This window comes from Odocoileus virginianus, unplaced genomic scaffold, assembly GCF_023699985.2.
Source record: "Odocoileus virginianus isolate 20LAN1187 ecotype Illinois unplaced genomic scaffold, Ovbor_1.2 Unplaced_Contig_26, whole genome shotgun sequence".
In the NCBI taxonomy this organism is placed as follows: Eukaryota; Metazoa; Chordata; class Mammalia; order Artiodactyla; family Cervidae; genus Odocoileus; species Odocoileus virginianus.
Genome location: NW_027224343.1, coordinates 2316 through 145484, shown reverse-complemented (window position 1 = coordinate 145484; position 143169 = coordinate 2316). Strand labels below are relative to the sequence as shown.

Sequence of the window (143169 nt, the reverse complement as noted above, 5' to 3'; positions counted from 1 at the left end):
AGAGGCCCTGGTGTGAGTGCTCCGGCGGACCTGGTGTGGGAGGCGCTGGATCAGGAGCCCAGCCTGCAGGGGGGCCCAGCTGCTCCGGCCCTCTCTCCATATGTTTGTTTGTTTGTTTGTTTTGCTATACTTGGTTGCAAATTTAGCTGAAATATATTTATCCCTTGGGTCACTATGAAGTTTCAATTCCATTTGCAAAACATTTTGAGGTTCTCAGAAGAGATGAGAGAGTATTTGTTCGGTCTGGGTAATGAATTAGACTTGGGCTTTCTCTTCTGCTTAGCTAGGAGGCAAGTTATTCTCTTCTCGTAGTGCAGCGAAGTCCCCAAATGCTGACAACGACAGGGTGACCACCTCACCTGCATCCTCGGCTTTCAGTTTATTTCTTAGGACGTTCCCCCCCCCCTTATTTATTTTTGACTTTTTATTTTATATTGGAGTATAGCCAATTAACAATGCTGTGATAGTTCCACAGCACAGCAGAGCGACTCCGCTGTACATACACAGGTATCCATCCTCCCCTCACCTCCCCTCCCAGCCAGGCTGCCACATAACATTGAGCAGGGTGTTTCTTACGATCTTTGATGAGGAAATTTTGAAACAAAAATCAGACAAGAGAACCTCAAAACTTTGTTATTTAAGTTATCTGATGTTCCTTTTGCCAAAGATTTAAAAGATACAAAGATGTCAGAAAACCATGGGAAATGAAGCTTCTGATGCCAGCTTCAGAAGTGTTCAAAAGAACACTCTTTCTGAGTGGTTTTCAATCATCTGCTGTAATAAATGATTAATTCCCCCATTAACTTACATTAAAGGGATTAAAAATGTTATGACCCTCCTTTTATATCCAGTTGTTATGAGTCACTTGTATAATGGTGTGTCATGAGGAAAAAAAATGGACCAGGCAGTTAACATAAACTATGCCTCCAGGAGAAGGTGTGGCTTCCCTAATATCTCAGTTGGTAAAGAATTCACCTGCAATGTGGAAGACCTGGGTTCCATCCCTGGGTTGGGAAGATTACCTGGAGAAGGGAATGGCTGCCCACTCCAGTACTCTGGCCTGGAGAATTCCACGGACTGTATAGTCCATGGGGTTGCAAAGCGCCGGACACGACTTTCACTTTCCTGACAATCTTGATTCCGGCTTGTATATCTATCTCCAAATGTCCTCTGTTTAGAAGGACACTAATCATACTAGACTAGGTCCCATTCTAATGCAGGATCCTATCTTAACTCATTACATCCTCAATGGCCCGATTTCCAAACCAGGTCATGTTTTGAGGTTAGAACCTAGAGGGGGTGAGGACTTCAGCATGGGAATTTCAGGGAGACAAGTCCAACTCATAACGTTCATCCTGGTGGGCCTTTCCCTGATGCCTGTCTTGCAGCTCAGGCTGTCCTTCCTGGAAGTTGCCGGTAAGTTGCCATGTCTGTCCGTTTTTTCCATTCAAATCATGAGGCTGAAACTCCTCCCTGGTCCTCACACCCCTTGAAGAGAAAAGCACCTTGTGGGGAAGCCTGGGACTAAGGGAACGACCCCAGGGCTGGTTTGCGTTTGCTTCGTCCTTGTTCTCTTTCCTCCTTCCTTAGGTTACAAGGGCCTTGACTTGCTCTCCATCCAAATCAGGATCACGGAATCTTAGTGTTGGATCCCGTAGTCCACCCAGTTTAAAAATCCTCACAAATGACCCTGATGCTTCAGGAAGCAAAGCCTGAAGTCCGACGAATGAATGTCCGTTGTGGAACTCGGGGTCCTGGTGATCAAGAAGGACGGTTTGTTGTTCGTTTTATTTTTTGGGGGTGGGGGGAGGCTGGTTATGAGGATTCTGAAGTCACACCTGTGAGGTCAGCTCATCTTGCGGGGGTCATTTTAATGCCTTGCATTTCCATGCCTGCGATTCAAACGGCATCAGCCTTGGAGGCAGAGCTCCTGGAGGAAGGTGGTAGGTAGGCGCCAGCCTCAGAACCAGCGCGAAGGCCCAGGTGGAATGGTCCCCTCCCCCACACCCCCAACACACTGATTCTGATACTCTCTGCCCTTGAGGGGAGTGAGCCTGAGCTATGCTGGAAGGAGCCCTGCGGTGAAGTCCTGCCGGGGGAGCTGAGCGCGCCGGGTCATTTAGCCCCTCCTCCTCGGTCAGGAAGGGGTGTTCAAAGCTTCAAGCGATTACGGCCATAGCTGATTAACATCTACCGTATTCGTCACTGTTTTCTCTCTGTAGCCCTTGTGCTTTATTCCTGTTTTTATCATCCACTGTTGTTTCTTTTCAGCTTTTAACTGATCATTTTATATGATTTCATTTTCTCTCTTTCTTAGCATATCAGCTATACTTTCTTCTGTTCCTTCTTTCTTCCCCCTCTGACATTCCCATTATGCTATATCTTTCGTAGTTGTCCTTGAATTTTTTTTTTTAAGTCTTTGTTCTCTGGTTTTAGAGGCTTCTGTTGGTATATCCTCTAGCTCAGAGATTCTTTCCATAGCCATGTCCAGTCTACTAATAAGATCACAGAAGGCACTCTTTTCTGTTAGGAAATTTCTCTAGCATTTCTTTTTGGTTCTTTCCTGGGATTTCCATCTCCCATGGACACTGCCCACATGCTCTTGTGTGCCGTTTACTTTATCCATTAGAACCGTTACCCTCAGCACGTTCATCATAGTTTGAAACTTCCAGTCTGATTATCCCAACATACCTATCATATCTGATTCTGATATTTGTTCTCTCTCTTCAAGTTTGTGGGTTTTTTTTTTTTTTACATACTTCTTTCTTGATAGCCAGAAATGATGTACTAGATCAAAGGAACTGGTGTTAACAGATTTTTTAATTGTTTTGCCACACCACACAGCTTGGGAGATCTTAGTTTCTCCCAATCAGGGATCGAACCTGGGGCTCCCTCAGTGAGAGCACTAAGTCCCAACCACTGGACCACCTCAGAGTCCCCTGAAGAGGCTTTAGTGATGTGGAGGTGAGGTGTGGGCAGAGGGGAAGCTATGGTCTCCGGTCCTGCAATTAGATCTCCATCTTCAGTGAGCTGGTGCCTCTGGACTGAACCTCACATGTTTCTCACTTTTTTCCTCCATCCCTTAAGTGGGTTAGGGTGACCAGAGTGGGCCAGGGTATTTCCCTGCCCCAGGTCAGCTGGTCAGGCTCTGGTTAGCTAGTTCCCCATGAAGGCAGTCCTGTTAAGAACAGAAAATTCTGGTGTGTTTCAGAATGGTTCCTTTTTCCCTTCCCCCAGCTGGAAGTAGGAGGAGGCCATTCAACCTCCTGGAGGTAAGACTCATCGTATTGTGGGGACCCCTCCTCTAACCTACATGACTGGGTCTCTCTGGAATTTTTACATTCAAAGTTTCCACACTGAGCCTCCAGCAATTCATCAATTACAGTCAGGCTTCCCTACCAGAGCAAGGATGGGGTATGCAGGTCTGTGCTTACATCCTGGAACAAAGATGCCCAGAGGAGAACTGTGGAAGAATGCTCTCTAACCCACCTCATTCACCTGCTTCTCAACCCAATGTGCTTTCCTGTTAATAACTTGTCCCCTAATTTTTAAAGTGATACATAGTCATTGCACAAAACTTCAGAAAGACCAGAAAAGAATATTTTAAATTGCTATGATCCCTCCCTTTACCCAGAATCTCTACTGGTAACCTTTCTATATATTTTATTCTGATTTTCACCTGTGTGTCTGTGTAGATAGACAGATGGTAGATAAATGTATAGAGTTGATATTGCAGATTACAGTTTCATATCCTGCTTTTTCCAAGTGCTATTTATCTACCCATGTCACTCTTTTTTAAAAAAATTATTTATTTATTTATTTGGCTGCACAGATCTTAATTGTGACACAAGAACTCTTACTTAGCACGTGAGGTCTAGTTCCCTGACCAGGGGTCGAACCTGGGCCCTCTGCGTTGGGAGCGTGGATGCTTAGCCACTGGACCACCGGGGAGCAGCTCCCTCGTCACCCTTGTGCACCCATATGCAATGGCTGCTTCAATGCACATTGCTGGGATTTTCCATAATTTTATTACCTGGGCCTTGTTTGGAAACTTTAGGTCTGATTTGTAATATGGGGGCATAAATATTTGACAACGTTTGATTATTTCCTTTGCTTAGTGTTCTAAAAGTGGAATTGCTGGGTTGAAGGGCATGGGCACTTGAAGAGATCTGAAGACTACTAGTTCATTTCAGAGAGTTTGGGCCTTCTGTCCTTTCCACATTCCGGAGTGGTCTTACCCTTTATTACAGCTGCCCAACATCTGCCGCTCACTCGTGGGGGAAGAGGCCACCGTCCTGCTGCGGAGAAGCTGGGGAACTTCCCCATCGCCTTTGCTGCAGTGTGCTGATGCCCACCAGCCTACCTGCTCTTTTGTTCAGATGCTGTGTTTTTCCCACTGATGCTGGAGAAGGCTGGTGAGCACATGACCAAGGACACAGAGAAGAGGGCGCCGCCAGAAATCAGTTACCTAGTGTTTTTTTTTTTTCCTGCAAAACAAATCCAATCCATAACAGGAAGGAGTTGGGAAAGAGGAGATGAAATGAACCAAAGTGATTGTTAGCTGCTCACATGTCCTCTCTCTCTACAAATCATGAAATATAAGCTGCAGGAGGCAGATGTAGTATCAGCAGAACCATTAGTTCATGAACCAGGAAACTGAGTGATGTTGGTAGAAACGTTGGCCAGATCAACACCCAGATTAATCCTGAGGCAGCTTCTAGAAAAATCACTGTTTGCAGAGCCCATAGCTGCCCCCGAATGACCTGGGAAACCCTCTGTGGCTCACCCCTTCTTCCTAACCCTTGTTTCATTAAGGTGCTTTTTCTTTTTACATCTTTTGGCTGTGCTACAAGGCACACGGCAACTTCAATCCCTGCTGACTTCAGGGACTGAAGTGCGCTTCCTGCATCAGCAGCATGAAGTCTTAACCACGGGCCACCAAGGAACTCCATCTCATTAAAGTGTTTACTTAATGAGACATTTTAGAAATGTGAAAAGGTGTACCCACAATCCAGCTTGTTAGACAGAACAGAGCCTTTTGCTCAATATTACACCCTCCTCTTCATATCTTCATATTCCTGAGCCCAGAAATAACAATTATTCAAAATTTAGTGTCCATGATCCCCATGTACTTGTATTTTACTGTGTATATTTGTATCCCTAAACAAAATATAGCATTTCTTCTGATGTTTTCTTATTTAAAACTTTTATAAGAATTCTGAATGCTTCTTTCTGCAACTTGTTTTTCTCCACATCCTGCCCATGAAACTTGTTCATGTTGAACATGTAGCTCAAGATCACTCACTTTCACTGCTGTTAATACCCTTTTGTATATATACACCATTTATCCACTCTCTAAGGATGAATATTTAGGAGGTTTCCAGTTTTTCATTATTAAAAACAATGATGCTACATGTATTCTTATACATAATCTTGTGTACATTTCTTCAGGTTTCTGTTTAGCTGTGGTCAAAAGTACTGCACAGGATTCAGTTCAGTTCAGTCGCTCAGTCGTGTCCGACTCTTTGCGACCCCATGAATCGCAGCATGCCAGGCCTCCTTGTCCATCACCAACTCCCGGAGTTTACTCAAACTCATGTTCATTGAGTCAGTGATGCCATCCAACCATCTCATCCTCTGTCATCCCCTTCTCCTCCTGCCTTCAATCCTTCCCAGCATCAGGGTCTTTTCCAGTGAGTCAGCTCTTCACATCAGGTGGCCAAAGTATTGGAGTTTCAGCTTCAGCATCAGTCCTTCCAATGAACACCCAGGACTGATCTCCTTTAGGATGGACTGGTTGGATCTCCCTGCAGTCCAAGGGACTCTCAAGAGTCTTCTCCAACACCACAGTTCAAAAGCACCAGTTCCTCGGCACTCAGTTTCTTTATGGTCCAACTCTCGGCACGGCATTAGCTTTTCTAAATTTCCCGTTTGCTCTTAAAGAGAGCTGTGTCTTCTAGTTCCCCTGCCCCACGGCCTCATCAGCTCCACAGTTAATGTGATAGGCTTACTGTGCCTGCCCCTGACCACTACGGTTACTATCTTTGCACGTGGTTATGGGCCACTGGTGCTGCCTCTGTGAGCTGCTTTCTGTTCTCACTTTGATTTGTAGGCTTCTTGCCCCATTTTGAATGTCCCAAACGGGACGACATGCGCATGCTCAACCCTGCAGTGGAGGAAGGGGGCAGCTTTGGGAAGAGAGGCTGGCTCCTCTGGATGGTGGTAATAAGACCGTTCCTCAGCCCTCAGCAGATGGAACCACCACGCAGCTCCCCCCCGGGGTGGTCTGGAGCCCAGGGACATCTCCCGAGCCGTGTGTCCCGGGAGAGACCCCGCAGGGCCAAGGCAGTTCAGCTCCCCGCCCGGAATCGGTTCAGGGCTCAGAGAGCAGTTCTCGCTAACTTAATCCAAAACGGAGTGTATTAACAGGGTGCCGACATCATTCAGAAGGCTAGAGAGCCAGGCTTGGACATGGCTTTTTATATTAATACACATATACGTACATACACACATGTATATATGTGCTTAGTCGTTCAGTTGTGTCCAACTCTTTGCAGCACTATGGACCACAGCCCGCCAGGCCCCTCTGTTGGCAAGAGAACTAGAGCGGGCTGCCGTGCCCTCCATAGACACAGGTGGACACAGAAGGAGTCAGAAAAGAACTCCTATTTTCTAGGTGAAGAATTAGGATCAATTGCCAATAATTAAGAAAAGAGGCAGAATGTTGAAGGCTTGAGAACAGGAGAGGAAGAGATAACGTTAATCAAATTTCAAAGGCTTTGGCTTTTTATTTCTGATTTTTTATATTCTATGATAAAAAATATCCAATTAAAAAATCCCTTAAAATGGTTCACCAATGAACAAAAATCAGGTATCATGTGTCATCTTTGAAAAGGACTGCTGGTCTCTGTCAGAGGGCTCCATCAGGTTCTGCAGAACCTCACACAAATCATAATCTATTTACCTTTCTCCAGGAAGGAAAATGATGGCATGGTTAGTACCTGCTTGTTCTAAGCTTAAAGTCTAAATTGTAATACTTATTCTGGCTAACTTTCTAGGAACGAGAAAAGAATTTTTTAGAGCAGCAGTTCCAACCATTTTTGGCACCGAGGGCTGGAAGACAAGTTTCCCACAGACTGGGGAAGGGAGGTGTGATTTTGGACAGATTCAAGCACACCGTGTTTGTTGTGCACTTTATCTCTATTACTGTTACATTGTGGCACACAGTGAACCACTTACACACCTCACCACAACGCGGAATCAGTGGGACCCCTGAGCTGACTTCCTGCAGCTGGACGGTCCCATCTGGGGGAGCTGGCGGGCAGTGAAGCGTGTTGACTACGTCCAGTCTCCTCTCTAACCTTGTTTTGGTTGCTGTCACTGCAGAAAATGCTGCTTCATAAAGATAGGATGTTAGAAATGGAAGCAGGCTTTTCTGTGCTTTTGTGGCAACTCAGGATATTCTTGAGAGTCCCTTGGACTGTGAGGAGATCAAACCAGTCCATCCTAAAGGAAATCAGTCCTGAATATTCATTGGAAGGACTGATGCTGAAGCTGAAACTCCAATACTTTGGCCACCTGATGCGAAGAACCAACTCATTGGAAAAGACCCTGATGCTGGGAAAGATTGAAGGCGGGAGGAGAAGGGGATGACAGAGGATGAGATGGCTGGATGGCATCACCGACTCAATGGACATGAGTCTGAGTAAGCTCCAGGAGTTGGTGATGGACAGGGAGGCCTGGCGTGCTGCAGTCCGTGGGGTCGCAGAGTCGGACACGACTGAGCAACTGAACAACAGGATATTCCACTCTGACTTTAATCCAGCAAGTATGGAGATTTGAAGTTGTTTCAAACTAACCTAACCTCCAGCTGTGTGGCCCAGTTCCTAACAGGCGTACCGGTCCATGGTGCAGGATTTGGGAACCCCTGTTCTAGAGCAAAGGGACGGTGCTGACCAGTGGTGATACGCAGTGACATTGGAGGGAAAGAAGGAGCCAGTTTTGCTCTTCTGGAACTGGAATGGTCTCCTCCTGGATGTGTGAAGACCAGGGGCGGTCCTCCCTGCACAGAGCCTGGGATGCTCAGCACATCCGCACATGCCACCTCCCGACACCGCTGAATTCCGGCCCTGGGCTCCTGGAGCAACGTGGCCATTCCCCTGGCAGGAACTCCTTCCCAGAGGCCAGGGGACAATCTCCTCGGAGCATCCTCCCTGCCCAGTGATTTGATAGCGCGTGGCAGACTTGCAGTGTAATTTGACTTGAACTTTTACTTTCAGCCCGGAGTTTAGCGGGGCCACACATTCTGCCTCTGGGCCCTTTCCCCAGCCTCACACCTCTGATGCCCACTTGCACCGGGTTCTGATGCGACAGAAGCAAGGATCTGACTGTCAATGGTCTGCTCCATTTCATTTAGGATGGTTATGGGCCCTCCCCTCCCTGTGGTCTAAGAGCGGATCCAATGTCCTGAGTGAATCTGCTAACTGAGTTAGACGCCACTGGAGCATCAGAGGACCTCCCCGGGCTCTGTCTTGAGTCCAGCGGTGAAAGGCGGACTGCAGGGAGGCTGCGCTGGTCGGGAACAGTGAGAGCGGGTGACAGCTGGGCACGCTGACGGTCCTTATCCTCGGGGCGGGGGGTCTCAGACCTGCAGAGCTCAAAGAGCAGGCTCGGGTTGGGGGGTACTGGGGGCTTCTGGGCAGCCCTCTTTCTGGAAGCTCTGACACAGGGCAGGTAGGGCTGGGCTGAGAGGTGTGACTGCAGGTGGCGGGGGTCGGGGAGCATCTCCTTCCGAGGTCTCCCGGGAGGTTCCCCTGTCTGCCTCGTGGGCCAGAGTGGAGACGTGTGGGCTGTGTCCACGGCAGATGGAGACGCAGTTGCCGCCTCCGGGACAGGGAGGGTCCCGGCCAGGACACCTGCGGACAGGCCTAGGGCTGCGGGGCCTGCTGAGGACTGGAGCCATCCCCAGGGCCCCGACCCAGTCCAGATGGCCCTGCATCTGCGGGCAGAGAGCCAAGCCCTAACGAATTCCTGCACAGACAGACCCCGGATGCCCACCCGACCACCCAGACCGCCCCCACAACAGGCCCGCACCACCCCTTACTCCCTGCAAGCGGGCAGGAAGCTCTGGAATAATTCAGGCCCAAATAACTAGGGAAGGCTGGGTCACTCGCGGGGGTAGGGGGTGGGTGGGGGTGCTTCCTTGGGGGCTCAGATGGTAAATAACCTGCCTGCCGATCCCTGGGTGGGGAAGACCCCTGGAGAAGGGATTGGCAACCCACTCCAGTATTCTTGCTTGGGAAACCCCATGGACAGAGGAGCCTGGCGCACTACAGTTCATGCGGTCACAAAGAGTCAGACACAGCTTAGCGACTAAACAGCAATACATCATATATAGTATAAATACTAATTATATATGTGTAGTTTTATTATTATGAAATAACATTCATATTTCATGTCAACACACAAAAAAACCTTGAATATAAAACTTTTCTCTGTCCTTTGGTCTGCTCTCTACCCCCACTATGAGTCCCGTCCCTGCATTGTAATTTGACCAAACCTCCGATCAGCAGGAACTCCTGCTCAACCAGAAAGAGCGACAGAACACCCTCCTAGCATTGACAGGTCCTCAAAAGACAATATTCCTTCGTAATCTTGTAAAGGGCCACGGCGACGCTTAGATTTGGGTGTGTAAACTCGCAATGGGCTTCCCAGTGGCTGAGCAGTAAAGAACCTGCCCGCAATGCAGGAGATACCAGTCCAATTCCAGGGCAGGAAGAATCCCTGGAGGAGGAATCAGCAACTCACTCCAGTACTCTTACCTGGAAATCCCGTGGACAGAAGAGGCTGGCGGGCTGCAGTCCACGGGGCCGCAGAGGGCTGGACACGACTGAGCGACTGGACAAGGCCAGGTGGAGCCAAAGGATGGGTGTGAAGGGGCGCAAGGGCAGCGTGCTCGTTCAGCAGACTTGATGCTTAAATACGAACAGTAAAGCAGGAGTTCCACGTCAGACACCTGCCGTTCACCCAGCACTGTGCTGAGAGGTAACCAGGGGGCATGAGACGGTGCCATCGCCGCCCCATAGCGCGAGGCCACAGTGGAATGGAAGTGCGGGAGGACACACAGGGGGCGGTCCAGAGCCTCTCCAAGAGCTGACTCCTGCAGACAGCAGACTGGCTTCAGTCTTTAGGTCAAGACTGGCGGGATTTTACTTCCCTGACCAGGGACCGAAACTCTGACCCCTACCTTGGAAGTACAGAGTCTTCACCACTGGACCACCAAGGAAGTCTCCAGACTTTGCTGCACTGTTGGGCTCCTGCTAAGTTGGGGGCGGGGAGCTAGGTGATCCCAGAGCGGGAACACTGGGAGGCAAACCTGTAACGAAGGGCAAAGCTGTCCTCACGTGGCTGCCAGGGTCAGCTCTGTCGTGATCAGTCTAAGCCGAGGCCAGGGAAAGGGGCAGGGGAGGGGAAATAGAAATTCTCCAGTTGGTCTGGGCCAGTGCCTCTGGCCCTCAGTAGAAGCAAACTTGAGTCCTCTCTGGATAAAAGCATCCACGTCTTAGGCCCTCAGGAGGCCCCAAGAGATCAATCAACAAGCTCAGAATCAAACACCGTGAAAAATACAAGCAAAACAGCCACCATGAGTGAGAATCAGCACAGAATTAAACTCCCTTCCTTCAGCTCATGAAATTAATCAGACACAGAAATATAAAATGGTGATGTAGCACATGTTAAAGGCTGGACAAAGGAATCACAAAATAAGCAAGCAATATAAGACTATAAAACAACCAGGAAAGTTATGGGGGAAAAGTCAACTTGAAAAATTATAAAAGTTAACAAAACACAAGTCAATGTGAAAAAGAGAAAATCAGCATAGCTGAAGGGATCATTTTTTATCTAACCCTTAAATATGTACTGAATATTTACCACAAGTCATTACTGTTTCAGGTCAGGGGAATATAGCAGTGAAGAAAACAGACAAAGGTCCTCGCCTAGACAGAGGCTGCAAAGTAGATAACAAGTAAAATATTCTAAAAGCCCTAAGTCTGGGAAAAGAACAGAGAATGCCGCATGTGGGGAGAGCTGTGTTTTGAACAGGAAGGACAGGAAAGTCCTGGAGGGGAGACTGATGTTTGGGTAAAGACTGGAACGAGACGAAGGGTCCACCCGTCAGAATAGAGCTGGTGGCTCTCGGTCACTCAGCTGTGTCTGACTCTGCGGGCCGTGGACTGTGAACACAGCCCCTCAGGCTTCTCTGTCCATGGGATTCTCCAGGCCACAGTGCTGGCGTGGGCTGCCATCCCCTTCTCCAGGGGATCTTCCCGACCAGGGATCAAACCCGCGTCTCCTGCATCGGTAGGAGGATTCTTTACCACTGGGCCACGTGGGCAGCCCCACCCATAAAAACACTGGGGAGACGCGCATGCCAGGGAAAGGAAACACTGGGAGCGGTGGCTCACAGGCCACAGGGCGGGGATGCACTCGATAAACTGACATCCTGGAAAAGAGGTCTGGGCGGGTGAGCGTCCAAGGGCAGGTCCTGGGGCCTCGTGGGAGAGTCAGGGACGAGGCCCGGTGGCACTCAGACCTGAAAACATATCTGCAGCTGGTGCTTATGAGTTTAAATTTGAACTTAGCTGTAACACGCAGCTGGCAAGCGCTCCTCAAGCTCCTTCCCTCCCAGCTTGTCTGGCATGCCTTCTCGTGTGTCTGGAATCCTGTCCTCCCCTTGTCATTTTCCCTGACCATTTCTGTCTGATTCATTTGCACCCTGACCCCTGCTCCCATCTCAGCCTGTATTTACAGACGCGCCTTTGTGTCCTGTTGCAAGTTTCATGCCTTCACCCAGGCGCTCCATAAGCGTGAGGAGGAGGCACAACCATCAAACGCAACGTTCAATATATTGAAATGTCCTCTACAAAAATCCCAGATTATGGCAGGAAAAGGGCTGAATGGTGACTGCAATAAAATCCTTTTGGCTCCGTTACCGGATTTGGCTTGTCTTTAATTTAGGCGCACTGCTGAATGTGCAATCAATATTTTAGTAATTATGTACAAACAGTTCTTGTTATAAATCAAAGTTGTGCTCACTGCCGTAAGCTCTGGCTTCGGTAACAAGCCTTTCCTTGAATACCATGCTCTTCTGGTGTGAGTCGCTTCACTCGGCTCCCAGGACCTTTCTCCCACAAAGCTGCACATTGGGGCCCGCTGGTCGTGCAGATACTAACTTCCCTGCCCAGCTGGAGTGAACCGTGATCAGCTCGCTTACCCATGGGAGAATCAGGCTTCCTCTCCTGACCATGGGATTCTAGCCAGAAGGCTGCGCTATTTGGTCCAGGCCAGCACAACCTCCTGCACAAAGCTTTCCAGAGAAGTGCTGGGACTTGAGCTGGTTCCGCGTGAAGGACACTCTGGAACACGCGGCAGGGCAGAGCTGGCCCTTCCTGGTGTGACGGGCCTGGCATGCCCCATTGCCGCGCCGGCGGTTCGTCAGGCTGCTGCTGGCGGGGGCAGCGCAGTTCGGGGAGGAGGTCACCCCGCGGCAGGGCTGCGCTTAGGTGCCCTCAGCAGTTGGGGGACAGGCGTGTGGACCCACACAGACAGCATCTGGGTGGGGACCCACAGTTGCCAGCTGCACTTTCAGAAGATTCAAAGCGGAACAAGACGGCTTTGCCAACAAAGGGGAAGAAAGCACAAAAATCAGTATTTTTTTTTCTTCTTCTTTTCCCGTGAAGAACTAGGCTTAGTTGCAAACCAAGACAAAGGGAGTCTTTTTATTTTTCAAAGGGGGTCTTTAAGGAGTGGTGTCCTATGACAAGGCAGTTTACACGGAGCCCAAGGTTTCCATGAAGGTTCTTCCCTGTCACCGTCGAATGGCTTCGTTTTTTTCTAAGCTTGTCCAAAGCACGAGACAAGATCTACTTTTCCACCTTCAGCACGGATCCCCGTCTCTGCATTTGCCGGCCTCTCCCCGCCAGCATCTGCACAGCCCTCGGGTTGGGACAGGAGTCCACAGTGCAGCCCCAGGTCCCCGTAAACACCCCCATTTCCAGCCATGGTGATTTACATTCCACACGCCAATCCTGGGCGGGCAAGAAGAGCAGACGTGGTCGTGACCGAGGGCAACTCCAGAGCAGAAAAGCTCCCCGGCGGCCCGCCCCGGGAGTCAGGGAGTCATCCCTGCGTCCATCTCCTGACCAGAGAGCCGCCGCCGCGCGCAGCTTCCGTCTGACTCGCAGTCAAGGGCGAGAACCGCTGCTCTCCTCCCCACGTGCTCCGCACCCTGCGCCTGCTCTGATCGGCCACAAAGCCTTCGTGTGCGGCCCAGCACACACGCTCTGGGGGCTTATATCTGCTTTTTCTTTGATGCTTCTTTAATGGCAGTAAAAGTCACATAATACAAGACATGCTCTTTTAACCACATTTGAGTGTACAATTCAGGGGCCCTAAGCACACTCACACTGTTGTGCAAATCTCGCCATCGTCCTTCTCCCGAACGTCTCACCTTCCGAGACTGAACTCTGTCCCCACGAAGCACTGACTCTCCACTCCCGCCCCAGCCCGCATCCCTGGCGTCTACCAGTGTACTTTCTGAGTCTGTGACTTTGACTGCTTGGGGTACCTCGTACCAGTGGAATCACACAGTGTTTGCCTGCACCAGACGTGTACTGGAATGGATTTTTAGGGTTACCATACGTCCTACAAACAGACTGTGCGTGTGCTCACTTGGTCACGTCTGACTCTTTGTGACCCCAGGGACTGCAGCCTGCCAGGCTCCTCTGTCCATGGGATTCTCCAGGCGAGAACACTGGAGTGGTTGCCATTTCCTCCTCCAGGGGCTCTTCCAGACCCAGGGATCCAGCTGTGTCTCCATGTCTCCTGTGTTGGCTGGAGGATTCTTTACCACTGTGCCAACTGGGAAGCCCACAGATTAAATAGTCTAAAAAAACAAATCAGCGCGCCTGCAGCTCTGCGGTCGGCCTCCCTTCTCGCTCCAGGCACGTTCGTGTTCCTTCCTGCTTCCCCCTGACCTGCACCAGGGAAGCCCTGGGCCTGTCCCCTTCTCACACACCCCGTCCTCACCCCACTCACACTGGGAACCTCGACGCTCCTCTCCACTCTTGCCTTTGGCTCAACATAAATGAAAAACCCCAAACAAAAATTCTAATAAGAGATGAAAACGAAAGCCGAACCTATTAAGAGAATGAGTCGTTCAGCCCCTGGAAGTGAGAATAGTTCCTGCCTTCTCTGTATCAGGGCGCTGAATTCAAAACAAGAACAAAAGCGCATGTGTTAAATACACACTCAAGCCTTACCTCCGGCAGATGACTGATGGGCACTGTGTGCTGTATTGTGTTTTTTTCATTCAACCCACAAGATAATTATTTACTCAGTAAAATTTAAACAGTTATCATGGCATAATTGGAAGCCGAGGGGAGCATTTTTCCCTTCCCACCTCCTCTCAGCTGCAGTTGACTGAGCCGGGCCTTAGACAACATGGTTATTTTTAATAGTTTGCTTCTATAGCTTGGTGCTTCCCAGGTGGCGCTAGTGGTAAAGAACCTGCCTGCCAATGCAGGAGATGCAGGAGATGTGGGTTTGATCCCTGGATCAGGAAGATCCCCTGGAGGAGGGCACGGCAACCCACTCCAGTGTTCTTGCCTGGAGAATCCCATGGACAGAGGAGCCTGGTGGGCTACAGTCCGTGGGGCCACAAAGAGTTGGACACGACTGAGCGACTTAGCATGACCAATCAGCTCTAAAGTTCTCTTCTTTTTCATTTATGAGCTTATCAAGACTAGGAAGGTTTTGAATCATCCAAGAGAACCACGGGGCCTCAAAGACCTAAAGGTAACCTGGGTGCTTAAAGGGCTCCAAGGTCAGGAATTATCAGGATGAGCTGGCACCTGGCTCATCAGGACAGCTTGCCCATCCAGCAGGCAAGCTAACTAGAGCTCACAGGAGGGATGTTTCCGCAGCTGACAGCTTGTGCGTAGTTAACAGCTTGTTAGTAGAAGACCCAGGTCGTGACCCAGACCAGGTCATGGTCATTCCCCGACAGGGCTCCTGACCCCTCTCCCCGGCTGCACGACAGAGGTCTCCTGGGTGGCTCTGTGAGTTTCTCCTGACTTTCGGAAGGTACCATCTTTCTGGAGTGACTGAATTTCCACGTAGCATCCTAGGCAATGTGAAACCCAGGGTGGGGTGAATTAACCCCTATTTGAAACGCATTCAGTAAATCACTCCAGTTCATCAAAATATGATTCAGGAATCATGAAAATAGAGCATATGCTTCGTGCATGTCTTGAGAGTACACAATGGCCCTTCCTGAGCCCACGTTAGGAGGTGGCGATAGTTCAGCCGCGTTCTGCGCTTCTGGGTGGCCACTTCTGCTGGAGGATGGACAGTGGGTCCCACTGAGAAGGAGGTGCAGCCGCCCCAAGGCTTCGGTCTGTCTTTCGTTTGGCGCGACCTCACTGCTGCCCTTCCCGGAAAAGGCCAGAGGCCCCGTGGGCTTCTCTCCGCATCCACCCAGGCTTTCCTCTGCCCGCGGTTCATTGCCGGGGGCCCTGCTGGCTGTCAGGCCAGCCCGTGGGGATGCCTCCTCTGGGCAGCGCCTCCGAGTCAATCCCAGAGAAACACGAGGAGCAAAGAGGCCGCGGGGCTTCGTCTCAGGGAAGAAGGCAGATGCACAAGCAGCAACCCAAGGGCACAGAGACTCTGCTGGAAGGAGCCCCGTCCTCCCCGACCTCCTCCTCCTTTTTCTAACTTTTTGGCCACACAGCATGGCATGATGGATCTCAGTTCCCCGACCAGGGATTGAGTCCACGCCCCCGGCGGTGGACGGCCAGGGAAGTCCCCTGTCATCTTTTTCGTTTGCTCCTTTTGGTCCCTCCATTCCTGAGGACTTCCGATGCCAGCCCCTGCCAGCCGGGAGCTCAAGACACTGGGTGATGGTCCTGTCTAGGATCTGTGCTCTGAGAATGTCCTCTCTTTCACCCACTAGAGGGGAATAAACAGTGCCATGGAGATTTAAATCATCATTAATGGAGACTGCTTTTTTAGAAAAGGTATTTTTCTTTTTCAAAGGGGATAAAAGATTATTACGCAACTGGTTACTTAGGTTTATGGAAGCATACAGCATAGGGCGCCAATTATAGGGGTAACTATAAATTAAGGAAAAGGCATGACAACTTGAGGACGTTTTCCCCCCCAAAGATAAAATATGGGTTGCACCCAGGAGCTCTCAAAAAATAGTGAGAAATGTTACCTTGAAAACTAGATCAATATGGTACATACATACAATGGGATATTACTTAGCCATAAAAAAAAGAACAAAACTGGGTCATTTGTAGAGATGTGGATGAACCTAGAGTCTGTCATACAAAGTGAAGTAAGTCGGAAAACCAAATATGGTATTTTAACCCATATATACGGAATCTAGAAAAACGGTACAGGTGAACCTACTTGCAGGGCAAGAGTGGAGGAAACGGGGAGGGGAAGGGTAGGGGGGAGGTTGGGAGGGCAACACTGCCGTGTGCACACGCGCGTGTGACTCAGCGGGCCAGCGGGGACCGCCACAGCACGGGGACTCGGCTCCGAGCTCTGCGCTCACCCCGGTGGGGGGGGACGCTTTAGACGGAGGGGGCGGACGCACCATAGCACTGACCCACAGTGTTTACAGCAGAAACTAACACAACCCCGGAAAGCAACCGTACTCAAACAACGAAACTTTTAAAAAAAGAAAGAAAACTATATCAAACAAGAAAAAGAAAAGCACCTTTTTCAGGCAAAATGCCCTGATTAACTGTATCCTCACAGCCAATGACCATTTGCGTGCAATACTGCACCTGGTGATTAATCCTGTTAAAGATCTGTTCAGCCAAAGAATAAGAGGGTACCCCTCACCCTGCCTTCTCACTGGGCAACCATTGCTTGCAAAAAGGATCCCATAGTTTTACACGTTTATGGCCCTACTTATAGCACCCAGTGGCCCAGACTTGCCTTCGCCCTTCTCAAGTCGTCTGCTGAGCCCCTAACGCAGCCAGGGGCCTTCACTTGCCTCCAGCCAAGCTGAGGCTCTGGAGCCGGCGCCTGGGGCTGGGCCGCAGCTACCTTGTGAGCGAAACCACGCCCAGCCTGCAGTCTCAGGGTGTTTATACCCACTGCCTTGGTTTGAACGCAGTCTCTCCCAAGAGCAGGGCCCACGTAAAGAACTGGGAACAGACACATCACTTGGAAAGGGCCATCCCTTCCTAAGCCTGCTATAACAGCTTACTACATGCCAGGTGACTGAAAATAACAGAGATCTACCTTCTCATGGTTTCAGAGGCCAGAGGTCCGAACTCGAGCTGTTGGCCGGCCACGCTTGCAGGGAAGGCTCTTGGGGAAGGTCCTTTCTCCGCTCTCCTGGCTCCTGGCAGCGACTCATGAGCCATGGCCCTCCCCGGCTTGGGCCTGCATCATGTGACCCTGCTCCTGCGTTTCTCTCCTAAGGACACACTTGCTGGATTGAGGGGCCCCCTGCGCAGTCTTCTCCATCCTCAGCTTGACTACGCTCTGAGGTTCTGGGGGACTTGGGATTTCAACTCTGCATGGGGCTCAAGGGTTATTAATCCTGGAATCACCCAATGTTGACAGGGAGACTAAGCTGGAAGTGGAGGGAGAGGGGATGTGGTAGATGGGACGCACAGCTGGCGCCTCCCTAGTTCCACTTCCCTGGGGGCTCAGCAGTGGGGACGCCACCTGCCAACGGGGAGATGTGAGTTCAGTCCCTGGTCAGGAAGATCCCCTGGAGAAGGGAATGGCAACCCACTCCAGTGTTCTTGCCTGGAGAATCCCATGGACAGAGGAGCCTGGTGGGCTGAAGTCCACGGGGTCACAAAGAGCTGCACACAACTTTCCAACTAAAAACAACAGTCTCTCTCATCGCTTACGCCTACAGCTGAGATTTTCCCGAACAATTCCTAACCAACTTGACAGTCTACACGCCTCTGTCCTCTCAGACAGGGCAAATACCTCTGAGAAATAGCTTCTCAAGCTGCAGTTCTCAGGGGAGTGGGGCCCCTTACAATGGCCTGGCCTGGAGTCTTACAAGAATGCTTGCCCCAGGAATCCTGCCCAGGGTGTGGCAGGGAGGGAGGCGTGCCTTGCAAACAAATCATCTCCACAGTGAAGCTGGACCCCCTGCAAATGTTTTCTATACCTCAGGAGTGTAGCCTCTGTTTCCAACGGTGATGAAGCACTTCCTGGCAAGGCATCAACCCTGGCACTTTTCTGGAGCCTGGGGAGGAGGGGTGGGTGGGGAAGAGGGAAGGTCAGGGAGACCGGGGAGCAGCTGCCTGAGAGGGCAAATCACCCACATTTCACTCATTTCACCTTTCCTAGAATAATATGTGCAAAATTTGTAGCGGGGATGGCAAACCCAGTTGAAACCTTGTGTAGAAACATGAGGACTGAGGAGGGTGCTGTGTTAGGAAGATTCAGCAGCTACATCTCTGTGCAAAGTGGGATGGGAGCCATGATAAAGTCATCATCTAAGTTCATGGCAGTGCTATTTACAATAGCCAGGACATGGAAGCAACCTAGATACATCAGCGGATGAGTGGATAAGGAAGCTGTGGTATATATACACAATGGACTATCACGCAGCTATAAAAAGGAACACATCTGAGCCAGTTTTAATGAGGTAGATGAACCTAGAGCCTATTATACAGAGTGAAGTCAGAAAGAGAAAGACAAATATCATATATTAACATATACATATGGAATCTAGAAAGATGGTACTGATGGTCCTACATGCAGGGCAGCAAAGGAGACAGACATAAAGAACAGACTTTTGGACTCAGTGGGAGAAGGAGAGGGTGGGATGATTTGAGAGAATATCACTGAAACATATGCATTATCATATGCAAAAGAGATCGCCAGTGGGAGTTTGAGGTATGCTGCAGGGAACAAGCCAGTGCTCTCTGACGACCTGGAGGATGGGGTGGGGAGCAAGGTGGGAGGGGGTTCAGGGGAGGGGACACGTGTGCCTGCGGCTGATTTGTGTTGCTGCATGGCAGTGCACGTGTGTGTGCATGCTAAGTCGCTTCAGTCATGTCCACCTCTTTGCAACCCCATGGACTGTAGCCTGCCAGACTCCTCTGTCCATGGGGTTCTCCAGGCAAGAACACTGGGGTGGGGTGCCGAGCTCTCCTCCAGGGGATCTTCCCGACCCCGGGATCGAATCTGCATCTCCTACGTCTCTTCATTGGCAGGCGGGTTCTCTACACGACTACCACCTAGGAAGCCCAACGCATGGCAGAACCCCTCACAATATTGTAATTATCCTCGAATTAATATGAACTAAAAAAGTTTTTAAGTTACCATCTGCCACAAACACCCCGGGGGACTCTTGGGTCAGGTGCCTCAAACCTGTCATCCTTCATGTATAGCTCTGTTTGGATCATGTCCTAAGTGCGCTGCTTATAGACACAGGTAACAGACGTCTACGGCCTGATATAAAAACACACACAGTCGTAGAAACAAGCTGTTTCTATGCTATCCCCTTTTCCGTGCTTCTAGAGACACACTCATACTCAGTGGATGAGTTGATTTTTGCATCGTCAGTTCTGAGAGGCGAGGCACTGGGTCTGTTGACACTCCCCAGCTGAGTGCCTGCGTGGTATCAGTCGTGTAACCAGGGTTACTGCGCTTAGTTAGGCCAGGCCTGGGCTGAGCTTACTGGAGTGGGGGGCGGATGAGAGAGTAAGAAACGGGGGTGGGACACTCTGCATTTAAACGGATGGGGTTTCCCGGGTAGTCGAGTGGTTAAGAACCCGCCTCGACGCGGAGGACACTTTGTTTCCACCTCTGGTCCAGGAAGACACCACCTGCTCAGGGTAACTTGAGCCGCGCGCACAGCCACCCACCCTGCGCGCCGAAGTCCGCGAACCAGCCGCTGAGCCCGCGGGTCGCAGCGACGGGGACCCGCGCGGCCCGAGCCCGAGCCCGCAGCAAGAGACGCCCCCGCGGTGAGCCGTCCTCGCACCCAGCCAGAGGGCCGCCCGCGCGCGGCAGTGGAGCCCCCGTGCGGCCAGAGTAGATACTACATAAAGGCGTTAGTTAACTAAAGGGGATACACAGCAGGGACCTGGGGCCTCTCAATGCTGCGTGGCAGCCTGGCTGGGAGGGGAGTTTGGGGGAGGATGGGCACACCTATGTGTATGACCGAGTTGCCTGCAGTCCACCTGCAACTATCACAACATTGTTAACCAGCTATATTCCGATGTAAAATAAAAAATTCAATTAAAAAAAGACACTGTGGGTGGGAGTGTTTTTTGGTCCCAGTTCTGCCCCTACGGGCAGCTGCATGCGCCCCCGTGGGCAATTTTCAACCCTCGGCATCTGTTTCCCCACCTCTAAAACTGGAATGCAGAGGCCACCCTGTCTTCCGGCGCAGCTTGGTGTGAGGCGGATACGCAGTGGACGTGTGGACCAGGAACAGGGTGGGCGTTATCTGCGAGAAATCATTCCCGCACAGGCTGCGGGCAGGGCCGTGACAGATAGGGCTGCGTGCGTGAGGAGGGCTGCCCAGGAAACCCGGCGCTGGCTGTTACGGAGGGCCCAGCCTAGCAAGGCAACGCGCTCCTCTGGAGGGTGAGCAGGGCCCGGACGGGGGCGAGGAACGCCCAAGGGGCGGTGCCCGGGCCGACCTTGCCCACAGGGGCCCTTCTGAATGCACCCAGGAGGGGCGGCCCAGGCCCCCGCCCTCACGGCCAGCCCCAGCGCTCGCTAGCAATGAAGCGAGCTGGAGAGTAAGAAGTCACGGCGGTTGTGGGGTTCCTGACGTCTGCACCCCAGGGGTGAGGGCAGTCTCTTCTGGTGGAAGGCTGTGAGTTAAAAGGCAGGCAAGGGGGGGCAGTCTGCCTGGTGCAGGAGGGCACACTGGCTACACGGAATGTTAGAACGCTAGTAAGCCGTCTAAAAGTTGGTCAACCACTCATGATCACCCGGCTCGGCAATTCTAAACGCTAATGATACAATAACTGCGTATGTGCTAAATCGCTTCAGTCCAATCTGACTCTTTGTGACCACATGGACTGTAGCCCATCAGACTCCTCTGTCCATGGGATTCTCCAGGCAAGAACACTGGAGTGGGTTGCCAGGCCCTCCTCCAGGGGGTCTTCCCGACCCGGGGATCAAGCCTGCCTCTCTTACATCTCCCACACCGGCAGGCAGTTTCCTTACTGGCGCCACCTGGGGAGCTCCATGATAATTTATTCCTCCCCAAAACCTTTGCTGGTCCAAGTTCTAAACAACTGTGGTTACTGTGGGTTTAATATTAGATACTTAAGCCTCGATGCAACAGTTAGAGCTGGACATGGAACAACAGACTGGTTCCAAACAGGAAAAGGAGTACGTCAGGGCTGTATATTGTCACTCTGCTTGTTTAACTTATATGCAGAGTACATCATGAGAAACGCTGGGCCTGGAGGAAGCACAAGCTGGAATCAAGATTGCTGGGAGAAATATCAATAACCTCAGATATGCAGATGACACCACCCTATGGCAGAAAGTGAAGAAGAACTAAAGAGCCTCTTGATGAAAGTGAAAGAGGAGAGTGAAAAAGTTGGCTTAAAACTCAACATTCAGAAAACTAAGATCATGGCATCCGGTCCCATCACTTCATGGCAGATAGATGGGGAAACAGTGGAAACAGTGGCTGACTTTATTTTTCTGGGCTCCAAAATCACTGCAGATGGTGATTGCAGCAATGAAATTAAAAGACACTTACTCCTTGGAAGGAAAGTTATGACCAACCTAGATAGCATATTAAAAAGCAGAGACATTACTTTGCCAACAAAGGTCCATCTAGTCAAGGCTATGGTTTTTCCAGTAGTCATGTATGGATGTGAGAGCTGGACTATAAAGAAAGCTGAGCACCGAAGAATTGATGCTTTTGAACTGTGATGTTGGAGAAGACTCTTGAAGAGTCTCTTGGACTGCAAGGAAATCCAACCAGTCCATCCTAAAGGAGATCAGTCCTGGGTGTTCATTGGAAGCACTGATGTGGAAGCTGAAACTCTAAAACTCTGGCCACCTGATGCAAAGAGCTGACTCATTGGAAAAGATCCTGGGAAAGATGCTGGGAAAGACTGAGGGCAGGAAGAGAAGGGGATGATAGAGGATGAGATGGTTGGATGGCATCACTGACTTGATGGACATGAATTTGAGTAAACTCTGGGAGTTGGTGATGGACAGGGAGGCCTGGCATGCTGCGATTCATGGGGTCGCAAAGAGTTGGACACGACTGAGCAACTGAACTGAACTGATACACACACACACACACACACACACACGTGTACACAGACACACAATAGAATTTATTCAGCCATAAAAAGAATCATGAAATTTTGCCATTTGAAACAACATGAATGGGCCTGAAGGGTTTAGGTGAAGTGAGTCAGAGAAGGGCAAATACCATAGGGAGGATGCAGTTACAGGCGCCTGTCCCCAAACAGGGCACAAGACCTTGAAACAGGGGCAACTGCAGACAGAGGTGGGGACTGGAGTGACTTCAATTCTGCTGTTCTATGTAAGCATACAAAAGTACTTTCAAACTGTCAGGATCCACCTTGAACAAGGTACATGATGCTTTAAGACTGTTCTTGAAAGATACTTCTGCCAAAAAAAAAAAGTGAGGAAAGGGACAGTTATATAAAAAAGAAAATCAAATTCTCAGAAGTGTTAGGAGAAATGACTGAAGATGTCAATGCTACATTTGCCAGAAGAAATGAAACTTGCAGTGTTCGATGCCTGAGTCAGTTGCCAGGAACTGGACAAGTGCCTAGTGACTCCAAGAAGTCCTGTTTGCCATCCTACTGGCACTTTCCTCTGATTTTTGCAGAAGCAAAACTTGAGGATCAAATACACCAGAAACTGGTGATGTTCTCTGGTGATGGGTTCTAGTGAAAACTTTTCAACACTGGCGGCGTTAGAAAGCTGCTAGAATCGCTCCTGAAGAAACCCAGGCTGCATCGCCCGTTCTGAAATTTGCTGGGACGTGAGACTGAGCTGGCTCTTTGTCAAATTCATCTTTACGGTGCAGACTCTGTGTCTCTACTTGTATGTCTGTATGTAGACATATTAGTGTGCCACGTCGCTTCAGTCATGTCCAACTCTGTGACCCCAGGGACTGTGGCCCGCCAGGCTCCTCTGTCCATGGGATTCTCCAGGCAAGAGCACTGAAGAGGGCTGCCAGGCCCGCCTCCAGGGGATCTTCCTGACCCAGGGATCGAACCTGCATCTCTTACATCTCCTGCACTGGCAGGCAGATTCTTTACCACTGGTGCCACCTGGGAAGCCCTAGACATGCATGGAACGACCATTTATATGACATAACTATTTATATGTCTCCTGTTACAGGTGAGAGAAAACTTCAGAAATTAAAATGAGGGCAAAATACTCCTCACTCCACTATGAGCGAGATCGGCAAATGTGACCGCGCTCTCTTCAGCTGCCTCCTCAGCCCCTCGCCTGCTGAAGGCCGTGTCACAGGCACAGGGGAGGAGGCCGGGGCCTTGGGGGAGCTGACTTGCTTTGACAATCCTGGCTCTGTCCTTAGCAGCTGCATTTTCTCGGGTGATTCATTCTGCGAGCCTCAGGTTTTGTTGTCTGTAAAACAGACAACAGCAGACTCTGAAAATCATTAAATGAGTAAATACACTCCGAGGATTTAGAACAGGCCTGTCCTGTAGGCGCCAAAGCTCTGGACCCCAGGGAGGGGTGTTCTGACCGCAGTTCAGGCGTCAGACAGCAGGGAGCTGGGAGCCGTTTTAAGGGTGACCGGTAGTTTCTGCAGGGAGACCGGCTCTGCTGTGTCTCAGAGAATGGACCAGTAGGAAGGCGCCCTGTCCTCCCACAGGGACCCTCCCGAAACTCTGACTAGAAGGCGGAGGTGTATCAGCAATTGCTGCTACGGCAGAGAGCGCGGACCCAGGAGCTCCATCCCGGCCGCTTCTGGCCTTGCTGCTCAGCTGTCCAAGCCAAGCATCCTGAAGCTACCGTCTCCTTACGAGCTCGACATGGCAGTGGAATGAACTGGAGGCTTCAGTAAGAACAGTACACATACGGCTTGCTTGAATTCAGGTCATGTTTTCCTAGCGCGGGGCTCTTCACCAGAGCAGAGGGGTCAGGCCAAATCTTAAGGACCTGCTTGGCAACTCTAAGGACTGGCAAGGAAGGAAGAGACTGGTAAACAATGTTTTAAAAATATGTTAAATGCCAAGCAGTCTGTCTCATTTCTAATGTTCATTTACGGGTATTTGCTATTTTTCAGGAATTCTGGTAGCGAGTAACTGACTATCGCAAGCCTCCACCCGTCACTGGGAGCAGCTTCTGAAACACAGTCACACGCTTCCAACAGCCCACGTAGGCTGATGGGCGGACGTGTCCTCAGGGGTGAACTCAGGGACAGCAGAAGAACCCTGCTTCCAAAACTGTCCTGCCACCTTCTTGGTGAATAAATGAGGAAAATCTCACCCAGGGAAGAGCAGTGAACAAATGTCGATTGACTCAAAGTTCAGTTCAGTTCAGTCACTCAGTCGTGTCTGACTCTTTGTGACCCCACGGACTGCAGCACGCCAGGCCTCCCTGTCCATCACCAACTCCCAGAGTTTACCCAAACTCATGTCCATTGAGTCGGTGATGCCATCCAACCATCTCATCCTCTGTCATCCCCTTCTCCTCCTGCCTTCAATCTTTCTCAGCATCAGGGTCTTTTCCAATAAGTCAGTTCTTCACATCAGGTGGCCAAAGTATTGGAGTTTCAGCTTCAGCATCAGTCCTTCCAATGAACACCCAGGACTGATCTGACTCAGTTATTGATAATCAATTATTTTCCTCAGATCAAGTTTTAACAGAGGAAAAGAGGGAAGAAAGACGGGTCCTGCAGTTTTGTTGAGAGAGCAAAGAAAGGGATGCAGAGGAAGACATGAAAGGCATCCGATAGCAGACTTGTCCACTTCACCCTGGATGGAGCAGAATGAACAATAGCAGGAGGCTCCAAGGCTTCCCAGGGGGGACCCGGCAGTAAAGAGTCCTCCTGCTGATACAGGAGGTGCCGGCTCGATCACTGAGTCAGGGAGATGCGCTGGAGAAGGAAATGGCAACCCACTCCAGTATTCTTGCCTGGGAAATCCACAGACAGAGGAGCCTGGAGGGCTACAGTCTGCTGCCGCAGAGTCAGACTCGATTTAGTGAATAAAGTGTTAGCCTGACCCTGTCTGACTCCCCTTTTGAAACACTTACAGGGATCTCGATGCGATCCGGTCCCTCTGAGCGAGCCAGCGGTGTTAAAGGCACAAAGGGGTCTCCCCTCCGTGCAGCCCCAGGCGGCACCCACCGACGTGGGCCGACAGTGCCTTCTCCGCCACCCACGCGCCCAGCTGGGCGCAGGCCGGCGGCCCGAGAGCCCCCTCTCGCGCGGCTCCATCTGACTGTGTGGTCCGGCTGTGTGTTGACCCGGGGTGCTTCAAGGGATGGAGCTGATAGGAGCTTGATCACAGAGGAGGCTGTAGATGAGGGAGCCGCCGGAGGCTCTATCTAATCTGAGAATTGAGGGTAAGTGACGTGGTCTTCTGGGCTCCCCTGGTGACTCAGATGGTAAAGGATACCTGCAGTGCAGGAGACCCAGGTTCCATCTCTAGGCTGGGAAGAGACCCTGGAGAAGGGAATGGCTGCCCCATCCTGTGTCCTTGCCTGGAGAATCCCACGGACAGAGGAGCCTGGCGGGCCACAGTCCAGGGGGTCTCAAGGAGTTGGACACAGTAAGCACGAAGGCACAACAGCGCGGCTTGGCATCGTCAGAGCCTCTGAGATCCACCGCGCTGACACCCTCCTCTGTCTGGGCGGCTCCGCTAACAGGTGCTGGAGGGGCCACAGGGGCCCGTCCGGCTGAAGGGGTCCCTTCTGCGCCAGGCGCCTGCCGCTTCTTAAGGTCCGGTGTTGACAGGATGAGGGGCATTTCCTAAACCCCAATCAGCCGTGTTAACATACTGCAGATTTCAACAGGACGGCCGTTGATTGCGGAGAAGGCAATGGCATCGTACTCCAGTACTCTTGCCTGGGAAATCCCATGGACAGAGGGCTGCAATCCATGGAGTTGCGAAGAGTTGGACACGACTGAGCGACTTCACTTTCACTTTTCACTTTCCTGCATTGGAGAAGGAAATGGCAGAACACTCCAGTGTTCTTGCCTGGAGAACCCCAGGGACGGGGGAGCCTGGTGGGCTGCAGTCTATGGGGTCGTGCAGAGTCGGACAGGACTGAAGCGACTTAGCAGCAGCAGCAGTCGTTAATTGAGCCAGGCGGTTTCACAGCCTAATAAGAATCCCATGTAAGACCCTTGACTAGGGAAGCAGAGTGCACCTGTTTGCACCAGGATATAAGTATTAATGGCAGGGAAGGAGAGGAGAGAACCTGGCAATGTCCTGTGTGGGACCATGCGTGGGAGATTCCATGAACACCACCCTCAGGAAAAGAGGCAGACAGGCGGCCTCGCAGCCCAGGCTTCAGAAGCTGGCCTCAGCCACCAGGAGAGGAAAACGCCGCGCCTTCCCCACCCAGGTGGGCTGGCGTCGTGCAAAGATCCGACGTATTTAGACCCTTTCCACATCACCTGCTGCTGCATGGGGTCTGAGCACAAATTATTTCAGTCCCCTCGTGTCTCTTGTTTAGAGGCAGCTCACTATAATTTTATCAGGTTAGAATTTCAGGGGATGAAGAACTGATCCGATAACCCCCCAGCACCCAGCCCCTCTCTGGAACTCCTCTCCGCCAGAAGCCGTGTATTGTTTCCCGGGGCTGCCTTCATCCAGTGCCTCTGACGAGCGGCTTCAAACAGCAGACGTGTCTCCTTTCCGATGCCGGAGGCTCCGCGGGCACGAAGGTGTCAGCCGGGCCGCTCTCCCTGCGGGAGCCGGGGCAGCGCGCGCCCTCCCGGCGGCTGTGCGGTCCGTGGTCTGCAGGGCAGACTCGCCTCCCGAGCCGCACTCGGAGCTCCCCGCGTCCCCGCGTCACCCCCGCGCGGGCCCTCACGCCGCGCTCCCTGTTTCTCCTGCTCTTCTAACAAGGACCCCAGTCCTGCTGGGCTTGGGGCCACCCTCCCCCAGGGTGACCTCACCGTCACGCGATTATGTCTGCACAGAGCCCATTTGCAGATCCGGCCCCGTTCACAGGGACTGACCTTCAACCCGCAGGAGGAGGAAGGGACACGAGCAGGCAGGAGCCCTGCAGGCCAGCGCCAGCGACGAGTGTGAGAGCAGGCAGCGGCCCGCTCCTCGTCCCCAGGCCGGCGCAGCGGGCGGCTCCGCAGGCCACAGCGGGAAGCACTGTGCGCTCAGACACGACTATTTCAACAGGCGGGGACACGTGTCTTAAAGATGCGCCATTTCCTGAGAAAGGCAATACGGGCCCATCATTTCTCTGAAACACCCTTCCGGTGTGTATCTGTCACTAACTTACCACCCCTTATTTTTAGCAGGTGCAGAGGAAATAAATATGACCCATTTACCACCATCTGTGCATTTCCGCTGAAATGGACAGTCGACCTGAACTATACAGAGACTTTCCTTCAGTCTCATCTGGGATTCCTTCTTATTTAGTTCATTATCCATGCTATAGGTCATTCAGTTAAATCCTATTGCGCTGAAACACACGGCACCCTTGTTCCCTGCACTTTTTCCACATTGCCTTGTTATCGATAATCCACGCATGTGTGTATTACACTTAAGTGCTGTCCTTGCAGGAAATATTTTCCCCTTTCAAACAGATGTGATAATGACAGCTATCATTTACTGAGAGTCTTCTATGTTCCAGACAGTGTGCTAACTGGTGTATACACATTACTTTATTGAGTTCTCAGGACAAACATGCGGTCAGGACTGTCATTCCCGTTTTACACTTGAAGAAGCTGAGTCTTGAATAAGATTTTATCTTATCACATGTAATCACGTAGCTCTTTGATGGTGAAGCTGGAAATTAGATTCAAATTTACGATTCCAAAGCTCATGCTGGCCTACCTTTATATTTTTCCCAGTAATCCTGGTGGATTTCTCTTGCCTTAGTCTAGTTTTTCCCCTCCCCAGCCTTTGGCTCCCAAGAGCAGCCCAGGCTGAGGGCAGAGGCTGACACCTCGGTCCAAACCCATCTCAACAGGCCCGCGTTCTGCTTGCGGCCACCAGGGGGCGATATACCGACAAAGAGCCTGAACCCAACCCAGGCCCTCTGAGCGCGTCTCCCCTTCGCAGGGGGCTTGGAAGCCGCGAATCCACACGGCTGTAGAACCGGAACCAGACTACTCACGAGTCCAAACACACAGCACTGGGCTTACGGACTGCATTGTCCACTGCAGCGTTGCCCCGGGCTGCATCGAAAGCCAAAAGAAAATCCCGCGCTGATGCCCTGTGATGGTCGAATCAAAATCCATTTACATGCAACAGCCTCTATAAGCTTGGAAATCAGATGAACGTGCTTTTGATCTGTAAAGAGCTATGTCGATGTAAAAACTGTAATAATAAAAATTGTATGTCTCATGAATCCGAAGATGTGATGCCTGCCGACCTGCTAAGTCGCTCAGTCGTGTCCGACTCTTGAGGCCCCATGGACTGTGTCCCGCCAGGCGCTCTGTCCATGAGATTCTCCAGGCAAGAAGACTGGAGTGGGGTGCCGTTTCCTCCTCCAGGGGCTCTCCTCGACCCAGGGATCAAACCTGTCTCCTGTGTCTCCTGCATTGGCAGGTGGGTTCTTTACCACTGAACCACCTGGGAAAGATTCCTGCGGTTATCAGCACTAAATTGCCTTGGATGGCTTAAAAAATATTTTGAAGTTTATCTAGAGTCTCAGGGGAACCAGAAGGATGGGTAGCTAAGCTTGTTGCAGTGCCTGAGAGGGAGAAGGAAGCCTGGGAGAAGCGGGTGGTGGTACCCAAGGAGGCTGGCCCTGGGGCGCCCTGAGCAGAGGGGACATCCCCACCACACGGAAAGCCTTCAAAGACATCGCCCATGGGGAAGCAGTCCTCGGGGACTTCCCTGGGGCCAACCACCCAAGAGGAAGCTGGACCTTAAGAACCGTGTCAGGAAGCTCTGAAGATTCCAGGGATCAGGCTGGGTGAAACCCACTGTGGCCAGTCCCGAGGGTTCTGGTGAGCCAGCAGAGCCAAGGAACAAGGAAGGCTGCGCCCTGGCCCGAGGGGAGGAAGGCTGCCCCCCCCCGGCCCAGGGAAGCAAGGCTGCGCCCGGCCGAGGGGAGGAAGGCTGCTCCCGGCCCGAGGGGAGGAAGGCTGCCCCCCGGCCCGAGGGGAGGAAGGCTGCCCCCCGGCCCGAGGGGAGGAAGGCTGCCCCCCCCCGGCCCAGGGGAGGAAGGCTGCGCCCGGCCGAGGGGAGGAAGGCTGCTCCCGGCCCGAGGGGAGGAAGGCTGCCCCCCGGCCCGAGGGGAGGAAGGCTGCCCCCCCCCGGCCCAGGGAAGCAAGGCTGCGCCCGGCCCAGGGGAGGAAGGCTGCGCCCAGCCCGAGGGACGGTGTAAATACTGCTGAGCGCTGACGGACGCCTCGGCACTCCCACTCAGCTGCTCAATGGTGCTGTTGTTTCCGTGTCATGGCAGACGATCTTTCTGCTGGGAAGTGAAAAATAAAAGCTTCGAGAGGTGAAGCCCCGAGGAGGGGCCCTCCAGCTTTAACTTCTTGAGTTCCTGAGACAGTGAGAGCAGACAGGACTTGAGGCCCCGATGAACCATGTTCGGGGAGCGGGGGCGCTGGGAGCGAACTCAGAGGTGGTGGCTGAAGAGGCAGGTCAGTCAGAGCAATGACAACCCCAACGACCGGCAGGATGTCACCATTTCAGGGAAAGGGGAATCTGGGACAGACTGACAAGGACATGTTCACTCCTGGTGAAACGCTAGACTCGGTCATTAGGCAGATTTTAGCTTGAGGCAGCCGCCATGCCCAGGTGGTGCCAAACCCACCACAGTTTTCCGTTTCTCAGGATCACGGGTGACCAGCGAACGGGGCAGTCACGGGGCTCGGGAGTGTGGGCTTGGCACAGGCTCTCAGGCAACCGTGGAAACACGGTGGAGAGGTGTGCCCTGGATGGCCGCGGCTGGAGGAGCAGCTGACCCCGGGCAGAAGGCTTCTGACGGCACAGACCCCTCCCAGCCCCCAAACACGGACAACCCACAGGACGCCAGCTTTGAGCCAGGAGTTGAGAACTTCCCGCACTTCTACTACTGTGTGAATACTCAATACTGTGACTGTGAAGACGCTCTCCTTCCCTAAGTGAGCTTGTTCCTCAAAAGAGTAAACTCAGTAACTCCACTCGGGGTGTGTGTTAGTCGCTCAGGCGTGTCCAACTCTGCGACCCCGGGGACTGTTCCTGCCAGGCTCCTCTGTCCATGGGATTCTCCAGGCAAGAACACCGGAGTGGGTTGCCATTCCTCTTCTCCAGGGGATCTTCCCAACCCAGGGATCGAACCTGGGTCTTCTGCACTGCAGGCAGATTCTTTGCCATCTAAGCCACCAGGGAAGCCAAACTCCACCAGGTGTCCACTCAGACACCTGCACATGAACACTCTCACCAGCATCACTTGTTGTTTAGTCGCTAAGTTGTGTCCAACTCTTCTGTGACCCCATGGACTGTAGCCCACCAGGCTCCTCTGTCCCTGGGATTTCCCAGGCAAGAACACTGGGGTGGGTTGCCATTTCCTTCTCCAGGGGATCTTCCTGACCCAGGGGTGAAACCCGGGTCCCTTGCATTGGCATGTGGGTTCTTTATTGCCTGGCTAGCAGGGAAGCCCTAACAGCATTATACATAGCCTCAAAGCGGAAACAGCCTAAATATCCATCGGCTGATAAGCAAATAAACAAATGTGGTATAGCCACACAAGATTTGTACATTTCACTGCATATAAATCTCACCCTAATAAAACAGTGGTAAACAACAACAAAAAGTGTGGTATATCCACCAGTGGAATATTATTTGGCCAAAAGCAGACTGAAGTACTAATACATACTAAGACATTGATGAACTTTGAAAACATGCTGTTGATAAGTGAAAGAAGCAGTCACAAAAGACTGCATATCGTATGATCTCATTTTCATTGACTTCTCTGAAATATCCATAAAGGCACATTTTTAGAGACGGAAAGATTAGTGGTTGCCTAGGGCTGGGGAGTTGGTTGGAGGGAAATGAGGGGTGACTGCTCCAGGATGCTGGGCTTTTTTGTGGTGATGAAAATGTCCTAAAATCGACTGTGGGAATGACTGCCCCATTCTGTGTAGGCACACAAACGCACATAACACCGAACTGCACACTCCTAATGGGTGAATTCTATGGTGTGTGAATTTTAATGCCAGAAAGCTGTATCTAAGAAAAAGAGTAAACTCTATTAGTGGAAATCTATGTAAAAAAATGACTACACATTCTGAACAGCCCCATGTCAGAGGTTCTATTAATTTATAATAGGATTTACCTGTCAGTCCCCCCTATCACACAGTCAATTCCTCTAGGGAAGGAACCATGCGTTAGTCATCTTTGTCTGCCTAGCTTCTAGCATGGCTTCATGCCACAGAAGCCCAGTAAACTGGTAGCACGCTAACTGGCAACCTGGTGAAGTTACGTGCTCAGTGAGCTCTTCTTTGTAAACATGTGATATCGTCCCTTTCTATAAAGTCAGTTCCCCACTTACAAGACCCACTCTATAGCACTGAGTGCCCAAACTGATCAAAAATAAACAAAAAGAAAGGAAAAGACAAATCTATATTTTTGCTAGCATTTATTCAGTCTTGAAATCCAAACAGGTAATATATGTAATATACTGTGAATATTCCTCCTGGAGTTCTTTTGTATACACAAGATGAGATGGAGATTTTAAGAGTAAGAAATTCATCAAGTTTTGGCTGAAGGCACCATGTTCTTTACCCAGTTAATCCTTCAGTATCAACCACTGTTTTCTTTACTGTGCCAAGAACTTCTAACTCCAGAGCAAGCCCAGTCTTCTCAGTAAGTGTCCATGGATCTCCAGAGCAAGCTCAGTCTTCTCAGTAAGTGTCCATGGATCTCCAGAGCAAGCCCAGTCTTCTCAGTAAGTGTCCATGGATTATCTGCTGGGTATAAATGTCTCCAAAGATACTCAATGGCACCTGCTGATCAAAAGAGCTCTTTGGGGCTTCGTGAACTGTGATTTTTGGCTATTCCACTTACATACACGCCCTGTGGCTGAGCTGCTCTGAATGAGAGCCTGGCAGTCCAAGCCCATCTGTAGGAAAAACTTCTTTATTCAACAGCATATAATGTAGACAGGGGGCATTTTTCTGCTTTGACAACCCCAAAGGCGCTACTGTCCAAAAGAGGTTCTGTTGCTTTGGAATTAAATTCTTAGTATATAGATTATAGAAAAAGAAATAAAAATTTAGCCACACCGATACACTATTTGTCCACTCCCTTTGGCAAAAACCCAAAGAAGAGGGGAGAACAAACTCATTGCTAGTGGAAATGCTAAGCGGTACAGTCTCCATAGATGAACATTTAGCAATAGCTGGCAAAACCATATGCATTTACCTTTTGATTCAGCTTATAGAATCTGTTTCAAAGATCTGCTCTCAAAAATAAGAAATGAATATGCACAAGACTTTTCACTATAATGCCAATTATAAAAGCAAAAGACTGGAAATAGCCCAGATGTTCATCAACAGGGACAGAGACGAGAAAGCTGAAGCATGTCCACATGTTAGAACGCTGGGCAGCTAGAGAATGAAGCGTCTCTACTACAAGGAGAGGGGGCTATGTTTAGATGCAGCTGAGGTGCAGAAATGTATGTAATAGATTACCTTTTTTCTAAGAGGGAAAATAATGAAAACTATATTCATATATACTCAGGTACATGTTTTCTTTTTTTTTTTTCATTTATTTTTATTAGTTGAAGGCTAATTACTTTACAATATTGTAGTAGGTTTTGCCATACATGTTTTCTTATATTAAAAAACTGAAGGGCAAATCAAAGCCCCCCCAAAATATATTATGATAGGAAAAGGGATACAAGAGAGGGAACAGGAGTGACAGCTGGACTTCCCTCAAGATACCTTGTTTTAAGACTTGTGGGCCCAGCGGGGGAAGGAGAGGGGGGTGGATTGAGAGAGTGGCACTGGATCATGCACATGGCCGCGTGTGAACAGACAGCTGGGGGAGCTGCTTTATGACGGGGAGCCCGGCTCGGCGCCCTGTGACAGGCAGAGCAGTGGGACAGGGCAGTGGGCGGGAGGCGGTTCACGGGGGAGGGCACGCGCATTCCCGCGGCCGATGCACATCGCAGTACATGGCAGAAGCCACGCAACATAAACCAGTTACCCTCCAATCAAAACGTAAAACTTAAATTAAAAAAGATCCCCTGTTTAATAGTTATGACTTTTACCTAGGTATATATCTAACAATACAAAAGCAAAATTAAACCAAAATGGGGGAAAAAACAAACTCAAAAGCAAAAGGAAACAACTGAAATCTGACGGTATGTTTAATCACATGGAGAGTCGTCTTTGCAACTGACTTTAAGACACTGATTATTATATTATGATATGTATACATATATACTGGAGAAGGAAATGGCAGCCCACTCCTGTATTCTTGCCTAGAGAATCCTGTGGACAGAGGGGCCTGGTGGGCTGCTGTCCATAGGGTCGCATAGAGTCGGACACGACTGAAGTGCTTTGGCAGCAGCAGCAGCGTGCATACATACACACATAAGTACACACATATACACACACATGTGCGTACTCATTCACTTCACTTGTGTCCGACTCTTTGCAACCCCCCATGGACTGAGCCCGCCAGGCCCCTCTGTCCATGGCATTTCCCAGGTAAGAATACTGGAGCGGGGTGCCAATTCTTCCTTGAGGGGGTCTTCTCTACCAGGGATCAAACCCGCGTCTCCTGCATTGCAGGCGGATTATTCACCATCTGAGCCACCAAGGAAGCTCCATACATATATCTACGATCTCCTAAATATCAACAGACAGAAACCAGAAACACACCTCCAAAGAAATCTTGAAAGTATTTTCAGTAACCATATTGTTGGTAATGACAAGGTATTGTTACTATGAACCAATATTTTGAACATATTTGTAGAATAAAACAAATAAGGAATTATACTAATGTCATTAGGAACCAAGATTTTCAGTATAAGAGAAAAGAACATGAAAAATCAAAGAAACAAAAACTCTATAAGCCTAATTCTGAATTGCAAATATCAGTATGAACTCAGAATGTACAATATCTTGTAAAAACTTGCTTCCTAGACATTCCATTTAAAAAGTTTAAAAACAGTGATGCTCCTCATGAGGACAGGAGCAGAGGGAGGCAGGCTGTCGGGGAGGGAAAATGCCACTCTCCCACAAACAGAGAATCAACCGAATAAATAAATAATTAAACGAATGCAGGAATACACGATCAATCCAATGTATGTAACCTCCACCTCATACCTCATAGAAGGCTGGAAACTGGGACCAGAAGAGTTTGCTTCTACAGCACAGGTGGACCAGCACCCACACCTGCTTCTCCTCTCTGTCTGGGATGCACCATGTTTTTGCCTTAACTTTGCTTCTCAACATACTGAACATACTAAGAGATAAGTTTGATGACTAGAGCAATCTGTCTTCCCTTTTGGAAGGCTGGAAAATAGGAAATTCCAAAAATGTCAAGTTGGAAGGTTATTTCATAATTGATGTTTCAGCCATCTCAGTAGATTTTCTCAACTGTAATCGTCAAGGGCTCCACATTGCTTCTGCCAAAATCTTTGCATTATCACACCAGCCATATTTCTGAATTCCAATTTAAATTTATATAGCGTGCTAGCACTTGTCTGCATAAGATGACAGGTGGTAACTATTAGTTACCCTGGCTACCACGCACTGTAATGTCAAACCCCTGTCAGGAATACGCTCCTGTGATTTTTCAGGGAAATTCCAGGTGTCTGAGCATAACTTTTAAAGAGCTACCTCTTCAAGGAATTGACTCCCAGAAATATCCTTAATGGGGATTCTTGGGGAACTGCCCATGCAATAACGACTTTGCTACTTGACTAACAAGAATACATTTCAAGGAGGATTTAATTGAATAGCTGAAAGTAGTCTTTTAGAACAGAGTCTGCCTCCCTGAAAATCACCTGGAAAAGGCAACTTCTATAATCTGAGACGCTTTGATGAGTCTTCTAGCATAGGCAGGAAAAAGGAAAAAATACCCAGTGTGACCACCTTCTACCAGGACTAGAGATTTTTCACTCTAGATTGAAATCTTCAAAGCCTATGGCTTCATCAACTACCAATTTATTTGAGTATCAAGCTGTGAAGACATTGAAATCAATTATGTTGGCTGCAGCGATTAACGTGTGTCTAGCCAATGCTGGCATATAATGACTGTTTGTAACGCTTGCTGTCACAACCTCTTTATCATAAACAATACCCTCGTTAATAACCAAACTCATCCCCATGGCTGTCTAATGGCCAGCAGGTCACCCAGTCAGCACCCACACCTTGAGCTAATGCATCTCGCTAACAGCTTTCTTTTAGTTTTTGTACATTTTTCTTCCAATTTTGACAAATTTTCATTTATCACTGTGACTGAGAAAGGAAATACAATGCATAAAATATAAACTTGGCAAAAATGCCAGAAGAGCCAGTGCTCAAAAAATGAAGCATGATGTTTTGGTGGCAAATGTTAACACAGGCTCACAGACTTCAGACAAGAGCAGATGCAGAGATGGTTGTACGATCGCAACAGGATTTTATCTCTAAAGGATCAAGGAGGTCAACCCAGCTAGGAGACCTGTGGGAAATCAGATATGCTATCAAAGACACGAAATTAAAAGACACGTGCTCCTTGGCAGAAAAGCATATTGAAAGGCAGAGACGTTACTTTGCTGACAAAGGTCCGTCTAGTTAAAGCTATGGTCTTTCCAGCAGTCATGTATGGATGTGAGAGTTGAACAATAAAGAAGGCTGAATGCCAAAGAATTGATGCTTTTGAACTGTGGTGCTGGAGAAGACTCTTGAGAGTCCCTTGGACTGCAAGGAGATCCAACCAGTCCATCCTAAAGGAAATCAACCCTGAATATTCATTGGAAGGACTGATGCTGAAGTTGAAACTCCAATACTTTGGCCACCTGATGCGAAGAGCCAACTCATTGGAAAAGACCCTGATGCTGGGAAAGACTGAGGGCAGGAAGAGAAGAGGGTGACAGAGGATAAGATGGTTAGGCAGCATCACGAACTCAGTGGACATGAATCTGAGCAAGCTCCAGGAGACAGCAGAAGACCAGGGAGCCTGGCGGGCTGCAGTCCATGTGGTCACAGAGTCAGACATGACTTTGCAACTTAACAACATCAAAGACAGAGGTACAGCCTTCGAGATCAACGCTGTCCCACAGAAGGTGGAGACGATGGATTGTGCCCGTGAGTATACGGCACCACCACCCACACGTGACTGCTGAGCACCTGAAATGCAGCCAGTGCCATGCAGGTGATGAATCCTAAACTTAATTTCACATCATTCAGATTTAAATGGGCAGACCAGCTCTAGAGCATTAGGTCCTCATGGGGGAAAGGTGTGCACGTTTGGTCTGAGAGAATGAGGGTCACGTGAGACCTTGTGGAAACCTAACCCTTTATATATGGCTACGGCAGGCGTGCACGGAGCCTAACCTGGGTATGTCTGGAGACTGGCCTACCTGTGCCAGGGGCCCTGACCCGTCTCAGAGTTACACAGGCTGCGGTACGGTTCGCTCAGCATCCTCAGATCCAGGCTAGCACAGCCTGGTCCAGGGATGTTTCTGAACTTGGTGCTGAGGAAGGAAACAAGGGTCAGGCCCAGATATCTCGAGGAGTCACCCTGGAGAGTAAGCGGGGTTGTCCTCCACCCGGGTATGGGAGTCAGGAGTGGACGCACATGGAGGACTCCCAGGTCGAGAGTAGAATGTGGGCATCTTGTGTGCATGTTGTCACTTCAGTTGTGTCCAACGCTTTATGCCCCCATGGACTGTGGCCCGCCAGGCTCCTCTGTCGGTGGCATCCTCCAGGCAGGAATGCTGGAGTGGGTTGCCGGGCCCTCCTCCATGGGATCTTCCTAGCCCGGGGATCAAACCTGCGTCTCTTACATCTACCCGATGGGCAGGTGGGTTCTTTACCACGAGCGCCACCTGGGAAGCCCTGGGGACCGTTACTCCGTCGGTCCAGGGACTGAGGGCGCTGAGGAAATGAGCAGTGGCCGTGACCCCCGGAGTTAGATTTCCCAAGCCCGAATGGGGTGCACTCCTCTCCCAGCCCCTCCCCACGCAGCACCCAGGGGGATGTTCCAGTAGGACACCCAGAAGGCCCTGGGCCCTGAGGCTGAAGACCTCTGCATGCAGCTCTGCTCAGGAAGGATGCGGTGCCCCCCCGAGGACCCCTGCGGCTGGGACAGCAGGCAGAGAGCGTCCAGGGCACCATCATGGCGGACTGAAAAGCAAAGGCCTCTCCCCACCTTTTCCGGACAGACTCCCAGCCCCTCGGGGGGCAGAGAGGCGGCCCACACCTAGGCTGGCAGTGAATTTCTCACCGCCCTTGTCAAGTGGAGGCTCAGGGTCACGTTTAATTTGATTTAGAAAAAGTGATGCAGTAACAGGACACGTTTTGCTCCTGAACATGGAGCAAACCCACACCTGCTCGGAGACACGGCCTGGTTGGCTTCCCAAGCAAGTATTCTGACCTGTCGATTTTCCCATCACGCCATCATTATCTGCTCCCAGAGGCCTGCTGTTTACAAAATGAATTCTCTTATCTCCCAGGCTTGAGGTCCTTTTCTGGTTTACAGTAGGGAAAAAAGGTCCAAAAAACCATGTGGTTTGGCCTGTTAATCACGGTGGGCCGGGTGGGAGCGCCCAGGCTTCTGGGAGAGGAGCCCCAGCCCCTCTGGAGAGAGAGGGGCACTGTGCCTTCGGGTCAGGTGTGAGCGCCACCCAGAGTCGGTTTTCAGGCCTGAGTGCCTCCTCTCCCAAGGCCCTGAGGGATGGGAGCTGGAAACGCAGAAGCAGGAGGGAATCGACACCGCCCCTGGGGGGCTGGGTAGCTAAAAAGACAGTGGGTCCCGTCAAGTAGGACCTGGACGGGCTCGTTTATAAGCAAGAGCGCACTTTATTTAGAACCCCGGGGGACGGTGGCCTCTCTCTGAAGGCAGTGGCATCACTCATTTCCATGGGAAAAGACACCCTCCCCCGCTCGGTCCTAGACATGAGTTTGCACAAACTCCAGGAGATAGTGAAGGACAGGGGTGCCTGGAGTCCCACAGTCCCTGGGGTCGCAAACAGTCAGACACGACCTAGCAGCTAAACAACAAGTTGAACAAAACACAAAATCCAGAAGTCCATCAAGGAAATACTGCAATGCATGGAGCCCAAGTTGCACGTTAGGTTCCATGGGCCTTTCCCAAGATGTCTGGGAATCCCCAATCTCAGGAGGTCTCCCGGCCCCCTGCTCCCAGGCTGGTCCTACAGATCTGGCTGCTTCCCAGAGCTCTTATCTCTCCACTGCACAGCCCCGCCCAAAAGAACCCAAAAGTTACCAGAATGTTTTTCAGCTCTTATCAGCTGTTTTAAAAGAATCTCTGAGGCATCCTATTGCATTTTTGTGTCTTGTTTCTTGTGTTCAACCCTGTTCTGCAGTTCACCCATATTATTGTATGAAATGTATGTTCAATTTCACAGTCACAGTGTCCCACAGAAGGACTATGCCAGTCCTTTATTGTTAATGAACATTTGGGTTGTTTGCACTTTGGGACTGTTTTGAGGAATGGTGCTTGGAGCCTCTTTGCATGTGTGCCCTGGTGCAGGTCTGCAAAGGTGTCTCTAGGTGGACAGCTGATGGTGAACTCTGGGTCCCAGGGAACCATCCCTTCAGCTTTGTCCTGACACCAAACTGCTCCCCTCGGTGGGGTCCCTGACTCCCGTCCCCAGCACAATGTAGAAAGTACCCACACCTCTGTCATCGACAACTGAGACTCTTAGAACTGTTCAAATTCTGCCCATCTGTTGGGGATGTAACGATCTCCCTCTTTAGCTTCGTGTTTTCTTCATAAAAAACGGCATTAGGTCACTTTTCATGTATTTATGAACTCTTTGGATTTTCTCCTTTTAAAGTACCTGTTTTGTTTACTAGATTTTTTTTTCTTATTGCCAGAAATCCTTCACATAATTTTGAATGCTAGTTCTTCATTAGCTACATGTATTTCAAATATTTTTTTCCCATCTGGTTTTCATTTGAACTGTCTTTATGATGTCTTTTGATGAAGAGGCGTTCTTTCAGTGCAGTTGAATTCACCATTTTTTTTTTTAATGATTAATGCCTTTTGTATCTTCCTTTTGAACCCTTCCCTCAGTCACGGCAGTGTAGTCCTCCCTCAGAACCTTTGGGGGGTCAGTTTGAGGGCCCCTGAGATAACCAAGATCCCTAGACTTTGTAGTGCCTGAGCTTTTCTGGGATTCCCAAACACCAGCAGGCCTGCCTCTCGGTTTCCCTCACCACCAACAAAGGTCTCAGCTTTTTCTGATCTGCTGCCAGTCACCCACCATCTGCAGCCAGCCATACGCTTTTCAGCTTCTGAATGTTGATGCTTTCATCTGCGTCACCTGTTATGTGTGTGCATGGGTGTGTGTGTGTGTGTGTGTGTGGTGTGTGTGTGCATGTGGGTGTGTGTGTGTGCACGTGTGTGTGTGCATGTGTGTCGGGGTGTGTGTGGGCGGGTGTGGGTGTGTGTGCACATGTGTGTGTGTGTGTGTGTGTGTGTGTGCATGTGCGTGTGCATGCGTGGGTGTGTGTGTGTGAGTGTGCATGGGTGTGGGGGTGTGTGTGGGGTGTGTGTGTGTGTGTGCACATGTGGGTGTGTGTGTGGGTGGGTGTGGTGTGGGGTGTGTGTGTGCATGTGGCTGGGTGTGCATGTGGCTGGGTGTGCATGGGTGGGTGCGTGCGTGGGTGTGTGTGGGTGTGTGCACATGGGTGTGTGTGTGTGTGCGCACGTGTGGGTGCGTGTGCGTGTGTGCATGTGGGTGGGTGTGCATGGGTGGGTGCATGCGTGGGTGTGTGTGTGTGCACGTGTGGGTGTGTGTGTGTGTGTGTGCATGTGGGTGTGTGTGGATGTGTGTGCGTGTGCGTGGGTGTGGGGTGTGTGTGCGTGTGTGCATGTGGCTGGGTGTGCATGGGTGGGTGCACGTGTGTGTGTGTGTGTGTGTGTGTGGGTGGGTGTATGTGCGCCCGCATGGGGGTGTGTGTGGGGTGTGTGTGTGCATGTGTGCATGTGTGTGGATGTGCATGGGTGGGTGCGTGCGTGGGTGTGTGTGGGTGTGTGTGCGTGTGCATGGGTGTGTGTGGGGGTGTGTGTGTGTAAGCACACAGGCACACATACTTTGACTGTCACCATAGTAGGTTTCAGGGGGAGAGGCAATAAATGCAAGTTCAAATCTCCGTATTTAAGTAGAAGTCACAGCGGCATGGCGTATGACAGCAAGATGAACTGGAAACCTGGACATCCACCCACAGAAACGGAGCGATTAGATCCGTGCAGTGGGTACCGCACACAGCTGTACGCCCTGTGGTCCATAGAGGCGGGTACGGTGGCGAAGATCTCAGATATTGACACTCAGCCGCTGTGGAACTTCAGGCGCATTACTTACCTCCCCCTCCAGTTTCCCTATCTGTGAAATGGGATAACACTTTAATCCATGTAGACCCGTCAGGAGGATTAAAAAAGTTATTATTTGTGAAGAAAGATGAGCAACTGCAGGAACACAGGTGGACACAAGAGTGACTACTCTTATTAATAAAATAATGAAGTGGATTTATAAATGAAGATATGACTCTCCAAGGTATATTACTAGCTTTAAAGGTGAAAAACAGTGTGTAGGAAACATATAAAAACAGTATGATCACACTTTCAAAAGGACAAACATACATAATATGTACACAGAACATTTCTGAAAGGATACTCAAAAAAAAATTGTGAAAGTGGTTATCTTGGGGTAAAAGGTAGAAGGGATTTTTAATTTAATGTGTTTTGGTATTCTCTGATTTTTTATGTGTGCTTAATATTGTTGTAATTAAAAATAAACAAATTAAAATGTAGATAACTGTTGAAACTAGGAGTTTGTTATATTAGTTCTACATTTGGGTATCTCAAAAAAAAAACTTTTTAAAATAAATTAAAGCAAGTAAACCATCTTTGTTAGATACTCTCCAAAATTCAGAGTTGAATAATTGGATGTATGTGTGCTCCGCTCAGTTACTAAGTCTTGTCTGACTCTTTGTGACACCGTGGACTGCAGCCCACCAGGCTCCTCTGTCCGTGGGATTTTCCAGGCAAGAATACTGGAGTGGGTTGCCATTTTCTTCTCCAGGGGATCTTCCTAACCCAGGGATCAAACCTGCATCTCCTGCATTGGCAAGCAGATTCTTTACCACTGAGACACCTGGGAGACCCGATTGCCTTAATTGCCTTGGTTTTTCTCAAGTGTTGCTACAAAAAATGGTCACACGAAATTTACTTCTGCAGTTGCCATAAAATATTCTCCACTACACCATTCATGAAAACTACACCATTCATGTAAAGCCGTCTGAAAAGTTTGTTTTCATTTATAAATGCACATAATTTAAGCATTTCCCTCAATTTCTCAAGCTATTAGGAAGCTCAGAAGTGGATCCATAACCCAGACATGGCAACTCAGTTCACCAGAATAGTTGGTCTACTTGCATTCTCTTTATTCCTTAACCTTTATTTCCTATTTCATTACATTTTGTATACATCTATGATTGTCTCTTTGAATCCTTTTTTTTTTTTTTTTTACTTAGTTGGTTCTCTTAAAAGTTTAATAGATTATACCTGAAGAGGTACATACTTCTTGGGGCGATTGAAGTCAGGATGTTTTTCTTCTGCAGGATCATCAAGAACAGTTTCATGAAGACGTGGCATTTGAACCAAGCCTTTGGGGACAGGTCGGGTTTGAAAAACACTGGGGAGAATGTTATTGGTAGAAAGAGGTATAAATAAAAGAGCTATGGAAAGAATGCACAGGCCATTTTGGGAGGATAATAGAATTTGTTTGGGCCAAGCCATGGGTGTAAGGAGATGAAGGGTGGCCATGTTGGAGACATGTGTATGCTCAGGTCAGAAGGAATCCACACACCAGGCTGAGGAATTCAGTGCTATGGCATAAGAGAATTTTTTTCCCAGAATAAGGAAAACTACTGCATATTTTTAGGCAGAGGACAGAAACTATCAAGACAGAGTTTAAAAACAAAGCTCAAATAGTGCAACTGCTCTAGCAAGATTCAAGGTGATACAGCAGGAAATGAGGATCAAAGCATTAACCTCAGACTTAATGTCACTGACTCAAAGGATAGGAGTTTGAGTAGGATCCGGGAGTTGGTGAATGGACAGGGAAGCCTGGCGCGCTGCAGTCCCTGGGTTCGCAAAGAGTCGGACACAACTGAGCGACTGAAGTAACCTCAGAAAGACCGCGGTAGAAGAACCACAGGTGGTCACAGAGACCAGGTTCTCCACCAGCTCTGACGTTCTGGATGCTTAAATCATGCTTTTCTTTAGGGGAACCTTGGTAAACATTAAACAAGCAATAGCACACACCTCTGGAGTAGGAAATGGCAACCTACTCGCATATGGCTGCCTGGGAAATCCCATGGACAAGGAAGCCTGGTGGGCTACAGTCCATGGGGTCGTAAAGAGTTGGACATGACTGAACATCACACACCTAACCACAGCACTAAAATGGATTCCTGCCCAAGAGGTAGTGAGGGGAGGTTTTGGTTTTTGTTTTAACAAAAGACGTCCAGTCAACAGCTTCAGAGGGAATGTGTATGTGTGCTCAGTCACTCAGTCCTGTCCGGCTCTTTGCGACCCCATGGACTGCAGCCTGCCAGGCTCCTCTGTCCATGGGATTCTCCAGGCAAGGATACTCAGTCACTCAGTCGTGTCTGACTCTTTGCGACCCCATGGACTGCAGCCTGCCAGGCTCCTCTGTCCATGGGATTCTCCAGGCAAGAATACTGGAGTGGGTTGCCATTCCCTTTTCCAGGGGATCTTCCTGACCCAGGGATCGAACCTGTGTCTCTTGTATTGCAGGGGGATTCTTTCTGCCTGAGTCACCAGGGATATAACTTAAAAACCGCCATTTCGCCACTTTGGAATAATGGAACTGAGCAGCCCTCACTGGTGGATGCTGCAGCCATCAGGAGAACCTTTGGGGGCAGGAAGAGATGACACTCTTAGGAAAGAACTTCATGAAGATAAAAACTTTCTAAAAACAAAAAGCCTAATTTGAAAAGGTCCATGTACCCTAATGTTCATAGTAGCCTTATTTACAACTGCCAAAACAGGGAAGCAATTTAAGTGTCTGTTAACAAATGAATGGATAAAGAAGATGTGGTGTATACACATACAGTGGGATGCTATTTAGCCATAAAAAAGAATGGACTCTTTCCATTTGCAACAACATGGGTAAAAATGAAATAAGTCAGAAAAATACAGATACCGTTATATCACTTATATATAGAATCTAAAAAAATGCAACAAACTAGTGAATATAACAAAAAAGAGACTCACAGATACAGAGAACGACAATGGGGGGGAGGGGCAATCTCGGGGGGAGGGGAGTGAGAGGTACAAACAGGAGGGATAAAATGAGCCACAAGGATATAGTGCACAGCATGAGGAACACAGCCAATATTTTACAAAAACTATAAATGGAGTATCATCTTTAAAAATTATGAGTCACTATACTGTATACCTATAACATGCAATATTGTACATCAACTGTACTTCAATTAAAAAACAGTAAAAAGATCATAGAGTACTTAAGAGTTGTGAAAAGCAAAATGCAGATTACTTTTTCTTTGAGGTATTTACCTCCTTTGAAATATTGGTTGCTGACTAGAATGAAAAGACAATAAAACATCCCCATAAAACAGAAATAAAACTAGAACTTTCTAATGAAGTGATCATCAGACCAATTGAATCCGCTGCTCCATCTAGGACACAGGCATTGGAAATGTGAGACTATCAGACAAATGGACTTCATGACAAGATGAAAAAGTAGGACATGGCACCACCCAGGAAGCTTTTTGCCTAAAATAATTAAACCTGAATCTAATTGTGAGTCTTGATATAAACATTATTTTACAGAAGAAACAGTAGGAAGAACTAGTTAAATGACAGCCTGTGCAAGGAATCAGTTAAAGCCAGCATGTGCAGCATTCTACGGGGTAAATGACCCATTTTTCCAACAAATCAACGGCATTATTTTTTTTAAGTCTATAATAAAGAGAATAAAAAGAACGTGAGACATAATACTCAAATTGAAACAGTGACGGAATTTATTTTCTTGGGCTCCAAAATCACTGGGGACGGAGACTGCAGCAGTGAAATTAAAAGATGTTTGATCCTTGAAGAAAAGCTATGACAAACCTAGACAGCATATTAAAAAGCAGAGACATCACTTTGTTGACAAAGGTCTGGACAGTAAAAGCCATGGATGTGAAAGTTAGACCATAAAGAAAGCTGAGCGCGGAAGAATTGATGCTTTTGAACTGTGGTGTTGGAGAAGACTCTTGAGAGTCCCTTGGACAGCAAGGAGATCCAACCAGTCCATCCTAAAGGAGATCAGTCCTGAATGTTCATTGGAAGGACTGATGCTGAAGCTCCAATACTTTGGCCATCTGATTCGAAGAACTGACTCATTGGAAAAGACCCTGATGCTGTGAAAGACTGAAGGCAGGAGGAGAAGGGGATGACAGAAGAGATGGTTGGATGGCATCACCAACTCGATGGACATGAGTCTGAGCAAATTCTGGGAGATGGTGAAGGACAGGGAAGCCTGGCATGTTACAGTCCATGGGGTCACAAAGAGTTGGACATGAATGAGCAATTGAAAAACAACAACTGAAATGCAATATACAGAAAGAGCTAACAGCTTCTGGAAAACGACCTCCTCTGAGCTGAGGCCAGTGCAGGATCTGGGGGCCGTGGGCCCAGCCATCTAGCTGGGTGCAGGGACCCCTGTGCGATGGGCAGGAGGCTGTGCTGAGGGGCCAGGCCTGGAGCTGGGACCAGGGGCATCTCAGCCACACCGCCGGTCCTGAGTTCATCGATGAGGGTGCCGGCTGCTCCCCACCTCACACACCCGTGTTTGGTGCCCGGTCCACCCCGACTTCTCAGCACTCAGCACTGAATCCTCAGGACTCAGGACCTCTCTCTGTTCTTTATTTATTTATTTTTAGCCACCTGCATGGTTTGTGGGACCTTACTTCTCTGACCTACGGGAATCCGGAATCTAAGGAAATCTCGGAGTCTGAACCACTGGGCCGCCAGGGCATTCTCTCTCTCCACTCGTTTGAAACCACTGATCATGTTGTGCTCTGAGTAATTAGTAAAATTAGTTTGCAGTAACTATAGCACTTCCCTTCTCATCTTTAACATGGTATAAACATTTATGCAAATTGAGAATATCTTTAATAATCAAATGTTTATATAACATCTGCTGAGACAACAACCAACTAAGACTTTCTGAGGTAAAGCTATTTCAGATCCTGAGAGGTCCAGAACTCTGAGGTCGCATTTGGGGAGTGATTTATTTGGGAGGCACTGGCGGGGCTGGAGTGGGTGCAGGCTGTCCGTGGCTGATGACAAGCCTGTGGAGTGGAGGTGAGTTCACATGCAGGGGTTACATACCAAGGATACGTAAAGATGGCCTTTCCTGGTGGCACAGTGGATAAGAATCCACCTGCCAATGCAGGAGACATGGGTTCGATCCCTGGTCTGGGAAGATTCCACACGTGGTGGAACAACTCAGCCCGTGTGCCCTAACTGCTGAGCCTGTGTTCCAGAGCCCGTGCTCCCAACAAGAGGGCCACTCAGTGAGCGAGACACAGGCGCTGCAGCCAGAGAAAGTCCACGTGCGGCAACACAGACCCAGTGCAGCTAAAAAATAAATAAATCAACAGTTTTTAAAAAAGAGCCTTAAAAAGGAGGTGGGGATAAGTTAAGACCAGGACAGAGCTACCCAGGGGTTGATTATGCAGAGGGATCTGTGTAGTCCTGTGTGGGCTTCTAAATTCTTGGGAGTAACGCCATCCACAGCAGTTAAGGCAGGAGGCAGGAACCTCGCACTCCTCAAATAAGATCACATTTACAGGTTTCAGGGGTTAGAACTTCATTTTTTTGGGGGGGGTGGGGAGACACAATTCAACCTACAACACCCCGCCGGCCCAGCTATATGGGAAACACCTTTCGTCCAGAGTGATCCCTGAGTCAAAGACTCAGGTCTCCATCTAAAACGGGTTCTCTTGTCCCTGATACACTAGGGGGGGAAGTGACCCCCAAACTCCAAAGCTTCAGTGGTTCTCCGTTGTGCTGACTTCCAGCTGGGGGCCAGAAGTCATCTTTGGGGGCAGATGATTTTTTTGCTTTGGGAAAAATACATTGATTGCCCCTTTGTGCAAAGTAAAACAAACACCCGTACTGAAAAAGGGTGTGTGTGTGCTAAGTCACTTCAGCGGTGCCCGACTCTGCGACCCTATGCCCGCCAGGCTCCTCTGTCCAGGGGAATCTCCAGACAAGAATACTGGAGTGGGCTGCCATGCTCTCCTGCAGGGTATCCTCCTGACCCAGGGGCTGAATCCACGTCTCTTGTCTCCTGCATTGGCAGGCGGGTTCTTTACCACTAGTGCCATCTGGGGAGCCCCCTGAAAAGAGTGGCTCAAGAGAAAAGGACTTCTGTGATAGTGTAAAAATCTGTCTTCACCAACCTGCAAATTGTTTCTGGGGGAAGTGGAGGAGCCTGGATTCTAGGTAGAGCAAAGATGGTTCCGAGTGCCTTCCTCTGCTTGGGGTGGAGGTGGGAGAAGCGGGTGTGAGGGAGTGGGTGGGAGCTACAGGCCATGCAGTGTGGAGCCAGACTGGGGGCCAAGGGAGAGGTCACCCTGATGATGCAGGGCGCCGGAGCTGGCAGTGTGGACTTGCAGTAGATGAGGGCAAACTCAGGATGTATTCTAAGCTGGTTGTGCAGAATTCTGGAAGCAGACAATCCATATGCATCCTATAGAGAGCTAACTTTAAAAATCAACCATTTCCTAGAAGAGAAATGAGAGCAGGCCACGGTTACCATTGTTCTAATTTTGGTTTCGGTTTTCCCCAGAGCCCAGGAATCTTCACATTCTTTTCAAAACAACATTAAGGAAGTCGAAAGTTTCCTTTTAATGAAAATATAACCTCATTTGTATGTTTAAAAATACCCCTTGAGCACAGGATCAATTGCTAACCTACTTACTGCTTCAGTATTGAAGATGTTGGCTGTAAAGTTTTAATTACATAATAAGAGGGAAAAAGCCATAATTTAAGAGTGCAATTACCCAGAAGAATTTATCTCATTATTAACTTCTTTGGATAGATCTAAAGCCCACAGAAGCCTTGCTTTAGGAAACAAAACAAACTGCTCAGCTGCGTTTGGAGCCAGTTTGTGGACAATATCAAGTGTTGGTGAAGAAGATGGAGGCAACTGGCTCTCGTACTTTGCTGTACTGCAAACACACACTTATCAGACAGTCCAGCAACCCCACTCCTAGGTATTTACTCAAGAGAAATGAAAACTGTGTCCCCACAAAAACGTGTATGTGAAGATTTACAGCAGTTTTATTCATAATTACCCCAAACTGTAAATACCCCAAGTGTCACTCAACTGGTAAATGGATGAACAAACTACATTCATGCAAAAGAATATTCAGTTCAGTTCAGTCGCTCAGTCGTGTCCGACTCTTTGCAACCCCATGAATCGCAGCACACCAGGCCTCCCTGTCCATCACCAACTCCTGGAGTTTACTCAAACTCATGTCCATTGAGTTGGTGATGCCATCCAGCCATCTCATCTTCTCTGTCGTCCCCTTCTCCTCCTGCCCCCAATCCCTCCCAGCATCAGTCTTTTCCAGTGAGTCAACTCAAAATATTCAAAAGAATATTACTCAGCAATAAAAAGGAACAAACCATTGACACAAGCAGAAACGAGCACCTTGCTAAGTGAAAGAGGCCAGATTCCAATAGCCACACATTGGATTCCATTCACTGTGGAAAAGGCAACGCTCTAGGATCTGCGGGTGCCAGGGGCTGTTGAAAGGGGAGTGGCGTGATTCACTATGAAGGACCAACAGGGAATTCTGCAAAGATGGAAATGCTCGGTCTTCATTATGGTGGAGCTACACAACTACATGTGTTGTATGCTAAATCGCTTCAGTCATGTCTGACCCTTTGAAACCCCATGGACCATAGCCTGCCAGGGTCCTCTGTCCATGGGATTTCCCAGGCAATCCCTGGAGTGGCTTGCCACGGCCTCTTCCAGGGGATCTTCCCCATGTAGGGGTCAAACACACATCTCAACGCATTGGCAGTCAGGTTCTTCAGTATACTACAAGTGCCGCCTGTGGAGAAGGCAATGGCGCCCCACTCCAGTGCTCTTGCCTGGAAAACCCCATGGACGGAGGAGCCTGGTGGGCTGCAGTCCATGGGGTCGAGAAGAGTCAGACACAACTGAGCGACTTCACTTTCACTTTTCACTTTAATTTTTTTTTTTGCCATTTCTCTCAAAAATTTTTTTTGCGGGCAAACTATTCTTCATAGACATGCTTTTTATGTTAACATGTAATCAATTTAATTATTTTAAATAAATAACTTTTGGAAAATTGTTTTGACATCTAAAATGGCATAATGATAGATACAAGCCATACAGACAAAAACTCTCGATAGTCTCCAAAAGTTTTAAAAGTCTCGAGAGATTCTAAGACCAAAAAATTGGAACACTTTTCACTACAATTATTATCAACAGTATTTTAAAGATAAGATTAAAACACAGTTAAGCGGTTTACCAAATTTCTATTCTTAAACTCCAAATTCTATGCACTTTCCATTACAATAGAAGATCAGAAGAAAACACCTATTTTATACTTATAGTGTTTTTAGTTTTGGGGGAATACACATTTTTAACATGTTCCCAGGTGATACTGATGCCCCTAAATTTAGAGGACCACCATTAAAGCAAATAAACTATCTGAAGGGTTTTAGGAAGGGACAGTTAGGGTTCTTAAAAGGCCAGGTGCCTTCACCTCTCTGGGACTTAATTTTTCACACCTGTACATCTGTACAATGAGGGGGTCTCTAACGTTGTTCTGGCTTTGGGTTCTGGTTCGGGTTTCCCACATTCTCATTGCCCAAGAGCAACTGAAGAGGCACATCTTTCTGACGAGGGGTCAGGGTAATCTGAAGTCATAAAGCACAGCATGGTACTCTTTAGCACAGAGGCCTTCACATGCCTTTCCACTGCTTTTCAAATAAAAGTCAAAATCTTCGTCTTGGCTCACAGACCCTGCAAACTCTGGCCAGCATAAGTTCCTGGTCTCGTCTTCCCCTTTCCGCTCCACTCACAGTGGCCCTTTGCCTTCTCCTTAAGCCAGCTTATGTTCCCATAGGGCCTTTGCAGTTGCTATTCCTTCTGCTCCTAACACTCTTCAGCAGCTCTTCATAAGACTTGCCCCTCGCTTTGTTCCATCACTTTGTTCTGCTTGATTTTCTTTAAAGCACTCACTACCATCTTAGATAACCGTGTTTGCTTGTAAACTTGTTTATGGTCGGTTTCCTCCACTAAGCTGTCAACTACTTGAGCACAAAGCCACACTCTCTCATAAACCAGTGTCCCGAAGTGTCTGGCAGGTAGGTGGAGCTCAGTAAATACAGGATGGCCGAATGCCTGCAGCAGCCCAGGCCAGGCTCGCAAAACGTCCACGGATACGTCCTGGCGCGGGCGGACGGGACGCGCGGCGGTCCGGCGGCATGTCGGTCAGCAGGAAGATCTGGGCTGCTCTGTCCAGCCTGGCCCTTGGACCTTGGAGGACGAGGAGGAACAGAAGCGAGAACGCCGGCGGTGACACCGGAACCTGAGCTTCGCCACAGACGACGAGGACCCGCCGGCCCGAGAGACTGCTGAGCGTGGAGGAAGCAGAGGGGCCCCGGCCACCGGCCCCAGACCCCAGAGATGAGGAGGATGTCTGGGCCGTCCTGAGGATGCGGCAGGAGAGGAGGCAGAGGCGCTGGGAGGCCCCCGTCCCGGCGCCGCCGGAGGCCAGGGAGCCGCCCCCGGCGCCCGAGGTGCAGGTGCCGTCGCCATCCGGCCGGAGACTGAGCCCAGAGCGCGGCTCCGCGGAGGAAGCGGGCCTGGCGGGCAGGGCGCCTGCCGGCTCCAAGAAGCCGTCTGCTGCGAAGACGGTTGAGCCGGAAGCGAGCCTGGACCCTGAGACCCCCAGCCCCAGTAAATGCTCCGTGTCCCAGAAGATCGCTGTGCTGGAGGAGAGAGCCGTCTCAGGAAAGAGGGCGGTTCCAGACAAAGCCAGCGTCTCGGAGAAGAGAATGGTGTCTGAGAAAGCCACCGTCTTCAAGAAGACCCCGGCCTCGAGATGCAGCCGGCCCCAGGCCCGGGAGCACCCAGCCTCAGTGGGGCGCCCGTCCAGCCCCCGGGGGCAGCGGGGCGCTGGGCCTGAGAAGGAGCCCGAGTCCTCGGTGGGGCCTCTGCCCCGGGCTGGCGGCCTCCCGCCCGTCACTCTGCAGGTGAGGACCCCCAGCACGGATGCTGAGGCCGAGGTCCCCTCACCGACACGGGCCTCGCCCACCTTCAGCAGCGCCCTGCAGCGCTCCAGCCCCCGCACCACCTCCTTCCGGATGAGCCCCCGGAGAGACAGCTCAGAGGCGGCCTTAACCCGCAGCGCCAGCGTGAGGCTCCCGGCCAGCTCGGTCAAATTAGGCCCGAAGCTGGAGCGATACCACTCGGCCATACAGAGATCAGAGTCCGTCAAGTGTGCAAGCCCGTCCCGCACTGAGTTCCTCGGGGCTCCCGTGGATGTCGCCAGCAAGCGCCACCTCTTCGAGAAAGAGCTGGTGGGCCAGAGCCGAGAGGGCCCAGCCTCCGGCCGCAAGAAGAACTTGCACCTCTCAAGGGTGGTGATGTCGCAGCTCAACCTGTGGATTGGCAGGACCCAGGAGTCAGCACAGCAGGGCCGGCAGAACCAGGAGCCCCCGCTGGGTGCCGAGGTGTGAGGAGCCAGTCTCAGGCCAGCAGCCGCGCCGGTTGCCTTTCCCGCCTGCTTTCCGCCCTGGACCCGGAGGACGCTGGCCGGCATCCTCCCTGCCCCTCTGGGGCAGGCGTGCCCCGCGCCTTGTCCGGCTGCGGGCACTGCGCATCTGCACGCAGCCTCGCCACCCTGTCCACGCGGACTCCTGCTCTTCCTCCTCCTCCGGGGCTGGCGGGTCACACCGGTGTCTCCCTGCACCTCTCTCAGGCTGGCCGCCACCGTCCCTGTGCTGCCTACCAGGCTGGAGGAGCCGCACTGGCCCCTCCCAGGCCCTGCCTCGCTCCCCTTCACGCCCCACCTGCTGCCCTGGCCAAGCCGTCCTGTGCCCGCTCCCCTGGGCCAGGCTTGCAAAACTCCACGGATACTTCTTTAACTTCATACCCTAACCCATCGGCTCAAACCCATGTCTCGGCAGCCCCAGTAACTCCCCCACCCCCTACAACGACCCCGAACTAGTCCTCACTTACCAGATGCCTGCCCCACTTTTCACTATCATGCACTGGACAGGGAAATGGCAGCCCACTCCAGCATTCTTGCCTGGAGAATCCCAGGGACAGAGGAGCCTGGTGGGCTGCCGTCTATGGGGTCGCAGAGTTGGACATGACTGAAGCGACTTAGCAGCAGCAGCAAAAATGCCACCTGGAAAGCCATAACCACATACACTTGTCAGAATGCATAGAACTGCAATCCTAGAAAGGGTGAATTTTATGGCTTGTACTAAATTATACTGACTCAATAAAACTGACTTAAAAATCAATCATTTCGTGATTTCCTAAGTATAATGCTGATGTTGAATAAGCTTTCATTAACACTCGATGCAAACCAGTGTAGGGAAGGTGGGCAGGTCCTCTTTCAAATCACTAGTCCGGATGTTCTGTTGTAGCTGCTTTGTTCTGTCCCAGAGGACAGACTTTTTAGGTGGGTAGGGCCGGCGACTGACCGAACTGCTCCTGGAGAATAGTGGCCACTGCCGTCCCTCCTGGAAGGTGCCCTCCATGCCACGGACACCTGCTCACCATCCACACCATCCACGGATGCCCAGATATGAAGTGTCAGGTAACTGCTGAGATTGTATTTGCTCAGCTTTGAAGATCTCTCAACCACACTGTGGAGGCTGTTTCGTTATTTACCATAAACGCTCTAATGAATGCACAGTCATGGACAGAAGCCTAGAGCCCTGCAGCCTTCACCCAGCAGAGGCAGGTGCAGACCAGTGTCCAGGAGGCGAGTGGGCGTGCTCATCCTTCTGTCATTGTATGTGAATCTGCTCTTGCTCTAGGTGCCAAGAAAGGATAACCAGCATCATCTTAATTCAGAGAACGGAATCTCTTTGGGGACAGAGGGCCAACAGATTGTATGCTTAGGATATAAAGTGTCTAATGCGAAGTTTTAGGGCTCACTACTGAATCTGGGAGATTCTAAGTTTGATTTTAAGAGGGTCTGGGGCTTAAAAAAAAATTTCCATCATTGATTTATTCTATCCACATCAGTTCAACTCTAGTGTACACTACTTTTCTATAGCCCCAAACAGAATACTTCATGATACTTTAGTGGAAGCAAAACATAGTAGATACAATCATGACCACCATCCAAAAAGTCACTGTAACAGTGGGGAGGCATGCAAACCTTGGGACTTAGGTGCAAAACCCACATAATAGCTTTGTGAGCTTGTGAAGTTCATTAACCCCACTGACCCTATTCTCTCTTCTATAAAGGTAACAAATGTCTCTTGACGTATTTGCTGTGATGATTAAATGGGATAACACATATGTGAAGAGTTTTGCAGGCTGCTTCAACAAACGGTTCCCAGGTGGCTCAGAGGGTAAAGAATCTGCCTGCAATACAGGAGGTCCAGGTTCAATCCCTGGGTGGGGAAGAAGCCCCGTGGACAGAGCAGCCTGGCAGGCCCCAGTCCACGGAGTCGCCAAGAGCTGGACATGACTGAGCAACTGACACTTTCACTTCCCACAAGTAGTAGGTACTTGCCCAAGTGGCATTTACAGCCCATGGGAGGTGAGGCTCTCTCTTCCCCTTGAGGCCAACCCACACTCCTGTCTTCCTGTAGAAGGACTGGCAGCGGTCACTGCTGTTGCTCCCCCCGGAGGCAGGCACAGCGGATTTATTTACAGCAGACACTTGCATGCTGCTGCAGGGAGGGGAGCCTCCAGGAACAATGCTGCGCTTACCTGGCTCCCACTCGGTCACTGTCCCCAGAGGTGAGGTGGAAGCGGCCGGCCGTGGGAGCGTCCGCCTGTCAGCGGCAGCTCTTCAGCACCAGCCCGACTGGGGACCCTCGGCACCTTTCCCCCACTGGGCCTCTCATGGATGCCCCCAATCCTTCCGAAGCTCCTGAGGGCAGAGAGTCTCAGGAGGCTGGTGCGCCTCCATGCAGCCCAGCCTGCCCTGTCCCCCCCCCCACCGGCTCTGCAGACCAAGGACAACCGCAGAGTGATTCTGTCAGGGCATGAGGATCCCATTATAACGAATCTCCAGCCAACAGACACCAGTTGGCTTTACCTTCGTGTGACTGAACAACCACTACCGTGATAACAAAATCTCCCTCAAGGCTACCAGCTCCCCGTTTCCAGACACTGGCGAGCGTGGCATTGCAGTCTGTTTTCATGGTTTCCCTCTCCCAGCACCTCTTTATTATTATATTATTTTTGTTGTTGTTTAGTCACTAAGTCATGTATGACTCTTTTGCGAACCCACAGATTGGAGCCCACCAGGCTTCTTTGTCCATGGGATTTTCCAGGCAAGAATACTGGGGTGAGTTGCCATTTCCTTCTCCAGGGGGATTGAACCCGCGTCTTGGGTGTCTCCTGCACTGCAGGTGGATTCTCTACCACTGGGCCACCTGAGAAGCCTAATAGTATTATTAATACATAAAGTAATGAAAACAGAAAACATCGATAGAAAACATTTCATGTTTCTAACCACATAAAGACATGTATGGCAACAAGTAAAACACAAGACTCACAGTTTTCATGGGTGAACGTATTCTCTAGAAGCCAGACAGCAGCATTCCACAACGTCCCAGAGGCCAGAGCAGCCCGCAGAGCTAGCAGCAGCTCGGGGCCCTTCCACCTGGAGTCCCGCTGTGCAAAGAGGTCCTATTGGAGACATATTTACTCTGAATAAATGCTACTGGTTTACATTCCCTGACACTTGATTTTATAATAAAATGAAAATTTCTGATCTTTTTTTTCCACTAATAGTAAATAAAGAATGCTCTAAAAGCTTTAAATATGTGTTTTTCCATGGTTTCTTTGTCACTGAAATAAAAGGCGTAAAAACCTATATATTCTCATATCCAGAATATATAAAGAATTTGCAAAACACAATGAAAAAATAAACAAACCGATTAAAAAATAGGCAAAAAATATGAACGCACACTTCACCAAATAAGAGGTTAAGACGGCCAAATAAGCATATGAAATGATGCTCAGTCAGGGGCTGCAAATGTCAATTAAATTAAAGCCACAATGACATCTTTTAGAATGGCTAAAACTAAAATAAACAAACAACTGACACTACCGAGTGCTGGTGAGGATGTGGAGCGACTGGGGATGCAAAGTGGTACCGTCACTTCAGAAAACAATTCCACTTTCTTAGTGTTAAATATATATATTTGCCACATGATCCCACGGGCTTCCCTGATAGCTCAGCTGGTAAACAATCCACCTGCAATGCAGGAGACCCCAGTTCAGTTCCTGGGTCAGGAAGATCCACTGGAGAAGGGACAGGCTACCTGCTCCAGTATTCTTGGGCTTCTCTGGTGGCTCAGCTGGTAAAGAATCTGCCTGCAGTGCAGAGACCTGGGTTCAATCCCTGGGTTGGGAAGATCCCCAGGAGAAGGGAAAGGCTACCCACTCCAGTATTCTGGCCTGGAGAATTCCATGGACTGTATAGTCCATGAGGTTGCAAAGAGTCAGACACGACTGAGCGACTTTCACTGTCACTATGATCCCACAATTCCACACCTGGGTATTCACCCAAGAGAAATGAAAACACATGTCCACTCAAATTATTATAGCAGCTTTATCTGTAATTGCCCTAAGCTGGAAAAAATACAAGTGTAGGTGAATAATGGTGGTACATCCACACAATGGAATACTAGTCAGCAATAAAAAATGAAGCACCAATGTACCCAATAACTTAGATGCTCCCAAGGGTATCATGCTGAAGGAAGATAAACTCAGCTTCACGATTCCATTTGGATGACATTCTGTAAAAGCCAACACCACAGAGACAGAGACAGATGGTGATTTCCGGGAATATGAAGGGAAGTGAGGAGGAAACTGACCACAAAGAGAAATGGGAACAGTGAGGGGCACGAAACACAGCCTACACCCTGACTGCAGTGCTGGCCACACAACTGCACAGTTTCGTCAAAACTCACAAAACTATACACCTGAAAAGAGTGAATTGTAGTGGATATAAATTACAAACTCCATAAACCTGATGTAAACAAAAACTTGCTTTTTTCCCATGATAGAGTAAGCATTTTTGAAAAGCTCTAAGAGCTTTAAATATGCATCTTTTCTTCATGGTTTCTTTGCCACTGAAATAGAGAGGCCATAAGAGCCAATAAAATGAACCTGCTTTTCCATTTCGGTGATGATTCACTGCCTCTGCCTGGACTAAGGTGACACATAGGAGCCTCATCATAAGAACGCAGTTTTTCTCGTGACTCTACAGTCTGTGTAGCCTTGTTTCCAGGCTTACATCTCGTGAGAAATCAAGCACCTTGGTCACAGTGAAAGCTTTCGCAGGGCTCCAGTTCCTGCCCAAAGGGATTTGGACCTACACCACAACTTCTTCTGTGCTGGCGGCCAATTTATTGTCCTCCCCACGCTGGGAGAGAAATCCAGGACTCTAGGAGAAAGACAAACGTGGCATTCCAACCCACACATTCCAGTGTCCTTCACCGCACCCAAGTGTCAGCGCGATGAAGGACCTGCTGGGGCCCGTTCTAACTGTGCGGCCCCGGGAAGGCGGTGAGGGTGTCTGGGGACTAGCTGGCACAAGCGCACGCTCCTCGGTGAGCGACGTCAGACAACGGGAACTTGGATCAGCCAGTCTTGTCAGCTGCTTGTGGAGAAGGCACCTCCCTCAGAGCTAGCTTCAGAGAGCAGGAAGCTGTCTGAGGGAGGTGGCAGAGTTAGCTTTAGTGCTATGTGGTCTATATGACAGGAAGAAAACATGATGTCTGAGATCACTTCTGTGTCCAGTAAGAGGCAGAGTGGAGAGTGACAAGTTGGGTCTCCACTGTTGGGAACTTTCAGGAGCTCCGCTGGTGCTCGGAAGCTCCTCACCCCTTTTCACCCTCACACCAGCCCTAGAAACTAACAGTACTTTCCGTTTACCCAGGTGGAAATAAGGCTCAGAAATGAAGTGACTGCACAAGGTAGGTCAGTTGGTGGTGGGGCTGTTTTGACGCCAGGTCTGATTGCAAACCTTCTCTTGTTCCATCAGATACGGGAAAAGGGTAACTTCATCAGCCTCTCCTGGTAGAATGAAGTTACCAGATCAGACCTGGAATTTGGCATTTAAACTTTTATGCTGTTAGACATACTATTCTTCAATGGAGAATTTTTGGAAAGTGTTTGTACATGCTAGTTTTATTAATACTAAGGTAATGGGGGGAAGAGATACTGGCTAAGCATGAGTTTCAACCTCACCCTGGGGTCAAGATAGCTGGAGTAGTAACATGGACAGACAGACAGACAGACATAAAGTCAGACTCGCAAGAGCCACAAGAAACCACGGTGCCGTGAGTCACAGAGGGTCACAGCAATCACTGAGGGGTCCCTTCATGCTTGAAACTTTATTAACTTCAAACCCTGGGCCACATGGGGCTGTTCTACCAACGGAGGCAGCTCCTCCTCAGGGGCCACCAGGAAGTGCTGGTCCAGGGTTCCCAGCCTCTGTGCCCCCGTACCTTTGTTGGTACCTTCCAGTGATGCCACCTGACATGCTTGTGCCCCCTGCTGGCTCCACCACGGCCCAGTTCCAGGCCCCCATCTATTTTCGGCAAGGCTGTAGTAGGTGCAAGGTAGTGTGTTCACCAGCATAGCCCTGGGGAGTCAGAAATTGCACAGACAACCCCTCCCCAGCACTGCAGCAGAACAGTGTTCACAGTCCTCCCCAGCAAGCTAGAACACCCCTGGAACTCTCTAGTTATCCTCATCCTCTTTTTCAGGGATGCTCGTGGCCCAAACATCGAAAACACACTGAATAAAAATGATTCAGACTCACCAACCAAATGTTTGGGCCTTTGAATGATTTATCCTTTCTCACAAAAGGACGTTATGCAGCTCATACCCTGAGCCCCTCAAAGCAGATGGCCAAAGGGAGTCACGTGCCATCAGAGACTGTCAAAGAGAAAAAACTTCAAAATTATATCTCTTCCACCAGAGCCAGCACTTGGGCTCAGGTTCACCTTTTGCCCAGTACCTCGCCATCAAGACTGTTCATTAAATCGCCTAAACGGTGAACACAATGTCGTTCATCTGTTTATGGAACAGGTTCCTCTACCCAAAGGATCTCACCAATTTCCTTGATTCTATAAATTATCACTTTTCCACAATCTGTGCCAATGGAATGCAACAGTACTGTACTGTAGACTCAGTACGGTCATCATGGGTATCTGGCTTTGGAAGGAATTTCAGTGCTGAAACATGAATGCAAGTCTCTCATTTGCAGGAATTCACTGCATTCTGCAGCAAGGGAACTTGCTCACTGCAGAAGGAAGCCCTGATCAGGGCTGGGAAATGCTTCTCCCCTGATCCTGATGCACCCTCCCCACACCATCTGATAACCAACCATGTGCCCGCAGCAGAGAGATGGCAAAAGGGCCCCATGCCCCATTCGCCGTCTACCAACCCCTCAGGGTTCCCTGCAGCTCTGCGTCCCCTCCCCTTCAAACTGAGCGGTTCTGTGTCTTGCTCTGCTCAAAGAATGAGGCAGCAGTGCCAGCCTGCCGGTTCAAGCTTAGTCTCAAAAAGCATGGGACGGTTTTGCTTGCTCTCTGGGAATCCAGCCACCACCAGGACAAGCAGGCCAGGGCAGCCTGCTGGGAGAGTGAGGGGACCACAGGAAGAGGGTTCAGTAAAGCATCCAGGTGGCCGACCCCCAGCCAACCAGCCGGCAATCTGCACGCAGGTCAACAAGTCCAGCCAGGCTCACCCAGGCCTAATGAACCAACCAAGTTGAGCCAACCCACAGGGGTGGGAGCTAAGTCAATGGTGGTTGTTCTAAAGCACGGGGTTTTGGGGTACCTTGTTACACATGCAGGGCCCTCTCTCCTCCTGCCCTACGAAGGCTCCAATATCTCACACTCAAACTGTTCTTTTCCTTATAAGGGGAGCGAAGAAATTAATTCTTTCTGAGAGTTGAACTAGGTGTGGGTAGAAAACACTAGACTCCATTTCCCTTTCAACTCCTCCACTGCGTAGCCAACCCATTCTTTATTATTAAAACAAGGCACTTTATGTCCCAGCTCTTGCCAAGGTTTCCACCAACGACACAATATAACCAACATTTAATACCACAGCACACCACACAGATCAGAAAGAAGTCAGGTCATTATTTCACAGAAAGATTTGCTTAAACAAACCAAGAAAAAAGTTTGTTGTCAAATATAAGTTTAATAATCTCTTTATCACATTCCCCAGTTTTTCATTACTGTCTTCATTTCATCCTGTTTACATCTGTCATACACAACTCTATAATACACAGACACAGAGCTATATTTGCTATCCATTTCCTATCATTTACTTGTCTTTGGATCAATATAGAATTAGCAGGGATCAGCGTGGGAAAGAATTCTACCTTTTCCTGAAAGTAGATTCCTTTTTTTTTTTTTGAAAGTAGATTCTTATGTGTTTATTTAGCACCTTTTATTTAAGGAGCTCAAGATACTTTAACATTCACTGTAGCATTCTTTTGTTATTTCCAAGTAGGGAAAGTGTCAAAAATTACCATTAGTGCCTTTCTGTAGGAAAAATTAAAAAAAAAAAAAACAGAGAAAGGTAAAGTATCAGTGAGATGGTGACAGTCACAGGAGAAACTTGGGTCTTTAGCTCTGCCTTCTCCTCAGTGAACTACCATATAACATATAATAGTTACTTCCATTTTTATAACATCTCTCTTTGGATGGATGAGAAAAGCCAGTGCAGACAGTAAATTCTCACCAACGGATCATTCCGGCAATAAGCTTATTTTCTGCCATTTTTCATGCCTGCTAAGGAGCCACAGAAATTATAGAGCCACCTCTGCTTCTCCGTTAAAAATCATAATTGACAGCTACTATTCTAGCATCTCCAACAGACCTACAATCAATAGGGAGAAACCCCTGATCAATGGTCATTCCCTTCAGCTGGGCATTTGAGGTCATTCAAGTCTGGACAGTGACTACTCTTAGCGCTTTCAAAACCTACCAGATCCACAAAATCAATTTTAATATGCTCAGGCATTGTACGGAGAAGGCAATGGCACCCTACTCCAGTACTCTTGCCTGGAAAATCCCATGGACGGAGGAGCCTGGTGGGCTGCAGTCTACCGGGTCTCAAAGAGTCGGATATGACTGAGCAACTTCACTTTCATGTTTCACTTTCCTGCAATGGAGAAGGAAATGGCAACCCACTCCAGTGTTCTTGCCTGGAGAATCCCAGGGACGGGGGAGCCTGGTGGGCTGCTGTCTCTGGGGTCGCACAGAGTCAGACAAGACTGAAGCAACTTAGCAGCAGCAGCAGTAGGCATTGTAACTTTAGTATTTGAGGAAAACAAATGCTAACTGGCCACAATAGATGAAACACCCCAGGTAACTCCTTTTAACCTACTCACAATGTATCTTTCCTCACAAGAGCACTGATGCTGAGAGAAAGCATCTCTATGATAAATTCTCTTAAGTTCACAATATAAGGATTTGGTTTTTAATTCAGATGCATGGAAAATAACAGGAAAGTTTTCCACTTCTGCAAGGATAAACTACAGACACACATTTAGGAAGCAAATGGGGCCTATTGCCTAAACACATTTATGCTATTCTTGTTTAGAAAGAAAAAATGCACATTAACATCTTTATTCTTCCTTTCTTGAACTTTTGCAGCACCTTTTTTTTTTCCACTGAGGCCATCCCAAAGCCTACTCATTTTCCACATGTTTTTCTCATTCTTAAGAATGAGAATGCCAAGTGCAGCAAGCTGGAGTTTTAGAGATTTAGTTACCCAAGTTTTGCTGCCTCTGCTGGGATGGGTATGCACATTCATCTTGGCATATGGATGGGGATGAACCATTTTGAGATGGATTAAAGGAGTCAGACACAAATTGCAGCTTTGGGCTGCCTCAAAGTTGACACACACTTAAAAATATTTAGGGAGATTTTCCTTTCCTTTAGAAAATTGAGAACTCAGAAAAGTTTTCAAAAGCTCAAAGTCTCTCCTCTTGTTCCCCAAGCTTCCCGCCAGGTTTCACAGTCCTAGTCTTTTCCCAAAAGTGCTTAGTACAGACTCCTCGCCCTCTCCCCCTCCATCACTACACACAGGCGCCTACTTGTGAGTAGGGGTCAAAGAAATATAAAGAAGACCGTCACCCGTAGGAGAATTTTCAAGAAAATCGTTAAATAGTAAAAAGAAAGAAACGGGTGGGTGTGGTAGGGTGGGGTGAGGAGACAGTATCAAGAAAAACTTTATGAAAGCAGTGAAATACAAATATCAAATATGGAGAAAGGGTGGTGGGGGGGCAGGACACAGACCCGAATGGAACGGGACAGCCATAGAAACAGATGCCGTGAAGAGACAAACTACTGATAAGCTGATAACGGGAGGTTAAAGGAGAAGAAAAACTATGAAAGGAGGTAAAAAGCGGAGCGACTGACAGCGACGTGTACCTGTGCAATGCGCTGACACTTGACTGTGGACGGCAGAGTAGTAATAACGTACATTTTTTTCCCCAGAAAGTCCTCGATTCCATTTAAGCAAGGTGGACGAAGGACGCCCGGCCATTTCACGCAGCGGTACCGAACGCAGGAGCGTGAAGGCGCAGACCCTGGCCCATGGCCCCGCCCCTCCGAGACCACGCCCCGAGACCACGCCCCCCCGCACGCCACGCCACGCCTCCGGCTTCCGACGTGCGCGGCCCGCGTGTGGAGGCCCCGCGGTTCCGAGCGGCGCCGTGAACTGCGGCGGCTGTTCGCCGCTCACCGCCGCGTCTCGGCCGCCCCTTGCTCCTGCACCGGCCGCGAGGCCTTGTCTGCAGCCGGGGCGCCATGCTCCTGCAGTCCTGGGCCCACGTCGAGGCCAGTGCACGCGTCCGGGAAGCGCGGCCCGAGGCCGGCGAACGAGTCGCGGCGCGGAGGGCTCTCCTCCTGCACCGGGTGGCCCGCTGGCTCCCCAGCGCCGCCGCCTGGCGCCGCCGGGCCCTCCTGCGAGTTCTGACTGACGTAGACCACGATGATGTCGCCCTTGAAGTTCATCACCTGCCCGCTGGAAATAAACGTGGAGTTACTGTTTCCAGTCACACTGCCTGCAGGGGAGAGGAAGAGGGAAGCGCAGAGTGAGTCAGGGATCTGGGCGGGAAGCCGGCCTTGTGAGGGATGGGGCCCCGGTGGACCCACCCCCGGCTCCTGACGTGCTTCGTCACCTCACCGGCCTGACCGAGAGAGGAAGGGCGCGAAGACGAGACACCTCAGGCGTCGTCGCCGGCCGCATGGGCGACACGCGGGCAGGATCGCAGACCCACAGATGGGTTCAGGTGTTGCCGACGGGCGCGCGCGTGTGACGGATGCGTCACAAACACGGCCGAGGGCGCAGCAGCGGTCCGTGTGACAGGAAAGATGCAGAGGCTGGAGGGAAGGCTGCCGCCTGACCGGACCCTGCGGACTCTCATCTTTTTACCTCCCCGAGGAGCCCCTGAGCTCAGCCCTTGTGGGCTCAGTATCCAGCAGAAGTTAACTTCCTTAACATTTTTTTTTTTAACTCCTAGAACAAGAGTCATAAGACTAACATGAAAAGGAAAAAAAAAAAAATCAAACAGAAACAATCCTACAAATCACTGTTCCTTCTGAACCCTGAGGTGGGGGGGTTGTTTTGTCCCCAGGGTGTTCTATCATGAGCTTTTGTGGGTGACTGGATTTAGTCAGTCTTTAATTAGTGGGGCTTTTGAAAACCAAATAGAAAGTTCAATGAATGTTAGGACACCTACTGCCTCTTATTCTCCTATTTTAAAGACTGATTGCTCTAGAAATGACCCGGGTGAAAATCAGTGCCAGAAACCAAGCAGAAGCAGAAAAGCCCCAACCGTCAACAACACAAGCAGAATCTTTTAGTCTGACCAGCGAAGGTGAACAGCAGAACAGTGCCTCACTATTAACTTCATCTTTTTTGTTCCTTTTCTGTTATGACAAAGCTTAATAAAAACTTACACAAGTAAAACTGTTTTTGTCATTACTTTCCACAAAGAAATTTCCTCCAATATGGAAGGCATATTTTGGATGGTCTGACTGAAGAACCAACAGCATCCAGGGAATCGCAGGAGGCTTCCATCCACAAAGGGAACCTGCAGAGATGCTGAGACAGGCCCCGTGGCCCATTACAGGGATTTCAATGAAAACAGATTTCAAATATATGAGCCACAAATTGGAAGTCACAATTGAGGATTTATAACTCACGCTGTTTTTCCCGTGGGTAGCTGTGTTGCGTGTGCCCCTAGATGGGTGGTGGTGGGGATTTATTTATTAATTCCCCAAGCAACTTAGGGAAGGCCAGCTAGTATTCCATTCACCAACTAGCCAGACTGACCCACGTTCTCCATTCCCTCTAAAACATACAGACATGATCCAGCAACCCCACTCCTGGGCATATATCCAGAGAAAACTATAGTTCAAAAGGATACATGCACCCCAATGTTCATTGCAGTGCTGTTTACAATAACCAAGACATGGAAGCAGACTAAATGTCCATCAACAGAGGAATGGATAAAGAAGATGTGGTACATATATACAATGGAATATTACTCAGCCATTAAAAAGAATGAAATAATGTTATTTGCAGCAACATGGATGGACCTAGAGATTATCATAGTAAGCAAGTCAGAGGAAGACATATGATACCACTTATATGAGGAATCTTAAAAAAAAAAAGGATATAAATGAACCTGCTTACAAAATAGGAGCGGACTCACAGAAAACAGTTAGCAAAGGGGACGGTGAGGGAGGGCATGACCGGGGCCTTGGCACTGCCGTGCGAAGGCCAGCAGCAGAGCACAGGGAGCCCTGCTCATGTTCTGCAATGCCCTGAAGGGGAATCTGAAAAAGAGTGGGCACACGTGTAACTGAGTCACTCTGCGGTCCGCCTGAAACTACACAGCAGTGCAAATAAAGCTGAACTCCAACACGAAATAACAATTAAGAAACATGTTCTCATAATCCAGCACACCCTAAGCTAGGGGTCTACTCTCCAGTATGCTGATGTATTTCTGCTGCCCCAGTTACCAAGTTCTCAGGTCTGTTTTTAACTAGTTGAATTCATGAAATCTAATTAAATACAAGCATACCTTATTTTCTTGCTTGAGTTTACACTGCTTTGAACACACTGGGTTTTCTATAAATTGAAGGTTTGTGGCAACCCTGCAATGTCAGATAATGTCAGCATTTTCTTGGCAATAAAGTATTTTTAAGGTATCTTCATTGTTTTTTAGACATGCTATCGCACTTAATAGACTGCGTTATGGTGTAAACACAACTTCATATGCACTGGGAAACCAAAAAGTTCATGTGAGTCACTTTACTGTGATGCGTGCTTTATTGCGGTGGTCTGGAACTGAACCTATAATATACCCAAGGTCTGTCTTTGTGTAAAGTTGTGAAATGTAAGTGTGAAAAAAGGCAAATGTTTCTAAGAAAACTAAAGTGAATGCTTTGCAATGACCCAAATAAATGTGAGCCACAAAACACAAAAGACATCAACAAGCTACTGAACTGGACAAGGCATCTGTTAAAAAAAGAAAACGAGTCTTTAAAAATGAAGGAGTTTACACTCAAATTTGTTCTGCAAAGATCTATGATTTCTCATTCCCCACTAAAGAAACAGAAATTGGAAATTATGATGGTGTGGTTAATGTGAAAAAGGCTCAGGAAACTATAATCAACCAACACATATGTCCTTGTACTAAAAAAAGTCGATGTGTGAATATAAGTTATATGTTTTAAGTTAAAGATGTTTAAGATATGAACTTGTAAATGACTTTTCGAGTAACTCAGTAACTAACCAAGCCTGATACAAGGGCTCCTACCATAGCATAGCAGCAGCAGAATGAATGAACATGATAACTAAAGTAAGAGAACTCTTCCTACTTGAGGGATCACTAGTTAGTTAACACAAAAGTCAAAGAGAGAAATAAAAAGTGATCCATGTATGCCATAAACATTCCATTCCAATTTAGAATATACCATGTTTACAATAAGTAATGTACTAATTTCAATGGCGTGCTAGTATCAGCCGCTCAACTTCGATAGCAAAAAGATTTGGGCTGCTTAGAGTGGTGTCTCACTCCCTGAAGAGCAGAAAGCACATGTGACTAGCGGGATGCTGGTTTCAGTGGCTGCCCGAGTCAAGGAGGGCCAGAAACGGGGCTGGGACGGAGGAGCCGACAGGCTCTGAAGTCCTGATCCTCCCCCAGCTTGGCCCCAACTCGCTGTGGAATCTGGGACAAACCATCTAACAGCGTGGTCTGCTCCTTTATGAAACAAGCATCAATATTCAAGCCCAGCTAGCATGGCAAGGTGCAGCCGCCAGAGCAGGCATATGATAAATGTGAAATGAATGGATATAGGAATGCGTGAATACCAGGCAGGACGGCAGAGGGTCGAATGAGATGGTGGCTTGGAAGACACTTGGGAAATAACAGAATTTTTCACAGGTACAAGGCTGGCATTACTACTCCCAGAATCTAATAGCTGTGCTCATGATACCCTCAAGGAAAAAAGGGAACTTGGAAATGTCTTGAGCAGTCATGTTATTTTTCCACTGCTGTCTTGTTGAAGGATTTCAACTGATCTTGAAGTCTGAAAGGGCACCTACCTCTAGATATCTAACCAACTTTTGTTTTCTTTGCTGAAGTGATCCATCACTCTAACCATCTCTGGTTTGAACACTCATCTGAGTAATTCTGCACAAATTACCCCACTATCTTGTTTTTCATCATGCAGGTTAGCTGTGAGTTGGATGTCACACTACAGTGGGTCAAGGTTCCTTTCTTTCTTTTTCTGGCTGGACCACGCAACATATGGGATCTTAGTTCTCAGACCAGGGATCAAAACTGCACCACCTGCATTGGAAACTCAGAGCCTTAACCACTGGACCACCAAGGAAGTCTGAGAGTAGGTCAAGGTTTTGACTGAGTTGGGATATCCTTATCTTGTGTTATGCCTCAGTCCAGAATTGTCCTTGCCTACAAGTAATCATTCCTTAAGATCTGCTTTCTACCATTCGGCGGGTTTTACACGGTCATGCAAACGGACCTGAGAGGGCGAGGCCCTGGGATGGCGAGGCAATAGGACTCCATATCCACACAGTGGGTGCTGCATGGTTGCTGTGGTTTCTGCAGTTGGTGCAAGCCCTGGAAGGGGTAGCTCTCTCCACTGAGAACCAAACCAAGCGCGACAGGTTGTTCTGATGTCCAGGGAGACTTTTCTCTTGCTGGTGGCTGGTAAGGAGGGGATGCGAAGAAGGAATGGGGTGCATGAGACTTGTCCAAGATGCCTTAAGAAGACTTGAGGTCTTTATAGGTCCCAGTTGTCCACAGGGGCTTCCTCGGTGGCTCAGCAGGTAAAGAATCCACTTGCAATGCAAGAGATGCAGGAGATGTGGGTTTGATCCCTGGGTCAGGAAGACACCCTGGAGGAGGGGTCTGGGAAATCCCATGGACAAAGGAGCCTGGTAGGCTACAGTCCACAGGGTCACAAAGAGTGGAACACGACTAAAGTGACTGAGCACACACGTACAAGCCACAGACCTCTGGGAATACAAGCTAAACCAGGCCAGTTGCTTCCCTCTTCCTCACTGTCTGAAGCTGTCTTTCTGCCAGCTTTCCCCCCATCATCGCGGCCCCTGGCATTTATTTCAACTTTATTTTACTTGCAAAACAGGATGAGGTTGGACGCATGTGGAAGAAAGAGCTTTCCTCACCAAAGAATCGGTCACTGCAACAGAGGGGACTCAGGCCAGGGGAGCCTTCACCTCTTCACACAGACACCAGCGTCTCTTCCCATGGAAACTTCTGGGCCTGGCCTGGCCACTGCCCCTCGCTCAACCTGAGTAGCCAGTGATCCCAGCCCAAGTTTGCCTGTATTCTGTGGCTCACTGAGGATTCTCCAGTGCACGATAAACCAATGAAATCAGTATCATTGGCACTGATTTATAGGGAGACAGTGCCATGGTTCAAGGCACAGGCTTCAGAATCAGATGTGTGAGTTGTGGTTTCATTGCTGACTCACTGTGTGGTCCTGGGTGAGGAATGTGCCCATAGAATTTCTGTGAGGAACTAAGAAGGTAAGCATTAGTTGCTCATCCAGTTCCAACTCTCAGCAACCCCATGGACTGTAGCCCTCCAGGCTCCTCTGTCTATGAAATTCTCCAGGCAAGAATACTGGAGTGGGTTACCATTCCCTTCCCCAGGGGATCTTCCCAACCCAGGGATCGAACCTGGCGCTCCCACATTACAGGCAGATTCTTCACGGTCTGAGCCACCAGGGGAGCCAAACTCAGCCAGCACCTGGCAACACAAACCTCTGACTTTGTTGTTCAGTTGCTAAGTCACTTCCAATTCTTTGCGACCCCATGGACTGCAGCATGCTAGGCTCCTCTGTTCTCCAGTTTCCCAGTTTGCTCAAATTCATCTCCATGGAGCCAATGATGCCATCCAACATCTCCTCTGTCGTCCCTTTCTCTTCTTGCTCTCCATCTCTCCCAGCATCAGGGTCTTTTCCAATGAGTTGGTTCTTCACATCAGGTGACCAAAGTATTGGAGCTTCAGCTTCAGCATCAGTCCTTCCAATGAATATTCAGGGTTGATTTCCTTTAGGATTGACTGGTTTGATCTCCTTGCTGTCCAAGGGACTCTCAAGTCTTTTCCAGCACCACAATTCAAAAGCATCAATTCTTTGGTGCTCAGCCTTCTTTATGGTCCAACTTTCATACCTCTGATATCACTGATAAAAATGCAACCGTCAGGATGTCAGAACAGTCTTAATATGTCTCTTAACACAAAGCGACTGTTAGACTTCTCTGTGAAGGCTGTCTAAATGGATGCTTTGAGAACCAGTATGACATGAGAGTTTTGACTTTTAATTTTCTGGATATTTATTTGTTTATTTGGCTGTACCTGGTCTTCGTTGTAGCATGTGGTGTACAGTTCCCTGACCAGGGATTGAGCCCCGGCCCCCTGCATTGGAAGCATGGAGTCCTAACCACTGGACCACACAGAGAAGTCATTAAATTAGAAAATCTGAAGTTTCTAACATTTAAAACTGGTTGGTTGGCTCAACATTAATATTTAATGTGGCTTAGCTAGAAAAATTTTCAGGTCACTTGACAGAGTTAAAAATAGCATTTTAAGTCAACAGAAACAATGAACAAATAAAGTGTCTTATCGCGACCAGAAAGATGTTTATACTTTGTGAACTCCCTGGTTTGCATAGCAAGCTCCATGGAATCACTATTTCTCAGGCAGAGAGAATAAACTTCCTTGTAAGAACCCAATCCCTGAGAGAATTTACATTTTAAAGCAAGGTAATGCCATTGCTTGTCTCCTCAAAGGCTTATTATGTTGTTTAAAATGCATGATGTATGAATATTAAATCACAAGAACCATAGCAAATATTATCACCTAATTGTCATGTAGATTTTCTTCCAAGGAAAAGAACTAAAAATATACACAAACACACTCAAATTACCCAAGCTATATTGGGTTCTTCTGGAATTTTTTAAAAACATATTTTATATTTAACCCATATGCTTCTCATGTGATTTTCCTTTTTATGGAAATGCAAGATCTGTTTCAGGCATTTGGAAGAAACTGGGTCTATGATGATACGGGAAGGGAAGCAGGATTTAATAGTTCCATTCTGAATCACGCTTGAAAATTACTTAGAATGGCTCATAAATGAAACCTTTTCCAAAATGAGCCTCTTTAGAACACAAAGAAGGCAAGCAGGGCTAAATGAGAGCATATAATGAACAAAATTTTCATATATTTTAAAATAATGCATTGACTTTTAGCACCAATGAATGCTGAATTTTATTACCAAATAACTGAACTATAAAGTATTTTTAACTTACAGAGTCATTGAGCTAATACCTGCTCCCATAATACTTAGCTAAATGTCAAACATGCGGCTCAGGTAAACAATGTTTCCCTGGTGGCTCAGACAGCAGAGAATCTACCTGCAGTGCAGGAGACCAGGGTTCAATCCCCGGTCGGGAAGATCCCCTGGAGGAGGGCATGGCAACCCACTCCAGTATCCTTGCCTGGAGAATCCCATGGACAGAGGAGCCTGGTGGGCTGCAGTCCATGGGGTTGCAAAAAAGTGGGCACGACTGAGTGACTAACACTTTTCACTTTTCCAACATCAATACAAGTTAGTGGATGGCATTTCAGCAGGAAAGAGAAGCAAGCTAGAAACAGAGAAGTGTTCTTTGCTTGAGGGGAGGGGAGAAAGGGGAAGAAAACTGGGGTAAGAAGACCTTATCTGTCTCACAGGATGGAAGTGGAAGGTCAAAAACAGTCGTTTCAGGACGGAGTGGGGCCTGGGAGTCGGGGGTGGGGGGGCCCCCTCATCCTCCAGTGTCCCAGGCTCCCAGGCCTGAGCCTGGGTATGTCTGTACCACTTGGATGGACCAGCATCCTTACTTCTGCCACATCTGCCTCCTCCGCCCAGGACACCCAAGCCTACCCAGGATAGCTAGTGGCAGTCCCGCCATCCCCTGCCCAGCCCCCAACCCCCAGGACAGACGGGAGATGTGGGAGACTGAGAGGAAGTCAGGGAACAAGCTGGAGCTACGGGTTCTCATTCCTCTAGTTATTCACGACTGGATAAATGAATGAGTGAGCTTATGGACATGTATTCATTTATACGGTGAGTAAGCTGCCTCGGGAGAGACTAGGAAGGTCAGGCATGGTGACGGTCATGGGAACTTTTACCAACTAGCTGGCCATGGCTGCCTCGAGATGGTTGTTGTTAAAGGTGTGGGTATCATGGGCTCAGTGAGAAAGATGCCGGGTTACTACCAGGGGCTGCCAGGGGCACAGACGGGGAGTTGCCCTCGTTTAGGAAGCAGCATTTGAGCTTCCCTGGTGACTCAGTGCTAAAGAATCCGCCTGCAATGCAGGAGGTGCAAGAGACTCGAGTTTAGTCCTTGGGTCGGGAAGACCCCCTGGAGGAGGAAATAGCAACCCAGTCCAGTCTTCTTGCCGGGAAAACCATGGACAGAGGTGCCTGGCGGGCTACAGTCCATGGGGTCACAAAGAGTCGGACACAATCTGAGCAGGGACGTGAAGGTCAGGAGGCACTGGGTGCTCTGGAAAGGGCACAGGGCAGGGAGGAGGTGGCCACAGGGAGGGAAGCGGGTGGGCATGAGCAGAAGGGGAGAGGTTCCCGCCAAAGGGGCTGGGCGGCGTGGGCCAGGCAGAGGTGGGTGAGCTGGCTAAGGGGTCCATGCGGGGGGCCACACTTTCTCAGATTATTGATTCTTTTCATGTTGTCCACTCCCTGGTGCCCACCCCTACTACCAAGCTTTTCCAAGTTTCCACGTCTCAGTAGGACCTCAGTAAAAGACTCGATAGAGAATCGTGTAGCTGGTGCTCATGAAGAACTGTTAATTGTGCTCACGAAGAATTGTTGTGAGCCCCGTGAAGAAACACCTCCCTCCAGCAGAGAAGTGTCTGAACCAATTACATCATTTCAGGAGCCAGAATCAAGTCACTGGCCAACTGGTGACACTTGCATCACCAGAAGCTGTTCTTTCTTCCACGTGGAATGATTTTCTAGACACAGAACCCTCTAAACTCCAGGTGAAAGAGCTTGTCAGCAAGGTAACCACCATCATGTCATCAGGAGACTTTAAGACGTAAATTAGGACACGGTTACACAAAATGCGACCACAGTGTGTTTTTCCCCCCTCACTGGTTTTGGCTGATAATCCTCCCTGTTCTTTCAGAGTTGTAACACAGCTAAAATAAACTTACCATCGGGTATTGTTTTTGAAAGATATGCTTATGGAGCTGTTTGAAGAGCTATCATCATCTGCAAAAGGCAGTTGGGTGCCAAGAAGGTACTTTTCCCACTGAGGAAGTGTCCAGACCTGTCGTTTCTGCGAAAACCACTTGATTTGGTTGCAAGTTTTTTTTTTTTTCTTTTTAAATACTCACACAAACAAATCCAAAAGCCAATAAAAAGGTTATCTCCCTCAAGTCCTGAGAAGGTGCCTTTTAGGATTAAGCCCACTCATAACTTTCACCCAAGCACCATCCTCTTTCACACATTTTTATAGAACATAAATCATGACAATTTTTAAAAAGTAGTAAAGAAGCACTTCCTTGGTGGTCCAATGGCTAAGACACCTTGCTGCCAATGCGAGGGGCCCAGGTTTGATCCATGATTAGGGAGCTAGATCCCACAAGCCACAACTAAGACTTGGAACAGGCAAGTGAATTTTCTTTTTTAAAAATAATAATAGGCTTCCCTGGTGGCTCAGACAGTAAAGAATCCGCCTGCAATGTGGGAGACCTGGGTTTGATCCCTGGGTCGGGAAGATCCCTGGAGGAGGGCATGGCAACCCACTCCAGTGTTTTTGCCTGGAGAATCCCATGGACAGAGGAGCCTGGTGAGCTACAGTCCTTGGGGCCACAAAGAGTCGGACGCGACTGACTGATGACTAAGCACAGCACAGCACTAATGAGCAACTTCCCTGGTGGTTCAGTGGCTCAGGCTCCCTGATCTCAACGCAGGGAGACCATGACAGAACTCAAGATCCTGCATTCCACAGCTAAGACCTGGCACAGCCGTGGGGGAGGAGGTGGGGGGAGCAGCACTGAGAAAGCGCTATCGGACCAGGAACCAGGAGGCCATTCCATGCAGAAGTAATTATAGAGGCAAGAGCACAGCCTCAAAACTCAGTCTGGCTGCTCCTCAGGCGAACGTGAATCTGGCCCGCCTCCTGGCAACGCTCCACGGATGTTTTATATGGCCGAGCACCAGACTGAGACAGAAAAAGCAGTGTCAACTTCTTGCAAATTAACACCACTTAGTGGATGCTACATTTTTTTTTCTTTTTCCATGCTTAGATGTTTAGTGCTGGAGAGAAATAAAGGATTAAAAACAGAGATAGCCGCTGTTTTAACTCTTTACAGGAAAGTTCAGATCTGCCATTTTGGTGTCACACTAAGGGAAAATAAATGATCCCTTTCTCTTTGGCTAACATTGTTCTTCCTAGAAACTGCGTCCGCCTTTCACACGGCAGCGACGTCACCTTCGTGACGTCACAACCGAGGAAGCGCTCTTCCGGAGCGTCAGGGACGCGGCCCCGCCCCGCGGAGGCTCCGCCCTCCCTTCCCAGCCCAAGCCCTCGGGCTTTATGTGTGTGTCCAACCAGTGGAAAGAAAAGTCACCTCCAAAAAAGAAAGAGACCCACACAAACGAACCACAGAGCCAAACTTTTAGATATGGAAATCACTTAAAATCTTTGAAAAAAGAAAAAAGCTGAGGTCTTTGGAAGGAAAAACACATCAGGGTTCTTTGAAAAATACCCCCAGCTTATCTCCCTCTTTCAGTTTGACTGAGAGCTGATCGATCATTGACACAGCAGTGAGTCTGGGTAGGTACAGCCAAACCGCAAAACAGATTCAAATTCATCCCTAACTCAATAAGCCAGGCGTCATCGCCAGCATGAGACAAAGCGGTCCCCACTCAGGGCCCGATGGGGCTGCCTCGTGGTTATAAACAATTCTGAGAGCGGCTGCTAGACCTGCTGGCGGTCTAAAAGAGGCAGGACAGCTAGAGCATCCAGGGGAAAGGTGTCCCTGACTGGGCTTTGTGGGTTTGCAGAGGGGAGGAGGCTGTGAAGCCCTTTAAAGGGTACACGTGCATATGGTTCAGATGGTGAGGTCTGCCTGCGATGTTCTGGGAAGATTCCCTGGAGGAGGGCACGGCAACCCACTCCAGTATTCTTGCCTGGAGAATCCCATGGACAGAGGAGCCCTGGGAGGCTACAGTCCATGGGGTTGCAGAGTTGGACACGACTGAGCAACTAACACTTTCACTTTCATATATTCGTAGGGCTTCCCCTTTGGCGCAGATGATAAAGAATCTGCCTGCAATTCAGCAGACCCGCCGGGTTTGATCCCTGGGTTGGGAAGATCCCCTGGAGAAGGAAATGGCAACCCACTCCAGTATTCTTGCCTGGAGAATTCCATGGACAGAGGAGCCTGGCGGGCTACAGTCCATGGGGTTGCAAAGAGTCAGACACGACTGAGCTACTAAGTGAAGTTTCACTTCACTTTTCATATATTTATTTTTCTGGCGAGAGTGTCTAGAGCTTTGAGAAATTTCTGGAAGAGATCTCTGACCTCCCTGCTTCCCATAACACAGCAAATAATCTCCAGAGCCAGAGGAAGTCCTCGGCATAAGTGACAAAGTTCCTTGTAACTACATAATAAAATAGAGGGTGTTTTACCTTCGCAGAAAGAAGCTATAATATTACAACTGGTGGGTCATTTGTGCTCAAGCAGTGGTGCAGCAATAAATCTCCATCATGATTTTAAATTGTAAAACCATCCTCCTGGTTCCATAAATACATCCTATGCAGTGACTATAAAAGAGGCTTCTCCTAAAAAGCATCAAAGGATAGCTACTGCCTCATTAATTTGGTCCAGAATCAACGAACTACCCTCAATAAACACTCATTACTGAAGGATTAACTAGACAGTTTTGTTTGTTGTCCTGAAATTTATGAGTTTTTTGGGGTGGGATTTGAGGCCTAGGTTGCTTTAGGAAAAAAAATCCAGAAATCTGAGGGAATGCCTTGGCTTCAGCCAGCCCCGAGGTCAATGTTGACACTGTCTTCAGGGCTCAATGCTGAGATTTGAGGTCTAACCCCATCGTGAGGAGCCCGAAGGCAAAGGGCACGAGACACGTGTAAACCGAGAGAGATAGCCCACAGGGAGAGAGAGGATACAGTCCACAAACCCGAAGTGCGGAGTGAGCGGAAACCCACCCAGCGGAGGCTTCTCAGGAGAAAGCAGGAGCGGGTGTTTCCCACTGTGCATCCCTGCTCACCGAGAGGCGGTGATGGCGCGCAGACCCTGGAAGGAGCCAGGCCTTTGCCCGGAGGGAGAGCCTGCGGTCACTTACCTGAGGCAGGCGGCTGGTCACCCGGGCCCCCCCTCGCGGGGCCGGGAAGCTCGGCGGTGGCCCCGTCTGGGGGCTGGCCCCCCGCCTCGGCCGGGTCTGTGGCGGGCGGGAGGCCCATGCCGTAGGCGCACTGGGGCAAGGGTCCACTCGGGGGGGTCCCCAGTCCGGGCGCCGGGTCCCCCCCAGCCGGGTCCCCGCAGCCTGCACAGCCGTCGGCAGAGCGGGCGCCGGCCGCCCAGTGCGGGCAGCGGCCGCCCCCCGCTTCTCCGTGCAAGGACTTCTCGGGGGACGCGGGCCTCCACGCAGTCCTGCAGGGGGGCGCGGGGAGGCGGGGGCTCTCGGAGCCCCCCAGGCTGTCCGTCCCCGTGAAGCACTGGCTGAAGCTGTCGTTCTCGCCCACCTCCAGGGGCTCGGGGAAGGGCGACCGGCCCCCAGGCGGGGTGAGGACCACCATGGAGTCTGCGGTCCGGGGGGGCCTGTCCGTGTATTCGTCCTCCGTGGGCACTGGCCTGAAGGGGTCCCCCTCGATCTCGCTGACCAAGGAGAGCATCTCGGCGTCTCCCCGGGGTGGACAGGCCGCTGCGCACGCGCCCCCCGCCTCCGGACGGCACGTGTCTTCAGGAAACACCTTCTGTTCCAGGGTCAGCAGGAAGACACCCTCACAGACTTCGCGTGCGCTGCTGGCCTCCGCGTGAGTGCAGCTGAAACTGTTGCCTGCGGACTCCTGCTGATTTCAATTCAGAAGGCAGAGCGTTAATACCAGCGTTAGAACGTGGTTCTGCTAAATGCGGCTGAAAACGGTGTTTATGGTAATCATTTTCACCATAGTAAGTACAGATGGAATGCTCACTGCTGCGCTCTATTTGGGTTATTGAAGATTAGGGGGCGGGGGGAACCCTCAAATAGAGCCCAACCAGAAACAGAAGACTCGGACTGCATTTCCAAGGGGGCGGCCTGTTTACATCCACGCAAGGGAGGGAGCTGACTCAAGTGATTTCGGAGCACTGGGTCTCGCCTGTGCTCTCAATCTCCGTTTTTAAAACACCCATAAATAATGAATTCTAGTTAGCAACTTTGTTTTCTGCTATGGTATGGCTTAGTAATTCTGAAACTACTGTTTGTGTATTCTGGAATTGAGTAAATGAGTAAATATATTGAGAATAACGGGGTTTCCTGCTACGGAGAAGGGAAGATTGAAGCATAGATAAGGAAAGACTACAATGCATCCTGTAGTGCTGGGACTGGAATTAGAGCAATAGTATGAATTCAGGGTGGTGACTCAGCTGGTAAAGAATCCAGCAGCAATGCAGGAGAACCGAGTTTGGGAAGATTCCCTGGAGAAGGGAATGGCAACCCACTCCAGTACTCTTGCCTGGAGAATCCCATGGACAGAGAAACCTGGCTGGTTACAGTCCATGGCGTGGAAAAGAGTCAAACATGACTGAGCGACTAACACAACAGAATACCCAAGAAACTAGATCTAAAAAGCATATAATGGGATAATTCCTGAAATTGTTAAGATCAAATGTAAATTATATAATAGTGTTACACCACTGCTAAGTTTTCTGATTGTGATAAATGTACTATAATTACATAAGAGAATGTCCTTATGATGAAACTCACATGGGAGTATTTAAGGATGGAGGAGCATGATGTCTACCTCTCTGAAAAGATTCCAGAGAAAAAAATATACACACGCATAGACACACGCGATGCTGTGTTCAGTTGCTCAGCCGTGTCCGACTCTCTGTGACCCCATGGACTGTAGCCCGCCAGGCTCCTCTGTCCACGGGATTCTCCAGGCAAGAACACTGGAGTGGGTTGCTGTGCCCTCCTCCAGGGGATCTTTCCTGACCCAGGGATTGAACCCACATCTCCTAAGTCTCCTGCATTGGCAGGCAGGTTCTTTACCATTAGCAGCACCTGGGAAGCCCAGATACACATATGGAGAGCAAATAATAAATCATTGTGAACATATAAACAGTTGCTGGCTCTGAGTAGAGGGCATGATGAAGTTTTTTATACTACTCACTGCTCTCCTACAATGTTGAAGTCATACCCAAATTAAAAGCCACCAAAATAACTACAAAGGAAAGGAATGTGACCACTCTTCTCTCCTAGGGGTCTGTCCTGGGCAGTCGAGGTTGGTACTAAAATAACAATGTAAATAATACAAGGGTACAGAGATGACCGAAACAGAATGAAATGCAAAGAAAACAGCATTTAGGATTGGGATCAGTCCTGGGATGTGAGGTCCCACCCCCTTACTCAGTCACAATTTGGCTTAATATTTGACTAATAATAGCTATAGCAACCTACACCCTCCATGGATAGGCTCTTAATTCCCCGACCAGGGATCAAACCCAAGCCTCCTGCAGTGGAAGCACAGAATCCCAACTACTGGACCACCAGGGAATTTCCCCAAATTATTAACAGTATTTAAAGGAGGCACTTTAGACTTTTAAATTTACCTTATTTCCATTTAGGCGGCCGCAAGCCTCATTGACCCAGTGCCACAAATTAGCTAGAAAAACAAAGTAAAGATAAGGGCTTCATATTATTATTTCCCAGTTCTAATCAGTATTATTGACCTTTATGTCAGTTCAATATTATCTTTAAACACACTTGTCTGCAAATTTGTGAGTAAAAGATCCTGAGAGTGAAAACATAAAGAAAATCAATCAGTTTAAAGACTATGAAGGCATGTTCCTCTTCTTTATCAAAAAATAACTTTTTGATCTATGTAAAGCTGAACATTGGGTTGGCCAAAAAGTTCGTTCAGCCTCCAGTTCTGTCGCTCAGTTGTGTCCGACTCTTTGCGATCCCATGAACTGCAGCACACCAGGCCTCCCTGTCCATCACCAACTCCCGGAGTTTACACAAACTCATGTCCATTGAGTCGTTGATGCCATCCAACCATCTCGTCCTCTGTCGTCCCCTTCTCCTGCCCTCAATCTTTCCTAGCACCAGAGTCTTTTCAAATGAGTCAGCTCTTCACATCAGGTAGCCAAAGTATTCAAGTTTCAGCTTCAGCATTAGTCCTTCCAATGAACACCCAGGACTGATTTCCTTTAGGATGGACTGTTGGATCTCCTTGCAGTCCAAGAGACTCTCAAGAGTCTTCTCCAACACCACAGTTCAAAAGCATCAATTCTTCAGCGTTCAGCTTTCTTTGTAGTCCAACTCTCACATCCATACATGACTACTGGAAAAACCATAGCCTTGACTAGATGGACCTTTGTTGACAAAGTAACATCTCTGCTTTTTAATATGCTGTCTAGGTTGGTCATAACTTTCCTTCCAAGGAGTTAAGCGTCTTTTAATTTCATGGCTGCAGTCACCATCTGCAGTGATTACTGATAACTCATGATAATCTCTCTCTTAGAGGATTGCAAAAGCCCTCCTTACTGGTGGGTCTGCATCCACTCCTACTGTAACCCTAAATTTGTTTTAATTAGTCAAATAGCCAAGTACTAACCCCACAGGACTGGTTTCCTTCCCTCTGCTCAGGATGGGAACACCCTCCTTTGCACCTGCAAGGCTGCACCACCAGGGTGTGCCGCCCTTTCCAGGTTCACTTCACCCTGGTTCTCACTCTCTGCTCCAGCTGCACCAACTTTCCAACCCCCCCCCCAGCTCGCCCTGCTCCCTCCAAAGATGCAATTCTCTTGTCTTCCCTAGGGCTAGTGCAATCCAACTTGTCTTTCAGATCTTAGCTCCCCTGGGAGGTCCTGGCTGACCACAAAGCTGGACAAACAACTCTGTCACCTGAAGCTCTGTACCCCCCTTTCCACACTCAGCCTCACTCTGGGCAAAACGCCTGCCTTGCCCACTGAGAAGCCTCCTCCATGAGGACAAGTGTCTGTCCAGACACTGGTGACCAATAAACACGTGTTGAATGAAGGGATGAAGAGGAAGCAGACAGTCACACATCCCGACTCACTGATTGGCAGGCCCACTGCCCTTGGCATTCGTAAGCTATGGCCAGAAGAGATTATGACAGAGACAAAAACTAAAGAATTAAACATCAGAAGTCTGTTTATCTCATGAAAACATGACTCAATGAGCCAGCAATCTGTCAGCATCTTTGAACATGCGTTATTCAGATCTCCACGTCTGATGCTGCAGAGGTGAAGCTGCATTGAATAACAATATTCAACAGGGAAGAGACTTTTAAAAAAGGGAAGTCCAACTTCTCCCCTTCGCTCTCTGCTTAACGCTTGGCATCTTCAATCACATCTGCCCTCTTCTGTTAGTCTTTTGATTGATCAGGGTTACGTTAGGTATTGGAATGTTAATGGGAACGGTAAGATATGCAGGGTTTTGTGAAGTCCATGGATGTGACGGTGGGAGAACTGATGGAACCACAGCAAAGGCGGATGCAATAAACAAGCGAGCAGCTGAAAATGGGGAAGGACGGTGAGACCACAGGTGCTTCAAAAGTACGAGTATGGCTGAGCCCCTTTGGTACCCACCGGTAATTATCACAACACTGTCAATAAGCTGCTCTCCAGGATAAACAAAAAGTTAAACAGATCAGGGGCAGTTTAGGAAACCTAGTGATGGTTTAAGGGTTAAGAAACCTTTCTTAAAAATTATACTGTTTTAGCTTTGGAGTATAAAAGTCAAACAGGATATGATGTTAAAAGATACCATCAAACAATATTTTGGTGGAAAACCATTCCCAATAAACATGATGACACTTGATTATTCATCTAAGAATGAGCACCTGCATCTTACTGAATATAAGACAACTTGTTTTCAGAATTTTAAATTCACTTCTCAAGGTAACCACTCAGTCAAAACTTTCCATCTGCCATTTACCTGAACATATTGTTTTAATTAATTATGTAATTAAAAATGTATTCTAGGTTACATGCAACCCCTGTATATCTGATATGCATAACCTTTACAATATTTATCAGTTTCCTGCACCTAGGATAAATAAATATATTTCTTATTCATAAACAAGAACAACGGATTTTTGTTTGTTTTGCTAGAGAACAATGAATCAGGTATAAGGTGTGTTTCGCCTTAGTTTAAACAGATCGAAAGAGGCAGTCAGAGGGCAATATTCGTATCTTCAAAGCATGCACCTGGAGATGCATGTTTGCTTTAAGACTCAGGTTCAAAACCCACGGACAAATACCTGTCAGCGCTTTCCCTTGTTTCCTGTAGTAAACACCGAAGATGACGGCAGCCAGCAAAGCCACAGACATGAAGAGGAGCAGAATAATTAAACTGGGCAAGTAAATCTGCGGTTCTGTGTGGGAAGAAAACGGGGAAAACAGCACTGGCCACTGTTCATCTTTACTCCTTCTCAAAAAAAACAACAGGATTCAACTAACTCCTGGAATCAAGGATGTTGGTATGGAATAAAAGAAGCAGGAAGGGACCCAAGGCAGACTGTGGGTTTGTGGAGGGGAGCTCCCATCAGAAAGGGTGAGGTCAAAAACATAGCCCAAGCCGGCCGGACTGCCTTCGCCCTGAGGGGGGCCAGCCCAGGACCGCCTTTAGATGCTTGCACTCTAGAACAACCCTAATCGGCCTGACCGCACCATCCAGCTCCACCTTTGCTCACCTGCAGAACACATCACTCTCCAGGTGGATGGGCTCTGGAGGCAAAAGGGAGCCTCTTATCATAGCTCTTTCCAAATAACCACATGGCACCAGGGTTTTGCTGGTCATGAGAACAGAACCACAGCCATCCCGCAGAGTGTTTCAGGCACTTCATCTACAACACCGTGTGGGCTCAACCATCTTGTTCACCCCACCTGCTCACTTAAATGCTAGTACCTTTATATTATAAACTCTTGGTTTACACGACCTGGTTTCTGAGGCTCTGGCCTTTCTTTTCCTTCTGTCTTTTTTTAAGACAATTTTTAATTCCCTTGGTTATCTTTAACAGTCTCTTCAGAATGGTCTTTTTAAAATGCTGCTCTCTGTTTATAATAGCCAGGACATGGAAGCAACCTAGATGCCCATCAGCAGATGAATGGATAAGGAAGCGATGGTACATATACACCATGGAATATTATTCAGCCATTAAAAAGAATACATTTGAATCAGTTTTAATGAGATGGATGAAACTGGAGCCCATTATACAGAGTGAAGTAAGCCAGAAAGATAAACACCAATACAGTATACTAACAAATATATATGGAATTTAGAAAGATGGTAACAATAACCCTATATGCAAGACAGAAAAAGAGACACAGATGCATAGAACAGGCTTTTGGACTCTATAGGAGAAGGCGAGGGTGGGATGATCTGAGAGAATAGCATTGAAACATGTATATTATCAAGTGTGAAACAGATCACCAGTCCAGGTTGGATGCATGAGACAAGTGCTTGGGGCTGGTGCACTGGGAAGACCCAGAGGGATGGGGTGGGGAGGGACGTGGGAGGGGGGGTTCAGGATGGGGGACACATGGACACCCATGGCTGATTCATGTTAATGTATGGCAAAAACCACTACAATATTGTAAAGTAATTAGCCTCCAAATAACAAAAATAAATGGGAAAAACTGTTGCTCTCCGTAATGTCTTGTCCGGAACCTCTGACGCCCTCCTGTTTGCTGACGTGTCTGAGCCGCAGCCGTGCTTCTCTTAGTCCGCGTTTGCCAACATGCCTCTGCACCCAGGGCGCTCCTGCCTCGTTGGGAAGCTCCTCCTGGCTGAGATGCCTGGACCCACCTCCACAGCATCTCACTCCCCTGGGCAAGCAGCTTCCACACTAACCGCCCGCTTTCTGTTGGTCACTGAAACTGTACTTGAGGTTGACTGGATCCTCCAAATGTTCCATAAATAATGGTAATTGTATTCTACCAAGTTGCTGACTCTGGTTGGTGATCAAAATCTCCCATAGTTATCCTGCTGTGATAACCACTACCGTACCATATTTGGGCATTTTAATTTATATTTGCACCTCAATTTTCTTTCTTTTTTGGGGGGTATATATGAATAAAGTATTGGTTATCCATTCCACAGTAGAAAATCATCAACTAAAAAACACTGATAAAATGAAATACTGAGCTGAGCTTGGATAGAGAAGTTGCTCAGTCATCTCCAACTCTTTGCAACCCCATGAACTGTAGCCCGCCAGGCTCCTCTGTCCATGGGATTTTCCAGGCAAGGATACTGGAATGGGTAGCCATTCCCTTCTCCAGGGACCACGATAGGATGAGATGAAAAGGGAGAGACGGCTGCCTCTGGATATAGCATGTAATTCGAGAGAAATCTAGAACTGACTAGACTGGGGCACACCTACCCAACCAACCTTTTCTATTAAACATACCACTTGGTGGATCTGCAGGTGGGAGAGGGCTACAAACCACATCTGATTCATCGGTTCCGCGACGCACTTCTCTCTCTCCGAGAATGGTGCAGCTGTGAAGAGAAAGGTACGTAAGTCCTTTGGTTTCATATCCTTATTTAAAAAAAAAAAAAGCTATAAAAGATTCTACCCCATTAGACTGCAAGCTCATTCAGGAGAGGAACCAAGGTCTTCCTGCACGTTTGAATCCCTGGTGCCTGTCCACACACACTAAGGTGGGCAGAGAGATGAGCGAAAGTGACTACTGCCGTTGCTGACATCTGCTCTTGGAGCGTGGTCCGTGACGGCAGACCGGTGTGTTTAGTAAAGAAGATTCCAAATCCAATTACCATGGCTAAGTGATAAACTTTTGAAGTTGAAATGAATACCCTTTTGAAGTTGAAAACACAGAAAATCTTTTTCAAAATAAAACCTGGATGGGTGGATCCGACAATAAATATTTAACGAGAATTAATTTATTGGGAACTGAAAGAATCATGATATTGATTATGAGTATTCAACAACAGGCAAGCAGTGAAAGGATCCAGGAATTTCACTACAACTTTGCTCACATAAGTGTGAGATAGTATACAGGTGAGATGATACATTACAGATTTATTTATCACTGGAAAAAACTGGAAATCACTTAAACGACTAGAATAGGGAGCTTGTGAGAGTTGGACCATAAAGAAGGCTGAGGGCTGAAGAATTGATGCTTTCAAACTGTGGTGCTAGAAAAGACTCGAGAGTCCCTTGAACTGCAAGGAAATCAAACCAGTCAATCCTAAAGGAGATCAACCCTGAATATTCATTGGAAGGAGTGATGCTGAAGCTGAAGCTCCAATACTTTGGCCACCTGATGTGAAGAACTGACTCACTGGAAAAGACCCTGATGCTGGGAAAGATTGAAGGCAGGAGGAGAAGGAGACAACAGAAGATGAGATGGTTGGATGGCATCACCGACTCAACGGACATGAGTTTGAGCAAGCTCCAGGAGATAGTGAAGCCTGATGTGCTGCAGTCCATGGGGTCGCAAAGTCTGACATGAAGGAGCAACTGAACAACAAGGGAACTTGTTAAATAAATTATGGTACATCTCTGTGACAACACACTATGTAGTTATAAAAGCCACAAAGACGTAAGTAAGTTAATGTGGAGTGCGTTTTCTTCAGGATACATTATGTGGGAAAAAAAACCCAAGTGTGTAAACATTTACTTAAGCAGGAGGCTTCTATATGCACATATACAATGCACACATACACACACACATAAATAAATAAACCAGTGATAAATAATAAAAACAATAATAGTAAATATAAATAATAAATAAATAAACAAATAAACCAGTGATGCTGGGAAGCTGGGCAAACAGAGACTGGTGAGTCTCTTGTGATAAGCATCATAAGCAACTAAATAAAGTTGGAGAAGGGGAAAGCAGCTGCAGCTGTAATCAGAGCTCCGCAGCGGCGCACGGCTCCTGCCACCCGTCCGAGGACAGGCTGCTGGGGCTTCTCTCCCTCACACCCAGCTGACAGACTGTGTCTGCTGTGAAACTCGCTTCCCGAGGAAGCCTCCCCAGACTGCATCACTCTGTTTTCACAACAGACGAGACAGCGGAGGTGGAGTTCTTCCGAATCCAGACGCCCTTGATCCCCTCGCCATCACTCACTTGGTCCAGGGCCTGCACGAGTCCGTGGCGGAAGTGGTGTTGGAGAAGAAGCCTGCGGGGCAGGGCTCACACACCGTGTCCTTGTTGAGCTGCACTGTCGGAAAGACCGGCGGACAAGAGAACACAGGGCAGACGGGGACACTTAGAGATCGGCCAGGAGGGGCCCCCCGGCGTCCCCCCGCCGCCCTGGCCCCCTGCGGCTGCTGGCGGAAGCCCCCCAGGCTTCAGGGGGCCCGAGACAGCAGCACGTCCAGGGGCCCAGGCGCAGAGTCGGGACGCGAAGGCTGGACCTGAATGCGGTCCGGCTCTCCAGTCCACGGCCTCTGCCATCAGAGCTGCTGTCCTAGGCACCCATCCTTCGTTTCCCCGCCAGGAAGCTGCTGTTCGTTTCCTTTCAGCCAAGTCTGTTCTCTCCGGTCTCCTTCACCGGCTTCGGTACAGAGAGTGGTAGCCCATTAACTACTTTGAAAGGAAACTTCTTGCCCTGACCCCTTCTGATCAATAATCTTACCAGTCTAAGTATCAGAGTATTGACTAACTTCAAAAACAAAACCCACGCTACACTATGGGTCTCCTCTTAAACCAAGGGTTGGCAATAACAGTTGTTTTCTGTTAAGGGCCATATGATAAATATCTTAGGCTTACGAGGCCCTCTGCTCTCTGCGAATTACTTGCAGCGTGAAAGCTGTCACAGACAATGTATAAAAACACATTGGCTGTGTTCCGATAAAACCTACTTACAAAAACACAAGTGATGGGATGGATTTTGGACCCAGAGCACTCAAAGCAGGAATTAATCCTGGTTAGTAAGCTATCTTTGCCTCTCTCATATTCCTCATAAACTATATTATCAAACTAGGAAATGTCTCAGATTTCCTCTGTCTGTTCCTTTTACTGCAACTGACACACGGTGAGCCTTTGGTAGTTCCGATAAAGAAGGACACTGGCTACCATGTGCTATCATAATAAGCAATTGTCTTGTGCCAAAACCACAAATTACTCTTGAAATTAGTAGCACTTCTGTGGTTTATCTTCATGAATAAAATGCAAAAATAAGGAATTACATTTTCTCTGTCCAAAGTCAAGTGGGAAGTACACTCTTGGTTTTTGCAATTGCTCAATACATAGCAGGTGTGCATGTGTGCCAAGTCATTTCAGTCGTGTCCAACTCTGAGACCCCATGGACTGTAGCCCGCCAGGCTCCTGTCTGTGGGATTCTCTAGGCGAGAGTAGTGGAGTGGGTTGCCAAGCCCTCCTCCAGGGGATCGTCTTGACCCAGAGATCAAACTTGGATCTCCTGCACTGCAGGCGATTCTTCGGATTCTTCGCCGTGTGAGCCCCGGGGAAGCCCCAGTAAGTAGCGTCCTCATTCCTCACTCTAGCAATTAGATTTGCCTTGAAACGGTATCAGCAAAGGTACAGTTAACATCTAGTCACTCGGATGAATTCAAACAGCTTTTAAAATGATAATCGCACTCTAGAAGAGTAACCCTTAAAAACAAAATGATTCCTAAGGGGCTGCAAGGCACAAAGAGCTTGACAGGTGCTGACTTCTGTACACTTGACTCACGTCTGCCCTGAACTGCTGGGGCATCTGCAGTTTCTCCCTTTTTTTCTCTTTCACAATCACACTACTCCCACTTACAAAAGAAGGCACACTTCATACCTACTCCAAATCCTACCGTGGAGCCAAACTTCTGAGGTGCCAAACAAAGCAACAAGTCAAAAGATCGGTGACAGAAAGCTGCTTCGTTTTGTCTCTCCTGTCCATCTATCAGGGCTTCCCCCACAGCTCAAACATAAAGAAACCACGGGCAATGCAGGAGATCCCAGTTCGATCCCTGGGTCAGGAAGACTCCCTGGAAAAGGGAATGGCTACTCACTCCAGTATCCTTGCCTGGAGAATCTCATGGACAGAGGAGCCTGGCGGGCTACAGTCCACGGGGTCACAAACAGTCAGACACAACTGAGTGACTGACATCCATTAAGGGCAAGGGTGTGACAACACAAAAGTGGTAACTGGAATCAGGTTGACTTGTTCTGAGTTCAAATATATTGTGATGCAGGGGTGAGATTTTCATGCATCCATGTCACCCTCTCTACCCTTCACCTATTGCATTCCAAAGGGGCAAAGCAGAGAAGACAAGAACCAGAAAAGAAAAGAAAAAAGCAGAAAGGGCCAGCACCTTCTTCCATGCAGTTTAACAAGTTGCATGAACGGCCCTGAGTCTTACCTACAGCTTAGAACCAGAATTCAGAAGGGAGTAGGTTGTCATGAGATTTGTTTTAGTAAACAAAAAGTCAAGTCCGACTTTTCCCAAGAGAAAGCCTCTCTGGTTTAAATGATAATCAGGGCTGACTTATTCAGACTCTGTGACAAAGATTTTCCTCAATATGAAATGAAACGAATAATATTTTAATTCTTCCAACTCAGACTTTACTTTTATAACTATTAGTATAGCAAAATTATATAATATAGTCATTCATCTTTTGGACCAACTGTGTAATAACCACTATAGAACAAGTCAGTCCAGAAGAAATGTTTTTAACCTTAAAAGCTTGAGTCACAAGAAATTTTTAAAAATTAAAATTTCATGGTATTCCCTGGTGGTCTAGTGATTGGTTAGAACTCAGAGCTTTCACTGCAGGGGGAGGGGATAGAGGGGGTGAAGTGGAGGGTGGTTCGTTCCTGGCAGGGGGAATCAAGGCCCTGCAAGGAGCCTGGTGCAACCAAAAAGAAAAGAAAAGTAAAATTTCAAATAGGTGCATTTTTAAAATGTGAAGAGAGTATGAAAAGGTAATTAGTAAAAACCTTCTGAGCCTAAAAATATATTACGATGAAACTCTGTGAGGAAAGTGAAATGGATACAAATCAAACGAGAGAAAAAGAGCCACATAGAGTTTCCAACAGTTAGAGACGATCATTGCAATTTTATTTTTTCATTTAAAAAAAATTTGGCCACACCCTGGGACATGTAGGACCTTAGTTCCCCGAGCAGGGGTCAAACCCACGTCCCCTGAGCTGGACGCGGAGTCTTAACCACTGCACCTCCAGGTAAGGCCTCTGATAGCCACCTTTTTACACGGATGATGATGGGTATCCAACTGCTAGGAGTTCAGAACCCACTGAAAATGTTATAAAGTGTTACGGACTAATTCCCTGGAAACTAAGTCCTTAGCAACTCTTGAAATTTGTAATAAAAATGCTTAGATGTCGATTAAAAATTTTGACTGGACGCACACGGCTTTGCAAAATTCTTCTAAGAGGGTGCACAAGTTCTAAAAAAAAATTGGGGGGACCCCTGCCTGATCCTGTTTCCCCCTAAATGGGGATGGGAAGGTTTTGCAGGAGGAGGAGCCTGGGGTTGGGCGCTGAGCTCTCACGCGTCCTGCGGGAAAGCACCCTGCGCTCGGCCTCCGGGGAACCTCATCGGCCTCCGGGGACCCTCGTCTCCCGCGCCCCCGCGCCGGGCCAGCGTGACGGCGCAGGGGAGCGCCCCGAGAAGCCTCAGGCGCGGGGCCCGCCCGCACACAGGGGAGCGCCCACGGGGCCCCGAGAGGCCTCAGGCGCGGGGCCCGCCCGCACACAGGGGAGCGCCCACGGGGCCCCGAGAGGCCTCAGGCGCGGGGCCCGCCCGCACACAGGGGAGCGCCCCGAGAAGCCTCAGGCGCGGGGCCCGCCCGCACACAGGGGAGCGCCCGCGGGGCCCCGAGAGGCCGCAGGCGCGGGGCCCGCCCGCACACAGGGGAGCGCCCCGGGAGGCCCCGCGCGGCCGCGCGTACCGGGGCGGGCGCCGAAGCCGCGCGCGCACTCGGCGTTACGGCTGCAGCAGTGGCAGTCCTCGCTCCAGTGGTAGCCGGAGATGCAGGCGCAGCGCCGCGACGCCGTCCGGTTGCCGGGCTCCACGGCCCTCAGGGCCTTGCCTGCGGGAGAGAAAGACACGCCGTCGCCTCGTGCCATTCGCGCCCGCCGCCCCCGCCCTGGGCCCCTCGGACCCCCGGCGCCCGGCGCCCGGCCGCCCGGGGCGCGCGCGGTGAGTCGCGAGGCCAGGATCCGGGAACGCTCAGGTTCCCCCGCGCCTCTGGTGCCGGGACCAAAACATCCCACTCGGTTTGTTTTTTTTTTTTTTTTTCTCCTCTCTTTCTCAATAATTAGGAGACCTGTACGTTTTGAGAAGTCAATTTTCATGTTAGTAGGAAGATTAAGGCCCAGGGAGTTGCTAAGTACTGACGATTTTGATTAATGCAAAACTGGACTTAACAGCTCCTTGATTTTTAGTAAATTCAGATGTGACATGCATTCTTAACACCAGGGCTAACGGGATCTAAACCCATAGGTTTTCTGGAGACGGGGGTTCATCTGGGGTCCTGTAGGGCCTCCTTGAAAACAGACCTCCCTGTGTGAGCAGATAAGTGGGAGAAGCACAGAGGCTGGGCCTGGCGGCATACTTGGAAATTAATCTCTCCCCCAAATTCAGGATAAGGCATTTGTCCTGTCTTTTCTTACAACACGGAGCACAGTGCATCCCCAGCTGAGGGCAGAGGAGGTCATCCTGCCTTCGTTTCAGCTCTCACACTGGAAACCAGACTCCGTTTGTTCTGTTTAGTGTCTTTATTTCTGTGTTTTGTTGATGAGCTTCTTCTGTAAAGCGGCCCCCCCAGCCTAAGGCTGAACTGTTGCTGAGTGTTTAGAGGAAGGCAATGATGTGTCTTCCAGAGAAAATCCATACGTTAGATAAACTGTGTTAAGTGTTGTTTATTGTGACACTGTTAATGCAACAAAATATTTCTTAAATAAGGTGTCTTTACACAAGAAACAGGCACAAATGTAGGTCATGTTTACCCACCCAGGGGAAGTATTTGCTAACTCAGTGTTTGTGATGACTTTATAGAACTTAAGTGTCCTGAATAACAGACTTCCCCAGTGGCTCAGGTGATAAAAGAATCTGCCTTCAATAGGGGAGACCTGGGTTCAATCCCTGGGTTGGAAGATCCCTTAGAAAAGGGAATAGCAACCCACGCTAGTATTCTTGCCTGGAGAATTCCATGGAGAGAGTGGGCTACAGTCCATGGGGTCACCGAGAGCTGGAACCAGATGAGCAACTTAGCACGCATGCATGCATGCACGCACAGTGAATAACAGGAACCAACTGCACACACATACACTCAAAACAGCACAATAATATTATTTAAAACAGACCTCCTATCACTATACAACCTCATCTATCCTGGATTGTCCAAACAGCCCTTGTACTGTATATCCCTTAATACTTACCAGTGTTAGTTATGGATTGATGTTTGTGTCCCCTGAAAATTCTTATGTTGAAGTCCTCATCCCCTTCAGTGTGATGGCATTAGGAGGTGGGGGCTTTGGGAGGTGATTAGGTCATGAGGGTGGAGCCACCCTGAATGGGATTAGTGCCTTTATAATAAGAGACAGCAGAAAACGTGCTTTCATTCTCTGCTCTCTACCACATGAGGACACAAGAAAGTGGCTGTCCTGGAGCCAACAATAGGGCCCTCATGAAGGACCGGGCCATGCCGGCACCCTGCTCTCGGACTTCCCGCCTTCGGAGCTGTGAGGGGTACGTGTCTGCTGCCACAGCAGCCTGGACTGCCGAGGACAGAGCGCCAGAGGAAACCAGCCAACCAGAAGCGCGTCCCAGGTCGCTGTCTGGAGCTGTAACTGCAGGGAAGCAATGTCTCCCGTGCCCCTTCTTTCCAGAACAGAGCCTGGGGGACCAGAGGGCCCTCTGCCTTCAGGGCCCACTCTCCAAAGCCCAGGTCAGCTGTGACACACCACGACCAACTTGCATAAACGTGGACCTAATGTCCGCAACACACATGGACAAGAGTCATTCTCCTTGGAAAACTTGAATTCTGGTCTCCCACTCAAACTCTGGTGGTTGTTCGTTGTTGAGGAGTGTCCGACTCTGTGACCCCACGGACTGCAGCCCACCAGGCTCCCCTGTTCATGGGATTTCCCAGGCAAGAATACTGGCGTGGGTTGCCACTTCCTTCTCAGGGGTCTTTCTGACTCAGGGATGGGACCCCCGTCTCCTGCTTCGCAGGCAGATTCTTTACTGCTGAGCCACCAGGGAAGCCCCCCACCCCCACTCAAAAGTAAGTGCATATAACCCTGTGTGGTGATGGATGATTTTGACATATTTTTTAATATCTTAATGCACCAGGTTTGGGGCTTTAATCAATTTTGGCAGTAGACCGAGTGAATCTTTCTTTCCAAGAGACAGTGATGAGTCAAACTCACCACTAAGCAATGGGAAAGAAAAAGGACTTGATCAGATGCTTTGCTCAGTGGACTTTCCATGTTACCTTCTCCAAAGTCTGCCAGCTGTCTCTAATTTTAGAAATATTACAGTGCTTTAAAAAATACTTATTTCCTAGCATTTTTGTTCTATTTGAAAAAAAAAAAAAACATATATATCAATACAAGGATCAATCCTTGTAGCAATGAGCCTTCTGAGCACCCAGACTGAAGTCACTAAATAAGATGTTCTAAGGAAGCGATGAGAAATCCTTGGAAAAATGGCTCATTCCAGCTTCAGGGAAGGAAGTGTCCAAGATGAGCCTGGGAGAAAGAGAGCTCTTAGAGATACCCGAGGGAGAGGAGCGACCATCTAAGCCCCAGTAAGACTGTGACTGCAGTAGATTAAAACACCTCCACTGTGTAAATGCGTGAGTTCATAATACTCCTTTTTCTAAAAAATAAGCTCTGGCTAGTTTTATTAAAGAAAAGTTGTGCATGATCTACTTTTCACGGGTCTGTCCCGGCATGCCCCTAATGATGTCAGAGTCACCTGGCTCACTGAGAGCTGGTGTGTCTGGCTCTGTAGCATTTTCCACGCACAGTGCCCGATTCAATGTTACTGCCACCGTAGTGATAGACACTAGTGGTAAAGAATCTGTCTGCCAATGCAGGAGACACAAGAGATGCAGGTTCGATCCCTGGGTCAGGAAGATCCCCTGGAGTAAGAAATGGCAACCTGCTCCAGTATTCTTGCCTGGAAAATTTCAAGGACAGAGGAGCCTGGTGGGCCACAGTCCATGGGGTCGCAAAGAGCTGGATACAACTGAGCAGCTGAGCGCCATGGTGACAGACACTTGCTCTAGCCGTTGTCACACGATACTCGATTTCAGGCTCCCTCAGGGCTGGGCAGTGGTCAGCGAGGACGACCAGTTTCACTTTGCCTGTCTGGGGTGCCTGTATGCACCCCAGAATACACTTTTCACTTTTCATAACGAACTGGAACCTAGAGTCAATCAACTCCAGCAACTTTTTCGTCATCTTTGCAGTCTTAGGTGCGGGATGCCTCCAAACAAGTGCAGCTACCAAGATGGCAGGGAGTGAGAAAGGAAGCTAGCTCGTGATGTTCATATAGATCCTCTGGAGACAACTTGGTGATGGGGGTCATTATATTGAAAAGTAGAAAAATAAAGTTATAAGCATTCATTCTGCCTTTCCTGTATAGACTGCTCTTCAGGGTAATGACCAGTTGATGAGAGAAGTTTCTCTTTAGAAAGCATTTCAGCCAATAAATGATGAAAGGATGATGGAGTTAGAACATCACCTTTCTGCAGCCCCTAAATGAAAATGGATCTAGGTCATGATCATCAACAGCTGCTCATATCACCCAGAAAAGAGAGAAGCAGCTACACTGTGACCCCTGGCATCACCTTTTGAAGGAGTTTTGCCAAAAACAAAGCAGAAAAACCCAAACCAGATTCTGATCAGCCTTCTAGATCTAATAACCCCTTTACAGGAAATACAGGGGACAGAAGCCGTATGTTTAATGAGACCGAGATGATGCAGCCAGCAAAGCTCCGCCAGTGGAACCCCTACAGGACTGATGGCGTGGCTCCCTTAACAGACAGACTGAGTGAAAAATGGAGAAAAGGGGACGAGAGGAGCTTCTGGGTTTGGACTTAGGAGACATATTTTGATTCTATTCTTATGAATAAACTTTAATTTTTAAAAGATCTGAGTCAAAAGCCCTATAGCAATAGGATAAAGAGATCAGACTATGGAGGTAGGAAGACGTGGATAGTTTAGGAAGAAGACCTGGGAGTTAGAAGGCCTGGTTTTGAGTCCTGCTTCTCATTTGTAACCCTGGAGAAATCACTCACTCCCTCTTAGTTTCTTCATTTCTACAGCGGGATAATCATAGCTTTCTCACAGGGTTTTTTTGTGAGAAGTAACACAACATATGTGGAAATGCCATGGAAACCTTCTGTCAAGTGTAAGATACCCTCCAGGACTGAACACACAAATATCACATAATATCACTTATATGTGGAATCTAAAAAAATGATACAAATGAACTTATTTACAAAACAGAAATAGACCCACAGACATAGAAAACAAACATGGTTACCAAAGGGGAAAGGTAGGAGAGGAGATAAATCAGGAGTCTGGGATTAACACATACACACTACTGTATATAAAACAGATAGCCACCAGGGATCAACCGCATAGCACAGGAAACTGCACTCAGTACTTTGAATAACCTATCAGGGAAAAGGATCTGGAAAAGTAAGACGCACACCCCCCGAAGCACTTTGCCGTGCACCGCAAACAGGACCCTGTGCATCGACTGTACTTCAGTAAAAGCAAAACAGACACATTCCAGAAGTTCCGTGCGGAAACCCGTAACACAGTGCTCCTGGGATCTAAAGCTCACCCTCTGGGGGTCTGTGGGCAGACGTCTTCCCTTGCCCCTAAAGGCACAGCATCGCTGTATCCAACAATGTCGTTTACCCACACTGCCCCTGACTCACCTGGATCGCAGACTTTGTGCAGCAGGCATTTATCTTCTTCATTCCAGGTGTCCAGGTATTCGTCCGAGCCACAGGGCAGACAGACACTTTCAGAGGTAGTGGTGCATTTGGAAGACATGTACGTTCCTTAAATTAGAAGGGGGAACATGCACCAATCAGAAATCATCCATGTATTATACTCTTTGTGACCCTATGGATTGTATCCCATCACGCTTCCCTGTCCATGGGATTCTCCAGGCAAGAACTCTAGAGTGGGTTACCATGCCCTCCTCCAGGGGACCTTCCTAACCCAGGGATCAAACTTGCATCTCTGTGTCTGCTGACTTTTACATGCAGATTCTTTACCACTGAGCCACCTGGGAAGCCTGTGTGTTATATCAGGGGAAGTGTGATCTGACAATCTCTATTTGCCTAGAGATTAGGCACAACTTCTTCTCAGAGGAAGCCTCCCAATAAATCAACAAAAATGAGCCAGTCTGGGAATTCCCTGGCAGTCCAGTGGTTAGGACTCTGCATTTTCATTGCTGAGGACCCAGGTTCGATACTTGGTCGGGGAACTGAGATCCTGCAAGTCTTACAGTGTAGCCAAGGAAAAAAAAAACAAAAAGCACCAGTCTACCAAAGCCTTTACATGATGTGGTCCCAGGATGCCCCCAGAGACAGAGGTCATGTCTCACAGCAGGGGCTCCTCAGGGCTCCTGGCTGGCCCAGATAACCTCCCTGGGTTTGCTGTGCCTGTGGTCACCGTGGTCTTTCAGACCTTCTAAGTAAAACCCTAGGCCTTTCCACTCCCAACCCCTGCTGACTCAGGAAAAGAACTGCGGTTTTCAAACTGGCGCCTGCAGAACTCGAGGGGTTCCCTGGGGCTAAGCAAGAGAAGCTGCGTCTCCTGCCTCATGTCTCCGTCTTCAAAGCCCCTTTACGGTGGACCCGCAGAGTTTGTTTCTTTTGTCCCGTGCACACTGTAGGCTCACGGTTAACTTCGTTTGGTCAGAGAGTACTATACACGCTCAGAAACACACACATATGCATGAGAATCAATGGGTATTCACTCTGTGCACCCCAAAAATATTTGTAGCTGAAATAGCTAAAGGATTTGTAGTAAGATAAGCTCCTTTGCCTTAAAGCTCCTCTCCCGTCCCCAGAACAGGGAGTGAGTGAGGACCCTCTGGACTTGGGGCCTCGCCCAGGCCACAGAAGTAGCTGGCCACCCCCTTGTCAGAGCAGCTTGGGGGAAATCGTGGCCAGTCTGCCTCCTACTCCTCAGTAGATGTTGTGGGAGAAGTTATAACAGGATTTAGGCAATTTTTGGCAGTGATTCAAAGACAGTCATCCCCATCCTCATCACCACCCCCACCCCCAGTGAATTTCTATGAAATTAATCCCTTTTTTTTTTTTGCCTTACCTCGCGGTTTGTGGGATCTTAATTCCCCATCAGGGGTTGAACTTGGGCTACGGCAGTGAAAGAGCTGAGCCCAGACCACAGAACAACCAGGGAACTACCCCTAAATGATACTTTTAAATAAGAGTTCTATTGAATATTTTAAGAGTTTGAATCACAAACTTCTAAAACAGCATTTTAAAAAAAAACCTCTTGCCTTCTCAAGAAATAGTGTTTGAGGAAACGGGTACTTAACTCACACTCCAGCATGCACTTAATTCCAGTTTCTGAAATTGCTCTTGGTTTTTAAGTTACTTCACCTATTGAGAGTAAGATTTTTCTCTTCAGAATGACAGACATCACTACCTGCCACTGCCGTAAGAAGCCTACCTGATTTCTTTTCTCATCTGGCAGGACAGAATCAGTTACTTACTAACGTTAAAACAAAAAGCCCCCCCCCCCCCCCCCGGGAGGACAGCAAAAGGAGGTTTAGCTTCTGAAGAAGCACGAACCTGGTTCACACTTCTTACAGCACTGTCCAAGATGCTCGTAGTACCGCTCGCTGGTACACGGAGGGGCGATCTGAAAAGTCACCTGAAAAGAAAATGTGCATCAGGTAGAGATTAGGCACAAGTTCCTCCCAGAGGAAGCCACCAGAAACTGTCCGGCCACCGCTCTGCATGATACCGCCCACCCCCCCCAAAGGTATCACTATCCTACGCTAGCCCATTCCTCCCCCCCAAGAATGTACAAACCAATGATCCTGGCATCAAGATCCATTTAAGTATTTAAAAATATTTCAGTTATGCTCATGCGAACAGGCTGAATTGAAGGGAAATTTATAAATGGTACCCAGCAGTTTGAAAACTGCTTTCTACCAACCACGTACAAAGTGGCCCCACGCCTGTGTCATCCTGTGGAGGACAGTGTGGTCAGTCCACTTTGGTCATAAAAACTGGAGAAGCACAGAGTGGGGTCCCTTCATCCGTGTATCACACTCTTTGTGACCCTGTGGACTGTATCCCGCCACGCTTTCCTGTCCATGGGATTCTCCAGGCAAGAACAGTAGAGGGGGTTACCATGCCCTCCTCCAGGGGACCTTCCTGACCCAGGGATCAAACCTGCATCTGTCTGCTGACTTTTACAGGCAGATTCTTCACCACTGAGCCACCTGGGAAGCCCGTGTGTTACATCAGGGGAAATGTGATCTGACAAGCTATTTCTGATTTTAGAAAGATGCTTAGTACTGCTTTCCTTTAAAAAGTTTTAAACATGCAGAGAAATTTTAAAAGTGGGACAGCAAGGGGTTATAGGGAGCCTGTGACCTGGAGCCTGGACTCCCGCCAGCCCGCCGGCAGGGGGAATGTCCATGTGCCGCTTCAGCTTTTTGAACTTCGGTCCCCTTTCTGCATGATTCTAACACAAGATTAATTACCACATTTGCTCATCTAAGCAAAGCAAAACCAAAGCCAAGTACCCTGCATTCATCAGACTCTCATCAGTTTGCCGCAGGAAAGCCTTCCCTTATCAGCCATCTCCGTTAGAGAAAAACACAAGCCCCCGTGGACTACAGGCCCGGGGGAGACGGAAGCCCGGGGCAGCGGCACAGAAGCGCCGGCCGCGCTCACCGAGGGCTTTGCTGGGCTGGGGGTCCGCAGTCACCATCTTGCCCCGAAGGGCTTCGGCACTCCAGGGTGGGCTGCAACGGGGGCAGCGGGCCCTCCCTGCGCGCACGGGGACCTGGGGCTGTCCTCAGGGCTCACAGGGCAGAGATCAGCCAGGGCTCCCGGGCGGCTCAGCGGTGAAGAACCCCCTCCCAACGCCGGGGACACAGGTGCGATCCCCGGTCTGGGAAGATCCACATGCCGCGGAGCAGCTGAGCCCGTGAACCAGAGAGACTGAGCCTGCGCTTTAGAGCCGGGAACGGCGACTCCCGAAGCCGCACGCCGAGCCTGCGCTCCGCGAGAGAAGCCGCGAGCCGCAATTGGGGCAGCCTCCGCGAGCCGCGAGTAGAGAAAACCCATGCCGCAACGAAGACCCAGCACAGTCAAAAATAAATTTTAAACTGGAAAAGAGAGACTTCCCTGGTGGTCCGGTGGTGGAAACTGTGCGTCCAAAGCAGGGGGCCTGAGTTCGATCCCCGGTCAGGAAACAAAGATCCCACACGCCATGAGGCATGGCCAAAAAGTAAAAATTAAGTCGGGCGTGCAGGACGCAGCCAGTAAGGGCCTCCCCGACCTCCCCTGGGTCAGGCAAAGAGCTTCTGGGGGGCTGCGGTCGGGGACAGTCCCTCTGAGGTCAACGAGAGCGTCGAACGTGTTTCTGGAGCCAGTGTGCCGGGAAGGCGGTATCTGGGCTTGGTTCCTAGGCCGTCTGACCCTCTCCGTGGACCCGGGTATCGGGACCGAAGTTCCCCAAGCATCCACCGCCCGACAGGCTCACAGGGCCAGGGCAGTGAGCCCGTGGACACTGGGAAAGATGACGCAACAGAAGCCGCCCCGCCTCTGCTCCCTGGGGGCTTTCCCTGTTTCCATGGGAACCCGTGTCTCTGCCTCGGCACAGCAACGTGTGCAGAGAGGAGAGATGCGCAGAGTCAGACGGTGAGGCCGGACGCGGCAATGCAGATGCTGTTTCACAGAAAGGGTCTGTGAAAGCCTGATGGTATGTGAGCGCCCCTGCCATGCTGATGACAAAGGAGACCAGGGAAATGTGCGGTTGGAGTGTATTTCAGATGATCAAGGCCGATTGCGTCTGACCCGTAAGAAAACTGCAAGTCTCTATAAGACAGGGGCAGGCTTTGTCTGGGTCACGTACACAGGTTCTTTTTAGGGGAATTTGCTGAAAGGGCGCCTCCTGAAGCAGCAGCCAGAAGTGGTCAGGTGCCACTGTGGGCTGGGCGCTGGGCTGCAAACCCCCGTACCTGGTGAGTGTCAGCCACCCGAAAGTGTGGACAGTTTGTTTACATGTCTAGGCGCATGGCTGTGATTCATTCCGCCCATCCGCCCTCTGGCCCAGGAGTGTAACCCTGGCAAAAACAGGGAAGCTGCGATTCCAGAGGTGACCAGATGTCGTCTTAAACAGATTTTTCAGATTGTTCCTTAATATCCATCTCTGTCTCCTAAGTGAATTGTGACTTTACACCTGGACATGCCTTCTTTTTAAAATATTGAGAGATAATTCACATACTATGAAATTTCCCCTTTCAAAGGTTATGATTCACTGGGCTTTTTTTTTTTTGTATATTCAAAAAGTTATGCAACCAGCACTGCTGTCTAATTCCAGAACATCTTCATCACTGCAGAACTGACATGTTTGTTTCACAACGCTATAGGGTTACTGATCTTTCAAGTTACATCAGTAATTCTGCTACTGGGAAATTTGACTGTGGTGAGGCAGACAATTTTGGTATTAATTTAAGGTAGAACTTAAACTGATCCCTACTTTGTTCCTGAGTTACATTAGATACTTTGCAGTACACCTTGAGACTTTCAAAATGACAATCAACATACAACTTACAAGGCAGCATACGTACATAGATATGGTTAATGAAGTGCGCGTGTGAGGTGCTGTGTCATGCCTGAGTCTTTACAACCCCAAGGACTGTAGCCCGCCAGGCTCCTCTATCCATTGAATTCTCCAGGCAAGAACAGTGGAATGGGCCCGACCCAGGGATTGAACCCAGTCTCCTGCATTGCAGGCAGATTCTTCACCATCTGAGCCACCAGGGAAGCCCCAAGGAAATGTGCTTTGGGGGTAAATAAAAAGAATCTAGAAAACTCTCCTTAGGAGGCCTGCACCTTCCGGAGAAGACAAGATAGACTTTGTTGTTGTTGTTGTTTTCCCTCCCTTATTCTTTTTTTCCTCCTTTGCTGGTGGAGGTGATGGAATTCCAGCTAAGCTATTTCAAATCCTAAAAGATGATGCTGTGAAAGTGCTGCACTCAACATGCCAGAAAATTTGGAAAACTCAGCAGTGGCCACAGGACTGGAAAAGGTCAGTTTTCATTCCAATCCCAAAGAAAGGCAATGCCAAAGAATGCTCAAACTACCGCACAATTGCACTCATCTCACACACTAGTAAAGTAATGCTCAAAATTCTTCAAGCCAGGCTTCAACAGTATGTGAACTGTGAACTTCCAGATGTTCAAGCTGGATTTAGAAAAGGCAGAGGAACCAGAGATCAAATTGCCAACTATCCGCTGGATCATCAAAAAAGCAAGAGAGTTCCAAAAAAATATCTACTTCTGCTTTATTGACTATGCCAAAGCCTTTGACTGTGTGGATCACAACAAACTGTGGAAAATTCTTCAAGATATGGGAATACCAGACCATCTGACCTGCCTTTTGAGAAATGCAGGTCCAGTTAGACCTGAACATGGAACAACAGACTGATTCCAAATCAGGAAAGGAGTACGTCAAGGCTGTATATTGTCACCCTGCTTATTTAACTTATATGCAGAGTACATCATGAGAAACACTGGGCTGGATGAAGCACAAGCTGGAATCAAGATTGCTGGAGGAATATCAATAGCCTCAGATAGGCAGATGACAGCACACTTATGGCAGAAAGTGAAGAAGAACTAAAGAGCCCCTTGATGAAAGTGAAAGAGGAGAGTGAAAAAGTTGGCTTAAAACTCAGCATTCAGAAAACTAAGATCATGGCATCTGTCCCATCACTTCATGGCAAATAGATGGGGAAACAATGGAAACAGAGACTTTATTTTCTTGGGCTCCAAAGTCACTGCAGATGGTGACTGCAGCCATGAAATTAAAAGATGCTTGCTCCTTGAAAGAAAAGTTATGACCAACCTAGACAGCATATTAAAAAGCAGAGACATTACTTTGCCAACAAAGGTCCACCTAGTCAAAGCTATGGTTTTTCCAGTAGTCATGTATGGATGTGAGAGTTGGACCATAAAGAGAGCTGAAGAATTGATGCTTTTGAACCATGGTGTTGGAGAAGACTCTTGAGAGTCCCTTGGACTGCAAAGAGATCCAACCAGTCTATCCTAAAGGAAATCAGTCCTGAATATTTATTGGAAGGACTGATGCTGAAGCTGAAACTTGAATACTTTGGCCACCTGATGCGAAGAACTGACTCATTGGAAAAGATCCTGATGCTGGGAAAGATTGAAGGTGGGAGGAGAAGGGGATGACAGAGGATGAAATGGTTGGATGGCATCACTGACTCAATCAATAGGACATGAGTTTGAGTAAGCTCCGGGAGTTGGTGATGGACAAGAAAGCCTGGCATGCTACAGTCCATGGGGTCGCACAGAGTCGGACACGACTGAGCAACTGAACTGACTTGACCCTTGTTCTTTGCTCTTTGCCTTCGAGAAGCTCTGTTTTCCTCCACTTGCAGCTCTAGGGTGAACCCTCTTAGCAGACCTGCGGCTCACACACGCGCAGAACTGGCTTCATCTTGCGCTGATCTCACTCTGATCCCAAGCTCCACGTCCAGGAGCCCATGGCTCTCCCTCTGCACTGCAGTCCCCGCGTTTGTAACCAGTCGGAAATCTAGACCTTGGACGCCCTGGCCTGTCACCCTGGCTGGTCCCCTGGGGCCCTGTCCCTTGATGCTCCAGGCCACGCCAGCTCTGCCTCTGGCTCCCACGGCCCCAAACCCCACCTTCTCAGGCTTGGCTTCCAGGGAGCCAGGGCTGGATCTTTTGGATACCAGCCTGTGCCCAGATGGCCCACATCCAGAGTGGCGTTTTTTGGTATGAATGAGGGGATGCCCTCAGCCCCTCCAGTCTTACCCCTCCTTTTCCTTCAGGTCCTAGTTCTGACATCAGCAGCGGGGAGCCCTCAGGCCTGTCAGGCTCCTTCTGGTCCTCTGGCCCTTTCCTCCCAACTGCTCAGAATGTGGGCCTGACTCCGTCCTCTGATGCTGAAGCTCCAGGACTTTGGCCACCTGATGCGAAGAGCTGACTCATTGGAAAAGACCCTGATACTGGGAAAGATGAAGGCAGGAGGAGAAGGGGTGACAGAGGATGAGATGGTTGGGTGGCATCACCAACTCAATGGACATGAGTCTGAGCAAGCTCCGGGAGACAGTGAAGGACATGGGAGCCTGGCGTGCTGCAGTCCATGGGGTCGCAGGGCTGGACACAGTGACTGAAAGGCAATCTCCCTCTAAAACCAAACGTGGCAGGTCTTATCACTGGTAGCAGTCCTCGAAAGGCAGGAGTTCAATGAAAACATGTTTCTGCTTAAGTATTTCAGAAGCAATTTCCCAGGGAATGGGGGGTGGGGAGCAGGGATTCAGCATAAGGCTGCAGATTTTCAGTAAATGGAGTGATTTTCAACCACCTCCAGTCTCGTCTCTTTGCTGAAGATGGAGCAACAGATGGCCTTTGGTAACTGACTTGAGAGGTGCAGGCTTCTAGTTACCTACATTTCTGTCTCCTTTGCCTTCAGGAATGACTTGTTTCCCTCTAAACAATAGGGCTTTTGAACCCTTATTGTTTGCATTAAACAAATAAAGCAGAACGACTTCTAAACTATTTATGGAATAAAGGGTACGGTGACGTAAATTCAGCGTCAGGTCTGTTGCAGCGCTTGTGTCTTGGGGAATACGATTTGATTCAGGGTACTTAGAAGTCTTGTAAAAACCACTCACGTGCTGACAGGGCCCTACTACAGGTCTAATCAATAAGCTACAAAAGCAACGTCTGGCCCACAGAGCTTACGTTGACTAACTTCTGCTTTCTAACAGACAGCTCCTGACTGTAGAAGAAACCTTAGCCTGTTTATAGCAAATATCTTTTACATTTCCCCCTTTCTTCTCCCCCGCCCATACAAATTCCTTGGGCAGTCTTAAAGAAGTTAAAATTAAAATAAAAAAGAAGCTAAGACAATGCATCTAACATATTGGCCATCTGCTACCTCACTTTCTTTTGGGTTTTGTGTCATCTGGATATTTGTTTCAGGGCATACAAGCTAGTATTTAATTTTAATGGCTGACAGACTCTTCTGGAATAACCATGTCTACAGTCTATGCAAGGCTTTGGGAGATAATAAATTGTAAATCAAAATTGTCTTTATAAAGCTCCGTGGATTTATTGGATTTGTTTCTCAATGCAATGCCATGTTGGGTCTAATCCTGAAAAACTCCAAGCTGAAGAAACAAAACATTTCTCTGAGTGGAGCTGCAGAGATTGGAGGATCTGTATTTGGAATCCTGCAGGGAAGATTGACTTAAATATTTTTCATGCAGTTAATCAACCCAGTTGTACAGAAAGGCATTATGAATCCTAAAATTACTTTTCTGCTCTACTGAAAATTCATGCTGACACGTAACAAAACAGAAAGAAGCTTGGCTCCTTCTGTCAAATCAAGAGGAAGAGAACTCAACCCAGAAGAACAAATGAGGGATTTTCCATAGGTTTTATTTTTATAAAATATCATCCATGACTATATTTGAGAATCTGGCTGTAAATTAAGGAAAGATTGTATCACATTTCTGATTGTTACAGTCGAACTGAAAGAGGTGGTTTTTCTTAAGAGAGAAACTACTGCATGTGAAAATGACACTCAATAGTCTTACTGCCCTTGAAAAAAAAAATCCTTAAAGGAAGTCACAATTGAAAGTGCTCTCACCCAGAAATCAAGTACTAGAGAGCTCTGTTCCCCAGAACACCAAGAGAATGGTTTCACCATGAGGATTTCACGCCAAGAAATTCTTTTTCTCTGAAGCCTTTCAGAGAGAAGCTTTTTTAGAAACAAATAAACAACAAACACATTAAAGGTCTCAGTCACAGACCTGCAAACAAAGGTCTCTGTTCCTTCTTGTCCATTTGTTTTCTCAGCTGGCTGGGAAGTCAGGCCAGAGACAAGGCCTAAGTTTTCCCCTCTAAATATTTCAATTAGTAAGTCCAAACACAGACCCTTGAAACTGAAATGTTCTGGGGGACCTATTCAGTTTGGTCCCTTTCTTATCTCCTTTTCTTGAGAAGCTTCCAGCCCCTTCTCTATTTTATCCAGCTTTATATTCTTGAATATGGCACAGTTCTATGTCTGTTACAGGGAAGAAAGCATCCACCATCAGACTTCTTGGTTAACAGTTCAGACTTGGAAGTGGATGTCATAGAAGAGTCATTTTAAGCTTGCACATCAGATAAGGCAGGTTTCTACAGAAAATAGAGAAACTAAACACTCACTGGAGTCGTCTGAGGAGCCAGAGTGTGAGCATTTAGCAGAGCAGAGGCTGGCGCTGGGAGAGCCCCTGGAGAAGGAAGGGCGGCTGGTACCAGTGCGCCGGTGAAGACAGAGACGCCTGGCCGGGTGGCTCTGCCGGTCAGGTAGAGCGGGGCGGGCTTCCCGTGATGGCTCTGCCATCTGGCAGCTCTCAGACCCGAACTTCCGGGTCGGTCTGACGTTTCCTTAATAAAACTGCCTGCTTTTCTACAACCTGAGAACAAGGTGGGGATAACTCACTTCTAAGTCTCTGTCTCTGCCTGTAAAATGGGGCGAATCATTGTACCCCTCCTACCGCAGTGAGGACGCGATGGGACAATTTGTGCAAATGATGCAGTGAATGTGGTGGTTCAGTCGCTCAGGCGTGTCTGACTCTTTGCAGACTGTATCCCTCCTGGCTCCTCTGTCCCTGGGACTTCCCCAGGCCAGAATACTGGAGCAGGTTGCCATTTCCTTCTCCAGGGGATCTTCAACCCAGGGATCGAACTCAGGTCTCCCACGTTGCAGGCGGATTCTTCACCAGCTGAGCCACCAGGGAAGCCTGGCAAGGTAGCAGTGGCAAGCGAAAACGAAGCCTACGCCTCCTCCCATGGAGGCCGAGGACCTGTCCAGCCGTGCCTGGGGGACTGGGGGGCAGCGACTGTGTCAGCCACTCAGCGGAGACGGGCACCCTGGCTGGCGGCTGCCGGAGAGGAGGTTAATCTCACCCCTGGGTGGAATCGGCGAGCACGGGTTCCTTCTACCAGATCATCCCGATGGGGGGATGGAGGGAAAGGGGTGTTGGCAGAAAAAGGAAAGAGGGTAGGGAAGAGCAGGGATTTGCAGGAACATCCCGAAGCCCTGCAGCTTCTGGACGCACCTTCCCTGTTTAGTTTTAACCTGGCTGCAATCACAGAAGCTGCCATCAGAGTGTTTCCAGTGACTGGAAAACGTGGTTTTTTTCTTTTGGCCTCTCTGCAAGAGGCGCAGGATCTTAGTTCCCTCACTAGGACTCGAACTTGTGCCCCCTGCAGTGGGAGGTGCAGAGCCCTAACCACTGGACAGCCAGGGAATTCCCAGAAAAACGTTTTTAATTGAAAAAGTTTATTTTTTTAAAAGCCTGTTTGACTTCACATACAGCTGTGCTTTCTCATGGGACTGGGATCGTGGCAGGTGGCCCGAGTCACGGCAGTGGTTTCTGACTGGGCTTCAGCTGGTGGCGGCGGCGGAAGCTGGGTGGGGGTGAGCTGACTCAAAGCTTCTGCTGATAAAGGGGTCGCGAGATCCTGCCAGTGATTTCTGTCAACAGGGACAGAACTGAGGGATGTCCAAACGCCCTGCTAGACGTTTCACGTCAAAAAACTCAACAGACAGCATTTCGAGCTCACGGTTTACAGAGGAAAACTCAGACTTTTTCTTTGCACAAACCCAAGCTTCACACTTGTACTTCAGAACATTGCACAGGCACCTATGAAGATGGTATGTTACCAATGAAAGACGAAAAAAAAATAAACAGGCAGCCTTTGGGGGATCTCCTGTGCATCCCAATGCTTTGGCCGCCTGATGCAAAGAGCTGACTCGTTTGTAAAGACCCTGATGCTGGGAAAGATTGAGGGCAGGAGAAGAAGGGGCCGACAGAGGATGAGATGGTTGGATGGCATCACCGACTCAATGGACATGAGTTTGAGTAAATTCCGGGAGTTGGTGATGGACAGGAGGCCTGGTGTGGTGCGATTCATGGGGTCGCAAAGAGTCGGACACGACTGAGCGACTGAACTGAACCATGCACCCCAACAACCCAGATCACCCTAAGCGCTCCCTGGGAGACCACTGAACCGTGTGAAAGCCCTGCATTATACGAGCCAGGTGTGTGGTCTAAGTCATGACGTAACAGAAAATAGAGGGTTTACACAGAAAACTCCCTGAGTGTCTAAAATACGACAGCTCCCTCTGTGGGTGTCGTTTAATGGCTGAATGGTGTCCGACTCTTTGAGACTGTGTGAACTGCAGCCCGCCAGGCTCCTCTGTCCAGGGGATTTCCCAGGCAAGAAGATGGGAGTGGGTAGTCACTCTCTTCTCCAAGGGGTATTCCCAACTTGGGGACTGAACCCACCGCTCCTGCACTGGCAGGCAGATTCTTTACCGAAGTCACCAAGGAAGCCACGATTGCGTTTACAGAAATATATTTTACATACAACTCTTGAAAAAGAAAATTCTGCTGCTAAAATTGAGACTCACCTAGTCTCTGATTGGTACAACGTGAAAAGATGTGTCTAGTTTGAGAAGAATCTGAAGAAAAGGATGACATCGTGACTACTATTGATAATGCATTAGAAACTGAGCTGCTACTGAGGGATTTAGGACATTCTAAAATGTGTTTTATGAATGTGTTTCCAGCAGTAAAGAGTATTCAAAACTCCAGCTCGAAGGCATTCATCACGGCTGGCCAACTACTGGTCTCACTGAAAAGCACTACCAGGAATGTACCCCCTCCCCAAGTACAGCCCGCCCCCCGTCGAGGGGCTGGGAGCTGACCTCACCTGCAGGCAGCAGAGGAAGGCCAGTCACTGCTCTGCCTGTCATCTGCCTTGCCTTGCAAAGCGACTTTTTCATGTGGTATGACCGGAAGGCAAATTTCAGCTTGGTCTAGGGTTTGACGACAGAAAGCTCCCATCTCTCAAAAAGCTCTGCCATCATCACACCTTCAAGGACATCTTTCCTGAGCTCTCAGGTGCCCGTGCAAGCGATAGGCTTGTGTAGGACAAGGACGCGGGCCCATCCCACCCTCTCAAAGCGTGCAGCGCCGGACCACACAGGCGCCACGAGGAGAGAACTAGCAGCTGGGGACCCAGGCAGTGACCAGGGCCTGGTCTGCCGAAGATCAGGTTCCGGGAAGTGCCTGGACGCAGCCCTCACTAGTTAAGGGAGCGGGAAGGGGAGGGAACCGGCCTGGGGCACAGGGGAAGGGAGCTCAGCGGGAGGACCCCAAGGCTGGGGGCAGGGGCAAGGGGCGAGGAGCCAGGGATGCTTGGGCAGGAGGAGGGGGGGGGGAGACCCCGAGGGGCGCGGGCCCCGGGGCTGGGGGCCAGGGAGTGGGCCGGGAGGACGTGGCAGCTGTGGAAGAAATGGGGCCTTTTCAGCAGCACCCTGGGGCTTCCCTGCTGGCTCAGACGGAAAAGAATCTGCCTGCCAGTGCAAGAGACGAGGGTTTGATCCCTGGGTTGGGAAGACTCCCTGGAGGAGGAAGAGGCAACCCATCCAGTATTCTGGCCTGGAGAAGCCCATGGACAGAGGAGCCCGGCGGGCTACCGTCCAGGGAGTTGCAAACAGTGGGACATGGCTGAGCAAAGAGTGGGACACTTCCCCACACTTGGAGCACACTGCAGAGAGGGGTGGTGAGAAAGGCCGATGAGCAGGCGCGCTCCTTCTGAGGACGCACAGCGTCTGATGGAGGCGTGACCAGCGTCTCAGGCATGGGCCGGCCAGGCCAAGAGCAGGTGTGAGCACGTGCGGCAGGCAATGCTGGTAGTGCAGGAGGGCGAGGAAGAGGCTCCTTTTAGGGAGCGGAGGAAGGGCTGTCTCCATCTGGAAACACTGAATTTGGCTCTTTCACGTCAGCCCTTTGAAAAGTGAAAATTTTATGTATATACTTTAAAAATGCATATATATATATATATATATACACACACACATATAACACAATTTGCCATTTGAATCATTTTTTAGTGTACAGTTCAGTGGCATTAATTAGACTCATGATGTTGTACAACCATCACTACGGTCTCACCAGAACATTCTTATTACCCCAAACAGAGACTCTTTTAAGCACTACACAGTAACTCCTCTTTCTCCCCTCTGTCTGGGAACCTTGGAGTTAAAGAACGATGCCAAATTTCCTCCAGCACCTGGCAGCCTCTTTCTGCCTTCTGTCTCTGTGAACTTGACCATGCTAGGTACCCTGCGTAAGTTGGATCACACAGGGTTTGTCTCTGTGTCTGGCTTATTTCACTTGGCGTGGTCTTCAGGGTTCATCCATGGTGTAGCCTATGTGGGAACTTCATTGCTTCTGATGGCAGAATGATATGCCGTTGCATGAATGCGTCAGTTTGCCTATCCGCTCACCTGTGGGTGCATATGTGGGTTATCCCACCATTTCCCTGTTGGGAACAGGGCTGCTGTGAACCGCAGTGAACGCTGGCACACGAGAATCTGCTCTGTTCTTGTTTTCAGTTCTCTGGAGTCCACACCTGAGTCACACAGTCATTCTGTGTTCAGCTCTTTGAGGAACCACCAGACTCCCCCCATAGTTGCTGCACTATTTTAATCCATTCCCAACAGAAATGCACCAGGACTTCCTTGGTGGCTCAGCTGGTAAAGAATCTGCCTGCAATGCAGGAGACATGGGTTCGATCCCTGGGTGGGGAAGATCCCCTGGAGAAGGGAGTGGCAACCCACTCCAGTATTCTTGCCTGGAGAATCCATGGACTGAGGAGCCTGGAGGGCTACGGTCCATGGGGTCGAAAAAGAAATGGATACGACTGAGTGACTAACACTTTCACCAGAAATGCACGAGGCTTCCAATTTTTCCATGTCTTTCCCAACACTTGTTATCTTGCATTTCTTTTGGTAATAGTGATCCTAACGAGTGTAGTTTTTTTATAATTAATTTGTTTATTTGCAGCATGTGGGATCTAGTTCCTTGACCAGGGATTGAACCTGGGCCCCCTGCATTGGGAGCACCAAGTCTGAGCCACCGGGCCACTCAGCGTGCTTGTGACCTGCATCTCCCTAACGGCTTCCCCGGTGGCTCAGACGGTAAAGCGTCTGCCTACAATGCGGGAGGCCCGGGTTCAATCCCTGGGTCGCGAAGATCCCCTGGAGAAGGAAATGGCAACAAACTCCAGTATTCCTACCTGGAAAATTCCATGGACGGAGAAGCCTGACAGGCTACAGTCCATGGGGAAGCAGAGTCGGACATGACTGAGCCACTTCCCTTCCCTTCCCTAATGACTGATGATGCTGAATATCTATTTTATGCACCTGTTGGCCACTTTTAGAGAAATGTCTACTTAAGTCCTTTATCCATTCTTATGGGGTAATTTCATTTTGCCTGGACTTGTGCACAGGACTAGACTTAGCTGTCAACAGCACTGATTCATTATATAGGACCAGAATGGTTACCAGAGGGCTGTGGGGCCCTTGGATTCATTTTCACCATCTTGAAAGAAATCCTTGATTTTCCTATTGAAGAAAAACTTTCCCGATCTAAACAACATCACTGCATGGTTCTCCAGAAAATAATCAAGGAGCTTTAGCATTTAAGTAAGACGTGCTTGGTCAGTTTACAAACTAAAAGTGGAACAAATTAAAATTGCATTCATTTACTCCCCAAATGTTAACTGAACACATCCTATGTGCCACAGACAATTTTAAGTTTTGTGGACACAGTAGATATTAGATGGAGAGAGACCTTGCTTATAGTCCTCGGGAGAAGAGTGACAGGAAATAGACATGTAATGGAATCTGGCTGGAATGGTGATGATGAAAAAAATGAGATAATGTGATGGAATTATGAGGGGAGCCTCACTGATGAGGTGACTTTTGAGTGGAGACCTGCATGGTGAGGGAACAAGTCAGATTAACGGGAAGTCTACATTCACACAACTGGTGACATAATTTATCCACATCATGAGTTAATATGTACCTGCAGCTTCAGGACGGTGTGACGCTGACTGTAGGTTCACAGTGGACATAACATTTTAGATAATGAGCCCTTCATGCTATTTTTATCATCAGGGAGGAAATAACTTGTCATAAGATTTTTTAGTTTTAAAGTTTAACCGAGATAAAATACTCATAACAAAATTTACTATCTTAACCATTTTGCTATGAGATTTTTTAAAAATAGATACTGCACACAGAAACAAAAATCTGAATCAGGTCAGATTTAATTGGAAAAACAAACCCCGTAAAAATGTAGAGTAATTGTGGCCTTTTAGAAGTAGGCATAGTCACTATTTCGATCTAGCAGACAATACAATCGACTTCATGAGCTGTCTTGAAAGTTGGTTTTTATGGCCCCATCAGCATTTTTTTCCCCCTGATCACCTTGATTCCAGATAAGCTCATTAAAAAAGAAAACTTATTCAGACAAGAGCATATCAAAGGTCTATTGATTTCTGCTCATCTCTCTTACTCTGCTCACAATGCATGTATTATCTCTGCTCCTAGAAAACATATGGCCCAAGGGAAAATGAAGAAATAACCTTGCATTTCAAAACTTTAATTGCAAGTGTCTTTGTCTTCTGGGGAGATGAGGGGTGAAGCAAGTCTGCAGCTGTGCGCTACCTGAAATGGCGGGACTGTCTGTTTCCTAAATAGCGCAATTAGGACGGCTGACTCGTCCTCACACCAACCAGCCCAGGCTCCTGTCAATACCCCCTTTATTCTCCCAGTGTGGAGGGCTTTCTTTTCTTTGCCGTTCTTGAATTTTTTGTTTTAACTTTTATTTATCTGCGACGAGAGCTCCTTTCTCCTCGTCCCTGCAGTAACCTTACAGAGCCCTGAGCCTCCCAGAGCGCGCTGCTCTGCGGGGCGTCCAGGACACTCCGTGACTCTGCCCTGCCCCTCGGGGGAAGTGATGGGTCAGTCCTCAGTCATGTCTGACCCTGTCACCGCGTGGACTGCCGCCTCTGTCCATGGGGTTCTCCAGGCAGGAACACTGGAGTGGTAGCCATTCCCTTCTCCAGGGGATCTTCCTGAACCAGGGGTCGAACCCGGGTCTCCCACATTGCAGGCGATTCTTTACCAGCTGAGCCACCAGGGAAGTCCCTGGTGGGAGTGCGCCAAGCTAATAAGGCCTTTAGACCCCAAAGGGGCCAGGGAAGGGACTCGGCTGCCCTGGGCTGCTTAGGTTTTAAAAAAAACAATTCCTGTTTTACTCCCCCCCCCCCCCCCAGTCCCCCTTGTTTTTCTTTCTTTTTTTTTGGATGTGGACCCTTTTTAAAGTGTTTTTTGAATTTGTTAAAATGTGGCTTCTGTCTTAGTTTTTGGGTTTTTGGCCACAGGGTGTGATCTTAGCCCCCTGACCAAGGGTCAGCCTGCACTGGGAGGTGAAGTCCCCACTGGAACGCCAGGGACGCCCCCCGGCCTGCTGCTCAAATGTGCACAAAATCACCTGGAAAATGAATTCACAGGCGCCTCTCAGTGGGTGGGGTCTGCACTTCTGACAGGCTCTCGGGTGATGCCAACACCGCTGGGTGTCGAGTGGCAAGGTCAGAGATGGGTCAGACCGAGATGAAGGCCCCCACACCTGCCCCGTCCCGCCCCCATCCACTCCTGCCGTCTCCCCAGCGGCCCTGCCCAGGACCGAGGCCGGAAGCGCACCGCAGCCCCTCACCCACCTCTTCTAGCCTTGCAGTCCCGCTCAGCCCGCGGGCGGGTCAGCGAGGCCGAGCAGTGAGCCCCCCAACTCGGCCACTGTCGTCTAAGCGAAGGTTTCACGCCTGGACTGCTCAGCACCTGTGCTGGAAGGTCTCGCGTCCACCCGGACTGTCTCCTCTCCCAGTGGCACTGAGGATCACTGGCGGTTTTGTTTTTTAAAAAACTTACTCTTTTGTAGCGGGGTACAGCTGATGACCAAACAATGGTGTCAGTCTCGGGTGAACAGCGAAGGGACTCGGCCATACTTGTACAAGCATCCCATGCACCCATTCTCCCCAGATCTGAGGTGGGTTTCTGTGTTCCTGCTCTTCCCAGTCGACGGCACGCTCCCCACCTCCCCCACTTGCCTGCCCCCCACATCACTTTCGGGGTCACCCCCTGCTCAGGACCTCCAGTGAGCGAACTGCCTGCTTTGCGATCCCGGGGCCCGCTGACCCCCCATGCCACTCTGGCCAGCCCGCCGGCTCCCGAGTCAACCCTGACCCCCAGCTTCGCCGCGCCCTCCCCGCCCCGGCCGCCGGTCCATCGCCAGCTGACCCCACCCCTGCCGGGCGCACGGCCGGCCTCTCCTGCGGAGCCTGTCCTGGGCCTCTGAGACACGAGGCCCTAACCCCCGACGCGTCTCACAGCCTCCAGCGGCCTCCTGGGCTCACATCCTAGGACTTCGGCTCGATTCCAGGTTCAAGTAAGGACGAAGCCGTGCCGGGTGCTGAGGCGGTGCCCGCAGGACCCCGGCCCGGGGACCGCGGAGGGGAGACCTCCCGGGGTCGGCGGCTGGGAGGGGAGCGCCGCGGCGCCCCTCTGTGACAGTCATGGCCACGCTCGACAGACCTCATCTGTCTTGCTTTTCAAGACTTGAAGCCCACGTCCAGGGCCATTCCTGGACTTGGCTGAACTCGTCCCTCTTCCTTTCTTTCTTAAAACAGTTGAGCTCTACGGTCTCTTGTCTCAGCCACAGCTGAGCTACACTTTTAAAAGAACGTGACCTCAGCCACCCAAGACTACTCAGCACCTCCGGGCGCCGCACGGTGCCAGGTGCGGGAATCTGACTCGCCTCCACTGTTCAGAGACCAGCGCTTCTCAACCCGCACTGCGCAAGCGAGCCACCTGGACCTCTCATAAAGATGCAGCTTTTCTAACAAGTCCCAGGTGACGCTGACACTGCTGGCCTTGGAGGAGCAAGGTCAGAGATGACATCAAGGCCCGAGAGCCAGAACTTCTCGCATTTCCAGCCTCGGTTCCATAAGCTCCATCCGCATGAGGGACCTGAGACCCGCCCCTTCCACCGCCAAGCAGACGCCGCGAGGCTCGAGGCGGCGAGAGGGCAGAGCTGGTCCTCACAGAACGTCTCCCGCTTGCCGGGCACCGCGCTCGAGGCTTTCCCGCCCTCATCTACCTTATCTCCCTTCTTCTTCACAAAGAGACAAGGCGGCCCACTCAGACCGTGCGTGATAAGCAGAATGGCATAGTGCCAGGCACGCAGCAAATGCTCAAATTCTCGGTAAATTAATGAATAACATTTCCTGAAGGGCTGATTGTGATCTTACAACTTCCCCTTACAGAAAACTCTCATGGTTTCCTACGACTTCTGAATCAGATTCACGCTCCCCAGCACGGGCTCGGAAGGGCTCTGCCAATCGGGGGCAGAGTTAGAGACACCCTGGGGGGAACAGGTGGCCAGACCGAGATCGGAAATCCCTTCCTGGGTTCAGATTCGCTCTCGAGCAGGGCGGAAGGCAGGCCCGCCTGGCCCACGCGCGGCCGCTCCCGCTGGCATCGGGACAGGGCCTCTCCTGGACGCCCCCCGGCCCCTTGTCCGGGCGCAGAAAGCAGCGGGCGCCCATCGCTCCCGCATCCCTCGTCCCCAGGACCGCCCCACGCGGTTCCGAGGACGAGCTGTCCATTCTAGGGTCTTGGCTGTTGCTCAGTCGTGTCCGACTCTTTGCAACCCCATGGACTGCAGCGCGCCAGGCCTCCCTGTCCCTCATGAGCTCCCGGAATGTGCCCAAGTTCATGTCCATGGAGTCGGTGATGCCATCCAGCCACCTGTGCCTCGGTCATTTGTAACCTTACCTGTAGGACCTCAGGGCTTGGGCACAGGGGCCCCAACTGGGACAAGGAAGACCTAAGCCCTCAGAAGTGGCCCCCCAGCCCCGACACAGACAGAGCCCAGGGGCCAGCGAGCAGGCTGAACACGCCCGGACGTCCTGGCAAACGCAGGGCAGGGCTGGGCTGCCTGGCCCAGCAGGGACAGGACAGCTTACTCCTGGCGCCCGAGGGCTGCAGAGTCAGAGATGCCCTTGCGTCGGGAAGTGGCAGCGGTGACTCAGTCTGTCACATTTCTTCTCCTCCTGAGTCAGGGAGCGACCTGCACATAGACACTGAGCTGAGGCTGCCCAGGGCGCCCGCCTAAACCCAGCCTTAAAGTCACAGCCTTTTCCTTTCTGCTTGGTGACAGTCAGCAACAGAGTGCCCTCCGCAGACGAGCCTCCTTGAGCAGGCCCCACAGATGCAGACTGGCTGTGCTGTTTCCCCAAGCCCTAAGGAGCCTGCTTCTCTCTCTGCACCCCCAGGCCTGGAGCTCTCCTTGTCTGCGCCCTGCCTGTCATGCAGCGACCACAGAAGCGGCTTTCCCGTGGAGTGAGGGCCACACCACGGGGCAGACGCCTGCCCCGGATGGGCCGTGCTTACGGGGCCCCGGGCATGAGTCTTGTCTTCCTGGCGAGCTGGAGTGGGGATGACATGTGTGCGAGCAGCACCTAGTGTGTGCCGGGCACGTGGGAGGGCTTCGACACGCGGCAGGTGCATTTAAGACAGTCATCAGGCAATACTCGTTTAGCTCTGAGCTCCAAATCTTTCTGTGGAATCCAACGTCTACAGCAGCAGGTCTCGAACTCCAGCGTGCCTCAGAATCCCCTGCGGAGGGGGTGACAACGATGGAGGGCCCCACCTGCAGAGTGTCTGATGTCGGGGCCTGGGGATGTGCATTCCTCAGCCCCCAGGGTCCAGGCCGCCCCCTCCCCAGGGCTGAGGCCTGCCCGCCCCCACCTGGCCAGGGCCTGTCCTGTCCCGGACAGGGGCTAGGGGCTAGGGGCTCAGAAACCAGCCAGGTCTTGGTTTTCTCCTACTCGGCTCTGCCCTCAGCATCACGTCTGTCCTTCCTTCCAGGCCCAGAGGATTTGCTGGCCCCAGTGTCCAGCCCTGCACGCCTGAGGCACCTGGCTCGACCCTCCTGGCAGCGTGAGACCCACTTAACTGCGAGGGACTCAGACGGGCTGTCTCAGCCTCCCTATGAGGCGCGGGCGTCCTGGGGCTCAAGCGCATACGGGAGGTCTGTTTTCCAGAGCACCTCATGAAACTGCAAAGCCAGGATCCAGAGAATTGAAAAGAAAGAAGCTGACAGAGAAGTTAAAGGAAGTCGCATGAATAACTTGAGTAAGAGGAAGTAGTGGGCTGACAGTCTTCAAAGAGAGAAACACGAAAATAGAGACAGTGACCAGCGGATCTTCACCCCCAGACAGAGCAAATGCGAGGAAGCGGGTTTGCACTGTGACAGTAGTAGATTTAGGGCCTCAGGGACGTTCCGGCTGCAGAGAATTGCTGAAGGATGCACAGCAGGGCCAGAGAAGATGTGATTAATCCCCACTAGGCTTGAAACAGGGACCAGAGTCTCCGTTAACACGCACGTTTCAAACATGATGCCGCTGTTCTACCCTGGGTGCAGAACTGGGAGCCCTTGACAGTTTTTCAACTGGACAGGCGCTTGGCCGCTGTCTGTGCTACTTAAGGACATGCTTTTAAGTTAGGTGGTGCCGGTGGTCAAGAGCCCGCCTGCCAACGCGGGAGACGTAAGAGACTCAGGTTCAATCCCGGGATCAGGAAGATCTCCTGGGGGAGGGCATGGCAACCCACTCCAGTGTTCCTGCCTGGAGAATCCCGTGGACAGAGGAGCCTGGCGGGCTACCGTCCATGGGGTCGCAAAGCATAGGACACGACTGAAGGACTTAGTGTGCATGCATGCACAGTGTGGAGAGGAGCAAGTATTTTTAAAGAGTCAGAACCTCAGAAAAGAAGGCTCACTTCCTATTTGGGGGAGGTAAGGAGCTGGCAGAGGCTGCGGTGCTAACAGGACATGTGTGACAGAACCCGTGTTCTCTTCCCGCCTCCCAGCTTTAACCATCACGTTCACAACACGTTAAAGAGTTTTTCTTCCTCATTTTTCATGGAAAGTCTTCAAATTTCTGGTGGCTGGAGGAAGTGGCTCTTGTACTGTGAACACTGAACAGGAAATGTCATGAGTTATTATTATTCCAATGAACCCAAAGGGTTGTTTTTTTTGCCGACGGTTCTTCCTGCCTCTTGGAGACCTGGCAGCGCTCTGCCTTTGTCTGTGCCAGGAGGGCTTCTGTGTCACCTGTGAGGCCAGGGCTTTTGGGGGTGGGGGTGCAGAGGGGGCAGGCAGAGCGAAAGGGAAACACTCAGCTGAGGCACCGACAACCGCCAGGAAGAGCTCTGCCCAGCTGCCGTCCAAGGTAAACATGGCTTGAGCTGGGGGCGGGTGCGCTGAGGGCAGTGTGGGAAGACCAGGGGGAAGGTCACACCAGCCCTGATGATGGGCTCGGGAGACCGCTGGCCGCTTATCTCTTTAGTCCTGAGTTTTCAAACTCTGCCTACATCCTGACCCTCTGATTCAAAGACACCTTTAGGCCAGGAAATGGCTCTGAATTCCAGAGCACACAAGTTTCCGGCAGAGCCTGGTGCCTTGGGGCTCTGAGCTGGTTTTTACCTCTGGGGGCTCTAAGGAATTTCACTTCCCAATGCGATAATCCCCGAAGCAAGTGGGATTCCATATCCTAAACTACATTCTTCTTTATTGTTTGTTTATTGTTCAAGTAAATCCTTTACTAGACCCTGAAACTGATTTGATCTTTTTGATTTGACTAAGTGATTTGACTAAGAAGTTTCCTTAATAAACTGCAAAAATATCAGCAAATGGTCAGCTGTGTTGTCCGGACATCTATCACATTTTTTAAAAATAATAGGTCCAACCATATCCTCTGCCCCTGTGTCTTCGTCACCTGGCACAGCTCGGGGCACCCTGCACTTGCCTCCTTTATCTCGCCACCTTCCTGACCCCATTCAAGCTTCTCCAAGTTCCTCCCCAGAGCAGGGGCCCTGGCCTCCTTCCCGCCCCCTGGACCCACCCCCTTCCCCATGGTGCTGCTCCCCACAACCTGCATATCTGACAGCGTCCCTCCCCGCCACACAACACGCGGGGGTAAAACCTAGACTATTTGCACATAAGGCCCTTCTCGGCCTCCCTCCCGCTGCCTGCCCTTGCAGCCCGGTAACACTGCCCTCTGTAATCACACCAAACACCGTCCACCCCTGCTATCCCCCAAGCCGCTCCCACCGCCAGGCAGGGCACCCCCTGCCTCGGACCCCCGCCCACAGGCCACCCCCTTGCCCTCTTTCTGCGCCTTAGACGTGCACAGCCGCACAGCAGGAAAACGGGGCCATCCCCCGACGGTTCCAAGCCGGTGAAGGCTCGCTGGCCCTGGGCGCGCACCGCACTCTGAGCGCGCTCCAGGGACGCCCGGGTCCTGTCGCGTTCTGTCCGCACGCGGCTAGGCTGAGCGGTGCCTGGAGACCAGGGCTGGGCCCTGCTCTCCGTGGCGTCTCACCGGGAGGAGGCGCTCCTTTTGTTGAGCTAAATGATCGCGTTCAACACAGTCCTCTTTCTTACCCTGAACATGGCAGCCCACGGAAACCTGAGGCTGGAGGTCACCGCTGGCCCACAGGACGTGGACAGACGGATCATGAGCACACATCCACACAGGCGAGAGCGTAAATGCTGACGGGGCTGCCTTAGACCAGCAGGGCCAGGCAGGGGGGAGGGCTGGGGGAGCCGCAGGAAACAGGCTGACAGCGCCCGCGGATGGAGGGCAGAGATACAGGCTGGGCCGCGCGCCGCCGCTCAGCGTCAGACCTCACCAGCTCCCTGAGAAATCAGACCCACCAGGTCTTCTGCCGAAGCCCACCGTCTCACTCTGGGTTTTTTCAGACTCAGAGGTTGGTTTGGGGCGGAGAGGATGCGTGGAGTTTAATCTGTGTTTCTAGCAGTGGGTCCCACGGGAAGGTCCCACGTGGCAGCCCAGGGCTTGGAGCTTCCCAGGTGGCACTAGTCCTAAAGAATCACCTGCCAGTGCAGGAGGCAGGAGACGCGGGTTCAATCCCTGGGCGGGGAAGACCCCCGGAGGAGGGCATGGCGACCCACTCCAGTGCAGGAGACAGGAGACGCGGGTTCAATCCCTGGGTGGGGAAGACCCCCTGGAGGAGGGCGTGGCGACCCACTCCAGTGCAGGAGACAGGAGACGAGGAGGGTTCAATCCCTGGGCGGGGAAGACCCCCCGAGGAGGGCATGGCGACCCACTCCAGTGCAGGAGACAGGAGACGCGGGTTCAATCCCTGGGTGGGGAAGACCCCCTGGAGGAGGGCGTGGCGACCCACTCCAGTGCAGGAGACAGGAGACGAGGAGGGTTCAATCCCTGGGCGGGGAAGACCCCCCGAGGAGGGCATGGCGACCCACTCCAGTGCAGGAGACAGGAGACGCGGGTTCAATCCCTGGGTGGGGAAGACCCCCTGGAGGAGGGCATGGCAACCCACTCCAGTGCAGGAGGCAGGAGACGAGGGTTCAATCCCTGGGTGGGGAAGACCCCCGGAGGAGGGAATGGCGACCCACTCCAGTGCAGGAGACAGGAGACGAGGAGGGTTCAATCCCTGGGCGGGGAAGACCCCCCGAGGAGGGCATGGCGACCCACTCCAGTGCAGGAGGCAGGAGACGTGGGTTCCATGCCTGGGTCGGGAAGTGGCACCCCACTCCAGTGCTCTTGCCTGGAGAATCCCGTGGACAGAGGAGCCTGGCGGGCTGCAGTCCGTGGGGTCACAAAGACACGGACACGACTGAGTGCCTGAGCTCCCAGATGGCAGCCGGAGGGACACACAAGGAGAAACGGCCTGACTGCCTAAGAAGCCGGTGGGGAAGTTACAGGTGGTGGGATCAGCTGCCGGCGGAGGTGGGGCAGGATCCCACCCACTGCGGCAGGGGGAGGCTGGGGTGGGGTCGGGTTTGCCTCTCTTGCAGGCTGGGGTCTGGACTCTGCAGGCAGACAGCAGACAGGCCACGGCTGTCCACCGCCTCCCTGGCCAGAGGGTGGGTGCCCTGGGGCCTGACTCACTTGGAGAGCGGAGGACCGTCCAGGCGGGATGCAGACCCACGTCCACAGCAAGATGGGCCCGCCAGCCTCCTCTGGACACACATGCGGAAAACACTCTGTTCTCCTTTCCCATGCACTTCACTTCAAAAATAGGAAAACAGAATGGGGGGAATTTTAATACTGAGCTGGCAGAGAAAGTTCACGTGGCTCCTTCTTCAAACAGCACTCTCTGCAAAGGAGGCCCTGGCTTGGAACTCCCCTTTTCATGGCCTCATAAAACACTGATTTACTGACCTTCAAAGATACACCTTTATTGTTTCAGTTTTCCTGGCATAAGAATTTCTGGTAGATAACTGTAAAAGCAAACTCATATTTCCTTATCAACACAGAGAATACGTTCAGATTACAGATGTGCCATTTTCAGGGGAAGTGGTGGGAAGGAAATAATGGGGGGGCATTTGAAATATCTGTGATCAACAAAACCAACGAAAAGGACACTGATCCTGGAGTCTGTGACTCTCTAAACAAAGTAGGAACACATGGCCAGGTCTTCCCGCCAGAATGGGCTGGCGGGGCGGGGAGACTGTCAGGCCAGGGCGGGCACCCGAGAACCCTGCAGCCCCACCCAGGGGGTTTCCTTGGTGGGGTCTCCCCAAGGGCCTTCCAGGGCCCACGAGCTCTCTGTTCCTGGTTAGTCTACCTCACCACCTCGACAAGGGCCATACAAGTGTTATCTCAAAGACTGTAAAGGTTTACTGTTCTGTCTGCCGCAGGGTTCCTTGAATTCAGCTAGCTTTACAGAGTCCTATGTGCTAGCCATAAAGTCATAAAAATATGTGGGTTTTCTTTTCTTGGCAAGATTGTTTTAGCCCTAAACCATTCAAGCCAACTTCTCCAATAGAGAGCTTTCTTCCCCAACTGCCTTGGACCCCTGATTTCCCAGCAGTCCTTCAAAGATGGCCTCAGGAGCACCTCCCTCCGAAGCCCTTCCTGGTTCCTCCAGCTGTATCCCTCCCTCCTTCCCTTCACCGCCTCGTGTCACAGACGGTCTTACTCTTCACCCGCCTTGTCCTCTTGACTGGACAGTGAAGACCCAGCTGTTTCTTGGCCTTCTGTCTCATCAGCACAAGGTCTTACATCCCAAATACCAAACACGCTTGCTGGCCCAGGTATGAGCAACTCTGCCCTTAGGTCTTGGATTACTAGGGATAAACACGGCTGTGTGATCAATTACCTCAGTGAACATAGTCTGCTCCTATAGTTTCTCAACTCCAACAGCAGAAAGATCAACATAAAAGTTTTCTATGTTTTTTGTTCTGTAGACAAATACTCCTCTGTCTGAACTCACATGCCCTCACTGACACAGGCGCACAGAGATACAATCGCAGAGATGTTTTAAAAGGCAAACCTTATAGCCTTCCAGGTATGTTTAAATCGATTTAATATAATGTTAATGAAACGAAATACAATGCTTGCAGATAAGGCACTTTCTGGAAGCTGTTTTTGCCAACTATTTTACAAAAGCGATACCTCTCCCACTCCCCACACTAAACAGTTCTTCAGGCCTTGCCTAGCAGGTGAGAACTAATCACCAAGGCAATTCCTTTCTTTGAACTGACAGAACAGGTGGGCCAAAAGCAGCCGTGACTGAAGGATGGTGCTTGGAACCACAGTCTCTGCGGGGGGAACATGACCACCCCGGCTCAGAATCAACGAGTCTCCAATGGGGAGACTGGGCACACGCTTACATCATTTGATTAGAGCTATTCTAGTATCATTTCACTGTTTCCTGTTGTTTTTTAGTCGCTGAGCTATGTCCAGCTCTTTGCAACCCCATGGACTGTAGCCTGCCAGTTCCTCTCTCCATGGAATTCTCCAGGCAAGAATATTGGAGTGGGTTGCCATTTCCTTCTCCAGGAGATCTTCCCGACCCAGGGATTGAACCCACATCTCCTGCATTGGCAGGCAGATTCTTTACCACTGAACCACCTGGGAAGCCCCATTTCCTGTTTAGGTATGATTTTAAAATGCACATAATTCATGCAGCTCAAAGGGAAAGGGTGGGATAGTGGGGGAGAGTAGATAGCATTTGCTGAAAGATAGCTCTGAGAAATAAACGGGTATTTTGGCTTGTTTTTTTTTTTTTTTTTTTTTTTTGCTGCACTGTGAGGCATGTGGGATCTTAGTTCCCCAACCAGGGATCAAACCCATGCCCCCTGCATTGGAAGCATGGAGTCTTAACCACTGAACTGCCAGGGAAGTCCTGAGAAAGAAGTTTTGACAGAAACTGCTGTCAATGTTAGAACCTACAGCACTATACACACATATATGTGTACATACAAAGTTTTTGTAATTAACACTGTGAGATGCTTTTTTTTTTTCATGCTGTGTAGTGAGCAGGGTTTTCTCAGGTGGTAGCTATTCCCTGGAGCCCTCGTCCTGTGGTTCAAATAAGGCAGCACACCCGTCCAACCTGTTCAACACTTCATTAGGCAACACCTGAAGTGCTTACAATGAGAAAATGCCTTCAGGCTTTCCCACCTTCCCTGCCCCCAGCCATTCCCAGAGGCTCCCGCAGGCAGAAAGGGGACAGGCCTCGTCTTTCTGAGAACTGTCGGCTCCAGCCCACAGCCTGTACTCCGGTCCAAGCTCTAGTCCCAGGCTGATTTGCCGTCTCTCCTCACTCCAAACAGCCCTAGAAGCGCTGTTCCCTCTGGAAGCTGTCAGCAAGAGCCTAAGCCAGTCTTAACAGAGCAGGGGAATCTGAAACTGCTGAAAGCAGAAAACCGCCAGCACTTGCCCTTCCCTCCGAGGGACTTTCAAGGCTTTCGGAGGACTGTGGGGCTGGCTTTCCCTATAGCTCTCCTCCAGGGGAACAAAAAACCAGTAACTGCTTTTGTTCACCTGGCAACTGGACCAAATGATCTGATAGAGAAACTTCTGTCCAGGGGACTTGGGATGGGGAGGGAACCCGGATCCGGGAGATACTGGTTTCCCGGCCCCCCAGCCCCCTTAAGTTTTGAAGAGCCCCCGGGACTCGAGGGGAAAGGCCGCAGAGGGGAGTCCTGGGCTGCTCCCGGGCTGGAGCCCCAGTGGGGCCTGGCCGCGGTGAGGCCACCCACTGCCCCGCTTGCCCGCCGGCTCAGCACCCGGAGAGCAGCGCCCTACTCACCTGCTCCCCGACTGACTTCAGGCGCCCCAGGTGCGTTGGTTTTTCCAACTGTGAACACTGTTTTGTCCCAACATCATCACAGGGGTTCTGAGAAGTGATTCTATGTCATTCTGGCCCGGAACCTGAGCCGGTGGATCTTAAACTGTTTACAGGTTCGGGGGAGTTGGGTGGGGGGCGGTGGGATCGGAGGGGAGAAGGGAGACTTACGGAAAGAGGGGAACGTAAGAAAGTAATCTGATTTTCTTTTTTTTCTTATTTCCTTTTTCAGAAAAAAAATCTTTGTCCGTGGGATTCTCCAGGCAAGAATGCTGGAGTGGGTTGCCATTCCCTTCTCCAGGGGCTCTTCCCGACCCAGGGATGGAACTCTGGAAGGAGAACCCAGGGTCTCCTGCACTGCCGACGGATTCTTTACCATTTGAACCACTAAACTACCAAACCCTGTCTCGGCGCGCGCTCTGGACACCCCCGCGGGGCGAGCATCAGCCAGTCCACCTTCCGACAGCCGCCAAGCGGCGGTGGGGAGACGGTGCGAGGCGCAGGTAGAGGCAAGGACCGAGGGCTCAGAACGGCCCGAAAGGAGAATCCTACTTAGGACAGTTGCTTAACTTGGGCGCTGCCTGCGGTTCTGAACTTTTCTCTCGAGCCCGTCCACACGGGAAGGGGCAGTGTCTACGCCGCTGTCTCCGCGGCAGCGATCGTGCGGAGGCCCCTCTAGACGCTCCATCACCGACGCCTGCCCCTGGGTAGCTTTTGGAGGCGTCCGCGTTCCGGTGCCCGGGTCCCGCAGCTCCCCGTTCTGCACCCCAGCATCCCTACAGCCCCCGTTCCCTCCTCCCACCGTACCACCGCACCCCCCGCCGCTCTCCGCTCCAAATCCTCAGCCCCTCCGGCTCCGTGAGAGTCTCGGAGCCCCCGGCCCCGCTGAGGCACCGCGCGCGGGCGGGCGCGCAGGCAGCCGGGGCGCGGGGCGGGCGGCCTCCTTACCTGCAGCCGGCCGAGCAGCGCCAGCAGCACCAGCGGCGCGGGCAGCGGGCGGCGCCGCCGGGCGCGCGAGGCCATGGCGCGGAGGGCGGGGGACGGCGACCCGCTCTTGAGGCCTCTGCAGCAGGCGCAGCTGCCCGGGGCTTCGGGTCCGCCCCGTCCCGCCCCGTCCCGCCCCGTCCCCTGGCACCCGCCCCGCCCGCGCTGCGCCCTCCTCCGGCAGCGCCCGTCGCCGGGCCGGGACTCTGGCGGTGGCGCCCGCGTCCCGCGCGCTGTGGGGCTGAGGGTGATCCGGGGACTCTCGCCTCGCCCTCGCGGAGCTCCTGCATTCGGGAGGCTCCCGCAGACACTGCGGGCCCGCATCCTGGGACCGTCGGGGGTTAGATTCCCCTGAAAGAATGTAGCCCGGTGGCCCCGGCCCGCCCGGCGCGCGCCCCAAGCCCGCGCTCAGGCTTCCAGGCCGGGACCTCCCGAAGCGAATGCCTCGCGACCAAGGGTCACGCGGAGAACTCCTCGCGATCACTGCCGAGGGCGCAGGTTCAGTTCCCTGGGGGTTAGCTCAGCTCAGTTCAGTTCAGTTCAGTCCAGTTGTGCTCAACTCTCTGCGACCCCATGGACTGCAGCACGCCAGACCTCCCTGTCCATCACCAACTCCCGGAGCTTGCTCAAGCTCAGTCCATCGAGTGGGTGATGCCATCCAACCATCTCATCCTCAGTCGTCCCCTTCTCCTCCCGCCTTCAGTCTTTTCCAGCATCAGGGTCTTTTCAAATGAGCCGGTTAAGACCCCACGAGTGGCGCGCCTCGGTTGAAGAAGAAAGAGCAGCGAAAGCTCTTGGAGAAGTGTCAGCGACGCCCCTCCAAGCCCTCCCCGCTGGGTGCTTGTGCTAAGGCGCTTCAGTCGTGTCCAATCTTTGCGGCCCCGTGGACTGTAGCCTGCCAGCCTCCTCTGTCCTTGGAGTTCTCCAGGCAAGAATACTGGAGTGGATTGCCTTGAGGCTTGAACAACCTAATGAATGGGAGAAAATATTTACAAATCATGTAGCTGATAAGGGAGTTAGATGGTAAAGAATCTACCTGCAATGCAGGAGACCCAGGTTCGAACTCTGGGTGGGGAAGATCCCCTGGAGAGAGCATGACTACCCACCCACTCCAGTGTTCTTGCCTGGAGAATCCCATGGACAGAGGAGCCTGGCCGGCTACAGCCCATGGGGTCACGAAGAGCCAGACACAACTGAGCGACCAACACTTCACTTCGATGTGATTATAAATATGATAAAATTTAAGTCCGGCTATTTGTTTTCTGTTTGTTCCATCTTTGCTCATTTTTTTCTTACCTCCTTTTGGATGATTTGAGTATTTTTAGGGTTATGTTTTTTTCTCCATTGGTAGCTTATTTTATATACCTCTTGTCTGTTTTGTTTTTTAGTTCAGGGTTTGCACTATGACTATGGCGTCACTGTCTGCCTTCAGATGGAACCCGGCCACTTTAGGGTCAGGTAAGACCCTTACACCAGAGCACTTCCATTGGTGCTGCTGGTTGCTTGACTTTCTGACTCCCTCCTGGGCAGCCTCAGGGGTACCTGCCCAGTTACTTTTGCACTTTTTGGAAAGCAATCTGTCGTGTTGGTTAAAAAAAAATTAAAAGTGCAAATATCCTTTGGCAAAGCAACTCTGTATCATAGTAGAAAAAGCTAGTTACAGAGGAATATCGTCCCCCATGTCTGTGAAAAATAATAAAAAACATGGTTTTACTTGTCTAAGCAAAGGAAGTTTCTGGAGAGACAACAATAGCAAATACTAATAGCATATTTACATTTACAAATTCATTTAATCCTTGCAACAGGTTTGCAAAGAATACTATACCCTTTCTACAGATGAGGAAACTGAGGCATAGAGGTTAATAACTTACCCTTGGGTCAGCTGCAATAAGTGACACAGCTAGGATTCAAACATTGGATGTCTGCCTCTGGAGTGTGTCTTATTACTAAGCACCAGTTTTTTCTCAGGTTTTAAAAAATTGAACTATAGTTGATTTACAACACTGCATTAGTCTATATAGTAATACTGTGTTAGATATATATAGTAAAGTGATTCAGTTGTATTTATTCTTTTTTCAGTTATAGGTTATTACAAGATACTGATAGTGCTATTGCATAAATCCTTCTTGCTTACCTGTTTTAAATACAGTGGATATATATCTGTTGATCTCATACTCCAGATTTATCCCTTCTCCCCTTTTCTGTTTGGTAACCATAAGTTTGTTTTCTATGCCTGTAAGTCTGTTTCTCTTTTCTAAACAAGTTCGTTTGTTTCTTTTGTTTGTTTTAGATTTCACATATTAAGCTAACTTACTTCACTTAGTATGATAATTTCTAGTTCTATCCATGTTGTTGCAAATGGCATTTTTCATTCTTTTTATGGCTGGGTATTATTCCATTGTGTGTGTATCACATCTTCTTTATCCATTTATCTGTTGATGGACATTTAGGTTAAAGCACCAAATATTAGCATTAGGTGAGTTGTAAAAGAAAAAGTAGAAACTACTCATTTTAACTTTTGATGTTCCTAAGCTGTTTACACTGAGGAAAAAGTGCTTTTGTACTAACTGACAGGTATGTAAATTTGGTAAATAAAGATTAAAACTCCAGATGAAGTAAGTATAGGAATTGTACAAAATTACAGATTAAAAATATATTTATCTGGCCTATTGTTTTCTTGAATGTGGAGACAGACTTTCTGGAAATGGCTGTGTGTGAGATTCTGACTTTGATAAAAGGAACTGACTTGTGGGAGAGGGCACATTCACTGTGGCACTTCATGAGAAATACCAAGGCTTACTCCTGGCATATTTCCAACATCAACCCCTTCTTTTTTCAAAAAAGATTAGGGGACTTAAAACTTCTGCTTGGAAAGTCCCAGAGGTGAGTGTGCTGGTTTTGGAAGCACTCTAAACAACAGAATGCCCGGGTTAGCATATTAAATCTACTAAAACAAGTTTAACTGAAAAAATAATTACTTTTAAAGACTCTATTTCTATATTTACAGATCACTCAAATAATTCAAATACTTTATAGAGATTAATGTAGAATAAATTTGTTATTAACAAGATCCATTAAAATGAGCTTGTTATTATGTTAAATAAGAATTTATTATTATAATAAATAGCATTATTATGAGAAACATGAAATTTAAATCAAATACTATTTTTCACTATTAAGTGAAGAATGCTTGCACTATAACTAAAGAGATTTCTCATCATTTACAGAAAGTGTTATTTATCATTTTTATAAGTCCATTAATAAGCACATGTGCAATTAAATTTTGGTTATATGTAATAAATGAAAAATTCATTTTAAACAATAGATGTTTTAACACTTATTGAACATTTCAAATTTTTACAGAGTGATCAGCCACTGGTGAATTGTTTTATTTGTACCAGGAAGAAAAATAAAGGAATCACAGCTTTATTTGAAAACTATTTTACATGGATAATGTGCAACTAACCCTGGAAAGCCTCACTACTCCCCACTTCTGCAAGAAGTTTTTAAGTTTCCAGAATCAAAAAGGTAAAATATGGCTGTCATTTTCGTTTCAGGTGAATGGTTTGTAAGTATTATTTCAATAGTATTGTATTTTAATGGTCTGTACTAGGCACCAGAAAATAGATACAATCTTGTTAATAAAATGCTTATAGATGTCCACAAGAATGAGAATTAATCAGCTTATGTAATTTTTTTCATGTGGTGACAGAAAATAATTTCTGGGCACAGAACTAAAGCAAATACGTAAGAAGCGAAGTCATTACGTGAACATCGACTTTACAAATCTTTCAGTAAAAGTTCACTAGGAAATACAAACGCTTCTATTATTTGCTCTGCTCTTCCTGTCATCTCACCCGTAAAACACTTCTTAAACCAAAGTAACCCTTGATAAATTAGTGCTCACTCACAGATAGATCACAGGGCAATACTATCCCTTAACGACGTGGAGAAATTTCGTATCCAGGTCTGTGAGAGACCGGCCTGTCAAACCTTTCCAGAATTGGGTCTTGTCAAGTTTTGCTGTCAGTGTTTTGCTGGACAAGACTGAGATATATGGAAGACCTTCGTAAAGGTGTATAATATGGCATTATTTTTCCTTAAATGTTTGGTAGAATTCACCCGTGAAACCATCTGGGCATGGAGGTTTCTTTATGGCATGGTTTTACATAACAGGTTCACTGTATTTAATAGATACAGAGCTCCAGAGAGTTTCTGTTTCTTTCTGTGTTGGTTTTGGTAAGAAGTGTGTGTATGTGTGTTTAAACAGAAGTATGTTCATTCTGCCTAATCTTTTAACTTCACTTGTGTACAGTCATTTATAAAATCTCATATTTTTAATGTAGTGTTTGTAAGGATTTCTTCTTTTTAGTTTCTAATACTGGTAATGGCAGAAAGAGAAGAGGAACTAAAGAGCCTCTTGATGAAGGTGAAAGAGGAGAGTGAAAAAGTTGGCTTAAAGCTCAACATTCAGAAAACTAAGATCATGGCATCTGGTCTCATCACTTCATGGCAAATAGATGGGGAAACAATGGAAACAGTGAGAGACTTTATTTTCTTGGGCTCCAAAATCACTGCAGATGGTGACTGCAGCCATGAAATTAAAAGACACTTGCTCCTTGGAAGAAAAGCTATGACCAACCTAGACAGTGTATTAAAAAGCAGAAGACATTACTTTGCCGACAAAGGTCCGTCTAGTCAAAGCCATGGTTTCTCCAGTGGTCATGTGTGGATTGAGAGCAGGACCATAAAGGCTGACTGCTAAAGAACTGATGCTGTGAACTGTGGTGCTGGAAGAATTCCTGAGTCCCCCGACTGCAAGGAGATCCAGCCAGTCCACCCTGAAGGAAATCAGTCCTGAATATTCATTGGAAGGGCTGAAGTTGAAACTCCAGTACTTTGGCCACCTGATGCGAAGAGCTGACTCACTGGAAAAGATCCTGATGCTGGGAAGATTGAGGGCAGGAGAAGATGGGGACGACAGAGGATGAGATGGTTGGATGCCATCACCGACTCATTAGACCTGAGTTTGAGTAAACTCTGGGAGTTGGTGATGGACAGGGAGGCCTGGCATGCTGCAGTCCATGGGGTCAGAGAGTTGGACACCACGGAGTGACTGAACAACACCTGGTGATTTATTTATGCCTTCTCATTTTCTTGGTAAGTCTTGCTGGGGTTTAATCAGATTTATTAGTTCAATTCATTAGAATCAAATTTTTATCTTTCATCTTCCTTATTGTACGTTTGAGTTTTCTATTTCATTAATTTCTGATCTTTATTGATTCTTCTGCCTCATGGTTCTTTTCAAACTTCTTAAAATGAATGTTAATTGACCTTAAGCCTTCTTTTCTCATTGATGTATTTAAAGCTGTATGTACAGCTCCCTGTAATCATGGCTTTAGTTTTATCTCACAAGTTTCATATTTCCCATTATTTAATAAAATGTTTTCTAATTTTGTCATAGCTTCTTTAACCTGTGGTTTCTTTTAAAAGCACATTGCTTTAACATTTGATATTTTCCAGTTACCTTTAAAAAGAAAATACTTGGCTGTACTGGGTCTTAGTTGGGGCATGTGGGATCTAGTCCCCTGAGCAGGGATTGAACCCAGGTCCCCTGCATTGGGAGTGCAGAGTCTTGGCCACTGGACCGCCAGGGAAGTCCCTATTTATCCTTTATTTGCTCCATATGCCTTTTTGCCTCTGTAAGATGCTACCTAGGATCACTTTCCTTTTGCTTGAATAACTTTCTCGGGTTTTTCTTTGGTGTGAGTTGGCTGGTAACAAATTCTGTTTTGGGGTTTTTTTTTTTTTTATGGGGAAGAGGGTCTAAAAATACCTTAACTTGCCTCCATTTGAAGTCGTAGGGTGGCAGTTATTTTCCCTCAGCATTTAAAAAACATAATTGCTTTGTTTTCTGTTGATATGCCAACTATCATCCTTACAGTTGCCGCTTTTAAGATCTTCTCTTAGTATTTGGTTTCCAGCAGGTTTACGCTAACGTGAGTGGGCTTAGTTTTCTTTGAATCGATCCTGTCTGTGATTCATGGCCTTTCTTGATGTTTTCTGACAACTTAAAAGTTTCTGTGTCCACTCTCTCTTCAAATAACATTTCTGTCCAATCTCTCTATTCCCTTCTGCCCCAAATGACTTTTACCCTCTTTTCTGTGTTTTGCATTAAAAAAAAAAAAAAATCTGTGCTGCTTCCTGTTTCCAGTTCCACATGTAGGGAGCTTGAAGCCGCTACTCTGTCCTGACAAGTTAAAAGCAATCAATGGTTTTGTCGTCAAGTCGTGTCTGACTCTCTCGGCTCCATGGACTGTAGCCCGCCAGGCTCCTCTGTCCACGGGATTTCCCAGGCAAGGATACTGGAGTGGGTTGCCATTTCCTTCTCCAGGGGATCTTCCCAACCCAGAGATCAAACCCTGTCTCCTGCACTGCAGGCGGATTCTTTACCCTGAGCCACCAGGAAATCAGTAACCCTCCCTAAATCCATTTAAGAGAAGGGAGGTCCCAGGGCATACCACTGCCCCCGAAACTGGAGAGACTGACAGGCAAATACAGAGAATTACAAATTATCAGAGCAGAAAACTCACAAGCTATAACCTCTGTGGGAACCAAGGCAGGGGTGGAAAAACTAGAACTGTAATCGATCAATTGCTGCAGGCCCAGAGAGGACAAGTCTAAGAGTCACAGACCCCAGGGAGCCCTGTCGGAGGCCCCGACGCTCCGTTTGTTCTTACCTCCAGGAGCCTAACCAGGTTCACACAGCAGACCTCGGAGAAAAACCCCCTTAATCTCTAACCCTCCCCCCTGGGCACACGGGAACTCGAGGGCTGTCTTCAGATTTCTCATCCACACCCTCAGCGTCTTCTCTTGGACTCATGCTAACTGAATCCTGATTACCCCTTGGTAAAAACGCTGCCTGCAGCATGGGAGACCTGGGTCGGGAAGACGCTCTGGAGGAGGAAATGGCCGCCCACTCTGGTGTTCTTGCCGGGAAAACCCCACGGACAAAGGAGCTTGGTGGTCTACAGTCCACGGGGTTGCAAGAGTCAGCTACGGCTTAGGGACTAAACCACCATCACTCCTAAAGCATCGCCTTCGTTGCTATTTTTAGAGTGGAGGCTTTTCCATTTTGTTTCCACAAAGCTCTGTGCTCTTAAAGGCTGGACAGGTAGAGTATTTGCTTTTCAGGTCTACTCTCAAAGGAAGCTCTTTCCAGCTCACTTACATATTGTTGACTTTATTTAGGCCCATCTGTGTGATTGTTTTCCCCCTTTCCCAGCTCGATTCTATGGGTCCATCACGATGATAATTTCTTTGCAAGAGGTTTACTGTCCTTGTCTTTTCTCCTCATCTTTTGCACCTGGAAAAACCCGGACCTGGTTCTACTTTATTGTAGGTATACGTCACATCTGTTCTGACCAGCTAATTTTGTCTGGAAGAAAAAAAAAAAAACAGCAAACCACAATTGTGTTAACTGCCTTTCTTTAAATTCATAGTTACTATTCTCAAATCAGCTTTCACAATTGCTTGGCAATTTAACAATTCTATCCATAATACTCTGCCATTCTTGGAGACAAAGATTTCTACCTTCTTTTTCCTCAAACCTCCAAAACTTTCCACATGCCGGCCACACTATCTTTGCTTCATACTTTACTGAGAAGAGATGGAAAACCCCAAACCTTCCCACCACTACATCTACCAAATTACCTCCAGCGCACCTATCCTCTCCAAGTACGGAGGAGGCGGACGCGCTTGCGTCTGAACCGCACGCCCTCGTGCCTTCTCAGGGACCTCACTGTTGCACGGCCGTCGCCTACTGCTGCTGCATCACCATTCTCTCTCAATTTACTGACTCGCTCTCAGCAGCCTATGTAGAGATCTAATTCCTCTTGTTCCAAAAGTTCCCTCCACGCCTCTCCTGGACCTCACGATCCTCGCTACATGCCAGGGCTTCCGCTCCCCTTTGCGGCGACACTTCCCGAAAGGGCCGGCACCCCGTCCCGGTCTCCCTCCACCCTCTGCGATCAGGCCTCTATTTCCACCGAAGCTCTGAGTTTACTACTGACGTCACCAGTGACTGTAATCTTCCGCCGATCTTAGATCCACCCTCCCACTGACTGCCTAGGGGCCACCGCTGCTCCTTGGGTGTTCTTTGCTTCCAAGAAACCACCCTTTCTTGGTTTCTCTGCAGCCTCACTTCCCTTGAGTCTTTGAGCAGCTCCTCCTGCTGTACTGAACTTCCAGATACCGGAGCGTCTCCTCCACGGTTACTCTCTCCCCAGGCCATCGCATTTAGTTTCATGGCTTTAGTCAAATATCAGTGACTCCACGATCTGTATTTTCAACCTTGACCTCTGCTGAGACCCAGACTTGGATAACTAACTTCTCACTCGACCTCGAGACAGGTACCTCTCAGATATCTCGATTTTGGCACATCTCAAATAAAACTGTAGATTCACCCCTAAAATTTCCTTACTGTTATCACTATTCAGTGAATCCAGCCAAAAATCTCAGTGGCATCTTTGGTTTTTCTTTTCCCCTCACTCTTCATACCTAAGCTGTCATGCCAGTCTTACGCCCCAAATTTATCCCAGTTCTGCCCTTTCCCCTCCATTTGCGTCCAGGCTGCCATCAGCTCTTGCTTAGACATTGCCTTAGCTTCTGCCTGCGGCCTCTGCATGCTCGATAAGTTGCTTCAGTCCTGTCCGACTCTTTGCGGCCCCATGGACTGCAGCCCACCAGGCTCCTCTGTCCATGGGATTCTCCAGGCAAGGACACTGGAGTGGGTTGCCATTTCCTCCTCCAGGGGATCTTCTTAACCCAGGGACCAAACCATTGTCTCTTGTGTTTCCTGCATTGGCAGGTGGGTTCTTTACCCCGAGTGCCTCCAGGGAAGCCCCTGCAGCCTCTCCTCCTGCCTCTTTCCAGGGCATTCTTACAAAGCCTGCTGCTGCTGCTGCTAAGTCACTTCAGTCGTGTCCGACTATGTGACCCCATAGAGGGCAGCCCGCCAGGCTCCACCGTCCCTGGGGTTCTCCAGGCAAGAATAATGGAGTGGGTTGCTGTTTCCTTCTCCAATGCATGAAAGTGAAAAGTGAAAGTGAAGTCGCTCAGTTGTGTCCGACTCTTCGCAACCCCATGGACTGCAGCCCACCAGGCTCCTCCGTCCATGGGATTTTCCAGGCAAGAGTACTGGAGTGGGGCGCCATTGCCTTCTCTGGTCCAAACATAATGTAAACTGGATCAACTCAGTCTACTACTTCAACCATGTGAAAAGAAAGAAAATGAAGCCATTCAGTCAAGTCCAACTCTTTGCAACCCCACGGACTGTAGCCTGCCAGGCTCCTCTATCCATGGAATTTTCCAGGCAGAATACTGGAATGGGTTGCCATTTCCTACTCCAGGGGATCTTCCCAACCCAGGGATCGAACCTGTGTGATCTGGCTATACTCCTCTCCAGTTTCATCTGTTGATACTCCATCGCATTCAAAATGCTGGAGTCACACTGGTCTTCTTTTTCCAATTCCCTAAACACACCAAGGCCTATGCTCATACTGCTCTTTTTTCTCTTCCTGGTCTCACATGGGTAAATTTTCCTAATTTTCAGGTACCATGTCACCTTACAGAGGCCTTCCAAAGTACTCATCCTAATTAAGGGAAGTCTTCCTCAGTCCTTCCCTCTCAACCTGCTTCCTTGCCTGGCTGCAAGCTCGGTTCTATGTTGGCCTTATTCATTGCCTCCTGTGCCTAGCACAACATAGGTACTCCATAAATAATACACATGTTGAGTAGTGAATGACTGCATAATCTTTAGAAAGGGATGGTTTTACTACATTTACAGACGGCTTAGAAAACGTGGTAAGGCTTGTTGCTAAATGGGCTGCTCAGAGCCAGAGACACGAAGACGAGCTGTGTCGAGCTTTCTGGCCATGTGCACACGGCACAGCGCTCTGCTTGCGCTTTCATTCACCCATGTGCTTTACTTGGGAAACAAACCAAGACGCTACGAGAAACAGTCAGATACTCTGCTGAGTCCAAAATGTGTAAGACTACACAATCCTGATCAATATGTAATGGCTCCATGAAAAGAACATTAGGTTAGGGCTAGATGAATGGTAAACAGAGCATTCTTATGTAGTATGAAAACAGTCTAAAATCCAATTATTTTGCCGAAATGCAGATATGAGGTATACATTTATTATTTTTTATTAGTAACATATATCTTTAACCTATTATTTTTTAAATATACTGAAATAAAATAGTAACCAAATGAAGTACACTGTAAAGTTAAAGTTTTCAAACACTCTACTCATATGAAAGGCTAAATTTATTTCACAGTTTGCTTGTAAGAGTTAACAACTAAAATAAAGTTGTAATATAGTTACCTGGGCAATCTGAGGAATTTGAGGAATTGGAGTAGCCAATTGCAAACCTCTTAAACTAAATATACATTATTTACACAAAAAATAGTTAAGAACTTGTAATCAGCACAAAATGTCAGCTGCAGTTGGCTATCACTGTTCAAAGATCCACAAGGTGGGTCGAGACAAAGTTATGTTCTTAAAGGTCAAATAATGGCCTAAAATAGTTTATCTTAAAAAGCAGATTTGTGAAAAGACAGTACACACTGATTTCACGTCCCCAAACTTAAGTTTAGTTCAGAGACTATTTATTTGAACCATTTTTTCTTTTTCAATAAGGAAAGGAAGCTTGATAGCACCTGAACTGATACCCCATTAAAGTTATCTAAATTACTCACAATTTCAATCAGGTTGTAAGTTAATCTGATGTTTAGCAAGTACTCTCTCAAAAGGGGTGCTGATGCCAATAGATGAAGGTCACAGATGCTGTGTATGGAGGTATATTCATGTAGTGATACTACCACTCAAGCATCGTCCTCAGATTAATACAGGTAGCAAAATTGCTACCTACAACTCTTGTGGATTTCTGAAAAATTTTAGTCTCTGGCTTGCTTTGGAGCATAATTTCAAATGAACTTTTCATTACTTTGCAAACTTTGCTTTTATTTGTATCATTTTTACCTCTGTTTAAAAAGAGCGAGGATGGGAGTTTTCCAGCTTGTTTTGGAAGAACACACCCAGTTTCATGATTAGTGTCTGTCTTGTCATTAAAGAATATATTTTACAGTAGAGAGCCATGTGAAAATAAATGTAAAGTCTTACTGACATTAAGGTGTTTAATAGCATGATAAGAGGGACTCGAAACACACTGCCTATCTTGCTGGCTGGTGCCTTTCACAAAAACCTGTTAGCATTTGGATAAATGGATTCACAAATTAATAAAACTATCACATTAAAAATACATTATATTTATTCACCAGGTAACAAACATACTAATGTTACTATGGTTCAAAGCAAATGAGAATTTAAACATTTTTTCTTTAAATCATCTCAGAAATGTTTTCATTTTATACAACACAATGCTTTTTAAATAAAAGTAAACTAGAAGAGGTAATTTATAGAGATTATATTCCTAAATTAAAATATATTTAAGTGAATATACAGTTTCTCATTTCATTTTGCTTGGCTGGAGGATATAGTGTTTCAAAATGAAAATAAATACACATAGCCAAAATCAAAACCAAAACAAGTATGCAAAAACATTTTATTTATAATACATCAACATTTTTGACATGAAAGGAAGCCACTTTCAATTTCTCAGGAATGCCTAGAATCCAACAGTTTCCATAAAGACTAGCTAACAATTATTTCACTGTAGGTTAAAGAAATAATTTCAGAATAAACTTTTTAAATGGCTCTGCCTATGGCAATTTATTTTTTATAAGCTTGAATGTGTGGTAAGCTAGCTTTGCCCAGGAAGTGAATGTAATCCAACTATATTCCAAGCGTATTAAAACCAGTTTATACAACAAACGTGACAATCACCCATGTGTATCAGCTGTGCTCAAAAGAGAATTCTCTTTACCAAAATATGCATTTTTCAAAAAGGCCTCACATTAAACCCTTAAGCCAACCACCTCCCTTCTATGTCCAGGATCACTCTTTTCTACTTCAAGTTGCGTCACTTGACAGACAATTGTCAAATTCCAGTGGAACTGTACACTGACTTAAGACTCTATGTAATATATATCAAACACAAGAACAGTCACTGACTTTAAGAGACAGGTGATGACTGTGACCTATTAGTGAGTAAGCCAATGTCATTTTTTGTCTAGAGGGAAAAACGCAGCCCCCAAATGTCCTGAACTTTTCTGTACCTCTCTGTAACACATGGGGTAAAAAGATAATCTCTGAAATTAAAATTCATCAGAAAATTTATCACCTTAAATAGAATGTTTTATGTAAACAAGCATTAACATTTAGGTCCGAACCATACTTTCTTCTGTATTTCCTGTCGCAATCACTAGCTCTTCTCACTGACGTTTGGTCTGAGAGTTTGAACCCGCTCCACGCCAGTCTGTGGACGTCGCCGTGGTCACCACTCCCCATGTGCTGCGTGTTCCCTGTCCTCAGGCGAGCCCACTATATTCATAGGAGTGATGGGGGATTTAAAGAGCACTGAAAGAACATTCATGAGAGCGCGGAAATGCTGACAGTTACAGTATTATCTGTCGACTGTAGGACTCGTAACCCAGACTCATCACAGTATTGTGAATCCTGTGTGAACGGGACGCACTCAGCTCCTACAGACACACACACTGAAGTCCAAAGGCACGAATAATGCTGGTGGCTCTTTCCAGTCAAACAGCTAAGAGACAGTACAAAGTCTGCGTCATTCTTTCATAATTTAAATACTTAACTCATCTCCATTTTCATTACTTTATAACAATGACTTCAAATTTACATTATTTTAAGTACCATTGTAATAGCTTAGTGTATCATACAAGTATTTGCTAATATCCCATCCAAAAATTAAAAAAAAACCTCTTCACTATATATATAGATAATATATAAAAAAAATATTCTGAAAGACAAGAACATAGAGGGGGGACTTGGTACAGACTATCAACTCAGTTTCTTTTTAATCACCACAGTTGGAACTCCAAAATTAACAGATACACAGCAATAATCAAAAGCAGTGCAAGTATCTTTGGAGGTTAAGATAAAATTATAATGCAAGAACAAAAACCAAAGAAATAAAAAAGGCAAGTACTTCAAGTACAAGGAACCAGTCTGCTTGAGGTCCATCTTAGTGTTCACTGGGGGCTCCCTTCCCACTCTCACTTCTTCCTCTGAAACACGTTGGCCAGCATGGCACCTGATGTTGTCAGCTGACCCATTTTGTTCAAGAACTTGGTCTTCGTATCTTCACTCACTAAGCTTGCAGCAATTGACATTGAGCTAGGAAAAAGATTTTGAAATTTGTGTAAAGCAATTAAAAAATGGAAAGTATCTATTTTTTTTCCAAGTCTTTAGTAATAGAACATTAAGAAGTACATTCTGAACTGGCATCACAAAAGGGAAACTCACACTTATGGAGTAGAGCTTTTAGGTACCATAGTAGATTAGTGGCTTTTGTGTCAATCATTTCTTGAAAGAAAGCTGTGTGGTATAGTGATTAGAAGCAAGTCTGGAATGAGACTGAATTCTCAGTTCTGTCATTCACGAGCTGTGTGACTTTGGGCAAGTTATTTAATCTCTGTTTCCTCATCTATTAAATGAACATAATTCTAGTACCTACCTCATAGGGCTATTCAAGGATTATAAAGGCTTCCCTGGTGGCTCAGCTGGTAAACAATCTGCCTGCAATGCAGGAGACCCAGGTTCCATCCCTGGGTCAGGGAGATCCCCTGGAGAAGGGAGGGGCAACCCACTGCAGTAATCCTACCTGGAAAATTCCATGGACAGAAGAGCCTGGTGGGCTACAGTCCACGGGATTGCAAAGAGTTGGACATGACTGAGCGACTAACACTTGGTCCCCTGATGAGTATGAAGTGCTTATTAGCAGTGACAGGCATGTAATAGCAGGTGTAAGTGTCATCCTTCTTATTATTAGCATTACTTAATTAATTCTTATAGCAACCCTGGAAAATAGATATTATTCTTATCTTCACAAATGAGTAAACAAAGCCACCCTGAGGTCTTGTACTGTGCCAGTAACAATCCTGTGACGTATTCCTGTGTGCGGGGGGCATGGGAAGAAGAAACATGTAATCACTCGCCAACTGCACTAGTGTCGATCAACGTCAAATCTTCTTTCTCTTTAGCCAACCTTCTGTGTAGGGAGTAAGCACAATCTAAATGACTACTAAAGACTGCTGATACATCGTACTACTGAACAAAGTATTAATCAGGGACATTTTTCAGTGATTCAACAATTGTGCTCTAATAAATAGATTCAGGAGTCCGGCCTCCTGGCTTTGTGACTTTGGCCAAGATGCTTTAGATCGCTCTGATTCCGTTTTCTCCTCTGTAAAGTGCAGTTTGCAACTGTTACTGCAAAATGCCTCGAAGTCTAAGTAAGAGAATGCGTCTGACCCTGTCAGAGACAAGTGAGTGGCGAGCCAGGCACAGGAGCTCAACAGATGTCTGTTAAACCTACACGTGGAGTCAGCACTGCTGCCACGGACTTCTGGCTCTGTGTGGTCTCCAAAGGTGTGCACCGTGCGTGACTCAGGTCAGCAGCTGACCGCGGCAGCCGTCTTGAAAGCCTCTTTTTCCCTTTGCTCTTCCACCAGTGCCTCCAGCTGGTGTGTCCCCGTGCCTCTGACCCCGCCTCTCTTGCTGGTGTTCCCCTTCCCACAACTACTCCTCCACCAGGCTCAGTGTCTGACTCTAGTTCTTCAATTACAAAGCATGCTCATTCTCTATGTTTCAAATAGATTTCCACAGGATGACTCCAAAATATTTATTGAAACACAACACTTTGCTGAGGGCCAGAATCATCAACTGTTGTATACTAGATGAAGTCAATGTCCCAAGCACTTTTTTCAGACCCTAACTTTAGAAACAAAGAGCTCCAATACTTTGGGCACCTGATGCAAAGAATCGATTCACTGGAAAACACTCTGATGTTGGAAAAGATTGAGGGCAGGAGAAGGGGACAACAGATGAGATGGTTGGATGGCATCACCGACTCAATGGACATGAGTCTGAGCAAACTTGGGGAGATGGTGAAGGACAGGGAAGCCTGGTGTGCTGCAGTCCATGGGGTTGCAAAGAGTCAGACACGATTTAGTGACTGAACAACAACAACCCCATTTTTATTTCTTTCCTTGCCAGTAGTTCTATCATTTTCCTCTCTTCCTAGCAGTGAATATGATGGCTCTCAAACTATCATCAAATCTTGTGACTTTACAACATCTCTATCATTTACTTTTATTTCTAATGCCAATACTTTACAACTGGATTATTCCAACAATCTTGGATCTGGGCTTCTTGTATTAGTCACTCACCACTTAAATAATCACTTCTTTATATCACACCCCTTCTCAAAATCTTCAGTGGCCACTTACTACCTCCAAGATAAAATATGCATGGGATTCAAGAAACAGCCATCTGATTCTTGTGTGGGTGTGTGTTTTAAGCCAACCATCACTGAGTAACTCCTCGACTCCCTTGAGTCATGTTTGCCTAGTCTGTTTGAACTATTCTCAACTTAAATATCTCTTCTTTGTTGTCTAGCCAAGTTTTAAATTCCGTGATGCCTTTCCTTAACACTGTAGGTTAAGTACTGTTTTCTTTCTGTAGGAAAGTGTTAAGTCAGAAGATAAGGTTTATTTTAGTCTGCATCTAGAGAAACAGGAGACATGGGTCAGATAATATTTGAGATACCATCAACTCACTGATTCTAAGAGGAGCACAACAATATGCTAAGGAGTCTAGAAACCAAGACATAAAAGTGAAAGGAATGACCAAAGTTTAGCTTGGTGGAAAGTTAGCAGGCTTAAGATACCTTCCTGTGAAAAATGAAACATATAATATACATCTGCACAGCCATGTACATCTACAGAGACCTACTGAGGCACATCACAATTATCTGGGGAACTTTTTGATATGGCTATCTAGACCTAACCCCAGTGATTCTGATTTTTTCCTTCCAGGGTAGAGGACCCAGGTATGTATTTTACAAAGCTTTGTAGTAAAGCACCACTGCATTATAGCATTTTTTTGTTTGTTTTTCTGAGGAGTTTGTAGTTTTTATTACTTTGATAAAAGAGTCTGACTCTGACCCCTTGCCAAAACTTGCTTTAGAGAGTAGATGTTACAGGAAGGGAGACTTTAACTCAGAATATGAAAGGAATTTTTAAAAAACCAAGTGGTTAAAAATGAAATGGACTGCCTTGTAAAGTACTGTCTTCTTACTGCAGGCTTTCAAGGAAATCTCAGACTTTTCCATTGTAATTCATAGCTTCCCATTACTTGTTGATTCTGCATCTATAGAACCTCTTGCTTCTGGCCTATTTTAAAAATTATTTATGTCCTAGAATACTTCTCTCTCTATCCACATCACTCTATCTTACAAATTGAAGACCACTACTCCTTCTCTTTTAAATTCCTGTTTGATTTTTTGACACCACTCTGAATTACCTCCTAATTCTTAGCAAAGCTTCTCATGAAGTGAAGTATTAGTCACTCAGTCGTGTCTGACTCTTTACAACCCCATGGACTGTAGCCTACCAGGCTCCTCTGTCCATGGGATCTCCAGGCAAGAATACTGGAGTGGGCTGCCATGCCGGCTCCTCCAGGGGATCTTCCCGACCCAGGGACTGAACCCGAGTCTCCTGCACTGGCAGGCGGATCCTTTACCACTGAGTCACCTGGAAAGCCCAAGCTTCTTCTGGATGCTGCATTTTAAACACTGGTCTAGTTTTCTATCTGAGCCCTCTTTACAAGTGAGATCCACCTCCACCCCTCTAGTTATCACTGATATTCTAATAGTTCCTAAATCTCAGTAACTGCTTGCAGTGGTTTTCTAACTGTACTTCAAACTGTAAAGAAACACTTCTCTTGAGAATAGCTCCACGTGGTTGTACTGTGCCATCATCCAACCTGGAAATCCTTAGATTCTAGTTCTCTCTTAGTCTAATCTGTTGCCAAGTTAAACTGAATTCATATCTGAATATATCCTGAATTCACCTTAATTCTCATACTCACTGTTATAAGTTGAGTAATGAATACATGAGGATTCATTATATCATGTTTAGTTTTGTGTCTATTTGAAATAATAAGTATTTAAAAAAATGATAATATAGAAGATTTGAATAATACAGGAAAACTATGATTATAAAAGTGAACTTTTCTTTTTAAATGGAAGGTCATATAACCAAAGGCATCTCAGGAAGGTACAGAGATTTCTTTCTTGTAAAACTCCTGCATGCTAATTTATGAAAGGTCATTTAGAATGTATTTCACATACAATTTTTCTCAATTTTGGTCCCAAACCTTTTACATTTTAAACTAATAAGGCATCAAAAATGTTCATATTAAATGTACAAAAATGAACAGAATTATATGCTTTAATGTTAACTTTATGGATTTCGTGTTCAGAGTAGAAACCTATCAAAGTATTTCTATTTTATAACTTTCTATGGCTAAAATGATAGAAGAACTCCCACCATTCAAGGAGACTAAGGCAACAGTTCTGACCTGTGGTAAGGGGCAAAAGACTGTGTGTGTGTGTGTGTGTGTGTGTGTGTGTGTGTGTACACGTGTGTATTGGGGTTGGGAGTGTGGAGGAAAAGACTCTTTGTGTGCGTGTGTATATTGGGGTTGGGAATGTGGAGGAAAAGACTCTGTGTGTGTGTGTGTGTGTGTGTGTGTGTGTCTGTTGGGGTTGGGAGTATGGAGGATTTTCTGCATGGGTACCTGGCCTGACAAGATGAAACACATATTCCTGGTAGTCACTTTTATAAAGGAAACACCTTTGAGTTTTTCATGCCTAACAGATTCCATTTAACTGTTCAAGGTTACTTTAGAAAAAGTACAACAGACTATTTATAAATTACTTCCTGTCCTGAAATGACCAACTTTATTCTTCACATCTATGTTCATATTTTAATTTCACTAAATCTTTGACTCTAATTAGTTTGGTTAGAAGCATATGACTAGAATTCACATGCTGACAATCCTTTATGCAGTGAATCACATTAAATGTTACAACTCTTGTCACAAATTTTTAGAAACTATTTTCACCAGTGACTCCCAAATCCAACTACCTAGCAATATCTCTTTGGAAGCTTTATTTTATTTTTTAATGTTTTATTGAAGTATAGCTTATAAGGACGTCCCTGATAGCTCAGTTGGTAAAGAATCCACCTGCAATGCGGGAGATCCCGGTTCGATTCCTGGGTCGGGAAGATTCCCTGGAGAAGGGATAGGCTACCCACTCCAGCATTTTTGGGCTTGCTTCCCTTGTGGCTCAGCTGGTAAAAATCTGCCTGCAAAAGTAAAATTAAAAAAAAAAAAAAAAAAAAAGAATTTGCCTGCAACGTGGGAGACCTGACCTGGAAAAGGTCAGTTTTCATTCCAATCCCAAAGAAAGGCAATGCCAAAGAATGCTCAAACTACCACACAATTGCACTCATCTCACACACTAGCAAAGTAATGCTCAAAATTCTCCAAGCCAGGCTTCAACAGTACGTGAACCATGAACTTCCAGATGTTCAAGCTGGATTTAGAAAAGGCAGAGGAACCAGAGATCAAATTGCCAACATTTGTTGGATCATTGAAAAAGCAAGAGTTCCAGAAAAACACTACTTCTGCTTTATTGACTATGCCAAAGCCTTTGACTGTGTGGATCACAACAAACTGGAAAATTCTTCAAGAGATGGGAATACCAGACCACCTGACCTGCCTCCTGAGAAATCTGTATGCAGGTCAAGAAGCAACAGTTAGAACTGGACATGGAACAACAGACTGGTTCCAAATCGGGAAAGGAGTATGTCAAGGCTGTATATTGTCACCCTGCTTATTTAACTTATATGCAGAGTACATCATGAGAAACGCTGGGCTGGATGAAGCACAAGCTGGAATCAAGATTGCCGGGAGAAATATCAATAACCTCAGATATGCAGATGACACCACCCTATGGCAGAAAGTGAAGAGGAACTAAAGAGCCTCTTGATGAAAGTGAAAGAGGAGAGTGAAAAAGTTGGCTTAAAACTCAACATTCAGAAAACTAAGATCATGGTATCTGGTCCCATCACTTCATGGCAAATAGATGGGGAAACAATGGGTAAACAGTGAGAGACTTTATTTTCTTGGGCTCCAAAATCACTGCAGATGGTGACTGCAGCCATGAAATTAAAAGACACTTGCTCCTTGGAAGAAAAGCTATGACCAACCTAGACAGCATATTAAAAAGCAGAGACGTTACTTTGCCAACAAAGGTCTGTCTAGTCAAAGCTATGGTTTTTCCAGTAGTCATGTATGGATGTGAGAGCTGGACCATAAAGAAAGCTGAGTGCCGAAGAATTGATGCTTTTGAACTGTGGTGTTGGAGAAAACTCTTGAGAGTCCCTTGGACTGCAAGGAGATCCAACCAGTTCATCCTAAAGGAAATCAGTCCTGAATATTCATTGGAAGGACTGATGCTGAAGCTGAAACTCCAATACTTTGGCCATCTGATGCGAAGAACTGACTCACTAGAAAAGACCCTGATGTTAGGAAAGATTGAGGGCAGGAGAAGAAGGGGACAACAGAGGATGAGATGGTTGGATGTCATCACTGACTCGATGGACATGAGTTTGAGCAGGCTCTGGAGTTGGTGATGGACAGAGAGGCCTGGTGTGCTGCAGTCCATGGGGTCATAAAGAGTTGGACATGACTGAGCGACTGAACTGAACTGATAGATATATACAATATTATGTAAGTTACAGGTGTACAATATAGTGATTCACAATTTTTAAAGGTTATATTCCATTTATAGTTATTATAAAATATTGGCTATATTCCCTGTGTTGTACAATATATCCTTGTAATTTATTTTATATATAATAGTTTGTTCCTCTTAACCTTCTACCCCTATATTGCCCCTCCCCCTTTCCTCCAGTAACCACTAGTTTGTTTTCTGTATCTGAGTCTGTTTCTTTTTTGTTATATTCACAATCCTGTTGTATTGTTTAGATTCTATATAAATGATATCATACAGTATTTGTCTTTCCCTGACTTACTTCACTTGGTATAATACCCTCTTTTTTATGGTGTAGTAATATTCCATTATGTGTGTGTGTGTATACACAGACACACACACATCTTTATCCACTCATCTGTTGATAGACACTTAGTCTGCTTCCTTATCTTGGCAATTGTAAATAATTTTGCTATGAACATTGGGGTGCACGTCTCTTTGAATGAGTGTTTTGGCTGGAAGCTTTTAAATATACAGATCTCTAGGCTGACTCAGACAAAGAAGACAATAGCACCCCACTCCAGTACTCTTGCCTGGAAAATCCCATGGATGGAGGAGCCTGGTGGGCTGCAGTCCATGGGGTCGCTAAGAGTTGGACACGACTGAGAGACTTCACTTTCACTTTTCACTTTCATGCACTGGAGAAGGAAATGGCAGTCCACTCCAGTGTTCTTGCCTGGAGAATCCCAGGGACAGGGGAGCCTGGTGGGCTGCTGTCTATGGGGTCGCACAGAGTCAGACACGACTGAAGTGACTTAGCAGCAGCAGGCTGACTCAGAAAGATGAGGGCCCAGAGAATGAGGCAGAGATCTGAATCTTAAATTTCCTAGATGGTTTATGGATTAGTATGTGTGAACTGCCCATTTAAAGGCTTTTCTTGCCTTCTAAATTAATTACCACAAAACAACACAATATAAAACACTTTACCCACTGACAAAAATTTTATGTAGAGAAATTAAGTTTAACACAAAGCCATAAAAAAGAATTAAGGTCTTACCCTTGAGGCTCTTGGACGGTCTTGTTCTCTAGTTTTTGTTCACATTCTTTTATCATGGAAGTTAAAATAACCTGACTTAAAAATTGACTTTAGTGAAATATAGGTAGCACAGTAAAATTAAAGCTTTTAATTCAGTATTTAATATTGTCATAAGCTAATGTGTTAATTAAAAGAGGAAACTTTTGGCAGTTACTTTGTTAAAGGCTTGCCTCTCGTTTGTTCTATTCTACAGATAGCCTTCATCTTCAATGCAAAAGTCCTGAACAAAATACTAACAAGTTGAATCTACCTTCATATATTAAAAGGAATTATGCATCATAACTAAGTGGGATTTTTTACAGGAGTTCAAAGGTTGTTTTAGCATATAAAAACCCACTAATATCAAATATTGTGAGAATAAAAAACCATAACTATGTAATCATATCAACTGACTCAGAAAAATATATTTAACAATATCCAACCACTCCTCATGATAAAAATACTCAACCAACCAGCAGTAAAAACAAATTCCCTCAGGTTGGTAAAGGGCAACTATAAAATGTACAAAGCACAATATGGAAAAAGCTAAAAAGAGGGAACAAAAGCAATTCCCAATCATAATTTTAACATGTCTTTCATAGCTGATAGAACAAGTAGATCACAAAAAGATAATACAAATGTAAGAGAACTGTCTTATAAAATTAACTCTCTCTACCTCATGAAACAAAAATCCATGGATCAATAAAGAAATAATGGAAATGAGAATCTAATTTGAACTAAATGATAACAAAGCTACAATGGAGCAAAAGGGATGTGGCTAAAGCAACACTGAGAGCCTTAAATTTATGTATCAGAAAAGAAAAGTTAACAAGTAAAAAATCCAAGCTTCCTCCTTAAGGAGTTAGAAAAAACCAGGGGAAAAAAAAAAATCAAACCTAAAGAAAGCAGAAGGAAATAAAGATGAACATAGCAGTCAAACTAAAAAACAGAGAAAAATCAACAGTCAAAAGTTCAATATTTAAGAAAGTTAATAAAATTCATAACCCCTAACAAAACTAGTTTAAAAAGAAAGCAAAAAACAAATTAATATCAGAAGTAAAAAGGTACAGCAATATAGAGCCTAGAGTAAGGAAAAGGAAAAAATACAGTAAAAGTATTAGAAAATAATTATTTACTATAATAATGGTGACTTTCCTGCATTTGAAACTTATTTAAAAAATCCAGAGACATTTTATTAGTAGAATTAATAATAAAGTTTCTCAGGTGAGCCAGACATAAATTCAACATATAAAGTTATATACATTTTTAAACACTGATAACAAAGGGTTAAAAAACATATAATCCTAAAAAAAGTTAGCATTATAACATCATAAATATAAGGTGACAGTTTTTTTCAAATGAAATTATAAAACTTTACTGAAAGACATTAAAGGAGATCTAAATAAATGTAAGATACAGTATGTCCTGGATGCGTGCGTGCATGCTAAGTTGCTAAGTTGTGTCTGACTATTTTTGACCCCATGGATTGTCCATGGAATTTTCTCGACATTACTAGAGCGGGTTGCTATTTCCTCCTCCAGGGTATCTTCCTGACCCAGGGGCGGAACCTGTGTCTCTTGCACCTTTTGCATTGGCAGGTGGATTTTTTTTTTTTTCACCACTGAGCCTTCTGGGAAGCCCCATGTTCTAGATAGAAGACTCAAAATTATGAAGTTGATGTCTCTTCCAATTAATTTATAGAATCAATTAAACATCAGAATCTGAACAAGATCATTCTTGGAACCTCATTTAATGCTAAAATTTACATAAAAATGATAAGGGTCATGAAGAGTTGTAGAAAAAGGACAGGATGCTGAACCTGCCTGTTAGATTTCAGGACTTTTTAACAAGTGACTGTAATAAAGACAGTTCATCACAATGATACAGTTCATATCAATGTTATAATAAACAAGAAGGAGATCAGCAGAAAAGAATGCTCCCGAGTAACAGACACAGGCATGCAAGGAAACATCAGATATGATCTAAGTGGCACTGCCAGTCACTATAGACATAATGAACTGTTCCATAAACAATAATGGGACAGTTGGTCATCTGTATAGAAAAAAACATAATTTACGCACTACCTCACATCATACATAAAAACTAATTTTAGATGGATTATGAATTTTATTGTAAAAATACAATTTTAAACATTTTAAGAAGAAAGTATAGGAGATCATGTCTTAGAAAGATTTAATCAATCTATTAAAATTAAAAATCAGTGTTCAAATAGGCCAAAAATATTAAAAAATTGGGAAAAGATATTCATAAAATACAAAATGAACAGAATACTGGTATTCCAATTATATAACAAACATCAAAGAAATAATAGGAAAAAATATAATCCAAAGTGAGAAAAATGGGCAAAAAACCTAAAAAGGCTTTGATGTTAGTAAGCACATAAAGAATTCCAAGTTTGAAAACAATCAAGGAAATGCAATGAAAACCATCATGAGATACCACTTTCTATCTGCCGAATCTAAGGCAG

General features: G+C 48.2%; 2 protein-coding genes and 3 long non-coding RNA genes across 10 annotated transcripts in view; 2 read left to right on the top strand and 3 right to left on the bottom strand.

Moving 5' to 3' along the window:
• Positions 1–47989: 47989 nt before the first annotated feature.
• Positions 47990–61420, bottom strand: LOC139034124 (uncharacterized). Its single transcript, XM_070464505.1, has 4 exons — positions 61119–61420; positions 54204–54336; positions 51691–51862; positions 47990–51110 (listed from the first exon to the last, which is right to left on the bottom strand). The coding sequence occupies exons 1-4, from the start codon at positions 61170–61172 to the stop codon at positions 49823–49825; spliced, it is 1647 nt and encodes a 548-aa protein (XP_070320606.1). The 5' UTR covers positions 61173–61420; the 3' UTR covers positions 47990–49822.
• On the bottom strand, positions 58856–119932 carry TNFRSF11A (TNF receptor superfamily member 11a). 6 transcript variants are annotated; one of them, XM_070464497.1, is made up of 10 exons: positions 119792–119932; positions 93308–93389; positions 91415–91540; positions 86402–86542; positions 82619–82712; positions 80914–81023; positions 78784–78897; positions 76106–76158; positions 73635–74361; positions 58856–61753 (listed from the first exon to the last, which is right to left on the bottom strand). In XM_070464497.1, exons 1-10 carry the CDS (start codon positions 119864–119866, stop codon positions 61428–61430), a joined length of 1848 nt encoding a protein of 615 aa, XP_070320598.1. In that variant the 5' UTR covers positions 119867–119932; the 3' UTR covers positions 58856–61427. The 6 variants fall into 6 exon arrangements, with proteins under 6 accessions (XP_070320598.1, XP_070320601.1, XP_070320602.1 ...); XM_070464500.1 differs by having other exon boundaries at positions 73635–74358; XM_070464501.1 differs by having other exon boundaries at positions 80932–81023.
• LOC139034125 (uncharacterized) lies at positions 61693–62608 on the top strand. The gene is made up of 2 exons (XR_011486569.1): positions 61693–61783; positions 62457–62608. It is a non-coding gene; the product is annotated as an uncharacterized lncRNA (long non-coding RNA).
• A 3138-nt stretch (positions 119933–123070) lies between the features above and the next one.
• LOC139034121 (uncharacterized) lies at positions 123071–125295 on the top strand. The gene is made up of 2 exons (XR_011486565.1): positions 123071–123355; positions 124200–125295. It is a non-coding gene; the product is annotated as an uncharacterized lncRNA (long non-coding RNA).
• A 6149-nt stretch (positions 125296–131444) lies between these two features.
• LOC139034126 (uncharacterized) overlaps positions 131445–143169 on the bottom strand; it is a 12821-nt gene continuing 1096 nt past the window's right edge. Inside the window, exons 2-3 of the long non-coding RNA XR_011486570.1 lie at positions 140664–140734; positions 131445–133155 (exon numbers count right to left, since the gene is read on the bottom strand). This is a non-coding gene — a long non-coding RNA (uncharacterized lncRNA). The remainder of the gene's footprint in view (positions 133156–140663; positions 140735–143169) is intronic.

Excerpts from the sequence above, each read along its gene's own strand:
- LOC139034124 (XM_070464505.1), bottom strand. The coding sequence starts at position 61,172 with ATGTACGTTATTACTACTCTGCCGTCCACAGTCAAGTGTCAGCGCATT. Across the intron at positions 54,337-61,118 it reads AGTGTCAGCGCATTGCACAG|GACCTCTTTGCACAGCGGGA; the intron begins GTACACGTCGCT and ends TGTCTCCAATAG. Across the intron at positions 51,111-51,690 it reads AAAAGTGGGGCAGGCATCTG|GTTGAGCTGCGACATCACCA; the intron begins GTAAGTGAGGAC and ends GCCAATCCACAG.
- TNFRSF11A (XM_070464497.1), bottom strand. The coding sequence starts at position 119,866 with ATGGCCTCGCGCGCCCGGCGGCGCCGCCCGCTGCCCGCGCCGCTGGTG. Across the intron at positions 91,541-93,307 it reads CTGTAAGAAGTGTGAACCAG|GAACGTACATGTCTTCCAAA; the intron begins GTTCGTGCTTCT and ends TTCTAATTTAAG. Across the intron at positions 81,024-82,618 it reads TCGTGCAGGCCCTGGACCAA|CTGCACCATTCTCGGAGAGA; the intron begins GTGAGTGATGGC and ends TTCTCTTCACAG.